We start from the raw sequence: 132,527 nt of genomic DNA, 5'->3' as shown, positions 1-132,527 counted from the left end.
TTAAGGTAGAGCTCAGAGATCACATGGAGTATGTAAATAAGGAGATCTTGCCTTCAGGTAGACGAGAAAGGCATTCTTTTTTGTTAAAAAATTTCTATTTATTTACTTGGCTGCTCTGAGTCCTAGTTGTAGCACGCAGGATCCTCACTAGGGCATGCGAACTCTTAGCTGCAGCCCATGGGATCTAGTTCCCTGACCAGGGGTGGAACTTGGGCCCGTCTACATTGCGAGCGTGGACTCTTAGCCACTGGACCACTAGGGAAGTCCTAAAACCAGAGCTCTTAGTTTCCCCGCCTTTTCACAGGAGAATCCCCACGTGGGCCCATCCGGATGCTGAATGTGATGTGGAAGCCCTTCTCCGCAGGCTGGAGGAAGTGGGGGGCAAGGCTTGTGAGCCCCCCATGGTTGGAGCAGAGCAGACTCTACAGGTGCCCACCCACTGGGAGCCACAGGGACCACCGGGCTCCAGTCTGCCCTGGCACCAATCTCCGCTGAGTGGTACCCACGCGTCGCAGACGCGCAAAGACAACGATGGGGCAGACGGAGGTGACGGATGGCGAGACGGACGGCTCCAGCAAGCCGGCAACCGGATGGACAGACCCTAGCTCTCCAGGAGCTGCGTGACCTCGGCCAGTTCCCATCAGCTTCCTTATCTGGCGTCTCGAAGGAAAGGGTTAATTAGCAGGACACTTAACTGGGTTTTACAAGCGTGGAAGGACACGTTGTCTAAGCCACAAAATGAGCGTGTTGTTGTCAGGAAGGTGTTGTAAAAATGAATCAGTGAAATGTTTCAGCTCTACGGGGAGCACATTCTTTTTTCTTTTTTTTTTTCCTCTAATGCCTCTTGAGTCCCAGACTGAGAGCTCTTTGAATCAGGTCAAGGATTCTTGGAGTCAAGGGACGTGAAGAAGCTGACTGCATACGCAGGGCAGAACCTCGGAGCTGCAGTCTGCCTTCTTGTTTCAGTGGGCTCCTGGGATTCCGTGCACATATGACTCCATACATGTGTGTGCCTGTGTGTATGCATAGAGAGATAGAAATACAGATAGATGGATAGAGAGATAAATGGATAGATAACTATGCATCTGGATAGTTAGGATATAGATGGATGGACAGATACAGGGAGGCATGGATAGAGGTGGATGGATAGATAGAAGCATGGACAGACAGAAGTATGGATGGACAGATAGACAGGAGGAGGAGACCCAACTTCAATCCCTGGGTCGGGAAGATCTCCTGGAGGAGGAAATGGCAGCCCACTCCAGTCTTCTGGCCTGGAGAATCCCCTGCACAGAGGAGCCTGCCGGGCTACCATCCACGGGGTCGCAAAGAGTCGGACATGACTGAGCAACTGACACACACACAGACGGCTGGATGGACAGATAAACGGATTAACAGAAGATGGATGGATGAGTAGATGGATGAAGGATGGACGGAGAGATAGGATGACTGGATGAACAGATAAATGCATGGATGGATAAATCGACAGAAGATGGATGGATCGATACATGGACGGGTACATAGAAGGATGGGTACACAGACGTATGGGTGGGTACATAGGAGGATGGATGCGTGGCTAGATAAATGGGTAGACAGAAGATGTATGGATGGTTGCACAGAGAGAAGGACAGGTGGATAGAGAGAAGGATGGATGGATGGATAGATGGGTGGACAGACAGAAGTGTGAATGGATGAATGGATGGATGGATGGATAGATAGTGGCTGGATCTATAGGACTGATGGATGGATGGATTGATAGCCAGACATACAGGAGGTGTTTGCTACTGGCATTTAGTGGGTAGAGACAAGGAAGGCTGCTACATATCCTACAACGCCCAGAAACAATCCTGCAGCTAAAAATTATCCTATTATTTTGCCAGGGTGGCCATAACAAAGTACCATAGGCTGGACAGCTTTTAAGTAACAGACTTGAGTGTGTTCTCGCCCCCTCCTGGAGGCTGGAAGTTCAAGATCCAGGCGCACGCAGGCCGGGTTCCTCCCGAGGCCTCTCTTCCGGGCATGTCAGTGGCCGTCTGCTCCCTGTGCCCCCACATGGCTGTCCCCCCACCCCCGTGTGTATCTGTGTGCTGACCTCCTCTTCTAAGGACCCCGGTCCTGTGGGATCAGGGCCCACCCTAGTGACTTCCTTTTATCTTCATCGCCCCCTCTTTAAAGATCTCCAAACACAGCCACATTTCAGAGGTCCCGGATGTTCAGCCAGGACATCCGCATTGAATTTGGGGGCACACAATTCAGTGCGTAATGACTTGCCTGCCCCACATATATACAGTGCTGAGGTGGCGGTGGTGGTGGGGGGAACTCTGAACCCGGGGTACACAGGCAAGTGGTCTCTGCAGCGTTCCCAAACCTGAACTCACCACTTCTTTCTCTGCATCCCTTACCTGCGTGCTCCAGGCCGCGGGGCCACCTGCCCCAAAGCCCACCCCTGGTGTCATATCAGCCCTCGCGGCCCCTGAGGCCAGAGGTCTGCAGCAAAACCTGCATTTCCAGTCGTCAGGGTCAGCGACCTTAGCTTCAGGCACCTGCCCCTAATGACACACTCCCTGCTTGAAACGTCTGCAGGGGCGGTCTCACGCCTGTCACGCTTTCTCTGCCTTGTTCACTCTCCTGGGCTGGATGGTCTCCTAACTCTGCAGGATTGGGTGGTAGCTTGAGGAAGGCTGGCGGTGGGTCCCCGTAAAAACCTGCAGGGGCAACGCTCCCTGCCTACGGGGCTGTCAGTGTGAAACCGGGTAACCAACCTGCAGTCACTCGACGTAGGACAGAAGTAAGCAGACAACCTGGGTTACCGATTTTTTTAAAGAACAGAAGACGATATTCTCTGATGGACAGAACGTTCGAGTCCCCCTAAAACTCCTAGCTGGAAGCCGTAACCCCCAGTGAGCTAGGATTTGGAGGTGGGATCTTTTGAGCGTTTACTTGTAATTTTCTATATTTTTTAAAGCTCATTTAGAGCACTTTTTTTTTTTACTTTTTATTTTGTATTGGGGTATAGCTGATTAAGAAATGCTGTGACAGTTTAATTGAAGTATGTGTCTCTGCTCAGTTGCTCAGACCCCCATGGACTGTAGCCCTCCAGGCTCCTCTGTCCATGGAATTTTCCAGGCAAGAATACTGGGGTGGGTTAGGGCTAGTATAGTTGAATTAAAATGCTGTGTTAAATTTCTGCTGTACAGCAAACTGACTCACTTATACACATGTATGAATACATTCCTTTTTCATATTCTCTTCCATGACGGTTTATCACAGGATATTGAATAGAGGTCGTTGGGCTATACATTTGGGCCTTGCTGTTTATCCACAGTTTAGTTCTGATATCAGCTCTGACTGCACGGTTTTCAAGGGGAAAACTAGTCCCCACAAATAGCTGCTTTGCAAAAGTCACCTTATTAACATAACAAAAGACACCTTGGAGAAGCAATTCTCTAACACCTCTGGGGTGTCCACAACTCAACTCAATCCTGTCTGTCTACTGGGAGACAGCATGGGATCCCAGTGTAAGGGCTCCATCCCACCAAACTGGCCCCCACCCAACCCCACCTCCTTCAGACATCAATCACAAAGTCCACGTAGTCACCTGTCCTTCCAACAGACCAGCTTTAGGCCCCAAGTTCCTCCCACCACCTCCTTGAGTTTCATTTCCTACAGTGGCTCACAGAACTCGGGAAAACAGGTTACTTTCAGATTCACTGGTTTATTATAAATGGATACGACTGTGGAACAGCCAGAGACGCACGGGGAAGGATACGGAGGTACGGGGAAAGGACACGGAGCTCCACACCCTCTCCAGGGAACCACCGTCCCATCACCTCCACGGGTTCACTGCGTGTTTTTATGGAGGCCTTATTATGTGGGCGTACTGATTATACCATTGGCCATGGGTGGCTGGTTCATCCTCCAGCCCCTCACCCTTCCTTGGGCGCTGGGGGTGAATCTGAACCTTCTGAGGCTCTCATGAGAAAATCTATTCGGGGCTCCCCTGGTGGCTCGGTGGTAAAGAATCTGCCCGATCTGCATTGGCAGGGCACACCGGCTAGATCTCTGGCTCGGAAAGATCCCACATGCTGAGAAGCAACTTAGCCTGTGTTCCAGTGACCCGGAGCTGCAATTACTGAAACCCAGGTACCTGAGGGCCTGTGCTCCACAACAAAAGAAGCCGCTGCATTGAGAAGCCTGGGCCCCAGAACCAGAGAGTAGCTCCTGCTTGTCTCAACTAGAGAAAAGCCCACACAGCAAGGAAGACCCAGCACAGCCAAAAATAATTAATTAAAAAAAAAAAAAAAAGAAAGCAAATTGGCTCCCCTGGCAACCAGTCCCCACAATTAGCTGCTTTGGAAGAGTCACCTTATTAACACAACAAAAGACACCTTTATCTCTTTCCTCACTTAAGAAATTGCAAGGGCTCCAGGAGCTGCCTGAAATGGAATGAAGACCAAACATGTATTTCTTATAACTCCCAGGGAAGTAATTAGACTTAGATGAGGTCATGGGGGTGGTTCAGTCCAGTTCAGTCACTCAGTTGTGTCCGACTCTTTGCAACCCCATGGACTGCAGCACGCCAGGCCTCCCTGTCCATCACCAACTCCCGGAGTCCACACAAACCCATGTCCATTGAGTCGGTGATGCCATCCAGCCATCTCATCCTCTGTCGTCCCCTTCTCCACCCGCCTTCCATCTTTCCCAGCATCAGGGTCTTTCCCAAATAATATATATTTATGTAGATCCACACTTTACACGTATGTATGGACACATCTATGTACACATGGACATACTTTATGTCTATTTCTATCCATCCATACATAAGGACTTTCCCTGATGGCTCAGAGACTGCAGTGCAGGAAATGTAGGACCTGCCAGCTGGATTCCTGGGTAGGGAAGATTCCCAGGAGGAGAAGATGGCAACTCACTCTAGTATTCTTGCCTGAAAAATCCCATGGATAACGGAGCCTGGCAGGCTACAGTCCAAAGGGTCACAAAAGGTTAGACACGACTGAGCGTGGAGCACATATAAAATACATATTTTATATATATAACAGATATGCTATTATATACATATATATAAAGACACCAAAGTTCCGCTCAAGACATCGGTACTTTAGGACTTCCCTGGCAGTCCACTGGTTAAGACTTTGCCTTCCAAAGCAGGCAGGTGCGGGTCTGATCCCTGGTCAGGAAGCTAAGATCCCACGTGCCTTGGGGCCAAAACACCAGAACGTAAACAACAGAAGCGAGATTGTAAGAAATTCAATAAAGACTTTAAAAAAATGGTCCATATAAAAAAACGGGGTTTGGGGTGGGGGACGCATGTACACCCATGGCTGATTTATGTCGATGTATGGCAAAACCCACCACAATTAGCCTCCAATTAAAATAAATAAATTTGAAATTATTCTCCAAAAAAAAAAAAAAAGATATCAGTACTCTGTTTTCCATCTCCTATACCTTAAACTTTCAAGCTGCTCCCCTGTGAGTTCTCCAGCTAAAGGATTGTTGAGCATGGAACCCTTGTACCTGGAGGGGGCATGCTGGCCTCTCCCAAACTCACCACAAAGTCCGTCTGCTCCTGCCAGTAGCAGCCCCAGATGTTTCCTGCGTCTTGAATCAACAAAGCCCTTTCGGACTCGGCTCAGCCGCTGTGATGGTTGCGCTGTGATACTCTGTATGTGTAACCTGCAGGTCGGGCCTCAACCATCAGCCTCACACTTGCTAGGACCAGGGCAGACAGAGCTACGGAGGGAAACTGGAAGGTGCTGAGGGTCACCTGCAGGGCTGGAACTGCTTCCAAAGAAAACCTGGCTTCTACACAGCTCTCCAAATACCACACACAAAGGAAATGTACAGCCGGAAGAACCAAGACAGCAAAATAAGGAAGCTGATGTAAGTTGGGACTGTGGGCTTCCCTGCTGGTCCACTGGTGAAGAGCCTGCCTTGCAACGCAGGGTACACCCGTTCAATCTCCGGTCTGGGAAGATCCCACATGTGGCGAGGCAACTAAGCTTGTGTGCCACAACTCCTGAGCCCTTGTGCTGCAACTACTGAAGCCGGCATGCCTAGAGCCCTCGCTGTGGGACAAGAGAAGCCATCGCAAGCGCAAGCCTGTGCATCGCCACGAGAGAGTAGCTCTCGCGAAGCAATGAAGACCCGGCACAGCCAGCAAACAAATAATATTTTAAAAAAGAAACAAGGTGATACTGTATATAGAGTGGACTTCCCTGGTGGCTCAGACGGTGAAGTGTCTGCCTACAGTGCGGGAAACCCAGGTTCGATCCCTGGCGTGGGAAGATCTCCTGGAGAAGGAAATGGCAACCCACTCCAGTCTTCTGGCTTGGAAAATTCCATGGACGGAGGAGCCTGGTGGGCTACAGTCCATGGGGGTCACAAAGAGCTGGACATGACTGAACGACTTCACTCACATACATACATGTATATATATTTTGGGGGGATCCCAGGTGGCGCAGTGGTTAAGAATCCACCTGCCAATGCAAGAGATGCGGGTTCAATCCGTGGGTGGGAGATTCCCCTGGAGGAGGAAAATGGCGACCCACTCTAGAATTCTTGCCTGGAGAATTCCAAGGACAGAGGAGCCTGGCAGTCCTTGCGGTCGGAAAGAGTCGGACACAACTCTGTGACTAAACTGCAACAACCAGTAACACATAATGACGTGTGTAGCAACCACTTGAATAGAACACATTTTCCTGTTTTTTTTTTTTTCCTAGTCCAGCTTCAGTTAGTCAGTTTTTTTGTGGTTGTTCATATTTTGAGGTGCCTTCCATTGTGGGCAAGAGACGTTTCTAAAGGGTGCAGAAAAGAAGACTTAAAAAAAAAAAAAATGACTTGAGCCATGTTTTCAAGCCTTGTGGGAGAAGTTTCCCAATGTATCTTATCTGCAACTGCACTGCCCTGAGATTTTGCTGGCTTAGCCTCAGTGGAAGGGGAACTCCCCTCTGCCAGCGCATTTGTTTCCTGTAAGTGAACAAACTGGATGGTCTGCCCAGATGTGCCCAGGGTGGCAGTGGCTGAAACAAGGCAAGGGGGACCCTCCAAGTATCTCTGTGCCAGGGTATCTCACACCTTCATCACCTGCATCTATGTTTGCTTATTTTTGCAGCACATTATCACGAAGCGTCAAAACCCAGGCAACTCCGTAAGCACCTTCTAAGGAGCCCCCCTTTCCTTAACACAGAGCTTTCTTATAGCTCCGGCCTTACCCTTGCTGTTTCCAATTCTTAACCCTGGCATTGGAGCTTTTTTTTTTTCTTTCTTTCCCTTTTGAAAACAGTCCTTTTGTCTAAGGAATCAACAAAGTTGTTACAACCAGAGAAGAAGAGGTAACTTTCTCCTTTGTGTGTCCATTTACATTTCCAAAAACGGAAAGAAGCTGAGCAAGAATTCTAAAAAGGGTCCAACAGGTGAGCCTGGGCAGACAGGAGGCCCCCAATATTTATGGAATAACTGTGTTCCAGGTTGAATTGTGTCCCTCTCAAAAAAAAAAAAAAAAAAACCACAAAACAAAACAAAAAACCAACCCTACATAGGAGGGACTTCTCTGGCTAAGACTCCCTGCCTCAATGCATGGGACCTGGGTTTGATCCCTAGGTGGGGAGGATCCCCTGCAAGAAGGAAATGGCAACCCGCTCCAGTGTTCTTGCCTGGAGAATGCCATGGACAGAGGTCGATCAGAGAGTCAGACACGACTGAAGCGACTGAGCATGCATGCACGCAGGAAACTAGATTCTGTCTGCTGGAAACTCACATGCTGCACCTAAAAAAACAACATGCCACAACAAAGACTGACGATCCCACAGGCTGCAACTAAGACCCAGAAGAGCCAAATAAATAGATATAATAATTAAAAAAATAATAGTGTAGGAATCCTGACCACCAGTACCTCAGTGTGACCTTACCTGAAGAGAAGGTCTTGACGTAGGTAATTAAATTAGAATGTGGTCATGAGTCTGGGTGGCAATCCTGGATGACTGGTGTCCTTATAAAAAGGGGAATGTGGACATGGAAACAGATGCATGGACAGAAGATAAGATGACGAGATAAAGAGGTAAGATGGCTGTGTTGGAGCCAAGGAGAGAGGCCTGGAACCAACTCTTTCCTCAGAAGGCGTTAACCCTGTCCACCCTCTCATGCCGGACTTTTGGCCTTCAGAACTGGGGGGCACTAACTTCATGTTGTCGCATCTACCCACTCGGTGGTCATTCCATACAGCAGCCTAGCACATTTGGAGGAGAAGGAAACGGCAACCCTCTCCAGTATTCTTGCCTAGAGAATCCTGTGGACAGAGTAGCCTGGTGGGCTGCCGTCTATGGGGTCGCACAGAGTTGGACACGACTGAAGCGACTTAGCAGCAGCAGTACATGTGGGGCAGAGTCTGCTCACTAACTGGCTGATGAACTGCCCTCTCTGAGGTCCAGCGTCCTCAACAGGAAATCATGACTGGATGAAACCAGGGAATGTCTGTCACAGCCACAGCTTGAAAAAAAAGACACAAGTTAACTGAGCATATTCTATTTGCCACTTCCAACTGCCTGCCCAGTCCATGGGGTCGCAGAGTCAGACACAACAGTGACTGAACTGAACAGCTTGCCCGGGCTTGCATCATGTCACGCTTTCGTTTCACGTACACGGAAAGGCAGGCACAGAGGTTTAATGCTGATATGTGCTAAACCAAGCTGTCTTGAGTACCCAGTTGACACACTTCACCAGAAACACAACGCTCACATTTTAAAGTCTCTGCAGCTTTCTTATTTCTGCCTCTCAAAAGATCCTATCTTTATGTTTAAACATGCATTTGAAAATGAAAATCGCTCAATCCTCTCCTGACTCCTTGCAACCCCATGCACTGTAGCCTGCCTGGCTCCTCTGCGGACTTCTCTAGACCTGAATACTGGAGTGGGTAGCCATTCCCTTCTCCAGGGGAATCTTCCCAACCCAGGGATCGAACCCAGGTCTCTCCCATTGCAGGCGGATTCTTTACCATCTGAGTCACCCTGGAAGCCCATTTGCCAACATGCATTTACAACACCAGCTAAAAATAATAGAAATGGGTTGCTGCTGCTGCTAAGTCGCTTCAGTTGTGTCCGACTCTGTGCGACCCCATAGACGGCAGCCCCACCAGGCTCTGTCGTCCCTGGGATTCTCCAGGCAGGAATACTGAAGTGGGTTGCCATTTCCTTCTCCAGTGCATGAAAGTGAAAAGAGAAAGTGAAGTTGATCAGTCATGTCGGACTCTTAGAGGCCCCATGGACTGCAGCCTACCGGGCTCCTCCGTCCAGTTTTCCAGGCAAGAGTACTGGAGTAGGGTGCCACTGCCTTCTCCGAGAAATGGGTTGGGGGAAGGTATTTCTGAGTGGGAAGAAAAAAAAAAGAAACGCTGCTTTTCAGCTTGCCTTCAGAAAGTTTGTGGCGGGGAGGGGAAGAAAACTCAATAATCAAAGCAGATGAGATATACAAGGCAAAAACGGGCAAGGCATTTAATCTGTCTTATTCTGGCTCTTTACCGACTGAGCTATTAGGGAAGCCCGAGTCCCTTGGACAGCAAGAAGCTCCAACCAGTCCATCCTAAAGGAAATCAGTCCTGTATATTCATTGGAAGGACAGATGCTGAAGCTGAAGCTACAATCCTTTGGCCATCCGATTCGAAAAACTGACTCACTGGAAAAGACCCTGATGCTAGGGAAGATTGAAGGCGGGAGAAGGGGACGACAGAGGATGAGATGGTTGGATGGCATCACCCACTCCATGGACATGAGTTTGAGTAAGGGCTTCCCTCGGAGCTCAGTCGGTAAAGAATCTGCCTGCGGTGCGGGAGACCGGGATTCAATCCCTGGGTTGGGACGATCTCCTAGAGAAGGAAATGGTAACCCAATCCAGTACCCTTGCCTGGAAAATCCCATGGACCAAGAAGCCTGGTGGGCTGCAGTCCACGGGGTCGCCAAGGGTCGGGCACGACTCAGCAACTAACACTTTGACAACACACTTTTGGAGTAAGCTCCGGGAGTTGGTGATGGACAGGGAAGCCTGGCTGTGCTGCAGTCCATGGGGGTCGCAGAGAGTCGGGACGCGACTGAGCTGAACCGAACCGAACCAATTCCGGCTCTCTGTTGTCAGACTTCGGCAGCGGAATCGCTCTGGGAGTTGTAACCAGCCAGGGCTGCTCGGCGATACAGGCGCTCAAGGAGGGGGACCCGCGCGCCATTGCTCACGCTCCCTGCCGGGCCCGAGGTGGCGGGGGGGGAGGCGGGTGCGGGCGGCTATCAACTGCAAGAGAGACTTGCCAGGAGTTTGAGGACAGGCGCTCCGGGGCCCGGGCCGAAGTGCCCCGGGGGGGGGACCCCATGACTACGGCCGCCCTGCTGCCTTTGTACTTGGTGGCTCCGAAGAGAGAAGCACCTCAGGCGCGGGCGAACCTCCGCGCCCTCCCTGCCTCCCTCTTCCGGCGCGTTCCAAATTCGAGCTGTACGCGCTGGCCCCTGGACTAGGGACGCGACTCTGCTCGCGCCCGTGACCGAACCTCCTGGCCCGTTTTCACGGGTGAGAAGTGAGCCGAGTGGGTGGACGCGGACGCGAGGCCCAGAGCGCTCGCGCGCGCGCGCGCCTCAGAAGCTTCGCGAGGAGGCCGGCCGCGCGCATGCGCTGTGTGGCTCAGAGCGCGCGCCCTCCGTGGGGGCCGCGCGAGGAGGCGAGGCGCGCGTGCGCACAGCGGGTCCCGGCGCTACGGGGAGGGCTGCAGCGCGCGTGCGCGGGAGCAGCTTCGGGGGCGCGGGCGCGAGGAGGCGCAGAACGGCTCGGGCCTCGCGCGCGCGCGCGCTGCGGTGGAGGGGAGGGAGACCAGAGCGCGCGTGCGTGTGCAGGAGCAGCCCGCGGCGGGCGGCCGCGCGTGCGCAGAACGGCTCGGGGCGCGCGGGGCAGGCCGGGAGCGCGCCTGCTGGCACCTCCTCTCCGCCCTCCCCCTCCCCCCGCCCACCCCGCGAGTCGGCAGAGAAACGGCGGCACAATGGCGGCGCCCGTACCCCCTCCGCGTCCCGTCACCCACCTGCTTTTTGACATGGACGGCCTCCTTCTGGGTGGGTAGCCTGCGGCCGCCTCCCGCCAGAATTGTCTAGGGGTTGGCGGGAGGGGAAATGCAGGCCCTCAGCGCCGGGGTCGGGGGCCACGACGGAGCGGTGTGAGGAGACCCCCCGGTCCCCTCAGGCGGGTCGCTCGCCCGGGGCTGCCGCGTAGACGGCTCCCGGGCACTTCCGGCGGCCGTGCCGCGCTTGGGGGGCCGGCGCGCTCAGGGACCACCGTGCTGGCTGCGGAGTTTGTTGGTGAGGTCCCCCACCCGCCACCCCAGAGGCCGCGAGCGCTGCGCGCAGCCACCCAGCCTCAGTTGCCCCATCCGCGCCCCGACCTCCAGGGGGCCCTGCCGGGGCTCTGCCTTCTGAGGTGCACGCACCTGGTTGGTAGCATCCTACAGGCAGGGCATGGTCCTCCATCCGCCGATTTGGGGGTGTGTGTTGGGGGGGGCGCTGGAGCCTCTGCCGACGTCTGCAGGCGTTTGGGGGTGACCTAGCCGGAAGGCGGGAGTGCCATGCAAGCGGGGTTGCTGCTGAAGCTCGCTCTCCGCAGTGCACGGGACCGCTCCACGGCCACTGCAAACTGCAAACGCTCCTGACCCCCAGTGTCTTGTGCTGAGGAGGAGGTGATGGTGGTCGAGCCCTGCTCAGAGGTCCGGCTGGGCGGAGAGACTCCCAGCACGGACATCCGAGCGGGCAGCCGGTTTGCAGTACGGTGCCCGGGTCCCCACCCCGCCGCTGCCCAATCAGAATGTGCACTTTTTTAACCCAAGTGCCGGAAAGTTGGAGATGCATACAGCGCCCAGGGTTTGGAGTGGTTTAGAGAAGGAAATGGCAACCCACTCCAGTGTTCTTGCCTGGAGAACCCCAGGGACTGGGGAGCCTGGTGGGAGGCCGTCTGTGGGGTCGCACAGAGTCAGACATGACTAAAGCGACTTAGCAGCAGCAGCAGCAGCAGCAATCCCGCGCACCCCCTCGGGACTTGTCCTGCAGTGGCTTGGTGGTAGGTGTGAACTCCACCAACCGAAACGGAATTCAAGCAGGATTCATAGAAAGCACTCACTTTTTATAACTCACGAGCCAGCTAACTGCCCTGAGCGCAGCTTATGGCTTGGGCCATTTTTTGCCATAACGGTGCCAAGTGTTACACAACGTTAGGGCCGGCGTGTTCCTGACCTCAGTTTCCGGAATGTTTCACAGAACTGTAAAAATGTGTCCATACTTTATGTAGACTACTGACTTGGTGGAGGTGTGTGTACTTTTAGTGTGTGTGTGTGTGTGTGATATTCAGCCATCTCACACTCTGCAACTCCACGGACTGGAGCCCGCCAGGCTCCCTCTGTCTGTGGGGATTCTCCAGGCAAGAACACTGGAGTGGGTTGCCATTTCCTTCTCCAGGGGAATCTTCCCTGCCCAGGGGTCAAACCCCAGTCTCCTGCATTGCAAGCAGATTCTTTAGCGTCTGAGCCACCAGGTAAGACTTTCATGTACTTGAATGCTTCCTCTCATAAAATCCTGCAGTGGGAGAAAATATTTGTGTTGACTAACTGAAAGCGAAAGATTGCACAGCTCAGAGAGGTAAAGTGATCTGCCCAAGGTCACATAGCTAATAAGGAACAGAGCTGAGAAATATCTAGTTCTAAATAAAAGTGCTGTGCTCATCTTAACGAGAGTGAGTGTGACCTTGCCCCTGTGATCATGTAACTCGGTTCAATAATGGGGCTGTTTTTTTAAAGGCACACAAAAACCAGCCTCTTATTTCTTTTCATGGACCCAGGGCTTCCCAGGTGGCTCAGCAATCAAGAATCCACTTGCAATGCAGGGGACTCATGAGATGTGGGTTGGATCCCGGGGTGGGGAAGATCCCCTGGAGGAAGGTGTGGCATACCCCCTCTGAGAAATCCCATGGAGAGAGGAGCCTGGCAGACTACAGTCCATGGGGTTGCAAACAGTCAGACGTGACTGAGCAACTTAGCACATAGCATAGCACAGAACTGTAAACCAGTGAATTCCTAAGGGAGAAAAATAAGTTCCCGTCGAGGTCACTGACTGGATAGAACAGTGTATGCAGCTACTAAACCTGATATGACTCAGTTTCAAAAAGGGCTCTGGGATTCATAAGTATAGTTTGTGGACATGAGTTTTCCTGCCCAGGCGGTCAAGCTAAATTGTCAAATAAATGCTTTACCCTGTAATGAAAGGTCTAGAGAACATGTTTTGGGAGTCTCGTGAATTTTAATGCAGACTGAGGTGTCTCATTAGAGTTAAATTTATTAAACTCGTAAATGAGCTTGGTGCTTCATCCCCACTCGAGACACACGTACGTGTTCCCTGGAGCCATGGATGTGGCTTCTGTGGTGGTAATTGCAGGGGTTATCAGCCAGGGGCTTCCCTGGTGGCTCAGCTGGTAAAGAATCTGCCTGCAGTGTGGGAGACCTGGGTTCAATCCCTGGGTGGGGAAGATCCCCTGGAGAAGGGAAAGGCTATCCACTCCAGTATTCTGGCCTGGAGAATCCCATGGACTCTACGCTCCCTGGGTTCACAAAGAGTCAGACACGACTGAGCAACTTTGAGTTATCAAGCAGTCTCCACTTTGCTAGTTAAGGCAAGTTCAGTGGTTTGTCAAGCATTGGACTGGCAGTTGTGTTACCCAATCCTCTGAACAAGTCAGAGAAGCAAGGATTAGTGGCCTTTGGGAACATAAGACCCAACTCTTTTCCTCCCTTTTAGGTCATACTGCCCTGACTCTTCCTAGAGGTGGTAAGGCCTTGCAGAACTTTCTCAGAAATGCGCCTTTGGTTATTCTGTTACTTTTTACAAAACGTCTGTAATAAAACACTAGTTTTCAGAATGCAATACTTTACTTCCTCTAATCTGCTTGATTATACCTGTTCTAGGGCACCCCACTCCCCACTCTAGCCTGGAAAATCCCATGGACGGAGGAGCCTGGAAAGCTGCAGTCTGTGGGGTTGCTGAGGGTTGGACACAACTGAGCGATTTCACTTTCAGGCATTGGAGAAGGAACTGGCAACCCACTCCATTGTTCTTCCCTGGAGAATCCCAGGGACGGAGGAGCCTGGTGGGCTGCCGTCAATGGGGTCGCACAGAGTCGGACACGACTGAAGCGACTTAGCAGCAACAACAGGGCTTCCCTAGTGGCCCAATCAGTAAAGAATCCGTTTGCGATGCAGGAGACCTGCATTCGATCCCTGAGTTGGGAAGGTCCCTTAGAAGAGGGCATAGCAACCCACTCCAGTATTCTTGTGTGAGGAATCCCCATGGACAGAGGAGCCTGGTGGGCTATAGTCCATGGGGTTGCGAAGAGTCGGACACCGCTGACCAACTAAGCACGTACCTGTTCTAATTTTCAAGGGCCTGACTTCAGTTTGTCTGTTGTTTGCGTAACAGTGTGTCATCAGTTAATAGTAAGTTCTTTTTCATTCTGCCTGCTTTTCAGAATTCCAAATGCATTTCCACAGGAAGTTCTGTTTATTTGTGTCAGCCCCAGTACTTGAATTTTCTAAGAAGTGAATCAGAAAACAGTGAAGGGCGAAGCTTGTGGGCAATGAGGAAGTCTGGAGATTGTTGCAGGAATCTAGTGCTTTTGAAGTGTTTGCTGCTGTTGTCTTTTCAGTCTTTGGAATTCGATTTTTGTTGACACAGGTAACAATTATCTGTGAGCTAGGTAGTAATTTTGGCCCTCAGATGCTATTTAGACCCAGAGACAGAGGGGACTGAGATTATTTATGATCAAGGATAAGATTTTGAAGGAAGAAGATACAAATATTAAACACTCAGCTCCTGAACAGGAAGGGTTTTCTTGTTGCTTAAATAACTGAAGTTGTTGGAGGAGGGCATGGCGACCCACTCCAGTATTCTTGCCTGGAGAACCCCACGGGCAGAGGAGCCTGGCGGGCTACAGTCCATGGGGTCGCAGAGAGGTGGCACGACTGAAGTGACTTGAGCACACAGCACAAATAGGCTGCTTCCAGCTTTTTGAACCAAACAAGCAAAATGAGGTGGCTGGTGTATTGAACGCTTACTATGTCCCAGATGAGATGGGCATAAGAATTGGTCCCAACTCTGGATCACAGTATTCTCTTGGTTCAGTCTGTTGAGACTGAGGAAGGCAGGCACGTGGGGCCAAAGCCACGTGCGGCGGGCGCCTCCTTCGCCTTCCAGACAGTGGTTCTTGGCAGTTCGTAACCCAGCGAGCACGCGTGCAACGGCATGCTTCATCATTCTCCAGTAATGTACAAAGAAAGCAGGCCGGTGCGGGCAATTTCTAAGGTGGGTTTTCTGTGTGTCTTCAAATACGGACACAGAGCAACAGTATTTCAGTGGAGTTGCAGTTTCCTTGGTTCCAGCGAGTACATTTTATCCCCCTCCCCACAACCACCTTCGTCAGGTTACCCCAGGACATTTGAACGCTTGTGGCTGGAAGTTACAAAATGGCAGAACCTTGGTTGTAGGCTCTTTCCTGGGTTTGGGAGAAGCCTATTTTGAATCCATCAAAGAGGTATATTTGGCTAAGTTTGTGATTCTGACCTTGTTTTTTTTTTTTTTTTTAATCTATTGTGAACCATGTTTAAAGCCTTTATTGAGTCTGTTACAATATTGCTTGTGTTTTATGTTTTGTGTTTTTTGACTGCAAGGCATGTGGGGTCTTAGCTCCCCAACCAGAGATCGAACGAGTCCCCCCGGCATTGGAAAGTACAGTGCTAACCACTGGACCACCAGGCAGTCCCCGACTCTGTCTCCGATGAAGATCTAAACACCGTAGTGGCTAATTCATGACTTCACTTTCTTCTCCCCTCGGCCCCATTTATTTTATAGATTCGGTAACCATGGTCATTTAAAGGGGCACTTTTTCTGGTGGAGAAAGCTTATGCTTCTTGTGGCATAATCATTCTCTGTCCTGGAAACTCCCTCAGTTCTGTTTCCTTGTTTACAAACAAAATCGTTAACAACTACAAGAAATGTGCAATTCTCTTCACAGAAAGTGAGTTGTTAGCTTTCAGAGCTATTACCATCTCCTAATATGCTGAGAGAAGCAACTCCTTTTGGTCTAGGGATCCTGCTTTGGTCCTGGTATCCATGAAAATTCAGATTTCCCCCTAAATAAAAAAAAAAAAAATAGCAAAACCCCACAGAAAACTGACGTTGTTGAATGACTTGAGGAGCACAGAGGCTCTCTTTAAGAGAGGGGCGAATTGGTGGTCCAGAGCCCTGCAATCTGATGGGCGTAGGACCATGTAAGATTTCCTCAGGGCAACGTTGAACGAGGAAAAAACACAGAGGAAATGAGCTTGAATGGAAACTTTTTCTGTCCTGACACATCCAAAATATTGTTACTCAAGGGAGAAGGGGAAGGAGAAGGGAAGCCGCTCAGTCGTGTCCGACTCTTTGCGACCCCATGGACTGTAGCCTGACAAGCTCCTGCGTCCATGGGATTTTCCAGGCAATAGTACTGGAGTGGGCTGCCATTGCCTTCTCCAGGGGATCTTCCTGACCCAGGGATCGAACCCTGGTCTCCCGCATCAAGGCATAATCAATTAAAAAAAAAAATCATTGAGATAGTTTGCCTTCCTTTTTGTTACCTAGCCTTTGAAATCTGTGTGTTGGACGCTCAGAACCCATCTCCACACAAACTAGCCAGGTTTCCAGGCTTCACTGGCCACATTTCGCTAGGGCCTCCCTTGTTGGATGACCCAGGTGCAGGGTTTTAGGAAGCAATTCATTGATGATTGCTGTTGATAATAGGGCCATGTGGAGGGTGGATGTTAATCATATTGAGAATTAGGAATTCTGTGGATGTGTAAAATGTGATATACAGAAAATGTGCTTTCTAGGAGTCTGATGCAGTAGTTATAATCCTTAAAAAGTCAGCCTTAGGAAAATAACTTATTTTCAAATTCTTAAAATCAGAAAAATGATGGGTGAGGGAAAATATGATTATTTGCCATGTTGACTATAACTGACAATGTCTCCATAAACACACAGATATTGCACGATTTTTTGTTTATTTATTTTTAATCCCGCAACATGTGAGATCCTTGGCTCAGTGGTAAAGAACCCACCTGCCAGTAGAGGAGATGTAGAAGACGGAGGTTCAGTCCCTGAGTTAGAAAGATTCCCCTGAAGGAGGAAATGGCAGCCCGCTCGAGTATTCTGGAGGATCCCCTGGACAGAGGAGCCAGTTGGTCGAAAGTGAGCACCACATGTGGGGTCCTAGACTCCCAACCAGGGGCTCAACCTGCACACCCCACTTGGGAAACACCGCTCTTAACCACTGGACCACCAGCAAAGTCCCAAGGCTGCAGGATTTCAAGGGGGGACACCTGGCTTCTAATTCACCATCATGTACAGGAGCGGATGCCCTGTTGTGTACCTGTTTGCACTCCCATAGCTTCGTCCCTGCCCAGTAGTGGCCATTTTGAGATGGTGTAGGAGTGCCCGGTTCTCTGTCTGGGTGCCTCTGGGTGAAGGCAGGGCCTCTCTGGAGCTCAGCAGCTCACAGCTGTGCCCACACGGGGTCAGGGTCCTCTGTCACCCGTCGTCCTTTGGTTCACGTCCCCTATGCCAGATTGTCTAGACCCCGGAACCTCCACACAGCAGATGACAAACAGAGAATCTCCTTAGCTGGCTTTAGCACTTCCCTGGGGGCTCCGAAGGTCAAGAATCTGCCTGCAGTGCAGGAGACCTGGGTTCGATCCCTGGGTCGGGAAGATCCCCTGGAGAAGGGCATGGCAACCCACTCCAGTATTCGTCCCTGGAGAATCCCAGGGACAGAGGAGCCTGGCGGGCTACAGTCCATGGGGTCGCCAAGAGTCGGACACAGCTGAACAACCAAGGGGCAGATTAAGGTACCAACGGACCATGTTGCTTGTCAGAGAAAATCCATCAGGAATAAGAAAGGACTCTAGAGGGGACTAAGGTGGGTAAACTCAGGCCTGTTAAACTGTGCTTCCTAACAGTCCCAAACCTTGTCAACCTTCACAGTGTGCCTGCCATTAGCAGTTCCTATCCACCACAGTGGCTCTCATTTCTAGAATAACTGGGAAGAGGGTGAGAACAAAATTGCAGAATTCTGCAGGTCGACAGGAGTTGGGTCCAGCTGGCAAGACGGCTGACATACTCAGCGGGTTTCTGCCAGTGCGGGTGCAGAGCACCCTAGCCTTGCTTTCTGCTAGCTTCCTTATCCTCCTCGTGGTGTGCTTTCCTCTGGAATCTCAGCAGTGAAAACCAGGTACGATCTCAGGAGAGGCGTCATCGTTTTTTCTCTCAATCTGTTTTTCCCTCCTTCTCCTTGGAAAAAACTGTGTGTTGGGGATTCTTTGCTCCCTTTTGTCTTTATGACGATTCTCTCTTTTCTCTGTTTCAGCTTCTTCTTTTTTTTTTTCCTTTCATTTTGTAAGCTGCTATAATTTATCAGTTACGCCATGTCATTCTTCAGGGGTAGACCGAGATTTAATGTAACAGAAAAGAGCAAGGGAAATAATGCCCCCAAGAAATGTCTGCCGAGAGCTCTCATTACACAGAGGTGCCCAAGTGACTTTTTAAACCTGTGTTTGCAGTGTTTGAAAAGTGATGGATACATAGCCTGAGGTCAGAAGGTGCCATGGTGTTTGGATTGCATTCAAAAATAAAGATCTCACCGTCAGCTGGATGTGAATACTGGCTTCCCGGGTGGCGCTAATGGTAGAGAACACGCCTGCCAGTGCAGGAGACGTAAGAGAGGCGGGTTCCATCCCTGGGTCGGGAAGGTCCCCTGGAGGAGGGTGTGGCAACCCACTCCTGTATTCTCGCCTGGAGAATCCCGCTGACAGAGGAGCCTGGAGGGCTGCCATAGACTTGTAAAGACTCAGACACAGCTGAAGTGATGTAGCACGCACAGGGTACAGTTCTAGGTACAGCTTCCTAGAACTGTGTTGAAATGGGGGGCGAGGGCAGTGCTGGTGTTAGAGCACACATTTCTGAGGTTTAAAATGGCCTTGTGGGTGTCTGAGGAGAATTTTCTTGAACACGTGATGATCGTGACAGACCCACGTTTATGTTTCTTGAGCAGAAAGGCTTAGGGAGTGTTCTCCCACTTTCGGTCTCTGCAGAGGTGGATGACCATCCCAGCAGCTCTCGGGTTACCTTCTGAGCGTTGCTCAGATCCATCCCCATTTTCCTCTAGGGTCTGCTCCCTCACGGCATTCGCTGTGATGCCTGCGGTCAGTAGCTTGGCGTCTGCACAGCAGACGAGGGCCTGCGCCTGCGCTGAGGGCGGTCTGCTCCGCACCCTGGCCTGGCAGGCAGCAACATCGGCCTGCCTCCTGGCCCTGGGCAGGGCGGTTGATGGCCGTTAACTCGCCTCCCGAGGCCTAGAGGCCAGGAACGGATCTAGAGGCGCACTAGAGTCTGCTCGACACCCGCTAGGCTGTCCAGGCTACATGAGGTGCGGACTCGTGATCACAGCTTGTGTGTGTGTGCGTGTGTGTGTGCGTGCGCGGCTGGTTCAGGCATGCCTGACTCTTTGCGACCCCATGGACTGTAGCCACCAGGCTCCTCCGTCCATGGGATTGTCCGGGCAGAAATACTGGAGTGGGTTGCCATCTCCTCCTCCAGGGGATCTTCCCGACCCAGGGATTGAACCCATGTCTCTGAGGTCTCCTGCTTTGGCAGGTGGCTTAAAAATCCATAAAGGACTATTTGGGAGGATGGGCTTTGCGTAGGTTGGTTTGCATATGAAAGGCACCCTCATTTACATGCAAAAAACAGCTTCTTACCATCTCTGGGAATTAACTAGCCTTGGGAGGGGCAGTCTTCCCCTGGGTCAGCAAGTCAGTATCAAAAGTACTTCCTTTTCCCACTTGAGCACTTGGAGCTGGGCCCCGGGATCTCTGAAAACATTTGGGCACCAAATTTTCTTTGGGTGGAATCTTTTTATTTTTTAAAATTTATGTTTATTTGGCGGATAATTGCTTTACAATGTCGTATTCGTTTCTGCCTTACATCAGTATGAATCACCCCTCAGTTCAATTCAGCCGCTCAGTTGTGTCCGACTCTTTGCAACCCCATGGACCACAGCGCGCCAGGCTTCCCTGTCCATCACTAACTCCCGGAGTCCACCGAAACTCATGTCCATGCAGTCGGTGACACCATCCAACCATCTTATCTTCTGTTGTCCCCTTCTCCCACCCCCAGTTCCTCCCAGCATCAGGGTCTTTTCCAAGGAGTCAGCATCAGGTGGCCAAAGGATTGGAGCCTCAGCTTGAGCCATATGTATACGTATGTCCCCTCCCTCTTGAGCCCTCGCACCCCATCCTGGCCTCCAAGTCATCGAAGCGTGCGAGAGGCTTGCACGATTTTACGCCTGATAGTGTATGTATGTCCGGGCTGCTCTCTTCATTTGCCCTGCTCCCTCCCTCCCACTCGGCTCCACAGGTCTGTTCTCTGCTGCGCGTCTCTATTCCTGCCAGTACAGTTTTTCTAGATTCCCTAGTTATATGTTAATATAGGATGTTTGTTTTTCTGACTTACTTCACCTTGTATGACAGGCTCTCGGTTCACCCATATCACCACAAATGACTCAGCTTTGTTTCTTTTTATGGCTAAGTAGTATTTGATTGTTGGAGAAGGTGATGGCACCGCACTCCAGTACTCCTGCCTCGAAAATCCCATGGACGGAGGAGTCTGGAAGGCTGCAGTCCATGGGGTCGCTACGAGTTGGACACGACTGAGCGACTTCTTTCACTTTTCACTTCCATGCATTGGAGAAGGAAATGGCAACCCACTCCAGTGTTCTTGCCTGGAGAATCCCAGGGACGCCAGAGCCTAGTGGGCTGCCGTCTATGGAGTCGCACAGTTGGATACGACTGAAGCGACTTAGCAGCAGCAGCAGTATTTGATTGTGTGTATATATATATGTGTGTGTGTGTATCATGTCTTCTTTATCCATTCATGTATCAGTGAACATCTAGGTGGCTTCCATGTCCTAGCTGCTGTGAATAGTGGTGCAGTGAACACTCGGGTACCACGCGTCTTTGAACTACGGTTTGCTCAGAGGGATATGCTCAGTACTGGGCTTGCTGGGTCATATGGTAGTTTTTATTCCTAGCTGTTTAAGGAGTCTCTGTACTGTTTTCCATACTGGTTGTATCAATCTTTATTCCCATCTTTTGGTGGAATCTTGAACAGCAGCTGGTATTTAGTTAAGAGGTCACATTCAAAAAAGAGAGAGAGAAGCTTCCTGCATGTCCTCTTGAGGTAGCCACTCACTGATACCTGCGGCTCACAAGGTGTGCCCGTCAGACCTGGTGACAGTGGTGTCCCTCGGGAACCTGGCAGCCCTGGGCCGACGCCTCTCCGCGGACGTCTGCCGCTGCAGGCCTGGCGTGTTCTCATCCATCACTCCCAAGGCTGGAGCTCGAGCTGGAGTGAAGAATGACATGGATTTAAAAGCAGTTCTGGCAGTGCTGGGCCAGTGCTGTCCTTGGTGTGAGGGCCCTGCGGCTGCATTTTCACAGGTCCACAGGGTTCTCTGTTCGTGTTCACCACGGTTTCATTGTCTTGGAAACCTTTCTGCTCCTGCTTTAAGAAAAGGGGATCACTTGGTTATCGAAGAAATGTTTCGTGCCAGCAAGGTGTTACTTGGTGTTTTCTTCCGGCTGCAAACAGTTGATTTCGGGAAGTCCCTGGTACATTCCAGTTTCCTCTCTGCGTCTGTTATTTGCCTTATTTCTCTTAGAAGCACTGCCTTTGGTTGCACTGACAGCGTGTGTTTTTCACCTGGTAACTGTATAATCAAGGCCGACTCCGAGTCCAGCTGAGATAACTGCCTTTTGCCACCATGTACTTCGAGTTGACACTGACAGCTGGATGACCGTGCGTCAGCTTTGAAAGTGCTATGTGGAGGGGACTGGCTTTGCAGCGGGGGAGTTCTGGTCGAATTTGAGATGTGTTTGGAGAAACTATCCAGCTGTCTGGAGAACCCAGAGAAAACCGAGCCAGTTTCCTACTGGGTCCTTTCAACAAGCATCTCGGTGGGTGGCCTTGGGCCGACTTAGAATGCCTGACAGGCAACCCTCACTGGGACAGGCACAATGGGAATCCTTACTGGGCTTCCCAGGGGGCGCTAGTGGTAAAGGACCCACCTGCCAATGCAGGAGATGCCATAGATGCAGGTTCCATCCGTGGGTCGGGAAGATCCGCTGGAGAAGGAAATGGCAACCCACTCCAGTATCCTTGCCTGGAGAATCCCGTGGACACAGGAGCGCGGCGGGCTACAGTCCATGGGGTCACGGAGGGTCAGACACGACTGAGTGACTGAGCACACACGCGTCCACCTCAGAGACCACATAGCTGACACCTCGTGTTCTAGTCTTTGTCTCATTCCGAGGGGCGATGGGGGGTCCCACTCAGGCCCGCCTGTGCTCACTGAACACGTCAGCTGCCACGTGGAGGAAGCCTGCTTCCTCACTTCACCCCGGGTACCCGCTCTCCCACCTTGGTGCCATTCCCCGTCCTCGGGCGTTCTCCCAGCAGCGGAGCCCGCCCCCACCTTGGGTGTCTCGGGCATGTGTCAGACGGGGCGGGACCCTCCTGGGCCTTCCGAGGCTCGTCAAGACACAGGAACAGTCAGGCCCAAGACAGCCTGCTGGCTGACACAACGCCTTCAGCGTACTGTTTTCTGTTGTTGTTGTTATTGCTGCTGATGTTTTTTAAATTAATTAATTTTATTTTTGGCTGTGCTGTGTCTTCATTGCTGTGAGAACTGTTCTCTATCTGTGACAGGCAGCTATTATCTAGCTGTGACAGTGTGACAGGAGGGGCTCTTCTCTAGCTTTGACAGCTGGGGCTCTTCTCTGGTTGTGACAGGCAGGGGCTGTTCTCTGGCTGTGGCAGGCGGGGCTGTTCTCTGGTTGTGACAGGCAGGGCTTCTCTGGCTGTACTCTATTGTGACAGGCAGGGCTGTTCTCTGGCTGTACTCAATTGTGACAGGCGGGGCTGTTCTCTGGTTCTTTGGTTGTGGCAGGCGGGGCTGTTCTCTGGTTCTCTGGCTGTGGCAGGCGGGGCTGTTCTCTACTGTGGCAGGCGGGGCTGTTCTCTGGTTCTCTGGCTGTGGCAGGCGGGGCTCTTCTCTGGTTCTCTGGCTGTACTCATTGTGGCAGGCGGGGCTCTTCTCTGGTCGTGGTGTTTGTGCTTCTCTTTTGTTTGCTGTCTCTCGTTGCAGAGCGTGGGATCTGGGACCGGTGGGCTCCGTAGTCGTGGCTCCCAGGCTCAGCTATTACACAGCTTGTGGGAATCCTCCAGGTCCAGGGATCAAACCCCTGTCCCCTGCATTGCAAGCTGGCCTCTCTTCCACTGGACCACCTGGGAAACCCTTGTGCGGTGTTTAATGTGACTTTGCAAAAGAGATTTAGTTGTCTGAATATGGTACAACCCTTCTTCATAGCATTTTGTGTCTGTTATTAGATCAGGTTAGGGCATGTCCTCCCTTGGTGAGCAGATGGCACGCGTGTGAACTTAACAGCTTCATATAACCACACCTGTGATGCTGAATAACCAGTGCAGGGTACCTGTCTTGACATTTATAATATCGTATCGAGCCCTGGGCTGGAGAGAGAGTCCGGCCCTGAACCGGAGGGGTCCTTTCACACCGGCATCTTCCTCGGTGCCCGGGCTTGGGGTGAGTGTGTGGGACTCTGCAGGCGTCAGCTCTCCTTCCCATCCGGGAGGGAGGTGGTCTTCCTGTTCAAACTGATGCCCCCACATGGGCTGGCCCTGGCCCTTCCTTCCTCAAGGGAGGGGAGGTTTGCCTTTTCTTCGGAATGTCACAGCTCCTCTTCCTCCCGCTGCTTCTAATTCTTCTGTTGTTTAGTCACTCAGCCGTGTCTGACTCTGCCACCCCATGGACTGCAGCCTGCCAGGCTCCTCTGTCCATGGGATTCTCCAGGCAAGCATCCTGCAGTGGGTTGCCATGCCCTTCTCCCGGGGGTCTTCACACCCCAGGGATTGAACCCACATCTCCTGTACTGGCAGGTGGATTCTTTCCCGAGGAACCACCAGAGAAGCCCAGTGCTTTAGTACCTGAGCACAGCGTGTTCTAGCTTATCACTGAAACACAACCTCCCTGCTCTCCACGCGCCACCCTGCCTGGAAGCTTTCCACCCACAACCCAGGAACGTTGTCGGGATGAAGGGCGCAGTGACTTCCGAGTGGCCAGCTTGCTGTTGTTCAGTCGCTCAGCTGTGCCCGACTGTCTGCGAGCCCACGGACTGCAGCACAGGCTTCCCTGTCCATCACGGTGTCCCAGAGTTTGCTCAAACTCATCCAGTGAGGCCATGAGTGGCCGGCATCTTTTCTTCTGTTTCCAGAACTTTGGGCTTCATGAGCCGCTGCTACCCCGCTCTGCCCTGCGCGTCTCATCTGTCTGTCCTCTCTGTCCATGTTCAGGGCCCTGGCCTTGGCTGTGGACCCCCTCCCCCTCATCTCTCATGGACGCGTGGGCTCGAGGAGCCTTCTGCTCTACCGTCTCTGGGTCCCTGTGGGCACCCTCGCCTCCCCTTTAGCTCAGTCCACACTTCCCAGTGCCCATGGGCACTCCACCCAGAGGCCACCCCCAAGACCCAGGTTTCAAGCCGAGGCCTGACCAGTCTGCCGTGCTGCGCTCCCTGTGAGCCACTTGTGGCCTTTCTGTCTGCGGATCCTCTGCTGTCTCTTCCCAACATCAAGTCCTTCCTGCTGGCTGAAGATTCACGGCCACGCTGGTGTCTTCGGGCCCCGCGTCTCCCTCCTCGGGTGACAGCGTTTCCTGGGAGCCTTCCCCGCGGACCCTGCCCGCCTCAGCCGGTCCCCTGGCAGGGAGCCAGGCACCCTGTTCCTGCCCATCTTCCTGCATTTTGCGGCTCCACGGACCTCACCTCGGGGATGGAGCCTGACCGGCGTTGCCTCCGCCTCTTCCCGCAGCCCGAGAGAAGAGACACAGCTATTTAGCCTTGGGTGCCAGGGGCAGATGTGTTCGTCCCAGACATGCTGATGGCGGCAGGCGAGCATTGGTGCTTACGTAGGGAGACGGCAGACAGCGCCCGGTGCCCGGCACGTACAGGTAAAGGAGGCTTTGCTGAGAGGACCCACCCCAGCAAGCGTTTTTCCCCCAGGTGCCCCTGCTTTTGCCTGCTCAGAGGAGTCTGCACAGAAGCAGACCCCAGAGTACTCTCCGGGAGGAAGGGCGTCCGGGCCTGTAAAAATAGCCCTCGACTCTACCTGTTGCGGTACATCTGACTTGCCCTCCTGTGTGTCAGCTTTGTGTGTGCGTGGTTATGACACAAACATGTAAGTGATCTCCGAGTTGGCCAGGTGCAGCTGGACGAGCGTGTTCCTCCCCAGAAGCCCGAGCCGTCTCGCAGCTCTCATCTCGTTCAGCCAGGCTGAGAGCAGCCTGATAAAAGCGTGCAAAGTCTGACACTGAGTGATTTCGGGCTAGTCCCCCACAAGGAGGAAATGTGACCTGAACCCAGCAGCCTGGAGCCGACCCACCCAGTTGGGGAGTGTGCTTGGGGATGGGGTTTTTGGTTCAGAAGGCATTTAAGGTCAGTGTGACAGCAGGGATTCGCCAGGGCGGTTGGAGGAGAGATGGTCAGGGCCTCGCCTCGTTTCCTGAGCCTCACGGTTTTCCAGAGGTCCTGAGGCCAGTTCAGGGAAGGGCATACTGCTCAGCTAACCCAGTTTTCCTGGGAGCCGGGGGCAGGAAGCGAGTTGCAGTTCAGCGCGCCTCTTGGGACACTGGATTCGTCCTGAGCAGGGCCATGGGAGGGCTTCCGTGGTGGCTCAGCTGGTAAGGAATCTGCCTGCAAAGCAGGAGACTTGGGTTCCATCCTTGGGTTGGGAAGATCCCCTGTAGAAGGGAAAGGCTGCCCACTCCAGTATCCTTGCCTGGAGAAGCCCATGGATGGAGGAGCCTGACGGGCGACAGTCCACGGGTCGCAGAGTCACACACGACTTGAATGACTGAGCACAGCGCCCGGGGCTGTGGGAGCCAGCTGGGTGGCAGTCAGGAAGGGGGGCCCCATGTGCGAATCTGCAAGGTGGCCCCAGTGCAAGGTGAGCGCAGAGGCCTCAGGAAGGGCACTCGGGGTGCGGTCTGCCTCGCACCAGACCCAGGAACGTAGACCTCACCTCCTGCCTGTCGCCCGGCCCCACAGGCTCAGGGTGCCATGCAGGGCAGTGACCTCAGTGGGGGTGACCAAGCCCGCGAGGCTGGGACCTGCCTAGGGGCTGTCGCAACCGTCCAGGAGAATGAGGCAACGCAGATGTACGCTTGTGACTCCCCAGGGATCCCCGCGGGCCCTGCTGTGTCATCCAGCGGGTTCCTGACCTCTGCTGGTGTCATCCTACCTTGGCGTGCACACTGGCGTGTCAGGAAGAGCCTCAAATAATCCAGGCGGCCAGCTCTCGAATACCCCGAGCATGTTCTCCCCAGGCGTGAGCGTCACAGGCCGTACTAGATGCCCAGCCTCTTGTTCAGCAAACCCGCCCCGCGCCTGCCCGTCTGTCTTCTGTCCACCCCCGCCCGCCCACTGCCTCCTGATCACGGGGAGCTTGGTCCTGGGAGTGCCAGGGGCATTCCTCTGCCCTGGGCAGCAGCGCTCCACTCCAGTGACCACGGGTCCCCCTTCCCACCCCCTGCTCTCCTCACCTCACCCCCACACACACGGGCGGCATGTCACGGGGCTGTCACGTTACTGAGGAGGCTTCTTGTGTGTCCAGTTGGCTCCTGGACACTGGGTTTTAACGTATTTCCTAGTAGCTCAGTTGATAAAGAATCCGCCTGGAATGCACGAAAGCCCAGTTCGATTCCTGGGTCGGGAAGATCCCCTGGAGAAGGGATAGGCTACCCACTCCAGTATTCTTGGGCTTCCCTGGTAGCTCAGCTGGTAAAGAGTCCGCCTGGAGTTGCGAGAGGCCTGGGTTTGATTCCTGGGCTGGGAAGATCCCCTGGAGAAGGGAAAGGCTATCCACTCCCGTATTGCAGCCTGGAGAATCCCATGGACTGTATGGTCCATGGGTTCGGATAGGGAGGCTCTAGAGAGAGGGGATATATATGCATATGGCTGATTCACATTGTTGCAGGCAGAAACTAACACATAGTGTAAAGCACTCCAGTAAAAAAACAAGCATTATCAGCTCGTAAAGTTTCAAAATCATACTTGTCCCTTAAACACTTCTGCTTATTCTGTTGATAAACCTGGTAGACATTAACCCTCACTATTAGGAGGACACGATGGTATTTGACTCTGCTTACACGTCTTTTTTCATCAACATAAACACCCTGATGCTTGTGACCCTCTGTTTATCTAAGGTCTTCTTGAAACATATTTTTTATCTGTCATTTTTGCTCCGGTGGTTCTTCACTGCCGTGGGCTTTTCTCTGGTTGCGGTCGGAGGGCTTCTCGTCACGGAGGCTTCTCTCCTCACGGAGCAGAGACTCTAGGTGAGCAGGCTTCAGTAGTTGCAGTGCGCTGGGTCAGTTGCCCTCAGCATGTGGGGTCTTCCCAGACCAGGCCTCGAACCCTGTCCCCTGCATTGGCAGGCAGATTCTTCACCTCCATACCCCTCAGGAAGCCCCAAACGCTTAACTTGTGCTGTTCTGTTCACAGCTCTGATAGATGTTAACCTCACTGTTAAGAGGCCACGATAGTGTTTGACTGTTTGCACATTTTTTAATCCACTTAAACACCTTTCTTGGAGAAGGCAATGGCACCCCACTCCAGTACTCTTGCCTGGAAAATCCCATGGATGGAGGAGCCTGGTGGGCTGCAGTCCATGGGGTCGCTGAGAGTCGGACACAACAGAGTGACTTCACTTTCACTTTTCACTTTTACGCATTGGAGAAGGACATGACACCCCACTCCAGTGTTCTTGCCTGGAGAATCCCAGGGATGGGGGAGCCTGGTGGGCTGCCGTCTATGGGGTCACACAGAGTCGGACACGACTGAAGCGACTTAGCAGCAGCAGCAAACACCTTTCTGCTTGTGAGGCTCCGTTTATAGCCTGTTTCATTTCCTGGTTCAGCACTTCCCTTTTCTGAGTTAACACACAAAGCCTTTCTGAATCAGAGAAGGCAATGGCACCCCACTCCAGTACTCTTGCCTGGAAAATCCCATGGACAGAGGAGCCTGGCGGGCTGCAGTCCATGGGGTCGCTGAGAGTTGGACACGATTCCGTGACTTCACTTTCACCTTTCACTTTCATGCACTGGAGAAGGAAATGGCACCCCACTCCAGTGTTCTTGCCTGGAGAATCCCAGCGATGGTGGAGCCTGGTGGGCTGCCGTCTATGGGGTCACACAGAGTCGGACACGACTGAAGGGACTTAGCAGCAGCAGCAGCAGCAGCAGCAGCAGCACATGAGGTTTACAAAACAGATGAGCGTCACGTTCACTTGACATTTCCAGTTGAGTTCCAATAATGTCGTCTTTGTGGAAATTATTTGTCTGTGCGCGGTGTTAGTTGTGATGTGGTGGAGTCTTTAGTTGAAGCCCGTGGGATCTTAGTTCCCCAACCAGGGGTCAAACCTGGGCCCCCTGCTTTGGGAGCACAGTCTTAGCCACTGGACAACGAGGGAAGTCCCTTGATAATATTGTCTTAAAGGGCAGGTGAAAATTAGTAATCTCAGTGTGTATTTCAAAGTTTATTTATAGCGTTGTTGCCCCAATAGGCCAAACTCCATTAAAGAGTACATATACCAAAATGACAAATGACTTGCAAAAACTCATTCCCCTTTTACATGTCTGTGAGTGTTTTGGGAGTCCAGAGGTGCCTGCCTGTTCATTGTGGAAACCGTTTTTCCACCCAGCTGATTTAGATTTTCGCATTTCTTGGCATTTATGACTGTTTTCTACCTAAATCCCATAATCTTTGAACCTGACGAGAATTCTGCATTTGTTCAGTAGATTTCCCAGGTCTGTGCAGGTCCCGGGGCAGGGCCATGCAAATGCTATGTGAATGGCTGAAGGATTTCTTGGATGTCCTGTGTCTGACTTGGAGTAACACAGGCGTACGGCTGTATACCCATGGGAGTCAGAAAATGAGCATTAATGGTCTGTCTGAGGAGCCTCTGCCTGTCCCTAGAGGACACTTCTGGGTCTTCCGAGTTGCAGACTGAAAGGCATTGTCGTTTGCGAACAGGGTGGGTGCTTGTGTCTCCTCGTCTCTCAGAGCCGCTGAGATGGGGGGACTAGGACAGGTGAGTTTCTACCTGTGCCGACCGAGCTCCGCCTCCTGTGGCCACAAAAGGTGCGCTCTGCTTGGGAAGGGAAGGACGCCTGTCTACTTTTTCGTCTTTGCAGAAATGCCGGGGAAGAGGTAAATGAAGTCTGAGATGTGCGAACCACTTTCCATTGTGTGAGCAGATGTTCTTTAAAAGAATACTGACTCTTATTTCCTGGGGTCCGTCTTTAGTCCCTTCCCATAAAAAAATAAGACACAGAAGGATATTTTTTAATCAGTTGCCCTTGCCTTTGATGAGGAGGGCATGGCAACCTTCTGCAGTATTCTTGCCCAGAGAATGCCATGGATAGAGGAGCCTGGCGGGCCACAGTCCACGGGGTCGCAAAGAATCAGATACGACGGAGGTGACTTAGCACGCACGCCTCATACACACGCACACCTTGCCTTTGGCAGAAATGCTGCCAGAGATGAAGATCAGTAACTCAGAGTTGTGGCCTCACGTGTGCACCACCAAAATTCGTATTTTGAAGCCCTAACCCCCAGGGCCTCAGAATGGGGCTGTACTTGGAGTCAAGGTCTTTAAAGAGGTAAGTAGGTAAAATAAGGGCATTAGGCTGGATCCTGACCCCTTAGGTGGAGAAGGGACTGGCAGTCCTCTCCAGTGGTCTTGCCTGGAGAATCCCATGGACAGAGGAGCCTGGCGGGCCACAGTCCACAGGGTTGCAGGAGTCAGACACGACTGAGCGACTCACACACACACTTTGACCCGTTAGGACTAGTCCTTATAAGAAAAGAATAGCACAGAGGCACACACAGGGACCACCACAGGCTGACATGGGAGGAGACGGCCGTCTGCGTACCCGAGAGAGAGGCCTCAGGAGGACCCAGCACTCTCCACGCCTGGATCTCCGCTTTCCAGCCTCCAGGGCGGGGGGAGAGCAACTTCCTGTTGTGGAAGCCCCCCAGCGTGCGGTGTGTTGTCATGGGAGCTGCAGCAAGCGAATCCCCCCCGGAAATGTAGGGTGTTTGATGCTGAGAAGGGGTCAAGGGAGCCGCACCGGCATCTGACAGATCTCCCAGGCAGACTGCGGCCAGGGAGGTAGCCCGTGGACGCCCAGAACTGTGCTGTTAGTAGCTGAGACACCAGGATTGCCGTCGGATTTCCCCCAGTCTTACTCCTGTCATCGCTTTCCACCTGAGTTCTCTGACAGTCTTCTACCCCACCCACACCAAAAAAACAAGTTATCGGAAGCGCACAGAGCAGCTAAAGAAATAACGCTGGTGACACAGTGGCTTGTGTGTCTTCAAAGGAGAAGAATTGCGTCCTTTTTTTACCTCTTTCCAATCTGTTCCTAGATCCACAGCACTTTGCATTGTTCTAAATTAAAAGTGCTTTGGGCGCTGCCTCCGTACCAATGTATACACCACAGGTGATATAATCCATGAGGAATTCAATCCACTGTACCCACAGGAAGGATAAAAATGTCGGGGTAACATGAGCAGCCACTGAAGGAAGGTCTTGAAAAGAAGTGGAAGCTGTTGATGTGGGTGGGAAAGGAGGGCTTTAAAAATCCGCACGTCTCTGGGTTTCAGGGTGAAGTGTTTCAGATGACTCCCGAGCTAGCAGGGGTTGATGGGTAGACCCCACTCAACACATGAACTCAGGGCGACACCTTGAAAGAACTCCTGTTCGCTGTCAGTCTTTTATGCACATTTTCCTTTTCCAGACCCCCTTTCGTGACAGCCTCCACGTTCTTTTCTTTTTGGCTCCACCGGATCTTTGTTGTCTTGCACAGACTTTCTCCACTTGCGGCGAGCAGGGGCTACTCTAGTTGCGGTGTGCAGGCCTCTCATCGTGGTAGCTCCTCTTAGGCTCCAGGACATGCGGCCTTCGGTAGTTCACAGCTACATGCCCAGCAGTGGAGGGGCCCAGGCCCTAGATTCAGGCTCAGTAGCTGTGGCTCTTGCTGTGCTTCTGCTCATCTGTCCCTTATAATGACCCTGGCGTTTGGATTTAGGGCTTCCCTCATCCAGGAGGACCTCATCTCAGACCCTTCACTTTGCCACATCTGCAAAGACTGTGATGTTTCCACCAGTCTCCTTGTGAGTTTCCAGGATGGCGTTCAGTGCTCTTCACATGTCAGTTCATTCCGTGCTCATCAGAATCCTCCAGGTGAGGGCAGTGATGAAGGTGAGGTTGCCTAGGAAGAAACAGAGGGTCGAGGTGGGTGACTCAGGGCTGTGGTCCCTGAGGAGACATCAGTGACATGGCGAGTGATAGAGGTTTCCCCTTAAAACTGGGTGTCTTTCCCACTATTACCGTTCATAACAGGTAGGAAGCAGAAACCACCCAAGTGTCCATGGATGGGTGGCTGAATGGATCAGTGGGTGGATGCATGGATGGGTGGACAAGTGGGTGGATGGATGGATTAGTGGATGAGTGGGTGGGTGGGTGGATGGATGTATTGATGGATTGATGAGTGGGTGGTTGAATGACTGAGTGGGTCAGTGGGTGGATGCATGGATGGGTGGACAAGTGGGTGGATGGATGGATTAGTGGATGAGTGGGTGGATGGGTGGTTGGATGTATTGATGGACTGATGAGTGGGTGGTTGAATGGCTAAGTGGGTCAGTGGGTGGATGGATGGATGGGTGGACAAGTGGGTGGATGGACGGATTAGTGGATTTTAGTTACTGTGAGTTAGTTGCCTGGGTCTGCTGTAACAAAATGCCACAAATTCACTGGTTTAAAAAAACAACCCAGATGCCCTTTCTCATGGTTGTGGGGGTCAGAAGTCCAAGACCAGTCTCCCTGGGCTGAAGTCGAGGGCTGGTTCCCCTGTAGCAGGCTCCAGGGCAGAGTCTTGTCTTTGCCAGCTTCTAGAGGCACCCTGCATTCCTTCCTTACCTTCAGGCCCTTCAGTGCCTCCCCTCTAACCATCCTTTTTTCTATTTCAGGCATCTACAGCCATCCACTTCCCTCCAGGCACTGCTTTGGTTCTATGCCATACCTGTTGGTGTGTTGCGTTTGTATTTTCCTTCCTCCCAACTTATCTCATAAATCCCTTGTAATTTTACCTTTTCACCACTCACCGTTTAGGTGTGTATTTGTTTAACTTCCACAAAGTTGTGAATTTCCCAGGCTCTCCTTCTGTGAGTGATTTCTCATTCCGTTCCATTGTTGGTCAGGGAAATACTTGCCATGATTTTAATCCTTTTTGAATGTACTTGTTTAATGGCCTAGCTTATCGTCTTTCCTTGTGAGTGTGAGAAGAATAAATTTTTTTGTCATTGGGTGGAGCGTTTCCATAGTATCATAAAATTCAGTTGGTTTATGGTGTTTACGTAGTTAAGTTGTATGGAGCAGTAGTTCTCTGTAGTATTTAGCTACAGAGTTTTACCTGTAGAGGTTTAAGTCCAGTCTTGTGTTCCTGGTGAATTTTCAGTCCAGCTGTTGTGTCCATCATTGAAAATGTGTCATTAAAAGTTTCCAGCTACTGTGGTCGGCATCTGCTGCTTCCCTCAGTTGGGTCAGTTTTTGTTTTAGGTGTTTGTGACTGTTGTAAGTTTCTTACATGATTATAGTTGTTGCATCTTCTTCATTAAACTACCCCCTTTTTCTAAAATGCTTCTGCTGAGGTTTTGTTTGTTTGTTTCTAGTGGAAACATTTGTCTGAAGTCTCCTTTGTTTAGTGTGGTCAGTGTGCCTTTCTTTGGTTACCTTGTGCATTTAATATCTTCATCCTCTTACTTTCAAGCTTTTTGCGCTTTTCCTGGTAAAGTGTGTCTTGTAGACAGTATATAATTGGATCATGTGGTTTTTTGTTTTTAATCCATTCTGCCAGTCTTTACATTAATTCACATTTAACCTTTTACATATAATGCCATTATTGATAAAGGGTTTACGTATGTAGTTATCTTACTTGTTTTCTCTTTTTTTTTTCACACACCATCAGTCTGTGTTTATTAACTCTCATTCTGCTGCAGAGAAGACTTGCCTCTGTCCACATTTACTTTTTTATTGCAGTGTTAGTTCCCTGGCAGTATGGTTTCAGGCGTACAGCGTAGTGATTTGGTAGTTGTGTAGGTTGCACTCTGTGTAAAGCTATAAACTGTGACTTCCCGTGTTGCGCTTCACGTTCTTGTAGCTTCCTTATTTTACTGCTGGCAGTGAACGCCTCTCAGTCCCCTTCATCTGGCTTGTGTCTGCCCCACCCCTCCCCCCGGGGTAGAAACAGTTCTCTGAACTGTGTGTGTCTGTTTCTGCTTTATATTAGTTTGAAATTTGGCCATCTGCAACAACAGATAAGGTAAATCAGAGAAAGACAAATCCTGTATGTTTCCATGTATCTGTGGGATCCAAAAAAGAAACGGATCTGTGTCTTCTCCTTGCCTTCCCCTTTCCTCGAGGCATCGCTGCCTTCTTTTCTGATAACTAGGTATTTTCTTGTGTACATTTTAACTGTTTTATTTCTCTGACCTTTTTTTGTTTTTTAATTATTTCCTTAGTGGTTGCTCTGTGTATTACAGTTACCAACTTATACTATCCAGTTTGCATTAATACCAGCGTAATTTAAATAGTATACCAAAACTTGGCTCCTATGTATCTCTTTTCCTACCCTCCTTTGTGGTGTTATTGTCCTAAAGGTTACATCTTTATACATGTTGTGTATTACATCTTTAGATATGTTATGCGCCCATCAACAGATTTCTAATTATAATTTTATGCAGTTGTCTTTTAAATCATATTAAAACAATGATCCACAAACAACACATTTATCTTGTCTTTTAAGTCCCCCAAGGGCAAAGTCACCCTGATTATAAACCATCGCTTTAAGGACTGGGGGGCATTGTTATCACATCACCATCTATCAGCTCATTTTAAAGTAATTTTGCATAATCTAGAAAGATTGCCGAGGAAACAGTTGAATTGGTGACTGGGTGATGAGTCAAGTGCGTGAGACACACTGCATGCTGAACTGTTGGCAAGTCTCGCTTGAAGATCTTTTCCAAAACAAAGACACAGTAAAAATTTACTATGATTCTTGAGTTAAATGCCACCTTCAGGTTAAAATGTTGGTCTGATAAGTTCTATTCAAGTATAGAAAATACTGTTGACTGAGCTTCACCAACTCAATGGCCATGAGTTTGAGTAGACTCCGGGAGTTGGTGATGGACAGGAAGGCCTGGCGTGCTGCAGCCCATGGGGTCGCAGAGAGTTGGACACGACAAAGCGACTGGACTGAACTGAGCAGAGAAATAGATACAAAATCCGTAAGCTGACTCTAGTAGTAGTTTCTTGACCGTCTGAGGAGCCTTTCTGGAGAAATCACTGACTGTCAGTTCAGTGACTATTGCTGTTTTTCATGGGCTGCATGGTTGGGGGGGGGTCACATACTCTGAACATGTTCTTCCATTGTACCTTCTGAATACGCATTGGTGTGTAAGTTGGTGATCAGAGCCCACACCTGAGCCTGCCACGGGGGCCCAGTCCTTTACAGGCGCCCCACGTGTAAGGATGGCACCGTTCCTGAGTCCTCACCCTCGTGCCCAGCCGCTGTCCTCAGACCCGGTGTGGTCCCCTACGAAATGACATGCTGATGGACTTTCTTAAACTTTATTATGGATTATGAGAGAAGAAAAATAATTCTTGACTCATACCCACATCTGTTAGAGGACCCTAAATGCTAATCAGAACTTTCACTTGAGAAAAGACCACTCGGTTAGATCCTTACCAATCTTCATTTTGAAGAGTTGCGTTTATTGTTACTCCTTCGCAGTTGGAAACTGGCTAGCCTTCAGCCACAAGAATCAGTCCATCAGACCCTGAAATACTTGTTCTCAAAGCCTCCGAGAGCAAGCAAGCTCCTAATTTGAAGCAGATATTACCGGGACTCCTCATTTCACGCTTGTTAACTACTCATTTTGGTCTCTCACATTCCTAAACACAAAGAAGTTGCTGGCTCTTGCAGGCAAGCCCGTCTGTAAAGGTTAAACCGCACCGACTAGACACGCTTCTCCCGTCTCTTCCGTGTGCGCAGATGACACGCGGAGCCAGCGGCCCTGGGAGGGAACACCAGAGTGTCCCTGGGCGTGGCCGTGAGCACTGTCTGGTGGAGGCAGCCTCCGTGACCTCCCCGTCCTCTTTTCTCTCTCTGCTCCCCAGAACACCAGGCTCCTCTCTCTGTGGCGTCTAACGCACCGTCTGCCACTATTCCAAGGTGTGAGAGGACTTTCCTGAACTCCCAGGGCCTTGGGGTCAGCAAAGGGCCACGTATCATTGGGTGTCAGTGGAGAAAAATACTCTGATGTACATACTGCCTTTTCAGTCACTCGTTCTGCAAAGCTTCCTCTACCTTCCCAGGTGACTGTTCCCTTTTTTTTTTTTTAGTCAACAAACGTTAGTGAGCTTTTTAGTTGCAGTCACCGTTGTTGTTGAGTTAGTTGCTCGGTTGTATCTGACGCTCTGCGACCCCGTGGGCTGCAGCACGCCAGGCTTCCGTGTCTTTCACCGTCTCCCAGAGTTTGTGTAGACTCATGTCCATTGAGTCGGTGAACCCATTCGGATGTAGAAGCTGGATTTAGAAAAGGCAGAGGAACCAGAGATCAAATCGCCAACATCCATTGGGTCATAGAGACAGCAAGAGAATTCCAGAAACACATGTACTTCTTGCTTCATTGAATATGTTAAAGCCTTTGACTGCACTCTCTGAGTTATGTATTTAACCTCTCAAGGATATTTCTGTCTCATTTATGTTGTTTCCGTGGGTCTCACAGAACAGGTGCCTGATACAGCTCTGTGTATTTATTACCTGGTGGGGAGAGGTGAACGGAACTAGCTAGGGAGTGGGGTCCTACCACTGAGTGGGAACATGCGAGGGTTGGCTGGTGGACGATCAGGTCGCTGCAGGGAGACGTGGATTATGGGGGTCGGGCACACAGGATTCTATGCTGGTACTGGGTTGGGCAGTTTGTTAACAAATATTTGTGGAGCTAGTCTGATATGCTGGGAACATGTGATAGATACTTTTGTGAATGGATTCCCAATGGGTACTGCTTTTTTTTTTTAATGGAATGTTTGGAACAAGGAACTCTTAACTTCTCAGATCATATGGCCCTTGCCATTGCAGGAGCCTTGTGTGAGCTGTGGTGGACAGGGAGAAAGCAGAACTTGTAACTGCCTCTTAACACACAGAGGATCCCTAACGGCCCTCCTCTTAATTCACAGAGGATCCCTAACGGCCCTCCTGTTAACTCACAGAGGATCCCTACCTGCCTTCCTCTTAACACACAGAGGATCGCTAACCACCCTCCTGTTCTCACAGAGGATCCCTAACCACCCTCCTGTTCTCACAGGATCCCTAACCACCCTCCTGTTAACTCACAGAGGATCCCTAACTGCCTTCCTCTCAACTCATAAATGATCCCTAACTGCCTTCTTAATACATAGATGATCCCTAACTGCCTTCCTCTTAATTCATAGATGACCCGTAACCTCCCTCTTGTTAACTCACAGATGATCCCCCCTAACCACCTTTCTGTTAAGTCACAGATGATCCCTAACACGGAGAAGGCAATGGCACCCCACTCCAGTACTCTTGCCTGGAAAATCCCATGGATGGAGGAGCGTGGTAGGCTGCAGTCCATGGGGTCCTGAGGGTCGGACACGACTGAGCGACTTCACTTTCACTGTTCAATTTCATGCATTGGAGAAGGAAATGGCAACCCACTCCAGTGTTCTTGCCTGGAGATTCCCAGGGACGGGGGAGCCTGGTGGGCTGCCAGCTATGGGGTCGCACAGAGTTGGACACGACTGAAGCGCCTTAGCAGCAGGGAGGCCTGGCGTGCTGCAGTCCATGGGGTTGAAGAGTCGGACATGACTGAGCGACTGAACACCACCACCACCAGAGAAGCCCATGCTTCCTTTCTGTTTTAGCTTCTGGGAGAGCTTTCCCCTTCAAAGCACTGTGCCTTTCATGGATTGTACCCTGTCATCCGCTGGTATAACTCTTTGCCTGATCTGAGGACTTTTAACCATGTGTTGAGATCCTTGCTTATATTACCGAAGGTTTGGAGTGATTTTCATCTAAATTGTGAAGAAGAGTTAAATGACTGCAGAGTCTTCTGCAGATTCTTAATCCCCCTGTTCTAGGTCTTTTAAGTGAAAAGCACCAGCTTTAAAGGAAGAGCGTGAAACGCGTTTTAAAGGAATACGGCTCTTTTCCATCTTTAGACTTTGTCTTTTCTCTTGCTCGTTTCTTCCTCCTGCGCTTGGCTCATCGTGAGTCCCGAGTGGTGCCCCTCGCCCAGCCTCTGGTGTTTTTCCTGGCACTCTGCGTGCTTTCCAAACCCAGCGGGAGTTTCTCATTCACTCGGTGCCTGCAATGTCTTGTCAGTCTTTCTCTCCCAGCTGCTGGAAGAAAAGTGTTCACAGGAAGAAAGCAAAGTATACACAGGCTGCCTGCCAGGCCCTGCCTCTGCACGCCTGCAGAGCCCTCTTGGTCTTGAGGGGAGTGGGATGTGAGTGAGCATTCGATCCGGCCAGCGCTCCTCATTGTCCCCCAGAGGCGTGGGCCAGCCCTTCCCTTTCTGCCGGGACTTGTTCAGGGAGATGACACGTAGGGGGGATTTTGGAAGAAATCTGAGCCTCTCAGGTCCTGATCCAAACACTGGCTTCCTCCACCAAGGAGCCCAGAAGGACTTGTCTTTTAAGTCTCACCTTCCTTTGTACCAGAAAGGAAACCAAAGCAGGGATGTCACACCCAACCCCGGGGTCATGCCTGCGCAAGGGCAGGCAGGCGTGTACCAGGAGATCTGAGAGCTGCTTCCTAAGTGTACATGTGTCAGTCGCTCAGTCGTGTCTGACTCTTTGCAACCCCATGGACTGCAGCCCGCCAGTCTCCTCTGTCCATGAGATTTTCCAGGCAAAGATACTGGAGTGGGTTGCCTTTTCCTTCTCCTGGGGATCTTCCCAACCCAGGGGTCAAACCCGGGTCTCCTGCACTGCAGGCGGATTCTTTACCCACTGAGCTACAAAGGATCTGCTTGTAGTGTCTCTTACCGTGTTCCCCCCTCCCCCCACCATCTCCCCAAATCCAGCCCGTGGTAGAAAGGTGAGGACCCAGTTAGTTAAAGCACTGAAGATGAGTTTGTACTTGATACGCAGCTATACGGGGTTTTACCTTGAAAAGAGGAGAAAGCAAAGCCCTTCTGTGCTGCTCCTCCTTGTCCAAGGCTGGGTCCTTCGGCCACGGGCCAAGTGTCCAGGGCCCGTTCCTAGGAAGCGGGCTGCAGGCAGGGAGGACCAACCAGAGCCGAGCCGGCGGGAAGGGCAGGTCAGCTGCCTGGAGATGCTGCCTTGGGCTGGAGTGGCTGGGGGTGGTCTTCGGCCCGAGCCCTTCACCGCAAAGTGTAGAATCCAGTTACCTTGCAGGGAACCGTGCTGCTACTGCTGCACAATCGGCGGGGGTGGGCAGCGGAAACGGAGAACACAGGACATGTGCCTTCCTCCTGGGAGCCGCAGGCCGGCATCTGTCCTCACGCAGGGGCTTCGTTCAGAGCTGCACTCGCATCCGCACGGTCCCACAGGAGTGAGTGCAGGGGACGGAGTGATTGCAGGGCCTGCGGAGCACTCGGGCGGCCCCTCGCGGTGGAGGCCCTTCACACAGACTGCAGTGTGCATACTCTCGGGTGCTGTGTCAGGATGCCAAGTCTAGGGGTGGTCAGGCTCAGCAGAACGTACCTGTCAACGGAAAAGAGGCTTGAACCATAATGCAGACATTCCGGGGCTTCCCTTGGTGGGTCAGCGGTTAAGAATCCGCCTGCAGTGTGGGAGACGAAGGTTCGATCCCTGGGTATGGAAGATCCCCTGCAGGAGGAAATGGCAACCGACTCCAGTGTTCTTTTTTTTTTAATCAAAATAATTTATTTTTGTCTGTACTGGCTCTGTTACCACGCAGGCTTTTCTCTAGTTGCGGAGAGCGGGGGGCCTACTGTGTAGATGCGGTGTGTGGGCTTCTCACTGCCGCGGGGCTCTCTCAGCCGAGCACAGACTCTGAGCACGCAGGCTTCAGCAGTTGCGGCACAGGGCTCAGCAGTTACAGCTCCCGGGCTCTGGAGCCCAGTCTCGGTTAGTGGTGGCTCAGGGCTTCAGTGGCTCCGAGGTAGGTGAGATATTCCCGGATCGGGGATTGAACTCATGTCCCCTACGTTGGCAGGCGGATTCTTTCACCACTGAGCCACCAGGGAGGCCGCCACTCCAGTATTGTTGCCTGGAGAATCCCACGGACAGAAGGGCCTGGCGGGCCACGGGCCACGGGAGTGCGGCATTGGACGCAGCTGCGCACAGACTTCCTTTCCCTCCCACCCTGTAAGGTTCCAGAGCAGCAGAGGGCAGGCTGCCGGGGCACCATCTGGGCCTCTGAACCCGCCAGCGTTTCCCCTACGTCCACAGGCCCGCCGGAGAGCTGTGTGCTCCGAAGGCGGGCTCTGTGCGCGTTGAACACATCCCTCAACGCCGGTGTGTCTCCGCAGATACCGAGCGGCTCTACTCGGCCGTGTTTGAGGACATCTGCGGGCGCTACGGGAAGAAGTACAGCTGGGATGTGAAGTCGCTGGTGATGGGCAAGAAGGCGCTGGAGGCGGCCCAGCTGATCAGAGACACGCTGCAGCTCCCGATGTCCGCGGAGGAGCTGGTGGAGGTGAGCCAGGCCAAGCTGAAGGAGGTCTTCCCCACGGCCGCGCTCATGCCAGGTGAGGTTCCCGGAGCGCGCTTGGGGCTCTGAGCTGCGGGTCCCAGCCTGCCGCCCGGCACGCTAGCGTTCTCCTCTTCCCTGAGAACTCGTCGGAAGATCCCCTTCCTGGTAAGGCTCCGAGGGACTTGATAGAGATGTTGGAGGATGCTGGCACGTGCTGTGGGCTTTCCCGGGTGGCCCAGTGGAAGAGAACCCGCCCGCCAGTGCCCCGCACTCAGGTTCGGTCCTGGGGCGGGGAAGATCCCCTGGAGCGGGCGTGGCCACCCACTCCGGTGTTCTTGCCTGGAAAATTCCACGGACAGAGGAGCCTGGTGGGCTACAGTCCATGGGGTCAACAAAGAGTTGGATGTGACTCAAGACTAAAGGACGACAGCATCATGTGCTTGTCATTTTTAAGCTTTCTTTATATGTTCTTTTCGCGGATTCCTGAGATCCGGAAACATTTGCCTTTTGTCTCAGTGTGATCTAGAGATCACATTCCTGAGAGAATTGCTTCCGAGTTTCAAATAGGTGGCTTTTGCTTTTCATGATCTGATAGAGAATTCATGTTTCAGCAGCTATGCAAACTTGAACATGTTGATGATAGGCAAGCAGCTAAATCTCCCTAAAGAAGTTTAAAAAAAAACTTATTTTAAAAAGTTAAAGGCATAATTCAGTTCTAACATGTCTGTTTGTGTGGCCTTTACTTGTTTTCGTTTGAGAGGAAAGACGACTTTCCTCCCCTGGGCCTTGTTAGCTGAAGATGGAACAACAGAACTGCCTGCTATTTCTTACTATAAGTGAGAAGGTCAAGAATGTTCTAGGTTACAGGGACAAAAATGGCTTAAAAATGGAGTGTTATTTTAAGATTCTTCTAGGAAGAAAGGGGAATGACTCAGTCTTTAGAATTCCTGGTGCTCAGGGAGAAAAAAGTTTACAGTCACAACAGTAATTTTGGATTCAAAATGGTATCAACATGAGTCATGGTCATTTTTGAAACATGTGTAATTATCTACATTTATCCATATATCCAGAGGGGCAGATTGAATATCCTGTGAAACTAGTGAACTTCCTGGAAAGGGCCCTGTTACTGCTGCCTGATGTTACAAAGAAGCCATGTGGGCTGTTCTTGGATTACACACACACGCACACACACACACGTGTACATCACACATACATATGCATGAATGTCACACTCGTTACACAGACACATGCAAACATGCCACACACACAAACACGTCACACACATGCACACGCATGTCACACATATACATTATGTCATGGAAATGCACGTGAACACACACGTACCTCAGCATATGAGCACAAGCATCATGATACGTACTCCCTTCGCCAGCTGCCTTTCTGGGCGGCTTGCACACAGTGGAATGCTACCAAGCTTCAATGACGGAAGCACAGCTATTAATGAATGTCACAGAAGTCCTTAGCCAAACGTTCACCATCTTACCCATTGTTAAGTGTGCCAGTTGAGCATTAAGAGTGTTGACATGGTTGTGTGACCAGCAACAGTATCCAGCTCTCTCAGCTTTTCACCTTGGGGAGTTGAAACGCTGTCCCCAGCAGACCCTGACTTCCGTCCCTTCCCCTGCCTCTCTCTCCAGCTCCGGGGACCTACCCTTCTGCTTTCTGTCTCGGTGAGTTTGAACTGCTCTAGGTATCTCACATGGCACTAGTGTTCAACAGCCACCTACCAGTGCAGGAGACACGGGTTCAGTCTGTGGGTTGGGAAGATCTCCTGGAGAAGGAGACGGCAGCCCCACTGCAGTGTCCTTGCCTGGAGAATCCCGTGGACAGAGGAGCCTGGCGGGCTGCCGTCCGCGGGCTCGCAGAGTCAGAGCTGCCTGAGCGAGCACACGCTCACAGATACTCATGCAGTGTTTGTCCTTCCGTGGCCAACCTCGAGGTGCACCAGCAAGCGCTTTCATTGCACATGTTGCCGAATGTGACACGGTTCTCTCCCTGTGAAGACACATCATACTCCATTGTATGGATGGACCTCAGTTCACTTACCTGTTCATCCGTCGATAAACACTTGGGTTGCTTCCGCCTCTTGGCTACTGTGAAAACCACTGCTGTGAACGTGTGTATAGAAATACCTCTTCAAGACCTTGCTTCTGTTTGTTTATTTTTGGGTACAGTCCCAGAAGTGCAGTTACTGAATTATACGGTGGGTCTCTTTGTAGTGTTTTGAGGGCCCCCCGACTGTTTTCTGTACTGGCCGTGCTATTTTATTTTCCCTCCAGCAGTCCACAAGGGTTTGAGTTTCTCCACATTTTCACCAACTCTGGTTATTTTCTCTCTCTTTAATAGTAACCATCCTAATGTGTGTGAAGCCATTATCTCTGGGTTTTGAATTTGTTGAATAATTAATGACATAGAGCGTTGTTTCTTGCTGTTAGCCATTTGTGTATCTTCTTTGGAGAAATGTTTATTCAAGTCCTTTGCCCATTTTTTGATTTTTTTTTTTTTTCCTGTTGAGTTCTAGGAATTCTTCATATAATAAATTCTGAATACAAACCACGTATGAGCTACATGGTTTGCAGATATTTTCTTCCATTTCGAAGGTTGCTTCTTCACTCTGTTGAGTGTGTCCCTTGATACCCAGAACTTTTTAAGTTTGATGTACTCCCATTGACTATTTCTGTTCTTGCTTGCGTTTTTAGTGTCATAGCCAAGAGTTGAAAATAAAAGATCCTGTGTCATAATGCTTTCTTTCTGTTTTCTCTTAGGAATTTTGTAGTTTTAGCTCTTACCTTTAGGCCTTTAATCCATCTTATATGAGTTTTTGTATATCGTATAAGAGTCCAGCCTTGTTCTTTCCACGTGAATATCCATGTTCCCAAACAAACTTTGTTGAAGACACTGTCCTTTTCCCCGTTGAGTAGTCTTGGGAACCTTGTTGAAGATCCTCTGGGCGTTATATGTGTGAAGAGTTATTTCCAGGCTCTCTATTCTACTCCATTGGTCTATATGTCTGTCTTTATGTCAGCACCAAACTGTTTTGATTACCATACGCTTTGTAATATGTTTTGAAACCTGGAAGTGTGAGATTCTCCAAGTTTGTTCTTCTTTTCCAAGATAGTGTATGGCTGTTCCAGTTCCACTGAGAGTCCATATAAACATTGGCATTGATTTCTGTATTTCAGCAAAAAGTGCCCTTGGGGTTTTGGTATGGATTGCTCTGAATCTGTAGACCACTTTGGGTACTGTGGGCCCTGTAAAGTTGAGCAGATCTTCCGGCCCATGAACCTGGGGATGGCTTTCCATTTATTTGTGTCTGCTTTAGTTTCTCCCAGCAGTATTTTGTAGTTTCAGCATTACAGGTCTTTCACCTTTTATTTCTCTTTGACGCAGTTGTCAGTGGGTTTATTTAAATGTTCTTTTCAGATTTTTTCATTGTTTACTGTGTGGAAATACAGCTGAATTTTGCATGTTGATTTTTGTCTTCTGCAGTGTTGCTGAAGTTTATTAATAGTGCTAATAGTCTTATGTAAATATGTGGAATCTTTAGAGTTTTCTATGTCTAAGATCATTTCATGTGCAAACAGACGGCTTCATTTCTTCCTTTCTGATGTGGATGTCTTTTATTTCTCTTTCTTGCCTAGTTGCTCCAGCTAGAACTTAGTGCTGTGTGAAATAAAAGTGACAAGAGAAGCCATTGTTTTCTTGTTCCTGATCACAGAAAAAGTGTTCAGCCTTTTAACATCGGGTATGATGTTAGCTATGGAATTTTCATACATGGCTTTTATTATGTTGAGGTACTTTTCTTTTATTCCTAGTTTGAGTGTTTATATCATGAAAGGGTGTTGAGTTTTTTCCAGATCTTTCTGCTGCATCAGTTTGAGGTGATCCTTTGCGTTTTGTTCTTCATTTCGTTAATACGGTGTGTCACGTTGATTTTTGTATGTTGAACCATCCTCGAGACTCCAGAAATAAATCCCTCTTCTTCACGGTGTAGAAGAATCCTCTTAATGTGCTATTTAAATAAGTTGGCTGGTATCTTGTTGAGTGTGTTTGCCTCAGTTTTTTTGTCATTTCTTTGTTTGGCTTTGGTGCCAGGATAATGCTGGCCTGATGGGATGAGTTTGGGAGTATATCGTCTTCTTTGAATTGTGGGGAAGAGTTTGAGTACTACTGGTGGTAATTCTTTACAGGCTGGTGGAATTCTCCGGTGAATCCATTTGGTCCTGTTTTCCTTGTCGGATGGCTTCTGACTACTGAATTAATCTCCGTAATACTTAGAGGTTTGAACACACTTTCTTTTTGCTTTGATCTCGATAGCTTGTATATTTCTGGCAATTCATCTATTTCTTCCAGGCTATTCAGTGTGTTTGCGTACAGGTTTTCACATTATTCTCTTTGAATCCCTTTTATTTTTGTGCCGTTGGTTTTAATGTACTTGCTTTCATTTCTGATTGTATTTATAAGCCTGTTTTTTTTTTTTTCCCAGTAATCCAGCTAAGTCTATATTGTTCATATTTGACATGGAGTCTCTTGCATTGTTTATCATACAAAGCACCCTTGATGGTTTAGACATGCAAATATCCTCTTTCTTCTTTATCCACCCAAGCCTTTCAAGTGGTTTTCCTTCCAGAATTTTTGTGGTTTTTTTTCTAAGATATACTTGAGACATGATGATAGTGGTTTAGGCACTAAGCTGTATCCGACTCTTGGATAACCACGTGGCTTATAACCCACTGGGCTTCTCTGTCGATGGGCCTTCCCAGGCAGGAACACTGGAGTGGGCTGCCGTTTCCTTCTCCAGGGGACCTTCCCAACCCAGGGATCCAATCCGTGTCTCCTGCTTGGCAGGCAGGTTCTTTCCTTGAGCCGCCAGGGAAGCCCACACTTGAGATATATTCTACTCCAATTCCAAGAAAATGACGTCTTCTGTGGCTAGCCTGGTAGTTCAGCTGGAATGATGCCTTATGCAGCTAGCCTGGCAGTTTGGCTGGAATGCCAGCAGGTCTATGTTATGAAGTCTACTTGGTGATCCAGTCCATGTAGTATCCTTGTCTTGGCTTTCCCAGTGACCAGATATTATTTAAGTGATACCTCATCCTGGGTGATCACTGAAGAGAACTGAACCCCAAAACCAGCTCCAGCGTAGAAATGAGACAAATGTTCTTCCTTGACAGTTTAGTCCTGCTAAAGTCGCCCGGAAGACTCTTCTTTGTCTCTGCATACATCACATGCCAGTCACAGACACAGTAAGGACAGAGATCTAGTTTCTACTCAGAAAGACGTGCTGCACCCCCGAGTTGCCATCTGTGCCGCCTCCCTCCCATCCCCTTTTATGCGAGCCAAAGCTGAGCCCCACCGGAAAGGCAGCCTCCCTGCCCGGGAGTCCAGGGAGTGGTGACGGTGGCCAGGAGCAGTGACCGCTGCCCTCTGTCCAGATCCAGGTGTTCCCCTTGTCCCCTGGCCGCTTTGACTCTGTCACGCAGCTCAGGATGGTAGAAGTGGAGCCCTTGACTCCCGGTTCTCTTCCCTCTGCAGGTGTTTTCGGGGGGGGGGGGGGGGGGGGGGCGGCGTTTCCGGCTAGGGGAAGGCTCCTTGAGCCCATGAGAGGAAGGAGCTTGTCTGTAGAGAGGGCGTATTATGAATTCCACGTCCTTCACGGTGGAGAGGGAAATGGCAGCCCACTCCAGCACCCTTGCCTGGAGAATCCCCACGGACAGGCGGGCTATAGTCCATGGGGTCGCAGAGAGTCCGACACGACTGAGCGACTCACACAGACGTCCTTCATCCTGACGACGCAGCCCTGCCTTCCGGTGAGCGCTGTGGCCGGGCAGGGCCTTAGTGCGGAAGGGAGGGCAGGTTGCCCGGGAAACAGGCCCCGCCATAGTGATGCTGCCATAGTGATGCGGGAGCTCTGCCTGGGCTGTCACCAGGGTGACCAGCCCCTGATGATGAGGTGGGGGTGGCTGTGCCTGGGTCCCGCCTCACGGAGGGTTGGGCTGGCCCGTGCAGCTTGGAGGCCAGGCACGAGTGACTTGATTCCCTTCTCATGAGCTGTGGACACCTCTCTTTAAAATCGGCCGTGGATGTTCTAGGAAGGAAATACATTTTTTTTTAACTTTTTATTTTCTATTTACGTATAGCTGATTAACACTGTTGTGATAGTTTCAGGCGGACAGTGAAGGCACTCAGCTGTACATGTACATGCCCCCAAACTCCCCTCCCATCCAGGCTGCCACATGACATGGAGCAGAGTTCCCTGTGCTGTCCAGCAGGTCCTTGCTGATTCTCCATGTTAAACACAGCAGTGTGTCCATGTCCATCCCACACTCCCTGACTATCCCTTCCCCCGTCCTTCCCCCTGGTGACCATAAGGTTATTACAGAGTATTGAGCAGAGTTCCCTGTGCCGGATAGCAGGTCCTTGCTGGTTCTCTGTGTTAAATACAGCAGTGTGTCCATGTCCATCCCAAACTCCTTGACTATCCCTTCCCCCATCCCTCCCCCTGGTGACCATAAGGTTATTACAGAGGATTGAGCAGAGTGCCCTGTGCTGGACAGCAGGTCCTTTGCCGGAGTCCAGCCCCGGTGGATCCAGGGAATTCGAAGGGTGGACAGCGTTGGCGTGAGGAAAGCTTATTTATTGATTGATATAAGATTAGATGAGGAAGAAATAGTGTACCAGGAAGATTAAGTGGAGAGAAGAGGCTGATTAACTTGGGTTACGTGGAAAACCAATGAAGTTCCAGACAAGGAGCCTGCACCATCTACGTTAGGCCGCCGGCGCCCGTTTGAATATCGGAGAGTGCCCGTCTTGGGCTCTCTCTCTTACGGATCTTAAAAGCCGGATCTTAAAAGCCGGGGCAAGTAAGTAGACAGTGAGCCTCTGCGCCCCAGATGGGAATTCAGCCTGAAATTAGAGCAAAGAGGAGACACGGGGGAAACCAGTCCAAGCGACTGGCTCTCCTTCTATTGTCCTTCAAGGCCTTTTATACTTTTGATTATACATAGAGATCAATGGGTAATACAAAATTATGTAGCGTTTGCAGCCCAGACTCTTTCTGTATATTTTTTGTATACAAAAGGTCTCAGGTGATTTACATTATCTTCTGGCCAGGAGGCTTGTTAACACTTTTTTGGCTCTCTTTCTTAATGAATGTTAATCTCGTTTCCCCTAACTGTTTTTCTTTACTCTGCATTTCCTTAAAGTGCTAAAGTTACATCTCTGTAGAACAAAGGCACAGTGGGTTATAACAAAGAAGGTACTTAACTCAAAGATCTAATGTTGCTAATACCAGGTCTACTACTTGTTTTTCTATATACCAACTATATCTAAAAACAAAGGATATGAAAATTTGGCAGCAAGTATTAACTCAACAAATGAAACTTTTAATCAGTCCTATTCTAATGATTTTGACTCTTCAGAAGCCCCTACATTCCTAGGATGTTTTAAGCTTCCTGAGCCTCCTGCGGTCAGGAGGCCCTCCTGCGGTCAGGAGGCCTCAAACAATCACATGCACAGCTGTACAAGTCCTGCAGGCAGGCTAGAAAGCCATCAGAGGGGTATTTGGATTGAACCACTCTTTCAAATGCAGAAGACTAAAGCCCTGAATTGACTTTTTCCAGAGAATGTCAGAAGAGTGGAAAAGCAGAGCACAAAACCCGGCAGATTTTTGTTGGGGTACATGCTTAGGAATTTCCAGAGGGGCCCCTGAAGTCTGAGCATGCCTTGCGTATGTCACCTTCCTTCCTCATGACCTTGTCACGGGTGGGATTCTTCACACTGGCTCCCGGCAGTCCTTGTTGGTTCTCCGTGTTAAATACAGCAGTGTGTCCGTGTCCATCCCAGACTCCCTCTCTGTCCCTTCCCCCATCCTTGCCCCTGGTGACCTTAAGGTTATTACAGAGGATTGAGCAGAGTTCCCTGTGCTGGACAGCAGGCCCTTGCTGGTTCTCCATGTTAAATACAGCAGTGTGTCCATGTCCATCCCAGACTCCCTGACTGTCCCTTCCTGCCATCAGGACGGAAGTACTTTGGTCCAGTATGTCGTGAAAGCATTTACCACATCCCTTAGTGATGAAACATAGAATGTAAGTCAGCCACAGTTCTAATTATTTCCTGAGAATAGACATCTTCTTAACTGTGGCAAAAGTTTTTGACCAAAAAGAAAAAAAAGAAAGAAATACTGAAATGTATGTGGTTTTAATAGGAAAAATTTTGACATGGAATGTAAGAAAACTGTCAGAACAGTGTTCCCCATGAAGGGTGCTGGTAACCTCCAGTGTATTTTTTTTTAATTATTGTTTTGTAATTTAAAAAATTATCTCTTTAGTTTTGGCTACGCTAGGTCTTCGTTGCTGCGTGTGGGCTTTGCCTAGCGGAGGCGAGCGGAGGCTGCTGATTGTGGTGTGTGAGATTCTCACTGCGGTGTGGCTTCTCTTGTTGAGAACGAGCTCTACGGCTTCGTTGTCCTACAGCCTGTGGGGTCTTTCTTCCCCAGCCAGGGTGGAACCCCTGACCCCTGCGTCGGCAGGTGGGTTTGTCACCCCTGGACCACCAGGAAAGTCCACCTCCACCCGTGTTGTGAAGCAGATTGCTTCAGGCATGGGTTCTTGGAGATGAATGACAGTAATGTGTTTTGGCATCATTTAAACAGGAGTGAGTTGGTTTGGAAGGCCAGTAAATAAAGTCGGTGGTTTTTAATGGTGTGAAACCCCCGAGAAGGTCTCCCATTGCCGTGGCTCTTTGCTTTTCCTGCTCTTTTTCCCTGGGGGTGGGGGTTGGGGGGATTTCCCACAGAAAACCCCAGGACATGACTTCGGGGCCCGTGGAGGGGTCGAGGACAAGGCCCTGCCCAGGACTGCTGGCCTGGGTGCACTGCCCCATGACACGGGCCCCTCAGGAGTGCATGTCTACCTCCACCGTGGAGTGCCGCCTGGGTGTTGCCTGTGGGGACAGGTGCCAGTTGGAGACAGGCCTGACCCGGACAGGTCCTCGCCAGGGCTCGGGAGTCACTCATGCCAGGACAGGCTCGGGATTCACTCACACTCCTCTCGGGAGTGCCCTGAAGACTACAGAGCAGCCGCCCAGCAGGCAGCCCTTTCCCTGGGGGGCGCCCCGGGCCCAATCCGCTCGGGCCCGTTTCTTCTTGGCCAGGTGCCTGAGCCTCATGTCTGTTTCCACCCGTCTGCCTTTGGGTCTTCTGTTTTGTTCTTCATCTGTCTTATGCCTTTAGTCCTCCGTGGCCGTCAGCCAGCGTGACCATCTCCTGCCATCCCACTTTGTGAATATGCCTTCCACCACCCTGGCCAGAAGGCACTCACGTTCTCAGGGTCCCGCTGTAACTGCCTTCTTCCTTTACTTAACCCTTATGTGCAGCTGCTGCTGAGTGGGTGCTCAGGGAGACACAAAAGAAACATCTCCTCCACCACGCAGTCCACAATCAGGGTAGGACACATGCATCTCAGTTCAGTTCAGTCACTCAGTCCTGTCCGACTCTGTGACCCCATGGACTGCGGCACGCCAGGCCTCCCTGTCCATCACCATCTCCCTGAGCTTGCTCAAACTCATGTCCATCCAGTCGTGGAGTTGACTAAAATGTCTTCATCTTTTTTTCTTATATACAAATAAATTTCAGGTCTTATAAGATCAGTTCAGTTCAGTCGCTCAGTCATGTCTGACTCTTTCTTAAACCACGCACTGTATAGTCCTTGGAATTCTCCAGGCCGGAATACTAGAGTGGGTAGCTGTTCCCTTCTCCAGGGAATCTTCCCAACCCAGGGATCAAACCCAGGTTTCCCACATTGCAGGCGGACTCTTTACCAGCTGAGCCACCAGGGAAGCCCCATTACTTACTGTTTAACAGGGATTCCCGGGTGGTGCTAGTGGTAAAGAACCTTCCTGCCAGATGCGATCCCTGGGTCGGGAAGATCCCCTGGAGGAGGGCATGGCAATCCACTCCAGTATTCTTGCCTGGAGAATCCCACAGACAGAGGAGCCTGGTGGGCTACAGTCCACAGGATCAGAAAGAGTCAGGACTGAATTGGCTGAGCACGCACACGCTGTTTAGCCATTCAGGGTGCCTCCTTCCAGACCATTTCTTAGGATACCTCTGAGATGCATATATATACACACACACATCCCTTAAAGGAATTAAAAAAAATTCACCAACATCCAAAGCAAGTAAACAGTTGATACATAGAATGAAAATCCTGGAATTTTAAAATTACATTGCTTGGCCGTTTTTATAGGAAGAGACAGGTGTTAAGCAAGTGAGAACTTTTTTTTTTTTGGCTTGTATATGAGGTGAGCCTCCTTTATGAGCCTGAGCAGCGTCAGGGACTAGCTGAGAGTCAGGTCCTCAGTGTGTTCTTACGTGTGCCTGCCTGTCAGCCTCGGGTCGTTTTAGCACCTGCGCTTTCCAGGTGATGCTCTACAGTCCTGCGAAGTTTAAGTAAGCTGCCCAGAGATGCTCAGAGCTGGCCTCTTGACTGGCAGGGGCTCCAGCGAGCAGAGCTGCCCTGTTCACAGGGCAGGATTTCGAGAACAGGCCCCTCAAAGGCAATGACGACTCATAGGAAGAGTCCCCTTCCAGGCTGCGCCATGCCCTGGAGCCTGAAATTTCCACCCGCCCCACTCTTGAGGGGCCTTCCCTGGTGGCTTAGACAGTAAACGATCCTGCTTGCAGTGCGGGATCCCTGGGTCAGAAAGATCCACCCTTGAGGTGGTGCCAGTGGTGAAGAACTCCTCCTGCCACTGCCGGAGGTGAAAGAGACTCAGGTTCGATCCCTGGGTTGGGAAGATCCCCTGAAGCAGGGGATGACTACCTGCTCCAGTATTCTTGCCTGGAGAATCCCAGGGACAGAGGAGCCTGGCGGGCTACATACAGTCCATGGGGTTGCAAAGAGTCAGACACCACAGTTGAAAGGAGAGTGGCCCTCAGGGTGAGTCAGCAGGAGGTTATTCCCTTTATCTGCCCCGAATGTGAACTCGTAGCCTGTGGTCAAGTCCTCAATGATGCTAAAATCCAGGCATTGCTCAGGGTGCCCTTTGAAGGGGCAGAGGTGTCAGTGCAACAGTTGGGATGTTTTGGGGGGGCTCCGAAGAGCTCCAGTACCATAGTCCTTTCTGTCTCGGCACAGAGAGGACTTTAGAGAGAGCAAAGTGGTAGATAAGAGGTGGCTAATTAGAATAAGACGCCTGTGAGGTTCACAAGCTGGCAGACAAGACTTGCCACGCCCCGAGAACTTGGCAGGCCACAGGTTTATAATCAAAAGAAAAGTAGGGAGGAGGAGAAGACCACCTTTTTCCTCATTCTTGAGTCGATGTCACGCTTCCATTGTCAGCTCCTCCTCCACGTTGGCAGGGGAGTTTTCTTACTTGCATGGTCAAGCAATCTCACAGAGGTGTTTTCTCATGTGTGCAGAGCGTGACTCAGTCACTGAGCTCACCGGGCGGGGTGTGGGTCTCACGGCACCATCCTTTTATTGTTTAGGGGCCAGTTTCCTGCTTCCCTTGCATGGTTTTGCTGCTGAGCTCCGATCCTCTGGCTACCTGATGCAAAGAACTGACTCACTGGAAAAGACCCTGAGCTGGGAAAGATTGAAGGCGGGAGGAGAAGGGGATGACAGAGGATGAGATGGTTGGATGGCATCACCGACTCGACAGACATGAGTCTGAGTAAACTCCGGGAGTTGGTGATGGACAAGGAGGCCTGGCCTGTTGTGGTCCACAGGGTCGCAAAGAGTCGGACACAACTGAGTGACTGAACTGAATGAAGCCTGCTTGGTTTTGTGGTTAAGCAGCTCTCCTTTCTTGAGTGATCATTTAACTTACGGGGTCTCCCATATTTTTTCTGCTTGCCATCCCCTAGTGGGGCTAACTGTCTGATCTCCTGCTTTGTCCCTTCACTCTGTCCCCATCCTCGGGAGCTCTGCTTTGAGAACCTGCTCCTGTAGGTCACAGCCCCTTCATACCTCCTGGCCGTCGTTCCAGAGGAGAGACCTGGTCTCGGGGTCCGAGTGGCAGCTGGAGATTCCGGGGGCCTCTCCCTGCTGCTGCCGAGAGCTGGTCCTCCCCTGGTGTTCCTGTGTGTGTCTGTGTGTCTCCTCTTTCTTTCCTGAGCTCTGTGCTTGATGGCTAACAGTTGGTCAACACGTTGCCAGCACATGTTCATGTTTGCAGTCATGAACTGTGACCTCTTCTCATACTCACAGCCCCGTTTCTAGTCTCCACCACGAGCTCTCCTACGTTGGGTCCGTTTCATCAGTTTCCTGTGGCTGATGTACCCAATGACCACAGACCATAGAAAGTCACGCTGTCACAGTCCTGGAGCCCGGGAGGCTGAGGTCACGGTGTGGGCAGGGCCACAGTCCCTCCAGAGATGCCAGGGAGGGGCCTTCCTGCGTCTTCCGGCTTCTGGGGGCTCCAGGCATCCGTCCCTGGGCTGGGGGCCGCCTCCCTCCCGTCTCCGCCCCCGCCTTCACATGGCTTCTCCTCTGTGTCCGTGTCTCTCTCCTTCTGTGTCTTATAGGGAGCGTATCATGGGGTTCAGGGCCACCCTCATCCAGATGACCTCATTTCAGAGTCCTTTACGTCACATCTGAAAGATCTGGTTTTCAAGTCAAGTCCTGTTCTGAGGTCAAGGCGTCCCAGGGCTGAGGTTCCTCCAGAGGCTCCAGGGGAGGGTCCTCCCCACCTCTTCCAGCCTCTGGGGGCTCCAGGCATCCATCCCTGGACTGGGGGCCGCCTCCCTCCGTCTCCACATGGCTTTTCCTCTGCCTGTTGCCCCTTCTCTTGTGAGGACACCAGTTACTAAGGGCCCCGGTTGCTGTTACAAATGTCTGTGGGTCTCTCCGAGTTCATGTAGTTGAAGTCCCCACCTGCAGTGTTACTGTATTTGGAGGTGACCCGATTGCGGGATGGTGAGATTGTCAAGGTGGCACCCCAGGAATGGGATTAGCGCCCTTCTGGGAGAGGCCCCTCAGAGCTCGCTCCTCCCCCCAACGGCCCCCCACATCAGGACAAGGGGAAGGTGGCTGTGAGCCAGGAAGAGGGCCCACTCAGGAGACCCTGGGTATGTGGGCACCTTGGTCTTGATCGCAGCCTGCAGAACTGTGAGAAGCAGATTTCCGTGTTTACACACCAGCCAGGCTGGTGGGGCTGCGTGATAACAGCTGGAGCAGAGGGAGGCAAACGTCACTGGATTGAGCGTGCATGCATGCATTGCTCAGGCGCGTACAGCTCTCCTTTTTTGACCCTCATGGACCGTAGCCCTCCAGGCTCCTCTGTTCATGGGACTCTCCAGGCAGGAATAATGCAACGGGTTGGCATTTTCTTCTCAGGGGAATCTTCCCTACCCAGGGATCCAACCTGAATCTTCTGTGTCTCCTGCGTTGGCAGGCAGATTCTTTACCGCCAAGCCAACTGGGAAGTGCCACTGGGCTTAGGGCTGACCCTAAATTCATGCTGATCTCATTCTGAAGGCCCTTCATCACCTCTGCACAGACCCTCCTCGTCCCAGGTCAGTTCACGGTCAGAAACCCCGGGGATGAGGACCTCACCTCTGCACAGCCCCACGTCCCAGGTCAGTTTACGGTCAGAAACCCCAGGGGTGAGGACCTTCACCTCTGCTCAGACCCTCATGTCCCAGGTCAGTTCATGGTCAGAAACCCCAGGGGTGAGGACCCTCACCTCTGCACAGACCCTCGTCCCAGGTCAGCTCACAGTGAGAAACCCCAGGGGTGAGAGGCGAGCTGAGCCCGTCCCTGAGTGGTGTCATCTCCCCACCCTGGGTCCTCTCCACTCCCGGCCACAATGTGTCTCTGGGTTCAGGGTGAAGTGTTAAAAGGACGCCTGAGCTAGCCCGGCGGCTGCTGGATACAGCCCCCCCGCACCTGAGTTCCAGGGCAGCAGCTGAAAGATCCCGTGTCCCCTGTCGACCTTCTCTGCACGCTTCCGTGTGCAGACCCACTTTCCTGGCTCTTCGTGTGCAGACCCACTTCAGGCAGGCTCCGTCTCTCTCCTCACCAGCCCAGGGCCTCTCGGTGAAGTCACCTCTCAGCATGGCTGATCCTCCACACGTTTCTTCTTTCCTTCCCTGTAGATCAGTCCTGAGAGTGCCCATTCTTTGTAGCAAGAGCGATCTGTCTGTGCCTGGCCCTGAAACCCACTTGAGCGCCTCGAGACTACCAGCTGGCTGCTGGCTGGGGTTCATTTATGTACCTAGTTAATGAGCTTCTGTGCAGGACAGAAGTCCCGTCAGGTTTCTAGTCTTTTATTTCGCAGAGAGACTAAGAAAAAGTCAGCGTACGGTATTTAAAGGACACAAAAGTTTTTGAAGGAATCGAGCAGTCATATGTTCACATCGGGAGACTTGAATGACTGATGAGTAACCTGCACTTGATGGATTGGCAGCAACCATGGCTGCTACCATCTGGTGGGGCCCTGCCTTGCTGTGTGCGCTTTTACGGGTGGGATGTTTTACAGGCGTCCCCTCACAGCGTCACCACCTGGAACGCTAATCGTTGCTATATCCCAGGACAGAACCGAGCCCCAGAGATGGAGTCTGCTTGCCATGGGCTGTGGTCAGCCTTCCTGTCTCTGGGCTCATGTTTGTATCCATCTCGGACATCTTCACGGAGCTCATCTGATTTAAAAGGGGTCATTCCTGGACTCCCCTGGGGTTCCAGTGGTGAGGAATCCACCTTCCAGGGGCCCCGGGTTTGCTCCTTGGTCTGCGAAGTAAGTTCCCACACGCCATGGGCCAACTAAACCTGCGCATCGCAGCTAGGGAGGAAGCCTGCACACTGCAGCGGAGAGCCTGCGTGCCATGAGTAAGACCCGATACAGCCAAAAATAAATACATACATAAAAGCAACAAATCTTAAAAAAAAAAAAATTAACAGTCATCCAAAAACTTTTTCTTTCATTCCGCTATGGATAAAAATAGGCTTGCTGGTGTGTATTTATTTTGGTATGGTATTGTCCTGTTATGTTAGTGCATTACAAAATATTCACAGAACTGGAAATATTTAAAGTATAAGCTAAAAATGAGGTCAACTATATTTAAATTTTTATAATCAATAGCGTCAGAGGACTCTTCCAGCAAAATTTTCTTTTTCCAGTAGGTTTTAGAGGAAGCATATATTTCAATATGCTCCCGTATTTTTCAGTATGTTGGTTTACTCTTGGGTCATACAACGTGAACCTTTTGTTTTAGATGCAAGTCATGTTGATACTCAGCTTTAATCACCGTATCCAGACCAAGGTGATTATCGGATGTATACTTGTCATAGGCATGCTTTCATCCTTTTAATTCACCAATTCCATGAAGGCTTTTTATGGGAATTTGGCTAATGTAATTCTACATATTGGTCATTAGTTGTTGCAAGCTAATTAAATAGTGTGGCTTTTTAATATTTTCAAGTAACAGGTTCGAACCCCATAGCAACTCTTCAAGTAGGATACTTTCATAGTGGTTGTAAGTTGGGTGAAGTGTGTGTGTTCACAAGACATACGGGTCTGTAGTTTTTTGTATGCTTTTCTCCAGCTTCCGTATCAGAAAAGTGCCGGTTTCAAAAAAACGGGTTGGGAAATAAGTGTTCCCTGTGATTTTCTGAGGTTTCTTTAGAATTGGCATTGTTTCTTCCTGGGGTGTCTGGTAAGTTCACCAGCGATGGCGTGCGGTGCCAGGTCCGGGACGGTTCTTAGCTACAGGTTCAGTCTCTTTCCCGTGGATCTAGGGCTAGTTACATTATCGCTGTGTTCCTGAGTGAGCTGTGAAAGAACTCTTCCAAAGAACTTCTTTTTTTTCAAGAAGAACTCGTCCGTGTCCTCTACATTGTCAGAATTTATTGGCGGCTCCCCGGGTTTGCTCTGATGGTAGTAGAGCTTCAGTGGCTCAGTTGTGTGCCACTCTTTGAGACCTCAGGGACTGTGGCCCACCAGGCGATTTCTCTGTCCATGGGATTTCCCAGGCAAGAAGACCGCAGCGCGTTACTGTTCTCCTCCTCCAGGGGATCTTCCCAACCCAGGGATCGAACCAGCATCTCCTGCAATGCAGGTGGATTCTTTTATTTTTATTTTTTAATTTATTATTTTTAATTGAAGGATAATTGCTTTACAGTATTGTTTTCATTCCCACCTTACGTCAACATGAATCAGGTGTACGTGTGTCCCTGGCTCTTGAACCCCCCTGCCGCCTCCCCACTCCCACCCTGTCCTCCCCTCCAGGTTGTCAGAGAGCCCCAGTTTGAGCCCTGGGAGTTGCACAGAGAGTTCCCCGGCTGTCTTGTTTTACACATGGCAATGTGCGTGTGTCCATGCTGCCCTCTCCATTTGCCCCTCTCCTTCCTCCACTGTGTCCACGAGCCTGTTCTGTGTCTGTATCTGCACTGCTGCCCTGCAGGTAGGCTCATCAGCACCGTCTTTCTAGAGCCCACGTATATGTGTTAATATACGGTGAGCACCGTCTTTCTAGAGCCCACATACCTGTGTTAGTATGCGGTAATGGTGTTTCTGTTTGTGACTTAACTTCATTCTGTGTAAAAGACTCCAGGTTCATCCACCTCGTCAGAACTGACTAAAATGTGTTCCCTTTTATGGCTGAGTAATATTCCACTGTATACATGTACCATGGTTTCTTTGTCCATTCGCCTGTGGATGGACATCTAGGTTGCTTCCACGTCCTAGCTATCATATGTAGATTTGTTCAGGTGGATTCTTTACCCGCTCAGCCGTCAGGGAGGCCCTTGCTCTGTCCGGCGCGGCAAGCAGCGCACCAGCCATCCCAGTAGTCACCTCTGACCCTCTGGGAAAGGCCATCGCCGAGCCCTGAACTGCTTTTCCATGTCGGTGCTGAGTGGAGATGTCCCCGTGCTGACACCCCCGCCCTGTGAGGACAGCAGTGAGATCAGACGAGGCCGCAGGCTGGGGGGAATGGGGCTGGCCCAGGGTCGCCCCCAAGGCCTGCACCCGCCCCCCACCCCATCCCTGATGGTCCCCCTTCCTCCACCCCCCACCCCCCTCCCAGGCGTGGAGAAGCTGATCCGCCATCTGCGGAAGCACGATGTGCCCTGCGCCGTGGCCACCAGCTCGGGGACGGCGTCCTTCCAGCTGAAGACCAGCCGCCACCAGGACTTCTTCGACCTCTTCCACCACGTGGTGCTGGGCGACGACCCCGAGGTGCGGAGCGGGAAGCCCGAGCCCGACATCTTCCTGGCCTGTGCACGCCGCTTTTCTCCGGCTCCTCCCGCCGACAAGGTACGCGGCGCGGCTGGGAACGGGGGAGACACCCAGTGCTGGTCGGGGGCTCTCCGTGTCCACGCGGACGGCTGCTGCGCAGCTCCTGAGACTCGAGGTGAGGGCACTGCGGGCAGCGGGAGCGCCGTGCCTGGGGAGGGTCCTTCACTTCGTGGGGGGCACCACAGTCTGCCCCAAGACTCCCGGCTGGAGAGACCCACAGGACGGAACCACCCGCCGGGGTGGGGCGCGGGGAGGGGCTCCCAGAGCGTCTAGAGCTGACCAAGCGCAGCTTACGGGCACCGAGCGGGAAAGAGGGGACTTTGGAGACAGTGGGACTCCTATGTTCTCGTTTGTGACGCGCAGACCCGGACACGACCGTGCAGTGTGGTTCGGCGATTCTGACATCGGTCAACCACCCTCGCCGCTGCTCTGCCTGCAAGCTTCTTGGTGATACTTGGTCACTGCCGAGCTGGTGCGCGCGAGGGCGCTTGGTTTCCACTGAGCGGTCACCAGGCTTCTATGTGTTTCTCCCGCTGGAAAGGGCCGCCAGGGGAGCTCCACCTGCATCACGCAGGGTCCCCCGTGGGGAGGGGAGGAAGTGTCTGAGCCTGGGAGAGGCTGACGGTGAGCAGTGGTGCCTCGTGGCGCACCGGGGCTGCTGAGGTGCGGGGCGGAGCCTTGGCCGTCCGCAGGTGCGGATTCCGGAGCCTCTGGGGGCTTCTCCAGAGGCGTGGCTCCTGGTGACCCCAGGGTGTCCCCGCCAGGCAGGGCGCGTATCCATCGGGGGTGATGGCATTAATCAGGTGCCTTGTGGGGAACCTGTGCAGGGAAGAGCGTTTCCCTGGAAGGTCGTCTCACCGTTGTGGCCTCTCACTAACCAGTGAGCCGGTGATGGGACCCAGCCTGGTGCCACAGAAATCAGAGCCTCAGGACTGTTACTACAAAACCGGCCTCCAGAGGCAGCTGAGGTGAGGGAGCGTTCTTGAATGACCTGCTTTTGGGGTTTAGGACCTGACTTGCTGCATTTAGCTTATAAGGACAGTCGAAATACAGAACCACCACCACCAACCCCACCCCCTGCCTGCCCCACCGCAGCCTATGCCTGATCTCAGACCCGCACTGGGTCTCCCACGATTCAATATACCTACGCCAGGAGCTCCCTGGAGTCAGTACAGACCCCCGGGTTAGGGGCTCAGCCCCCAGGGACGGCCCCCACTTCACACGCCAGCCACCAGTGGAGGCATCCCGGCTAGTCACACTTCTCCCCGGCCGAGCACAAGCTTGGGGATCCCACAGAGCCCCTCTACCCCAGCAGTTGTAATTGGCTAGAGTGACTGAGAAGTCAGGAATGCGCTGTGCTCACCTTCACTGGCTTACCTTAGGGATGCAACTGCCCTGGCAGCCCAGTGGCCCAGACTCCGGGCTCTCAGTGCAGGGGCCTGGGTTCTACCCCTGGTCAGGGGACTAGATCCCCCGTCGCCGTAAGTAGGAGTCTGCATGCCACAGCTAAAGAGCGAAGATTCTGCCTGCCACAGCTAACACGTAGTGCAGCCGAATACATGCATATAAATACAGCCCAGGAACCCTGCAGCGGAAGAGCTGTGTGGGCTGAGGGTGGGTGGCTGGGCTGCTGGAGCGCTCAGGCCCGCTCGGGTGCGCCGGCCTCCAGCACCCGCCTGTCTTCAGCGCCAAGGGCCTCCTTGTCTTCCAGGGGTCTTTGTGGAGGCTCCATTGCCGGCGGTTAATTCACTGGCTATTGGTAAATAAATGCATCCTTTGCTGGCCCTGGAGATGAGGGGTTGGGCTACAAGTGGCATCCCTCTAATCAGCCTTGGGGTGGGACACAACCAGGAGCCCATCAACAATCCCCCCCACCCCCCCCCCTCCACACACACCGCGCATCCTGCGTCCATCTAGGGACCAGGATACTCAGGCATGCTTGAAAGGGGATTAGTATGAATGACGCGGAAAATGGGCTCACTGCCCGGGAGGTGGTAAGGGTTTTAGGAGCTCTGTGCGGGAAAGTTAAAGTGAGGCTTCCCTGTTGGCTCAGACAGTAAAGAATCTGCCTGCCACGCAGGAGACCCGGGCTCCATCCCTGGGTCAGGGAGAGTCCCCTGGAGAAGGGGCCAGCTACCCACGCCCCACTCCAGTATTCTGGCCTGGAGAATCCCATGAACAGAGAAGCCTGGCAGATACCAGGGGCAAAGACCAAAATTTTTTTCTTTTTTTACATTGCAGCCATAAGCATCATTGAGTGTCAGTGAGGGACAATGATTTCCATACACGGCGAGTTCAACTCAGTAGTGGACGCAGCCCAGCTGCTAAGCTGCAGAGTTGGAGCTGAAGCCGCAGGGCTGATGGGGCAGGGGCTGGGGGCCGAGCGGCTCTGCTTCTTACATCAGGATGTGTGCGTGTCCGCGGGCTCAGTGTCCCGCTACAGGTTCCACACAGATGGGTTCTTTTCCCTAAGAACTGGCCCCCCTCCTGCCCCACTTAATATCGACCCCTTCAGGTGATAACGCGGCTTCTAGAAGGGCCACCTCCTGTATCCACTGCAGGTTGCTGTTGATCAGCCTGGCGCAGCGAGGCGCACCCCCGCCCCCCAGGCAGACTGGTTCCTCCCGGGAGGCTCCCAGCAGAAGCACTGTCTTCCAGCCCATCCTGGCAGCTGAGAGGACAATATGCTGGACCATCACCTCCTGAATTGTGTGGACGTGCGAGTTCAAAGAGGAGGCCGCTGCCCGCCTGCCTCCACCTCCAGGCAGCCCTTCCTTTGCTGGGCACCCTGTTCATGGAAACACGGGGTTTGCAGGTTTGTCAGTGTGTGTGCAGGCAGCGACAAGGAGACCATGTTGCTGGCTTTGTGTGAGGACAGTTGCAGCGAAACAATGGACGGTGGGGGTGGAGGGTGGGCAGGGGTTGGGGCTCCAGCCTGCATGGCAGGCGTTTCCCTTGGTGAGGCACCAGGCTGGAGCTCGAACGGCCCTGTTGCCTGCCGTGACGGCGTTCATTTCAGATGCGTCAAAGGAAGCTGAGCGAGCGCGTGGCCTGGGCCTAACCCAGCTCTTCCGGTGGCTCTGCCAGTTGCCCTCGTTCCGCACCCACGTCAATTCATGCAGGTGTTTGTCTTGCAGAGGGAAACCTCTCTTGTCCTGTCTCCTAGACAATTATAGCTAAGGCATTTGGGATTTCCCCTGGTGACGTGCTTCTTGTGGTAAGAAGGGCCGTGCTGACAGGCTCCTGGTTGTGCCGCGCTCTGCAGCCCGATCATTCTGTGCTTGAGTTTGTCTCCTGAATACAGGGGCTTCCCAGGTGGCTCAGTGGTAAGGACCCTGCCTGTCAATGCAGGAGATGTAAGATTGATTGCTGGATCCGGAAGATCCCCGGGAGGAGGGCCTGGCCACCCACTGCAGTACTTTTGCTTAGGAAGTCCCATGGCCAGAGGAGCCTGGCAGGCTGCAGTCCATGGGGTCGGAGAGCTGCACATGACTGAGTGACTTAGCACCCGAATCCAGGAAGCGGGTGCAGAGAGGCCGTGGAGACACGACAGAGCTCTTAGGGCGCGTCCTGCTGCTCTGCCTCTGACGCAGTGCAGGTGCCAGCGCGTGGGGGTGGCGAGCCTCACAGTTCAAGGGCGTGCCACGCGATTAGTAAGTCCCTGCAGAGAGCCACGGTGCCAGCGCGAATTGACGGTGGTGTGCACGTCACCTAATGAAGTCGGTGCCTCAGTACTAATAGGGAAGCAGGAGAGCACAGGTGGTATAAGAGCGGGGGTTGCGTTCACACACTGGTCACGGTCTTACTAGGAGGAAGTGCCTCACAGGGCTAGTGTTCATTGTTTTCACGCTTTCCTCCCAAGCTGTCTGGGTATCATCCTGTGCTTAAAAAATGTAGTAATAACCAGGTCCTGGTGGCATGTTCTGGGACCTTTTCCTGTACACTCTTAGGTTTGCCGTCGCGGGTGTGTCACTTAAATGGACAGAAGACGTTAGCAAGAGAAAATACAGATTTCTCTCTGCCTAAGAAGAAGGCACTGCACAGGAGATAGGATTCAAGGAGGCATTTAGAAGCTGGGGTTTATATACCATCATAAGAGGGCTTGGGGAGAAAAAGAGGGGCACTTCCGGGAGAACAGATATGTTTCAGGAACAGAAATGGGCTCTTAGGAGAACGGATGGGAGATACAGTCCTTGTATGGCAACGTCTGTTTGGGTGATTTCTTACCCAGGTGCTGACCTGTGCAGACTTCCGTTTAGTCATAAAAGTCATTGTTCCTGGGTTGTGAAAATCCTAAGGAGAGGCTTTATGGCAGTGGAATTTCTTTTCTTTCTATATATATTGTATTGAGGTATAGTTGGCTTACAGTGTTTCAGGGGCACAGTGAGGTGACTAAGTTATACATATGTACATATGTATTATTTTCAGGTTATTTCCCATTGCAGGTTATTACAAGATACTGACTTTAGTTGCTTGTGCTATACAACCTGTGTTGCCTGTTGCCTGTGTGCTTGATTTAAAAACTAGAAAGCTAGCACTCTATTCATACTAAGTCAAACGAGTGGAATCGAGATGTCAAATTTTTCAATTAGGCCAAAATTCCCAAGTTTTCTACAATATATATTGTACTTATATACTAGTATATTGTATTTATTGTATTATAATACACTATTTATACATGTGTATACTGAAGCTTTTCTACTATGCTTGATTAAAAACTTGAGAAAGAACATCAAAAAAAAGAGAGAGATGGAGAAATTGGAAAACATGAAAAATGAAATAGCACTGAATGTGAAACAGAAGAAGTGAAACAAACTGGGTAAACGTATAAGGCCATCATATAGTCCAGTTGTTTGCAAACATGGCAGCTCACCAGGAACAGATCTGGAGCTTTGGAGAAAAGCAAGCAATACCTGGGCATTTGTATTTTTTAAAAAATTCTAATTTAATTCTGACAGCCATATGCATTTTAAAAAGCGATTACAGGTTTTTCTGTTGAATGGTTTTTTGTGATACAGTTTTGGTGATACAGAATCGTATTATTTTCCTGTTGACTGATGATGAGACAGTGGTATTAAGTGAGTAATATTTATCTAATCGCAATAGTGAAAGATATTTATCAGTTTTCACAGTCAGTAGCCAAACAAAAAAATAAACAAAGATCATTACAGTTGCAAGCCATAATAGGAAGATGATTAACCTAACAATATAAAATAATTACATACAATCTGGGGGGTCAGGCAGAGTGATGCAGAAAGTGGGGGTGGATACACGCACTCAAGAAGCCCCTCGAGTGTAGGCAGTCAGCACCTTTGATACTTCCAAGCGCCCCTTCACCTCCACGGAATGGAGCAAGCACAACCGATGTACCTGTTTTCATGCGCCCGGCAAGTCTGTGTCTTTTGGTTGGAACGTGGCTCAGTTTGTAAAGAATCTGCCTGCAATGCAGGAGACCCTAGATCGATTCCTGGGTCAGGAAAATCCGCTAGAGAAGGGATAGGCTACCCACTCCAGCTTCCCTGGTGGCTCAGCTCGTAAAGAGTCTGCCTGCAATGCGTGAGACCTGGGTTCGATCTCTGGGTTGGGAAGATCCCCTGGAGAAGGGAAAGGCTACCCACTCCAGGATTCTGGCCTGGAGAATCCCACGGACTGTATAGTCCATGAGGTCGCAGAGTTGGACGTGACTGAGCGACTTTTCACTTTTCACCTGGTGCGTTTAATTCATTTACATTTAAGCTAATTTCACTTTTCACTTGGTGCATTTAATTCATTTACACTTAAGGTAATTATTGAAATACATGATTCCCGTTACCATTTTCTTAATTGTGTAGGGTTTATTTTCTGTAGGTCTTCTCTACGCAGGAAACACAAGAGAAGGAAGGGACATACTGATTTTTTAAAAATCTTTCGCGCTCATGGCATGGGGTATGGGATCTTAGTTCCCCCACCAGCGATGGAACCTATGCTCCAAGTATCAGTACCACTGCACCACTAGGGAAGTCTCTGTGCAATTGAATTTTTCAGGGAGCCTTCGAGGGCTTGGTAAAGCCCATTCAGATGGTAAAGACTCTGCCTGCAATATAGGAGACCCAGGTATGATCCCTGTGTTGGGAAGATCCCCTGGAGGAGGAAATGGCAGCCCACTCCAGTATTCTTGCATGGAGAATCCTTTGGACAGAGGAGCCTGGCACGGTACAGTCCATGGGTTGCACAGAGTCGGACACGACTCTACAAGTAACACTTAACACAGGGAGCCTTTGCTTTGAGGAATATAAAGACGATTTAGAAGAAGCCCTCTTCCCACTGCTGTTGATTCTCAAATGTCTTCAGCTCAGAAGACTCCTTGGGCCCCTTATGGCGTGTTCTGGCCCTCCTTTACCCCTGAGGGAGTCCCTGTTTTTCTTTTTTTTTTTCTGCTCCCTAACCCTAACCCTAACCCTTCCTGCTTCCTCTCCCCTGACATTCAGCGTCTGGCTGGCCAGCAGGAAGGCCTCTGCTCAGTTAGCTCTGCATTTCTGGAGGCCCTCAACTCCTCCTCCGTCCCGAGAGGTCTCACGTTCCCCTTGACTTCGGGGAGTGCTGCCTTCCAGGAGCCCTTGGTCCAGCTCCCCCTTTGACCAGCTGGTCTCGGGCCGGCCCTGGGAGCCTCCCGGACTCCATGATGCCCACGTTGGATCCCACCTGCACCTTCCCACGCTCTGTGGCCACTGGCACGTCCCAGGCCCTCCCCAGCTGGCTGGTGTCAGTGACCTCCCGAACGGGAGGCCCTTGTCCCCTCGCATCTCCCCCAGACCCGCTGCACCGCCTCGCTCTGCCGGCAGCCCTGAGGAGATCAGAGGCCACGGTCCGTGGTCCTTCGGATTGCAGGGTGACTTAGGCGGCCAGGCCTGGGCGCTCCCAGTTGCCAAGAATACATGGGCTCCCGTGGGACTTCCCTGGCGGTCCAGTGGTCCAGAACTTAGCCTTCCAGTGTGTGGGTTTGATGCCTGGTTGAGGAACTAAGATTCCTACCTGCCTGAAGGCCCCAGAACAAAAACAGAGAGAGAAGCAATGTTTACCAGACCTTCAAAATGGTCCCGTATGAAAAAAAAATCTTAAAGAAATGGGCCACCTACAGCCCATAGGCCTAGAATGCATAGCGAATAATGCTGTGTAATTACATTATTTAAAGACATAATGACCCACTCTCAGCTGTCTGAGATGGAACGATGGGAGAGATATAACTCTTCTGGACAGGACATATGAAATATACCTCCTACACACACTTCTCCTCACTTCACCTGGATGGGTGTTCACCTCCATTTTCACATCCAGTATAGTTGTGTGTGTGTGTGTGTGTGTTAGTCTGACTCTTGGGACCCCGTGATGGACTGTAGCCCGCCAGGCTCCTCTGTCAATGGGATTTTCCAAGGCAACAATACTGGAGTGGGTTGCCATTCCCTTCTCCAGGGCATCTTCCCATCTGAGGGATCGAACCCATGTCTCCTGCATTGGCAGGCGGGTTCTTTAACCGCTGAGCTACCCGGGAAGTCCCTCAAGTGTCACCAGTCATCGTGTTTGATATATTTCAAGCCGGGAAATCCAGCGGCAGCCCCATCTCCCTTTGCAGGGACCCTTGAGCAATCTCACTGAAGTTCCAGCACTAAGAACCTCTTCCTACACCCCTGCCCCATCTCTCTTTGCCATCACAGGGAGCATCCACCTGACCGGAGCCCTTCGCTGTGTCTGTCTGTGATGTTTCTGTTGGGCTGTGTTCGGCGTAAGTTGCTTCTGGTTCTGTGGATTCATATGCACAGACACATACATCAAACAAGATGTAAGTTGGTGCAGGCATGTGCTGGAAGCCAGTGTTTGTTACCGACTGGAAGCATCACCTGAGGAGCTCCTCTATGCCTGGCTCCTATAGTGTGATTGCGCCAGCATGCCTGCCGAGCAGCTTTCTCGGTTCTCTACACGTGGCTGTGAAATCTCCCTGCATCGGCCGTTTCAGAGGACGGGAGTTCTCATGAGGCCATCAGGACAGCGTGTGCATGTAACCCAGCCATCTTAAGCTGCCATCACAGAATGAGAATCTGACAGGACTTCAGACCTTTACAAGGACGGGTTGTATCTTGGATTTCTGATAAATTAACTAAACAGCCGTGCCTGCATATACATGTATTAGACACACACGACTCTGCTAGTCTGGGAGCAGTCAGGATTTCCAGGTGGGCCTAGTGGTGAAGGACCCGCCTGCCAATGCAGGAGACGCAGGTTCGATTCCCAGGATGGGAAGATTCCCCTGGAGGAGGGCATGGCAACCCACTCCAGTATTCTTGCCTGGAGAATTCCATGGACAGAGGACCTGGTGGGCTACAGTCCGTGGGGGCGCAGAGAGTGGGATGCGACTGAAGCGACCTAGCATGCACACTTGGGAGCAATCTCACTCAAGTTCCAGCACTAAGAACCTCTTCTTGCACCCCTGGTTTTGCCTGTGGAATGTGTGTAAAGCACAGCTGTGGTCTTGTTTCCAGTTCAGTGTGCCTGGCTCCCCACAGGACCCCATCAAGTGTATACCCTTTCACCCGGCCACTTTCTCCCTCGCTGGTTCCTGCAGAATTCCATCTTAGCTGCTGCTTGTATGAGTGAGAGTGAACGTCGCTCAGTCGTGTCCGACTCTGTGGCCCCATGGAATTCTCCAGGCCAGAATACTGGAGTGGGTAGCCTTTCCCTTCTCCAGGGGATCTTCCTGACCCAGGGGTTGAACCTGGGTCTCTCGCATTGCAGGCGGATTCTTTACCAGCTAAGCCACCTGGGACTAGTGTATAATGGGCAAGGAAGGGGTGGGAGGCACCCTATAGGGTTAAAAAAACACAGCTGAATGCAAAGACTTCTTAGGGTGTGCCAGTGAGCAGAACGCCTGAGAAACACTGGATCAGTTGTACACTAGGTTAGACAGATTGAATGGATGCAAACTTGGACAAACTCCAGGAGATGGTGGTAGACAGAGAGGCCTGGCGTGCTGCGGTCCATGGGGCCGGGAACAGTCAGACACACCTTGGCCACTGAACCACAGCAACAACACCGGTTCAACTCCTACTGAGTTCGTTATTGTTGCTGTTCGGTGGCTCAGTGTGGTGTGAGGGCTTGCCAGGTGGCTCAGTGGTAAAGAACCTGCCTGCCAGTGCAGGAGACTCAGATTTGATTCACCGGTCGGGAAGATCCCCTGGAGGAGGAGGGCATGGCAACCCACGCCAGTATTCTTCCCTGGAGAATCCCATGGACAGAGGAGCCTGGCGGGCTGCAGCCCATGGGGTTGCAAAGAATCGGACATACCTGAACGTGCACGAACGAACACACGTTTCCTTGCGTGTGTATCAGTTCCCGTGGTAACCGCCAGACTGTCTGTACACGGCGTCTGCGGGCAGAGAGGGAAAAATCCCCTCAGCGGGTCCGTCCTGTGATAACGTCGTTTGCGGCCAAGCCTGCTGGGGAAGCGCGGCCAAGGCAGGCGGGAGGAAGCGTGGTCGGCTCCGCTGGAGCTGCGTCACCCGGGAAGCGCTTGCTTCCTTTGCGCAGACCGCAGGCGCAGGACGTCCCCAGGCGCTTCTTCCGCTGAGAAGGTCGCCCCGGGGGGCGTGTGGTCAGTGTGCTCGGCGGCCGGAGAGCAGGAGCACAGACTGGGGGGCTGTGGGGGCTGCAGCAGCAGACACGTGTGCCCCCTGGTCCTGGGGCCGGGGTCCAGCACAGGGGGCGCTCTTCAGGGCGTCCTGCTCGCTCCTGTGTCCTCACGGGGGTGGTCCTCTGGGTCGAGGAGGGCGGGGCGGACAGAACGACTTCCCCGTCATCTTCGAGGGATCCCCACCCTCTCTGATGAGGCCCCCTTGGGACTCAGTCACCTGAAAGGCCTTCCAGGGACCCCGTCTCCAAGTCCACTGGGTGAGAGGCTTTAGCACTGGATGTATTCAGACACATTAGCCACCTAATCGTCAAGGCTGATGGCGCAGGCCAGCTCTCAACACGGGAGACCAGTGGGGCCTTGAGCCAGTGCTGTGGTTTACCAGTACCCCGCAAAAGGCCGGGGGAGCCACCTCTGCTCACACCTAGCTCTTGCCTCTCACATCCAGCCCACCTCCTCTGACACTCACACACCTGCTCACACCTAGCCATCTCTGATCACACCCAGCCCTCGCCTGTGACACTCTCACACCTGTGCTCACACCCAGACATCTCTGATCACACCCAGCCTTTGCCTCTGACATTCACCCACCTCTGCTCACACTCACCTCTGTTCACACCCAGGCACCTCTGATCACACCTAGCCCGCCTCCTCTGATGCTCACACACCTCTGATCACACGTAGCCATCTCTGATGACACCCAGCCCTCACCTCTCACACCCAGCCCACCTCCTCTGATGCTCACACACCTCTACTCAAACCCAGCCCTCACCTCTGACACTCAAACACCTGTGCTCACACCCAGCTATCTCTAAACACACCCAGCCTTTGCCTCTCACACCAAGACCTCTTCTCTGACACTCACACAGCTGTGCTCACACCCTGACATCTGTGGTCACACCCAGCCCTTGCCTCTGACATTCACCCACTTCTGCTCACACTTACACACCTCTGTGCATGCCCAGCCCTCTCCTCTCACACCCAGCCCATCTCTCATACTCAGCCACCTCACCTCACACCCAGCCCCCCTGCTCACACCCAGCCCAGTCCTGCTCCCCCAGGACACAGGCAGGCCCATCTTGTCTGCCTGGCTCTCCCCAGTGCCCTCAAACCCAGGCTGTCAGGAAGCAGGCTCTCCTTCCCTCCACCGTAACGGTGACCCCAGTGCCCTCCTCGTCAGAAAGCCTGGACTCCCCTTCGCCTCAACAGGGGCTGTGTCGTCCATCAGACTCCACGTTGCCTCTGAAGGATTTCCCTGATCCCATCCACTGTCCCTTCCATCCACCACCATCACACCCGTGTGTTGCTTGTTTCCTTAGCAAGATTCTTCATCACTAGCAAGTGGACCGTCTTAGTTCTGTCGATGCTCATCTTTCAGGGACCTCCTGATTCCCTGGTGGTTCAGACGAGCAGCCGGGTGAAGCTTGTGGACGTGGGCCATCCCACAGGGCCCCCCGCCAAGTCTGAGCATCTCTGGAGGAGCAGGGTCGCCACCTCCGGGTGCTGAGCCCCTGAAACTCTTCGCTTCACCTCCGCAGTCGTTCGTTGCAAATGTCATCCCTTTTAAATTAAACCCCTCCAGCTACAGTTTAATTAAGCTCATCTGTTCTCCTGGAGATGAAATCCAGATATATTTGAGCCCTCAGCTTGGCGAGGGCTCCAGAAAGCTCCACACTGCATTCTGGAGACCCGGACACCATCCCTAAATGCTGTGGCCCTCCTGCCGCTATGACCTTCAGCTCACCTCTGAGCCTCGGTCGGTGCGGGTCCCTCACCGGGGACAGTGGCAGGAGAGTGCTGGCTGGCCTCTGTGCTCCCCTGTGTGGCTCTGAGTCCTGAACAGGGCCCTTCGGCCACCACCCCAGATATAGCAGGCGCCGCTCAGGTGCCCGCTGTCTGCCTGGCACTGTAGTGGGTGGGCTGCCTCTCCCTCACACCCGCCCAGTTACACACACACACTGTGAGAGGAGTGTTCCTGACCAGCCACTGCCTAAGACTCTTGGAAGTGTGTCCTGGGGTGCCTGCTCCAGGTGCCAGGCTCCTCACTGTCCTGAAAGTATGGGGTGCTGAGCTCCTCAGTGTCCTGGAAGTGTGTCCCGGGGTGCCCGCTCTGGGTGCCAAGCTCCTCACTGTCCTGAGAGTATGGGGTGCTGAGCTCCTCATTGTCCTGAAAGTGTGTCCTGGGGTGCCTGCTAAGGGTGCCGAGCTCCAAACATCACCCCCATAGGTTAAAGTTTCGTATCTGTTGTGGTCTGTGCGCAGGTTGGAAAGGACATTCCAGACCTAGAATACTTCAGTCAAGTTTGTTAGAGTGGAAGACGCTGTCAGAACAGCGGCTCATGGGAGGGCCGATGCTTTCATGGGTCGGTAGTTGATGTTTGCAACTTCAGGACAAAGCCGATTCCTGCTGGAGGGGTGGTATTAGGTGACTGGTTATTAGGGTGTCAAAAGCAATCATAGTCTGTGTTGTGTGTGTGTGTGTGTTGTTTGTGTTGGGTGTTGTGTGAGTGTATTCTGTGTTGTCTGTATTGTGTGTTGTGTATTGTGTATGTTGTGTGAGTGGGTGTATTGTGTGATGTGTGTATTGTGGGTGTGGGGGTGTTGTGTTTTGTGTGTTGTGTTGTGTTGTGTGAGTGGGTGTATTCTGTCCTGTGTGTGTTATGTGTATGTGTGTTATGAGTCTGTATTGAGTATATTTATGTTGTGTGTTGTGTGAGTGGGTGTATTCTGTGTGAGTGTATTGTGTGTGTGGTGTATGAGTGGGTGTATTCTGTGTTGTGTGTATTGTGGGTGTGGTGTGTGTTTTGTGTGAGTGGGTATATTCTGAGTTGTATGTCTGTGGGGTGTGGTGTGTGACTGGGTGTATTCTGTGTTCTGGGTGTGGTGTGTGTTGTATGAGTGGCTGTATTCTGTGTTGTGTGTGCTCTGTATTGAGGCTGTGTTGTCTGTATTGCGGCTGTGTTGTGTGTATCGTGGGTGTTGTGTATATTGTGGGTGGATTGTGTGTATGTTGTGTGTATCATGTGTGTTGTGTGTACTATGTATGTATTGCTGGTGTGTTGTGTGCATTCTGAGTATGTTGTGTGTATGCTGTGTGTTGTGTGTATCGTAGGTTGTTGTGTATGCTGTGTGGTGTGTGTACTGTGTGTTTTGTGTAATATGGGTGTGGTGTGTGTCTCGTAGGTTGTGTGTACTGTGGTGTGTATTGCGAGTGTGTTGTATGTGTTATGTGTATTGTGTTGTATGTACTGTGTGGTGTGTGTGCTGTGTGTGTGGTATGTATTGCGGGTGTTATGGGTGTGTTGTGTTGTGTGTATCGTGTGTTGTGTATTGTGGGTGTGTTATGTTGTGTGTAACCTGTGTGTCGTGTGTTGTGTATATTATGTTGTGTGCTGTGTGTATTGCAGGTGTGTTGTGTGTATTGTGGGTGTGTTGTGTGTCATGTGTGTTGTGTGTACTGTGTTGTGTATTGCGGGTGTGTCGTGTGTTGTGTTGTGGGTGTGTCGTGTGTTGTGTGTACTGCGGGTGTATCGTGTGTGTATCGTGTGTGTGTTGTGTATGCTGTGTTGTGTGTATAGTAGGTTGTGTGTACTGTGTGTGGTGTGCTCTGTGTTGTGTGTACTGTGGGTGTGTTGTGTGTGGTGTGTGTAATATGGGTGTGGTGTGTATTGCGGGTGTGTTGTATATCGCGTGTTGTGTGTATGCTGTGTGTTGTGTGTATCGTAGGTTGTTGTGTGTACTGTGGGTGTGGTGTGTACTGTGTGTGGTGGGTGTGGTGTGCCGTGTGTATTGCGGGTGGGTCGTGTGGGTTGCGTGTACTGTGTGTATTGTGTGTGTGCTGTGAGTGCTGCGGGGGTCCGCCCCCAGCGTGCGGAGGCAGCAGGGCGGAGCGCACCGAGGAAGGCGGGGAGCATCCCTGCTGACGGCGCGGCCCCCGCAGACAGACGCGCAGTGCAGAGGGCGCCGCGCCCCGCAGCCTGGCTGCCCGGGGCTCCGGGGGAAAAAGCCGTCTGCAGCGCAGGGACGCAGGCCGGTCCCTGGGCGGGCAGAGCCCTGGAGGAGGGCAGCCCGCTCCCGTGTTCTTGCCTGAGAGTCCCACGGACAGAGGAGCCTGGCGGGCTGCAGTCACAGAGAGTCGGACACACGGACGCACGCGCGCTCCCTCGGCCGGTGTGGAGTTCCAGGGGCGCAGGGAGACTGGGCAGGCGCGTGTGCTCTCGGGAGGGAAGGGGTGTGAGGCTGACGGCCCGCTCAGCCCCGGGCAGGCTCCAGCTCCCACTCAGAGCGCGGACTGCCCTGAACCTGGCGTGGGCGCCGGTCGCAGGACGGCGCGGGGGTCTCGCTGACCACCCGCCCCCTCCTTGGGATACAGACGCCCCGCTTCGAGGCGGTGTCTGAGCAAGCCAGGACAGGTACCGCGCCCGGTGCTCGGTCTTGGGGTTCAGGCTGTTCCGAGGCGTGCTCTGCACACCCCGGGGCTGGGCTCCTCACTGACCCGGCGTGACGTTTAAGGAGCAACCCACTGTGCCTGACACGTGGCCGGCGGTGAGGTCACTTTATGCCTCACCCGCGTGCTTTCTTACCCTTCACGACCTCCTCTCGTGCTTGGCACGCTCCGACGGAACCGCTTCTTAAAGATTCCAGTGAAATTAACTTGTGAGTCTAGAACCCGGTCTGCCTGCTGAGCTGTGCCAGCTTTCGGGGCTGAGAGCGATGGGCCAGCCCGCCGTCAAGTGCCAGGGTGGGCCGCGCTCGGATGGGGACCGTGCCAGCCCCCTCCTTGCCCCTCACGGGTGATGAAGCGGGCAACCCCCATCCACACCCTTCCTGGGTCCCGCAGAACTCCGGTCATGCCCACAGGCGGACCCAGCCGCCAGCCACGGGGGCTCTGCCCACCCAGGCGAGACGCGTGGGTACCGACTGGGACGACTCAACCCTCTTTTTTTTTTTTTGCCTCCCTTGCCCCGCAGTGCCTGGTCTTCGAGGACGCACCCAACGGGGTGGAGGCGGCCCTCGCCGCCGGGATGCAGGTGGTCATGGTCCCCGACGGAAGGCTGAACCCAGACCTGGCCTCCAAGGCCACCCTCGTGCTGGGCTCCCTGCAGGATTTCCAGCCCGAGCTGTTCGGCCTGCCTCCCTACGACTGAGGCGGTGCCCACCCGCCCCTGCCCCAGCGGGCTCCGCTGGGAGCGGGCCGGGGGATGCCCTGAGGAGCCGGAGGGAAGCCCCGCGCCCAGACCTGCCCCGGAACCGGCCTGCAACTCCAAGCCTTCTCAGCCCGCGGAGGGCCGGGCCAGTGCTCTCCACGGGCTGCAAACTCTCACTTGACACGCAGAAGGCAGACCCAGCCCAGAACACGAGATGGAAGATTCTCACTCGAATAATCGTATTTAATCTGAATAATTTAGCTTCACGTCCTTTATCTTCTTTGGTGTTCTCAACCCTGGCTGGCAACTGTAAAATATGTATGCATATATGTATGTGCTTGTATGTATATATATGTAGGTACATATTTATTTCTATTTATAGACATCAAGTACTGTATCAGTCTTAAGTGCGTTTTTGTCTTCAAGGGCAGTAACAACTGTTACAAGTGAGGTGGTCATTCTGTCTGTAATCTGAGTGGGAAATTCACATCAGGACCTGAGGTCAGAGCCCGTGACCGCGATCCTCCATTGTTTGCTGTCGGTGTGGGCATCGTTGTAGCCTACGTCTTACGTCGAGGCGCATATGCACGTTCGAGAACATTTTCTACCTCAGAGAAATCGTTTCCTTTAAGATCATTTATTCTTCTAATACGCTCTTTGGTGGAGATAGAATTGGACTGGAGAATGCAGTCTTGGTGTCACTAAGAACCCATTTGGGGAACAGTTTATCGGACATTACGTGCTGGTGATTAACACCTTCTAATAGATTTCTTCCAGAAGCCTGGCACGCTGCAGTCCACGGGGCTGTAAGGAGTCGGACACAACTTAGCGACTGGATAACAACAGACTTCCTCAGCCTTTTGCATTGGGAACATCATTGAAAAATGAGAATGATATAATCACGGGGTGTTCCTACTGGGTGGCCCCCCAACCCAAGTATTCTCTGTTACTGATTGTCTTAAGCTAATTTTCAACCGTGTAAGGTCTTAGAAAAATGAAAGAAATGTGTGTGACGGTGGTGGTTGTTCGTGATTATTTCTGGCCTTTGACCAGTTTTGCACCATTTCAGCTAACTGATCTCAATATTTCTTGATGGCCCTGTATACGTGTCTCTTTGAATTCTCCCTGAAATTGCTTGTAACATGTTACTGTTTCCCTCACCAGTTAATGTCATTGAATAAGAGTTTTGACTCTTGTTTCTGTTTTATTTGTGAGTATGATTTTATCATTCTCTTTTTAAAAAAATGTCACATCCCAGGGACTTCCCTGGTGGTGCTCTTCACCATCCAGTGCTGGGGGTGTCAGCTCGATCCCTGGTTGGGGCGCGTAAGATCCCACATGCCTTATGGCCAAAAATCCAAAACAGAACAGAAACAATATTGTAACAAACTCAATAAAGACTTAAAATTATCTTCTAACAAATGTAAAACATAAATGTGACTGGTTGACTTTTTATTTTTTTAAGCCACAAACAGTATTAATACTGTAAGATGATATTTGCATATGTATATTTTAAAATTTTTATTGAAATATACTTGTTTCACAATGTTGTGTAGCTTCAGGTGTTCAGCAAACTGACTTGCTGATATACATGCATTTATTCTTTTTCTGAGTGTTTCCTATTATAGGTTATTCCAGAATATTGAGTGGAGTTTGCTGTGCTGTACAAGTACGTCCTTGTTGCCTGTTTTATATACAGTAGGCATACATATGGTCAGTGAACCAAGCTCTCTTTGCGCTCTGCAGATAAAGGTTCTCAGTGAAATGGTCACTTGCTTGATTTCTAAGTGATCACATTCTTCCCAAATGTTTGTGCTTTGTGAATAAGGTCGCTTCTGTCATTTGTTTTACACTGCACGTATAAATGATATCATACGGTATTTGTCTTTCTCTGACTTCCTTCACTTAGTACGATCATCTCTGGGCCCACCCATGTTTCTGTAAACGGCACGTCTTTGCATCTCTTATTAAGCATGAGACCAGGGGAAACATGCTATTAAATACATTTACTCATTGAGAACCTTGTCAGAGAGGTGGTGAGTTCATATATTACGCAGAGGCATTTAAAATGACTTGTTTACAAAATCCGCTTTGCGGAAGAATTGGCTTGCATTCCACATTCAGAGTCTCAGTCAGATAAGGACACGTATTTATTGTAAAGAACACCTATTTCTCTGTAAGCCGAGTCAATACTCTTAGTTGGTGATGTACTCACTATTCCTTTTAAAAGTCAGAAACAAAAGGATTCCTCCTTCAGTACGTTTTCATCGCCATTCTAGAAATTCTAGTCAATGAGTAATGCCCCTTAATGTTTACATGTGAGTCCCATGATATAAAATCTCTCTGAACCATGTCTGTTTCTCCACTTCCAAAGGACGTCTTCACTGGATACTGAATTCTGAAGTGTTAGTTGCTCGGCTGTGTCTAAGTCTTTGTGACCCCATGGACTGTAGCCTGCCCAGCTCCTCTGTGCATAGAATTCTCCAGGCAAGAATACTGGAGTGGGTTGCCATTCCCTTCTCCAAGAGATCTTCCCAACCCAGGGATCGAACCCGGGTCTTCTGCATCGGCAGGTGGATTCCTTACTGCTGAGCCATCCGGGAAGCCCCAGACTGCCCCTTGTTATCCCTCTCTAAGTCTTAACGTCTTAACGTCTTGAGGAGACGAATTGAGGTACAGTTAGGTTTTGTATCTTGTGAGGCCAGTGCTGGGGCTGACTGTTAAAGGTTAACACTCAGGGCAACACTCCAGAGAACGTCATCATTCCCCACATTGTTAATCGTGATCCACAGGGAAATACATAGACATTGTTGGTAATTAAACTATCAAGGATGTTTGGCATCGCAAGAGCATTGTCTGGGTGCAGAACTGACTCATACAGGTCTCGCCTGGATGCAGCCAGCCCTGTATTTATTTCCTCGTGGGCCCACACTGTTGAAGGCAGCCCACAGAACACACTCTTGCCTTATTACCTGCACCATCCTTTTTTTAAAAAAAAATTATTATTTTTGATCTGGACCATTTTATTAAGTCTATTGAAATTTGTCACAATATTGTTTCTGTTTTATGCTCTGGGTTTTTGACCAGGAAGCTTGTGGGATCCTAGCTCCCCAGCCAGAAATCGAACCCGCACCTCCTGCCTTGCAAGGCAGAGTCTTAACCGCTGGACCACCGGGGAAGTGCGTGAATCATCCATTTTTATTTAAGGAGACTATTTTCCTTACACAAGTTTGAGAGACACCCACTAATGGAGAAAATACGAAGCCTCTCGAATGCCAGCTCTTCTCTCTTGCCTTCATTGGCTCCCTCGTGACTGCGATCTTTAGGATTATCGAGTGAACATTTGGGAAGCTGTGAAATGTCAGTCTCGAGTGCTCGCTGTTGGGAAACACTTACCAGGCCCCCAGGTGATGAGCTGTTTGTTCTCTGCCGATCCCCTTCCTAACACGCAGTCGTGTTGGTGAGGCGAGCTGTTGGCCGGTCCAAGGCCGGATCTGACGCCACCGCGATGCGCGTGTGTTTTCAGCATCCCTGCGAGGTTCCTACAGGTCATCTATCGCTAGGCTCGCGATCCCTTGAGAAGAGCATCCGCTGGTGGCTGTTGAGTCCCTCAGTCACGTCCGACTCTTGCGACCCTCCCCCAAACACGGTACAGTCGCTGTAGCCCTCCAGGCTTCTCTCCGTGAGATTTCTCAGGCAAGAAGACTGGGCGTGGGTTGCCGTTTCCTTCTCCAGGGAGATCGCCAGCCAAGGATCAAACTTGAGTCTCCTGGTTACTCTTGGGGCAGGTTTTTAACCTCGTTCTCGAGGACTGGGATCTGAGGTTTTTTCATCCATCTCTTTCTCTAACGGTACCTTTTTTTTTGTCTTTCTTTTGTAAATTTATTTTTAATTGGAGGTTAATAGCTTTACAATGCTGTGTTGGTTTCTGCCTTGCAGCCAAGTGAATCAGCTTTATGTCTCCCTATCCCTATGTCCCCTCGCTCTTAAGCTTCGCTCTCAGCCCCCATCCCACCCCTCCAGCTCATCACGGAGCCCCGAGCTGAGGTCCCTGTGCTATCCCACTAGCTGGCTAGCTTACACACGTGGGTAGTGTATATGTCTCACTGCTGTTCGACTTCTCTCATTTTGGTACCTCGATTCCTCCTCTGCAAACCAGTCTGTCCATATGACTGTCTTGACGACCACTCCCCACCACCGTCCCCACCCCCGCACCACCCAGCGAGAACTTGGCTCCCGGGTTTGGGGATGAAGGGAACCCAGCCTTCAGCCTGTTGGCTGCAGGGTCCCCCGAGTGCTGTGGAAGGTGTCAGAGACCAGCCGCTCAGGTCTGATGAGAGTCCCTGTGGATTCACGGACCGCCCACCCTCCTGTTAGCTGCGGACGCACACCTTCCTTTCTCTGCCCAGAACCCCTTGGAAGCAGTAGCTCAAGTATATCCCAGACATTTGCGGGCTAGATAACTCACAGCAGCGACGGGTTTTGTTGCCCAGCAGTGTTAGACCAGACGGACGTGATCTGACCCCCGTGCAATGTGGAATTTCATATGAGAGATACAGTTAAGGACCCATAGGAATGTACTATTGCAAATTGCTATACATGCTGCGAAGCAGAAGAACAGTGTCTTAGGGGGAACAGGGGTGGGCACCTCCTTTAAATTGGGGTCTGTAGGGTCAATGAGACGGCCTCAATATAGAAGCGATATGTAAGGAGGCAGTGGAAGTTAACTTGGCCAGTTTCTTAAGAACTTACTGAGCAGAGACATGAATGCGGCTTTTGTTGCCTGACTGATGTGTCTCAGTGTTCACTTAACAGATTGCGAGCCACAGGTGTTAGTTTCTGCCAGAATCCCCTGGTCAATAAATGTGTTACAAAGCAAAACAGATATCGACGATACATTACCCAGCATTTCCACTCTTGGGTAAGTACTCAAGAGAGATGAAACAGTTTGTCCACACAGAAACTGGCACGCAGATGTCCGCTTGCAGCACCATTCATAATAGTCAAAAGGAAGAAACCCCAGGAGCCATCCAAAGAGGAGGGCTTCGTGGGAGTTGGCTCTGTGATGAGGTCCGAGATTCCAGTGTTATTCGTACCTTTTAACCCACACCCAGACACATTCCTCTAATTAGTGCACATTAAAAGGAGCTTCCCGTATGTGGAGCAAGTTCTGTCATTTGGACAAGAGACGGCTAGAGATCTCAACCAGGGATCTAAGTCTGCAAGATGAATTGATGAACTCAGTCCATTTTCTGATGTTAAATGCATGTGTTTTTAAATGTACATCACTGGGACGTCCCTGGCGGTCTAGGGGCTGAGACTCCATGTTCCCAGTTCAGCGGGGCCCAGGTTCGATCCCTGATCTGGGAACTAGAGCCCGGATGCCACAACTAAAGAACATTCGCTGCTGGATGCCACAACAAAGACCCTGCCTGCTGCAGCTAACACCCAGTGCAGCCAAATAAATACATGTTGAGTAAATAAGGAAATATCACTCAGCTGCATGGCAACAAGTGTTGTCGGTGAGAGGAACCAACGGAATGGACAAAGTAGAAGAGGAGGAGTTCAGGTCACTGCGTGGTTTGTATTCAGTTTCCAGTGGTCCAGGGGTCCCGTGACAGTGTGTCGAGGTAAGCCAAAGCCTGGCTTAGGAAATGCCGAGCTTCAGGAGAATCTGGGTCCTAACAGATGAGAAGGTGCCCGGTGAAGACTGGTCAGAAGAAAGTGATTGCAGTGTCATAATGCTGAAAGTCTCAGGACTTCCCTGGTGGGCCAGTGGTAAGAATCTACCTTGCAGTTCAGGGCACATGGGTTCCATCCCTGTTTGGGGAGGGGTCCTGTGGTTAAGAATCTATACCTTGCAGTTCAGGGGACATGGGTTCCATCCCTGTTTGGGGAACTAAGACCCCACATGCCATGGGGCAAGCAAGCCCGTGCACCACAACCAGAGAGTCTGTGCACCGCAGACACAAAAAGATCGCACGTGATCCAGTGAAGACGCTCTGTGCTGCAGCTAAGGCCCAACACAGCCAAAGAAAGGAATAACAACCAAGCGAAAGCCCGCCTCGAAATACAGCCAGGAAACCAAGGACCGTCTGGACAGACAGGTGGACACGCAGTCTGGGTACCTGTGCTTGGAGAGGAAGAAGCGTTCTGGGGGCCAGTGACAGGCTGGAGAAGATGAAGGGGAAGGGCTTGACACCACGAGGGGAGATGACGCTTGAGAAACTGGACTGATTAGGGGAGCAAAGACATGGGGCTGTCCCTCCAGGGGAAAAGCGAGCCTGGGGAGAATCTTCCGTCTCTTGTAGGTTTCTGTGGACTGAATGGTTCAAAGTCAGTAGAAAGAGAAAGAAGTAGGTGCTTTGAAACCCCGGACGGTACAGAGTTGTGCAAAGGAATCTTACCTTGATCCTAAATGGAAGGAGGACCCCCTGGCCAGAGGGCCGGGTTGAAATGTCTCTTTCCAAAGTTAAGGCTGCAGACAGAAGGGGAGGACTTGAGAACAGGCTGACACAAGGGAGGGCAAGCAGAGAGGAAAGGACTCCTGAAGTGGTTGGCATTTCCCCCCGAAAGTGAATCTAATCCCGCAAATCCTGCACGGCCCAGCCACTAAAGGTCTCTCAGCCCACGTCCTCCCAGCTCACCGCACCAGATGTCTGTTTACAGCTTGCCAAGGATGCAGCCACCAGTTTGTATGAGTCAGGCCCCCGACAAACACCCCTGAGCCCACATTTGTCTCCCTGCACTGAACCACGCTGTTTTCGGCCCTGTTCAAGCCCCTGACAAACACTCCTGAGCCCACATCTTGCTCCCTGCACTGACCCAGGCTGGGTCCCGCCCTTGTTCAAGCCCCCGACAAACACTCCTGAGCCCGCATCTCAGTCCCCGCACTGAACCAGACTAGGTCTTGTTCAACCCCCCGACCAACACTCCCAAGCCGACATCTCTCCCTGCACTGAACCAGGCTGGTTCCCGCCCTGTTCAAGCCCCCGACAAACACTCCTGAGCCCGCATCTCACTCCGTGCACTGAACCAGGCTGGGTCCTGCACTTGTTCAAGGCCTCGACCAACACTCCTGAGCCTGCATCGTACTCTCAGGTAGGTTCTTGGGCTTATTCAAGCCCCAGGCAAACAATCCAGAGCCCACAAGTCGCTCCTTGCCCCTGAACTAAGGTGTGTCCTGCCCTTGATCAATGCCCCAGGAAACACTCCTGAGCCCACATCTCACTCGCTGCCCTGAACCAGGCTGGGTCCTACACTTGTTCAAGACCACGACAAATACTCCTGAACCCACATCTTGGTCCCTGAACTGAACCATGCTGGGTCCTGCACTTGTTCAACTCCCGACAAATACTCTTGAGCACACATCTCTGTCCCTGCACTGAACCAGGCTGGGTCCTGCGCTGGTTCAAGGCCCTGAACAACACTCCTGAGCCCACATCTCACTCCCTCTACTGAACCAGGTTGGATCCTACCATTATTCAAGCCCCGACAGACACTCCTGAACGCACATCTTGGTCCCTGAACTGAACCATGCTGGGTCCTGCACTTGTTCAAGGCCCCGACCAACACCCCTGAGCCGGTATCTGACTGTCAGGCTGGTTGCTGGCCTTATTCAAGCCGCCGGCAAACAATCCTGAGCCCACAACTCGCTCCCTGCCCCTAAACTAAGGTATGTCCTACCCTTGTTCAATCCCCAGGAAACACTCCTGTTCCCGCATCTCACTCGCTGCGCTGAACAAGCCTGGGACATGCCTTTGTGCAAGACCCCGACAAACACTCCTGAGCCCACATCTCTGTCCATGCACTGAACCAGGCTGGGTCCTGCACTTGTTCAAGGCCCGGACCAACATTCCTGAGCCTCTGTCTGACCCTCAGGCTAGTTCCTGGTCTTATTCAAGCCCCTGCAAACATTCCTGAGCCAACATCTTGGTCCTAGCACTGAACCAAGCTGAATCCGGCACTGGTTCAATCTCTGACAAACACTCCTGAGCCCACATCTCGGTCCTTGCACTGAACCAGGCTGGTTCCCGCCCTGTTCAAGCCCCCGGCAAACACTTCTGAGACCGTAGCTCACTCCCTGCACTGACCCAGGCTGGGTCCTGCCCTTGTTCAAGCCCCCGACAAACACTCCGGAGCCCGCCTCTCACTCCCTGCCCTGAACCAGGGTAGGTCCTGCCCCGTTCAAGCCCCCGACAAATACTCATGAGCCTGCATCTCTCTCCCTGCACTGAACCAGGCTGCTTCCCGCCCTGTTAAAGACCCCAGCAAACACTACTGAGCCCATATCTCACTCCCTGCACCGAACCAGGCTGGGTCCTGAACATGTTCAATGCCCCAACCCTTCCTGAGCCTGCATCTTACTCTGAGGCTGGTTCCTGGCCTTTTTCAAGCCCCCGATAAACAACCCTGAGCCCACATTCGCTCCCTGCCCCTGAACTAGGGTGCGTCCTGCCCTTGTTCAATCCCCCAGGAAACACTCCTGAGCCTGCATCTCACTCCCTGCACTTAAGCAGGATGGGTCCTGCCCTTGTTCAAGCCCCCGAGAAACAGTCCTGAGCCCACATCTCGGTCCCTGCACTGAACCAGGTTGGGTCCTGCCCTTGTTCAAGCCCCCGACAAACAGTCCTGAGCCTGCATCTCACTCCCTGCACTGAACCAGTCTAGGTCCTGCCCGTGTTAGAGCCCACAACAAATACTCCTGACCTACATCTTGGTACCTGCACTGAACCAGGCTCGGTCGTGCCCCTTTCCAAGCCCCGACAAATACTCCAGAGCCCACTACTCGGTCACTACACTGAACCAGACTGGGTCCTGCACTGGTTCAAGGCCCCGACCAATACTCCTGAGCCCACATCTCGGTCCCTGAACTGAAGCAGCCTGGGTCCTGCAATTGTTCAAGGCCCCGAACAACACTCCTGAGCTTGCATTTGATCTCAGGATGGTCCTGGCCTTATTTTAGCCCCCAGCAAAAAATCCTGAGCCAACACTCGCTCTCTGCCCCTGAACTAAGGTGTCTCCTCCCCTTGTTGAATCCCCCCAAGAAACACTCCTGAGCCTGCATCTCACTCCCTGCACTGACCAGGCTAGGTCCTGCACTTGTTCAAGCCCCTAACAAATATTCCTGAGCTCACATCTCGGTCCCTGCACTGAACCAGGCTGGGTTCTGCACTATTTCAAAGCCCCGACAAACACTCCTGAGCCCACATCTCGGTACCTGCACTGAACCAGGCTGGGTCCTGCCCTTGTCCAGACTGCGACAAATACTCCTGAGCCCTCATCTCGGTCCCTGCACTGAACCAGTCTGGGTCCTGCCCTTGTTCAAGCCCCGACAAACAACCCTGAACCCACAACTCGCTCTCTGCCCCTGAGCTAAGGTGTCTCCTGCCCTTGTTCAGTCCCCCAAGAAACACTCTGGAGCCCACATCTCACTCCCTGCACTGAACCAGGCTAGGTCCTGCACTTGTTCAAGCCCCCAACAAATATTCCTGAGCCCACATCTCGGTCCCTGAACTAAACGAGGCTGGGTACTGCACTGGTTCAAGTCTGCGACCAACACTGCTGGGCCCACATCTTGGTCCTAGCACTGAAAAATATTGTATCCAGCCCTGTTCCATCCCTCAACAAATACTGCTGAACCCACATCTTGGTCCCTGCCCTGAACCAGGCTGTGTCCCACCTTTGTTCAAGACCCCGACAAATACTCCTGAGCCCACATATCAGTCCTTGCACTGAACCAGGCTGAATCTTGCACTGGTTTAAGCCTCTGGCAAACACTCCTGAGGCCACATCTTGGTCCCTGCCCTGAACCAGGCTGTGTCCCGCCTTTGTTCAAGACCCCGACAAATACTCCTGAGCCCACATATCAGTCCTTGCACTGAACCAGGCTGAATCTTGCACTGGTTTAAGCCTCTGGCAAACACTCCTGAGGCCACATATTGGTCCCTGCACTCAACCAGGCTTCGTACTGCACTGGTCAAGGCCCCGACCAACACTCCTGGGCCCACATCTCACTCCCTGAACTGAACCAGGCTGGGTCCTGCCTTTGTTTAAGCCACCAACAAACATTCCTGAGCCCATATCTTGGTTCTTGCACTGAACCAGGCTGGGTTCTGCCCTTGTTCATGCCACAGAACAACAGGCCTGAGCCCACATCTTGGTCCTAGCACTGAACCAGACTGTGTCCTGCCCTTGTTCCATACCCCAACAAATACGCCTGAGCCCACATCCCAGTCCCTGCACTGAACCAGGCTGGGTCCTGCCTTTGTTCAAGCCCCTCAAAACACTCCTGAGCCCACACCTCGGTACCTGCACTGAACCAGGCTGGGTCCTGCCATTGTTCAAGACAGTGACAAATACTCCTGAGCCCTCATTTCAGCCCCTGCACTGAACCAGGCTGTGTCCTGCCCATGTTCAAGCCCCAGCAAACACTCTTGAGCCCACATCTCTGACCCTGCACTGAACCAGGCTGGGTCTTGCCCATGTTCAAGCCCCGACAAAAACTCCTGAGCCCACATCTTGGTCCCTGCACTTAACCAGGTGGGGTCCTGCCTTTGTTCATGCCCCCGAAAAACAGGCCTGTGCCCACATCTTGGTCCTAGCAGTGAACCAGAGTGGGTCCGGCCCTTGTTACATTCCCCCCACCCACCCACCCCCAGAATACTCCTGAGCCCACATCTCCGTACCTGCACTCAACCAGGCTGGGTCCTGCTCTTGTTCAAGACCCTGACAAATACTCCTGAGCCCACATATCAGTCCCTGCACTGAACCAGGCTGAATCTTGCAGTGGTTCAAGCCTCTGACAAACACTCCTGAGGCCACATCTCGGTCCCTGCAATAAACCAGGCTGGGTCCTGCACTAGTTCAAGGCCCTGACCAACACTCCTGGGCCGACATCTCACTCCCTTAACTGAACCAGGCTGAGTCCTCCACTTGCTCAAGCCCCCGACAAATATTCCTGAGCCCACATCTCAGTCTCTGCACTCAACGAGGCTGGGTCCTGCACTGGTTCAAGTCCTCGACCAACACTCCTTCCGCGACATCTCGGTCTCTGCACTGAACCAGACTGGGTTCTGCCCTTGTCAGAGCTCACAACAAATACTCTTGAACCTACGTCTCGGTACGTGCCCTGAACCAGGCTAGGTCGTGCCCCTTTTCAAGCCCTGACAAATACTCCTGAGCCCACTACTCGGTCACTACACTGAACCAGACTGGGTCCTGCACTGGTTCAAGTCCTCGACCAACACTCCTGAGCCCACATCTCGGTCCCTGCACTGAACCAAGCGGGGTCCTGCCCTTGTACATGCCCCCGACTAACAGGCATGTGCCCATATCTTGGTCCAAGCACTGAACCCAGCTGGATCGTGCCCTTATTCCATCCCCCAACAAATACTCATGAACCCACATCTTGGTTCCTGCACTGAACCAGGCTGGGTCCTGTACTGGTCAAGGCCCCGACCAACACTCTGGGCCCACAACTCGGTCCCTGAACTGAACCAGGCTGAGTCCTGCCTTTGTTTAAGCCCCTGACAAACATTCCTGAGACCACATCTTGGTCCCTGCACTGAACCAGGCTGGGTCCTAACCTTGTTCATGACCCCGACGAATACTCCTGGGCGCAAATCTCGGTCCCTGCACTGAACCAGGCTGGATCCTGCCTTTATTCAAGCCCCTGGGAAACATTCCTGAGCCAGCATCTTGGTCCTAGTACTGAACCAGGCTGGGTCCTGCACTTGTTCAATCCCCAAACAAACACTCCTGAGCGCACATCTCTGTCCCTGCACTGTACCAGGCTGGATTGTGCCTTTGTGCAGGACCCTGACAATCACTCCTGAGCTCACATATCGGTCCTTGCACTGATCCAGGCTGGGTCCTGCACTCGTTCAAGGCCCCGACCAACACTCCTGGGTCTACATCTTGGTCCTAGCACTGAAAGAGTTTGGGTCCTGCCCTTGTTCCATCCCCCAACAAATACTCATGAACCCACATCTCGGTTCCTGCACTGAACCAGGCTGTATCCTGCCTTTGTTCAAGCTCCAGACAAATATTCCTGAGCCCTCATCTCGGTCTCTGCACTGAACCAGGCTGGATCCTGCCTTTATCAAGCCCCAGAAAACCATTCCTGAGCCAGCATCCTGGCCCTAGTACTGAACCAGGCTGGGTCCTGCATTTGTTCAATCCCCCAACAAACACTCCTGAGCGCACATCTCTGTCCCTGCACTGTACCAGGCTGGATTGTGCCTTTGTGCAGGACCCTGACAAACACTCCTGAGCTCACATATCGGTCCCTGCACTACACCAGGTTGAATCCTGCACTGGTTCCAGCCTGCAATAAACACTCCTGAGCTCACATCTCGGTCCCTGCAGTGAACCAGTTTGGGTCCTGCTCGGGTTCAAGCACCGACAAACACTCCTGAGCCCACATCCCCGTCCCTGAACGGAACCTGGCTGAATCCTATACTGGTCCAAGCCTCTGGTAAACACTCCTGAGGCCACATCTTGGTCGTTTCCCTGAACCAAGCTGTGTCCTGCCTTTATTCAAGCCCCCAACAAACATGCCTGAGCCAACATCTTGGTCCTAGCACTGAACCAGGCTGAATCCTGCACTGGTTCAATCTCTGACAAACACTCCTGAGCCCACATTTCACTCGCTGCCCTGAACCAGGCTGGGTCTTGCCCTTGTTCAAATCCCCGTCAAATACTCCTGAGCCTGCATCTGACTCTCAGGCTGGTTCCTGACCTTTTAAAGCCCCCGACAAACAATCCTAAGCCACAAGTCACTCTCAGCCCCTGAACTAAGGTGTCTCCTGTCCTTGTTCAATTCTCCAAGAAACTTCTGAGCCTGCATCTCACTCCCTACACTGAAGCAGGCTGGGTCCTGCCCTTGTTCAAGCCCCAGACAAACACTCCTGTGTTCACATATCAGTCCCTGCACTGAACCGGGCTGGGTCCATCACTGGTTCAAGGCCCCACCAACACTCCTGGGCCTACATCTCATTGCCTGAACTGAACCAGGCTGGGTCCTGCACTTGTCCAGGGCCCTGACTAACACTCCTGAGCCTGTATCAGACTCCAAGGGTGGTTCCTGGCCTTATTCAAGCCCTCAGCAACCAATACTGAGCCCACCAATCTCTCCCTGCCCCTGAACTACGGGGTGTCTTGCCCTTGTTCAATCACCCAGGAAACACTCCTGAGTCCGCATCTCACTCCCTGCACCAAGCAGGCTGGGTCTTGCCCTTGTTCAGCCCCCCAACAAATACTCTTGAGCCCACATCTCGGTCCTTGCACTGAACAAGGCTGGGTGCAGCCCTCCTTCATGCCCCGGACAAATACTCCTGAGCCCACATTTCACTCCCTGCAATGAACAGGCTGGGCCCTGCCTTTGTGTAAGCCCCCGCCAAACACTACTGAGTGCACATCTCGATCCCTGCACTGAACCAGGCTGGGTCCTGAACTTGTTCAACCCCTGACAAATACTCCTGAGCTGACATCTCTGTCCTTGCACTGAACCAGGCTGGGTCCTGCACTGGTTCAAGGCCCCAACCAACACTGCTGGGCCCACATCTCACTCCCTGAAGTGAATCACGCTGAGTCCTGCCCTTGTTCAAGGCCCCAACTAACACTCCTGAGCCCACATCTCGGTCCCTGCACTGAACCGGGTTTGATCCTGCCCTTGTTCATGCCCCCAAAAAAGAGGCCTGAGCCCACAACTTGGTCCTAGCACTGAACCAGACTGGGTCCTGCAATTGTTCAAGGCCCCGAACAAAACTCCTGAGCCTGCATCTGACTGTCAGGCTGGTTCCTGGTCTTATTAAAGACCCCAGCAAACAATCCTGAGCCCACAACTCGCTCTCTGCCCCTGAACTAAGCTGTTTCCTGCCCTTGTTCATTCCCCAAGAATCACTCCTGAGACCGCATTTCACTCCCTGCACGGAACCAGGCTGGGTCCTGCACTTGTTCAAGCCCCCGACAAAAATTCCTGAGCCCACACATCAGTAGCTGCACTCAACCAGGCTGGGTCCTGCACTGTTTCAAGTCCCCGATCAACACTCCTGAGCCCACATCTGGGTCCTTGCTCTGAACCAGGCTGGATCTTGCCCATGACCAAGCCCTGACAAAAACTCCTGAGCCCGCATCTCGGTCCTTGCACTGATCCAGGCAGAGTCCTGCCCTTGTTCATGCCCCCGACAAACAGGCCTGAGCCCACATCTTGGTCCTAGCACTGAAACAGATTGGGTCCTGCCCTTGTTCCATCCCTCAACAAATACTCCTGAACCCACATCTCGGTTCCTGCACTGAACCAGGCTGGGTCCTGCACTGGTTCACGACCCTGACAAATACTCCTGGGCACAAATCTCGGTCCCTGCACTGACCAGGCTGACTCCTGCCCTTGTTCAAGATCCCGACAAAAGTCCCATGCCTACATCTCGGTCCCTGCACTGAACCAGGCTGGGTCCTGCACTTGTTCAAGGCCCCGATCAACACTCCTGGGGCCACATCTCACTCCCTGAACAAAACCAGGCTGAGTCCTGCTCTGGTTGAAGCACCGAGAAACTCCCGAACCCACATCTCTGTCCCTGCACTGACCAGGTTGGGTCCTGACTTTATGCAAGCCCCCGACAAAAATTCCTGAGACAACATCTTGGTCCTAACACTGAACCAGGTTGAATACTGCACTGGTTCAATCTCCGACAAAGACTCCTGAGCCCATATCTCTGTTCTTGCACTGACCAGGCTGGGACCTGCCCTTGTTCAAGATACTGACAAATAGTCCTGAGCCCACATCTTGGTCCCTGCACTGAACCAGGCTGGGTCCTGCCGTTGTTCAAGCCCCAACAATTCTCCTGAGCCTCCCTCTCGGTACCTGCACTGTACCACACCTGGTCCTGCCCTTTTTCATGTTCCCTTCACAAAGGCCTGAGCCCACATCTTGGTCCTAGCACAGAACCAGACTGGGTCTTGCCCTTGTTCCATCCCCCAACAAATACTACTGAGCCCACATCTCACTCGCTGCACTGAACCAGGCTTGGTGCTGCACTTGTTCAAGCCCCCAACAAATATTCCTGAGCCCACATCTCGGTCCCTGCACTGAACCAGGCTGGGGCCTGCACTAGTCAAGGCCTCGACCAACACTCCTGGGCCCGCTTCTCACTCCCTGCACTGAACCAGTCTGGGTGCTGCCTTTATTCAAGCCCCCAAGAAACATTCCTGAGACCACATCTTGGTCCCTGCACTGAACCAGGCTGGGTCCTGACCTTGTTCACGACCCCGACAAATACTCCTGGGCCCAAATCTCGGTCCCTGCACTGAACCAGGCTGGGTCCTGCCCTTGTTCCACCCCCAAGAAATACTCCTGAACCCACATCTCGGTTCCTGCACTGAACCTGGCTGGATCATGCCTTTGTGTAGGACCCTGACAAACACTCCTGAGCACACATACCTGTCCCTAACTGAACCAGGCTGAATGCTGCACTGGTTCAAACCTCTGACAAACATTCCTGAGCGCCCATCTCTTTCCTTTCATGCAACCAGCCTGGGTCCTGCCCTTGTTCAAGACCCCGACAAATATTCCTGAGCCCACATCTCGGTCCCTGCACTGAACCAGGCTGGGTCGTGCACTTGTTCAAGACCTCGACTCACACTCGTGGGCACACAAGTCACTCCCTGAACTGAACCAGACTGAGTCCTGCTCTGGTTCAAGCACCGAAAAACACTCCTGAGCCCACATCTCCATCCCTGAACTGAACCAGGCTGGGTCCTGCCTTTGGTTAAGCCCCCGACAAACAACCCTGAGCCAACATCTTGGTCCTAACACTGAACCAGGCTGAATACTGCTCTGGTTCAATCTGACAAACACTCCTGAGCCCACATCTCCGTCCCTGCACTGACCAGGCTGGGTCCTGCCCTTGTTCATGATACTGACAAATACTCCTGAGCCCACATCTCGGTCCCTGCACTGAACCAGGCTGGGTCCTGCCCTTGTTCATGCTCCAGTCAAAGAGGCCTGAGCCCACATCTTGGTCCTAGCACAGATCCAGACTCAGTCTGGCCAGGCCTTTGTTCCATCCCCAACAAATACTCCTGAGCCCACATCTCACTCCCTGCACTGAACCAGCCTGTGTCCTGCCTTTATTCAGACCCCCGACAAACATTCCTGATCCAGCATCTTGGTCCTAGTACTGAACCAGCCTGGGTCCTGACCTTGTTCAATACCCCAACAAACACTTCTGAGCGCACATCTCTGTCCCTGCACTGAACTAGGCTGGATTATCCCTTTGTGCAGGACCCTGACAATCACTCCTGAGCTCACATATCGGTCCCTGCACTACACCAGGCTGGACCCTGCACTAGTTCCAGCTTGCGACAAACACTCTTGAGCCCACATCTCAGTCCCTGTTCTGAACCAGGCTGGGTCCTGCACTGGTGAAGGCCCCGACCAACACTCCTGGGCCGACATCTCACTTCCTGAACTGAACCAAGCTGAGTCCTGCTCTTGTTCAAGCACCGACAAACACTCCTGAGCCCTCATCTCCGTCCCTGCACTGAACCAGGCTGGGTGCTGCCTTCATTCAAGTCCCCGACCTACATTCCTGAGCCAACATCTTGGTCCTATTACTGAACTAGGCTGAATCCTGCACTGGTTCAATCTCCAACAAACACTCCTGAGCCCACATCTCGGTTCCTGCACTGACCAGGCTGAGTCCAGCCCTTGTTCAGAATCCCGACAAATAGTCCTGAGCCCACATCTCGGTCCCTGCACTGAACCAGGCTGGGTCCTGCCTTTATTCAAGCCCCCGACAAACATTCCTGAGCCAGCATCTTGGTCCTATCGCTGAACCAGGCTTGGTCCTGCCCTTGTTCATGGCCCCTACAAACAGGCCTGAGCCCACATCTTGGTCCTAGCACAGAACCTGACTGGGTCTTGCCCTTGTTCTATCCCCCAACAAATATTCCTGAGCCCACATCTCAGTCCCTGCACTGAACCAGGCTGGGTCCTGCACTGGTCAAGGCCCTGATGAACACTCCTGGGCCCACATCTCACTCCCTGAACTGAACCAGGCTAGGTGCTGCCTTTATTCAAGACCCCAACAAACGTTCCTGAATCAACATCTTTGCCCTTGCTCTGACCCAGGCTGGGCCCTGTACTGGTTCAAGCATCGACAAACTCTCCTGAACCCACATCTCCGTCCCTGCACTGACCAGGCTGGATCCTGCCTTTATTCAAGCCCCCGACAAACATTCCTGAGCCAGCATCTTGGTCCTATCGCTGAACCAGGCTTGGTCCTGCCCTTGTTCATGGCCCCTACAAACAGGCCTGAGCCCACATCTTGGTCCTAGCACAGAACCTGACTGGGTCTTGCCCTTGTTCTATCCCCCAACAAATATTCCTGAGCCCACATCTCAGTCCCTGCACTGAACCAGGCTGGGTCCTGCACTGGTCAAGGCCCTGATGAACACTCCTGGGCCCACATCTCACTCCCTGAACTGAACCAGGCTAGGTGCTGCCTTTATTCAAGACCCCAACAAACGTTCCTGAATCAACATCTTTGCCCTTGCTCTGACCCAGGCTGGGCCCTGTACTGGTTCAAGCATCGACAAACTCTCCTGAACCCACATCTCCGTCCCTGCACTGACCAGGCTGGATCCTGCCTTTATTCAAGCCTCTGACAAACATTCCTGAGCCAACATCTTGGCCCTAACACTGAACCAGGCTGAATACTGCACCGGTTCAATCTCCGATAAGCACTCCTGAGCCCACATCTCCGTCCCTGCACTGAGAGGCCTGGGTCCTGCCCTTGTTCAAGATACTGACAAATACTCCTGAGTCCACATCTCAGTCCCTGAACTGAACCAGGCTGGGTCCTGCCCTTGTTCAAGCACCGACAAACACTCCTGAGCCTACCTCTCAGTCCCTGCACTGAACCAGGCTTGGTCCTGCCCTTTTTCATGTTCCCTTCACAAAGGCCTGAGCCCACATCTTGGTCCTAGCACAGAACCAGACTGAGTCTTGCCCTTGTTCTATCTCCCAACAAATATTCCTGAGCCCACATCTCACTCCCTGCACTGAACCAGGTTTGGTCCTGCACTTGTTCAAGCCCCCAGCAAATACTCCTGGCCCCAAATCTCGGTCCCTGCACTGAACCAGGCTGGGTCCTGCCTTTATTCAAACCCCCGACAAACATTCCTGATCCAGCATCTCGGTTCTAGTACTGAACCGGGCTGGGTCTTGCTGTTGTTCAATTCCTCAACAAATGCTCCTGAGCCCACATCTCGGTCCCTGCACTGAACCAGGCTAGGTCCTGCCCTCATTCATGACACCTACAAACAGGCCTGAGCCCACATCTTGGTCCTAGCACAGAACCAGACTGGGTCTTGCCCTTGTTCCATCCCCCAACAAGTACTCCTGAGCCCGCATCTCGGTCCCTGCACTGAACCAGGCTTGGTCCCTGCACTGAACCAGGCTCGGTCCTGCACTGGTCAAGGCCACGAACCACACTTCTGGGCTCACATCTCACTCCGTGAACTGAACCAGGCTATGTCCTGCCCTGGTTCAAGCACCGACAAACACTCCTGAACCCACATCTCATTCCATGAACTGAACCAGGCTGGGTCCTGCCTTTATTTAAGCCCCTGACAAACATTGCTGAGAACACATCTTGATCCTAGTACTGAACCAGGCTGGTCCTGCCCTTGTTCCATCCCCCAATAAATACTCCTGAGCCCACATATCGGTCCCTGCACTGAACCAGGCTGAATCTTGCCCTGGTTCAAGACTCTGGCAAACACTCCTGAGGCCACATCTCGGTCCCTGCACTGAACCAGGCTGGGTCCTGCCTTTGTTCAAGCCCCCCACAAATACTCCTGGGCCCACATCTCGGTCCCTGCACTGAACCAGGCTGGGTCTTGCCTTTATTCAAGCCCCCAACAAACATTCCTGGGCCGGCATCTTGGTCCTATCGCTGAACCAGGTTTGGTCCTGCCCTTGTTCATGGCCCCTACAAACAGGCCTGAGCCCACATCTTGGTCCTAGCACAGAACCTGACTGGGTCTTGCCCTTGTTCTATCCCCCAACAAATACTCGTGAGCCCACATCTCACTCCCTGCACTGAACCAGGCTTGGTCCTGCCCTTGTTCAAGCCACCAACAAATACTCCTGGGCCCACATCTCGGTCCCTGCACTGAACCAGGCTGGGTCTTGCCTTTATTCAAGCCCCCAACAAACATTCCTGGGCCGGCATCTTGGTCCTAGTGCTGAACCAGGCTTGGTCCTGCCGTTGTTCATGGCCCCTACAAACAGGCCTGAGCCCACATCTTGGTCTTTGCACAGAACCAGACTGGGTCTTACCCTTGTTCTATCCCCCAACAAGTACTCCTGAGCCCACGTCTCACTCCCTGCACTGAACCAGGCTTGGTCCTGCCTTTGTTCAAGCCCCCAACAAATATTCCTGAGCCCACATCTCAGTCCCTGCACTGAACCAGGCTGGGTCCTGCACTGTTCAAGGCCCCGAACAACACTCTTAGGCCCACATCTCAGTCCCTGCACTGAACCAGGCTGAGTCCTGCTCTGGTTCAAGCACCGACATACACTCCTGATTCCACATCTTGGTTCCTAAGCTGAAGCAGGCTGTGTCCTGCCTTTGTTTAAGCCCCTGACAAGCATACCTGAGACCACATCTTGGTCCCTGCACTGAACCAGGATGGGTCCTGTCCTTGTTCAATCCCCCAACAGACATTCTTGAGTGCACCTCTCTGTCCCTGCAGTGAACTAGGCTGGATTACGCCTTTGTGCAGGACCCTGACAAATACTCCTGAGCTCACATATCGGTCCCTGCACTATACCAGACTGAATGCTGCACTGGTGCCAGCCTGCAACAAACACTCCTGAGCCCACATCTCGGCCTCTGCACCGAACCACGGTGAATCTTGCACTGGGTCAAGCCTCTGGCAAACACTCCTGAGGCCACATCTCGGTCCCTGCGCTGAACCAGGTTTGGTCCTGCACTTGTTCAAGGCCCCAACCAACACTCGTGGGCCCACGTCTGACTCCCTGAACTGAACCAGGTTGGGTCTTGCTTTTGTTTAACCCCTGACAAACATTCCTGAGCCCAAAATTTGGTCCCTGCACTGAACCAGGCTGGATCCTGCCCTTGTTTACGACCCCGACAAATACTCCTGGCCCTAAATCTCCATCCCTCTACTGAACCAGGCTGGTCCTGCCTTTATTCAAGCCCCCGGAAAACATTTCTGAGCCAAGATCTTCGTCCTAGCTCTGAACCAGGCTGAATCCTGCACTGGTTCAATTTTCGACAAACACTCCTGAGCCCACATCTTGGTCCCTGCACTGACCAGGCTGGGTCCTGCCTTTATTCAAGATCCCAAAAAATACTCCTGAGCCCACATCTCGGTACCTGCACTGAGCCAGGCTTGGTTCTTCCCTTCTTCATGCTCCCGACAAGGACGCATGTGACCACATCTTGGTCCTAGCACAGAACCAGACTGGGTTTTGCCCTTGTTCCACCCCCAACAAATCCTCTTGAGTCCACATCTCACTCCCTGCACTGCACCAGGCTTAGTCCTGCATTTGTTCACGCCCCCAGCAAATATTCCTGAGCCCACATCTCGGTCCCTGCACTGAACCAGGCTGAATCCTTCGTTGGTTCAAGCCTCCGACAAACACTCCTGATCGCACATCTCTGTCCCTGCCCTAAACCAGGCTGGGTCCTGCCCTTGTTCAAGACCCTGACAAATACTCCTGAGCCCACCTCTCGGTCCCTGCAGCGAACCAGGCTCGTTATGCCTTTGTGCAAGACCCTGACAAACACTCCTGAGCCCACATCTTGGTCCCTGCACTGAACCAGGCTGGGTCCTGCACTTGTTCAAGGCCCCGACCAACATTCGTGGGCTTGTATCTGACTCTCTGGTTGGATCCTGGCCTTATTCAAGCCCCCGGCAAACAATCCTGAGCCCACAACTTGCTCTCTGAACTAATGTGTGTCCTGACCTTGTTCAATCCCCCAGGAAACACTCCTGAGCCCGCATCTCACTCCCTTCACCAACCAGGCTGGTTCCTGCCCTTGTTCAAGTCCCAACAAATACTCCTGAGCCTACAATTCAGTCCCTGCACTGAACCAGGCTGGGTCCTGCCCTTGTTCATCCCCCTACAGACAGGCCTGAGCCCACATCTTGGTCCTAGCACTGAACAAGACTGGGTCCTGCCCTTGTTCCATTCCCCAACAAATACTCCTGAGCCCACATCTTGGTCCCTGCACTGAACCAGGCTGGTCCTGTCCTTGTTCAAGGCCCCAAGCTACACTCCTGAGCCTGCATCTGACTCTCAGGCTGTCTTCTGCTCTTGTTCAAGCCCCCGACAATCACTCCTGAGCCCACATCTCGGTCCCTGCACTGAACCAGACTGGATCCTACCCTTGTTCAAGTCCCCGACAAACACTCCTGCACCCGCGTCTCTCTCCCTGCACTGAACTTGGCTGCTTCCTGCCCTGTTCAAGCCCCTTACAAACACTCCTGAGCCTGCGTCTCACTCCCTGCACTGAAGCAGAGTGGATACTGACCTTGTCTCTCCACGCAGAACTCCACAGTCACTCCCCACATAGCCTGTGAATCCCCTGTGACAATACAGAGGTCCCAGAGATCATAACTTCCCCGTCCCATCCCTTCTATCAGAGTGGTCCCTCCTTGCTTTTGGCCGAGAACCACTAAAAAAGAGGGAATGACATTTTGATGAACTGCTAATAAGAGGGAATCACATTTTGATTTTTGATGAAAAATCACATTTTAAAATTTTTTCAATTTTTTTAATTGAAGGATAATTGCTTTACTGAATTTTACTCTTTTCTGTCAAACCTTCGCATGAATCAGCCATAGATATACATACATCCCCTCCCTTTGAAACCTCCCTCCCTTCTCCCTCCCAACCCCACCCCTCTAGGTTGATACAGAGCCCCTGTTTGACGTTCCTGAGACATACAGCAGTTTCTTGCTGGCTCTCTATTTTATATACGGTAATGTCAATTTCGCCTGGCGGGCTGCAGTTCCTGGGATCGCAGAGTCGGACACGACTGAGCGACTGAACTGAACTGGATGTAAATTTCCAGGTTACTCTCTGCATACATCTCCTCCTCTCCCCATATCTGTTAGTCTCATCTTGATCTCTGCTTCTCCATTGTCGCCCTGTAAATAAATTCCATTTTCTAGACTGTACTTATGCATTAGTATATGATATTTATGTTTCTCTTTCTGACTTACTTCACTCTGTATAATAGGTTCTAGGTTCATCCACCTCTTTAGAACAGACTCAAAGGCTTTCCTTTTTATGGCCGAGTCATATTCCATCGTCTGTACGTGCCACAGCTGCTTTATCCATTCCTCATATTTTGAAGATACAGACAGGCTTTTGAGTAGGAAGCAGCAGAGGAGGAAGGTCTGAGTGGCAACTTGCTGGGACCGTGGAGGAAATTTCCAAACTAACACTGTTACACACTATTTTAGTGAAGTCACTCAGTCTTGTCCGACTCTTTGCGACCATGGAATTCTCCAGGCCAGTACACTGGAGTGGGTAGCCTTTTACTTCTCCAGGGGATCTTCCCAACCCAGGGATCGAACCCAGGTCTCCCGCACTCCAGGCGGCTTCTTTACCAGCTGAGCCACAAGGGAAGCCCACACACTATTTTAAGAGAGTTCCAAAATAAACTTACAATTGTGAGATTAATTCTCAAATAAGCCATAGTGATGACTGACTGAGTTAATGCCCTCCAAAAAAAAAAAAAAGAATGTCTACTGACGGCTGACTGTGGACATCCACGGCCTCCCCGAATGCCAGCTCCTTTCACTGAATTACCGGGTGCAGGAGGCAAGCCCGCCTCCACCCTGGGTAGCGAGAAGGCCGTGGGATCAGGTTGGGAAAGGATGTGCCCCTGGGCGTTTGAGCGGCAATGCAGGGCGGCACACGGTACTCATCTTTTTTAACCCTCTTGTGAGGGTCCTTGCCCAGGGCACCGTGTCTCTCCGTGTCCACCCTTGCGGCAGCAGCATTCAGCTGACTTCTCAGGGCGGGGCCACGATGGGACTAAGCCAGCTCCTAGGAAATGCTCCAAGCTCTGGGGTGACACAGATGCCCGCATCTGGGGGGTCTGAAGATGAAGGTGGTGCCCGCTGGACCACTTTTCCTGAGCAGCTAGAGACGGGGCTGGTTTTTACAGACCTGCTTCATGAAAGACTCTGTCTTCAGGCTGATGTTCACAGTGGGGTTGCAGCCCCAGAGGGCAGATAGTCAGTCTCCAGAACTTCCCTCCTTCCTGAGTGCTCACCCTCTTTTGGACAAAAGATTGACACGGTAGATGTCTGTGTGATGGTGTTGGCTGTACCCCAACCCCTGACCTTCCCTGTGAGGTTCAGAGGGTCTGAGCTTAGAGGAAGAAATTGACACACTCCTTCTAGGATTGGAATGGCTGGCCTTCCTTATCATAACCGAAATGCCATGGTGGCCTGAAGGAAATTTAGAAAAGAAACAACATTCTGGGCTGTTTTCTCCACTCACTAGACTCACAGCTTAATGAGAAGCATGCCAGTAGCACGCCCCCAAAGTTAGTCACTCAGTCGGTCGTGTTTGATTATTTCAACCTTACGGACTGTAGGCCACTAGGTTCCTCTGTGCTTGGGATTCTCCAGGCAAGAATACTGGAGTGGGTGGCCGTTTCCTCCTCCAGGGGATCTTCCCAGCCCAAAGAAAGAACCAGGGTCTCCCGCACTGCAGGTGGATTCTTTACCATCTGAGCCACCAGCCTACACTTAGCCACAGTGGCAGTCGTAAAGGCAACTCACCACTGCAGAGTCATTTCCAAACCAACATCGTTACACACTCTTTCAAGAAAGTTCCAAAATAAATTATATATATATATATGTATATATATATCAGATTAATTCTCAGATAAGATGTGGTAATGGTTGACTCAGAGAAAAAAAAAATGTCTACTGCAAACATTCAAAAGAAAACTTCCTGCATGAAGAAGGAAAGGGCCGTCAGAGAAAAATAGATAGCATCCCTCCTCACGGGGTATGGAGCTCAGACTTGAAGACAGGGTTCATTTCTCCTTGAAGACTATGATGTTTTTCTCCTAAAGTGGCCCTGTTTCAGTTGACCACAAATTTATTATAATATGAAGTTACTGAATCAGGTGTATTAATTCCTGCACCACCAGAGTGGCATACATTCGAGGAATTCTGTTTGTTTTTCAGAATTGAATGATTTCCCTACCCACTGAGCAGGAGTAACCCCCTCTTCTTCTAAAACCTTTTATTTTGTTGAAATAAGTCAGCTGCTACAAGGAAAAGGTATCAAAACCAACATCTGCCTTTAATCTCTTTTCAAAAAATCCACACACTTCACCTCCCTCTTCACTGTGTCTACAAGGTGAGCAGAAACCCTGAAAATGTAAAATCGCTGTATGTGGCACTTGTGGGGATTCCCGAGGACGATTTCCACATCAAGTCTGAATCCTTCCCCTGTGGCCTCCGTAACTCACACCCCCCCAGGTGATCCTCCCCTGCGGTTTCCTGTTAATATCTGCTGTGTTCATCGGGGCTGTAGACTTTTTACTCAGCAGTATGTTGAGCTCAGACAGAGAGTGCCTCTCACAGAGAAAACTGGAAGGGAAAGGAGAAAATAGAAATTATCGTAGGAAGGGGGATAAATACTGTATACACACCTGCATGTCTGTATAGCTCTTCTATCTGTCTGTCTGTCTGCCTGCCTGCCTCGATCGTCTGTTTGTCAGTCTATCCAACTGCCATCTATCTACGAGATTCTATCAACTATCTACATATTTCTATCATCAATATCTCCCTGTTCCTATCATCTACGTCTCCCTGCTTCTATCATCTGTTATCTGCCTGTTACTACAATCTATTATCTCCTGTTTCTATCATCTGTTATCTCCTGCTTCTATCATCTATATCTGCCTGTTTCTATCATCTGTTATCTGCCTGTTTCTATCATTATCTGCCTGTTCTATCATCTGTTATCTCCCTGTCCCTATCATCTATTTCTCCCTGTTTCTATCATCTATATCTGCCTGTTTCTGTCTTCTATATCTCCCTGCTTCTATCATCTATTATCTGCCTGTTTCTATCATCTGTTATCTGCCTGTCTCTATCATCTGTTATCTCCTGTCTCTATCATCTATTATCTCCCTGCTCCTATCATCTATATCTCCCTGTTTCTATCATTATCTGCCTGTTTCTATCATCTGTTATGTGCCTGTCTCTATCATCTATTATCTCCTGTCTCTATCATCTATTATCTCCTGTCTCTATCATCTATTATCTCCTGTCTCTATCATCTATTATCTCCTGTCTCTATCATCTATTATCTCCTGTCTCTATCATCTATTATCTCCTGTCTCTATCATCTATTATCTCCTGTCTCTATCATCTATTATCTCCTGTCTCTATCATCTATTATCTTCCTGTCTCTATCATCTATTATCTCCTGTCTCTATCATCTGTTATCTCCCTGCTTCTATCATCTATTATCTCCCTGTCTCTATCATCTATTATCTCCCTGTTTCTATCTTCTATTATCTCCCTGTTTCTATCATCTATTTCTACCTGTTTCTACTATTTATCTATCTACCCGGTTCTTTGTTCTATCATCTGTCTATCTACCCCATCTCATTAACATCTGAGTTCACTGTGGTATGTCTGTTATAGTCGACGAGCCAGTATTGCTACCTGATTACTCAGTAAAGCCCACTGTTTATAACCAGCTGTGCTCTGTCTAACCCCTCCCCTCCTCCTTAACCAAAGGAATCAAAGACTTTTTTTTCACCATCCTAGTTGTTTTCTGTTGTTCAGTCACTAAGTCATGTCCGAATCTTTGTGACCCCAGGGACTGCAGCATGCCAGGCCTCCCTGTCCATCGCAAACTCCCAGAAATTCCTCAGCCTCATGTCCATCGAGTCAGAGATGCCATCCAACCACCTCATCCTCTGTCGTCCCCTGCTCCTCCTGCCCTCAATCTTTCCGAGCATCAGGGTCTTGTCCAGTGAGATGGCTCTTCTCATCACATGGCCAAAGGATTGGAGCTTCAGCTTCAGCATCCGGCAGTTTAGTCGCTCGGTTGTGTCCATCTCTTCGTGACCCCATGGACTGCAGCACGCCAGGCTTCCCTGTCCATCACCAACTCCCGGAATTTGCTCAAACTCATGTCCATTGAGTGGGTGATGCCATCCAACCATCTCACCCTCTGTCATCCCCTTCTCCTCCTGCCTTCAGTCTTTCCCAGCAGCAGGGTCTTTTCCAGTGAGTCAGCTTTTGGCATCAAGTGGCCAAAGGATTGGAGTTCATCAGTCCTTCCAATGAATATTCAGGCTTGATCTCCTTTAGGATCGACTGGCTGGATCTCCTTGCAGTCCAAGGGACTCAAGAGGTTTCTCCAACACTACAGTTCGAAAGCATCAATTCTTTGTTGCTCAGCTTTTTTTATAGTCCAACTCTTCACATCCATACATGACTACTGGAAAAACCATAGCTTTGACTAGATGGACCTTTGTCGGCAAAAGGAAAGTCTCTGCTTTTTAATATGCTGTCTAGGTTTGTCATAACTTTCCTTCCAAGGAGTAAGCATCTTTTAATTTCAGGGCTGCAGTCACCATCTGCACTGATTTCGGAGCCTGAGAAAATACAGTTTCTCACTGTTTCCACTGTTTCCTCATCTATTTGCCATGAAGTGATGGGACCAGATGCCATGATCTTAGTTTTCTGAATGTGGAGCTGTAAGCCAGCTTTTCCACTCTCCTCTTTCACTTTCATCAAGAGGCTCTTTAGTTATTCTTTGCTTTCTGCCATAAGGGTGGTGTCATCTGCATATCTGAGGTTATTGATATTTCTGCCAGCAATCTTGATTCCAGCTTGTGCTTCCTCCAGCCCAACATTTCTTATGATGTACTCTGCATATAAGTTAAATAAGCAGGGGGACAGTATACAGACTTGGTGTACTCCTTTCCCTATTTGGAACCAGTCTGTTGTTTCATGTCTGGTTCTAACTGTTGTTTCTTGACCTGCATACAGATTTCTCAGGAGGCAGGTCAGGTGGTCTGGTATTCCCATCTCTTTCAGAATTTTCCACGTTTGTTGTCACTGACACAGTCAAAGGCTTTGGCATAATCAATAAAGCAGAAGTAGATTATTTTCCAGTCTCTCTTGCTTTTTCAATGATCCAACATATGTTGGAAACTTGATCTCTTGTTCCTCTACCTTTTCTAAATCCAGCTTGAACATATGAAAGTTTATAGTTCACACACTATTGAAGCTTGGCTTGGAGAATTTTGAGCATTATTTTGCTAGCATGTAAGATGAGTGCAATTGTGCAGTAGTTTGAACGTTCTTTGGCATTGCCTTTCTTTAGGATTGGAATGAAAGCTGACCTTTTCCAGGCCTGTGGCCACTGCTGAGTTTTCCAAATTTGCTGGCATATTGAGTGCAGCAGTTTCACAGCATCATCTTTCAGGATTTGAAATAGCTGAACTGGGATTCCATCAGCTCCACTAGCTTTGTTCGTAGTGATGCTCTCTAAGGCCCACTTGACTTCACATTCCAGGATATCTGGCTCTAGGTGAGTGATCACACCAGTTCTTCCATGTCTTCTTGCCACCTCTTTTTAATATCTTCTGCTTCTGTTAGGTCCAGACCATTTCTGTCCTTTATCGAGCCCATCTTTGCATGACATGTTCCCTTGGTATCTCTAATTTTCTTGAAGAGATCTCTAGTCTTTCCCATTCTATTGTTTTCCTCTATTTCTTTGCACTGATCGCTGAGGAAGGCTTTCTTATATCTTCTTGCTATTCTTTGGAACTCTGCATTCAGATGCTTATATCTTTCCTTTTCTCCTTTGCCTTTAGCTTCTCTTCTTTTCACAGCTATTTGTAAGGCCTCCTCAGACAGCCATTTTGCCTTTTTGCATTTCTTCATGTTGAGGAAGGTCTTGATCCCTGTCTCCTGTACAATGTCACGAACCTCCGTCCATAGTTCATCAGGCACTCTAGCAGATCTAGTGCCTTAAATCTATTTCTCACTTCCACTGTGTAATCATAAGGGATTTGATTTAGGTCATACCTGAATGGTCTAGTGGTTTTCTCTGCTTTCTTCAATTTAAGTCTGAATTTGGCAATAAGGAGTTCATGATCTGAGCCACAGTCAGCTCCCGGTCTTGTTTTTGCTGACTGTGTAGAGCTTCTTCATCTTTGGCTGCAAAGAATATAATCAACGTGATTTCGGTGTTGACCATCTGGGGATGTCCATGTGTAGAGTCTTCTCTTGTGTTGTTGGAAGAGGGTGTTTGCTATGAGCAGTGCATTTTCTTGGCAGAACTCTGTTAGCCTTTGCTTTGCCTCATTTTGTACTCCAAGGTCAAATGTGCCTGTTACTTCAGGTATGTCTTGACTTCCACTTTTGCATTCCAGCCCCCTGTGATGAAAAGGACATCTTTTTTCGGCTGTTAGTTCTAGAAGAAGCATCAGTCTTCCTGATGAATATTCAGCGTTGATTTCCTTTCGGGTTGACTGGTTAGTTCTCCCTGCTGTTCAAGGGACTCCCAAGAGTCTTCCCCAGGACCGGCACAGTTTGAAAGCATCAGTGCTTCGGCGCTCAGCCTTCTCTAGTTGTCACTTTCCTAGAAAGTCATCTGGTTGAAGCATAGGGCGCTATGCCTTTTCACGCTATCTTTTCACACTCGGCAGTGTGCATTTTAAGGTTCTAAAGATTTTTAAAACAAAACAGTCTCTTTAAATTGAGAACAATTCAGGAATCATACATACTTTCCATAACCGTAAAATGGACTGACTCGATTTTTTTAACATTCCACGTGAAGGCCGCTAGTTCTGCAACCAGTATGCAACAGTGTGGTTTTATCTGATATTTAATGTCTGTCTCATTTGGCTCATGCATTTTTTGCCTTTTTATGCACCCATTCCATACGTATGTATTCATAAAGCCCTTGCTTGAAAGGAGCTTACAATTATTTTTATTACAAATACCATTACAAGCAGGAGCTTACAACTGTTTTTTATTACAAATGTTGTTACAAGCAGTAGCTCATATACGTGTCTACGTTTTTATCTAAAGAAGTCGGAAAATACACAGGCCAATCAACTCTGATTAAAATCCCAAAATTAGGGTGTCCTGGGAGGTTTGGTGTGCTGCGTTTCATGTGTGTTCACGTTTAAAGAGTCTTTTATTCTGAACATATTTAATCGTGACATCTTTCAGAGTAGTTTTCAGCTGTGAGTTTACCTTGTCCTAAGAAAGATCATCTCCCCTATTTCAGACTTTCAAAGTAGTGTGCCAGGAACAAAATTGTTAAGTACCCGGGGGGCTTCCCTGGAAATTCAGTGGTTAACACTTTGCCTTCCAATGCAGGAGGTCCAGGCTAACCCCTGGTCAGGGAGCTAAGACTCCCCCATGCCTCCTGGCCAAATCTCCCCTCCCCGCCCCCACACAATATAAAAAACAAAAACAGTCCCTGGTGGCTCAGATGGTAAAGCATCCACCTGCCATGTGGGATACCTGGGTTCGATCCCTGGGTTGGGAAGATTCCTCAGAGGAGGGCATGGCAATCTACTCCAGTACTCTTGTCTGGAGAATCCCATGGACAGAGGAGCCTGGTGGGCTACAGTCGAAGGGGTCGCAAAGAGTCAGACACAACTGAAAAGTGTCAGACACGACCAAGCAACTAAACACACAGCACGTTGTAACTAAATAAAGGCGTAAGCAAAAGTAATACCTGTACCCCCAAAAAGAGCCTATGTGACTCCATCAAGAGCGCATCATATTTGGACATCTAATAACTCCCTAATCAGAAAAAGGATTTACCCCCTCGAAAAGTTAAAACACACTCTGTGGTAGAGAATTAGTCCTGCTGATGTAAGAAATGAGAATCCCAGTTGGACGTTTCGAGTTTCTGTGAGCAGCGGAGTGTTGGCCCGGTGGACAGAAGCTGTTTCATTTTGTGGCTCACAGCCCTGGGTCCAGAAATGTGATTTTGGAAAAAAAAAGGGGGGGAGGGTGAGGACATGGCCAGTAGTATAATTATTGCACTTCTGCATGTGTGTGTGTGTGTGTGTGTGTGTGTGTATTTTGTGGTCTAGTCACTAAGTCATGTCCAAGTCCTTTGCGACCCCGTGGACTGTAGTCCACCAGGTTCCTCTGTTGATGGGATTTCCCAGGCAAGAATACTGGAGTGGGTTGCCATTCCCTTCTCTACTGTGTGGCATGAAAGATACATACATTTATAGTTCTGAGAGGTTCCATAATATAGACCTCCCAATTCAGTGTGAGAACAGGTGGTCTGTGTGGTCTGAGCCCCCGGGGATTTATGGTGGAGTCTGACACGTGCTAATTTAGAACCTCGACAGAAATCCCCATTCAGAGAGGGTGCCTGGACTCTGTTCTCTTTCACGTTGAACTCAATGACGTGGGGACTTTCCTGGTGCTCCAGTGCTTAAGACTTCGGCTTCCAACACAGGGGGTTGTGGGTTTGATCCCTGGAGAGCTAAGGGGCCACATGCCTCACCACCAAAAAACCAGAATATAGACAACAGAAGCAATATTGTAACAAAAATCAGTAAAGACTTTAGGAACGGTTCACATAAAAAAAAAAATCTTGAAATAAAGAAAAATGAACCACACTGCCCCCCATCGTGAAGATTGATATCTGATGATGTAAAACAATTGAGCAAAAGCATCTATTTGCTTACCTAAGCATTGTGAAGTTTTTATAGTGAAAAGTGCTAAATCTGTTTTCAAGGTTGACAGAGGATATTAATCACTTTTCGTGGTCTTTGTATGATGAATTGAGTTCTGTGCGTTGAAGATTTAGTATAATTGACCTTTTTAAATAAAGGGAAGACAAAGCTTGTCTCCCCCTGGGATTCAGAGATGCCAGTGTCTCTTGAAAACAGCGTATTTGAAAGTCGGGAGACCTGTGAGAGCTCTGGGTCCATCCCAACCACAAGATACCCCATTCACCAAGGACTGAAGGATCAGAAAAGTCAGCGCCAGAAGGATGAAGCGATATGTTCGAAGCTGTCCAGCAGGGAGTTTTCGCTACACTTCCAAGCTGATAACCGTCTGCCACCACTCATGAGACTTTTCTTTCTTCTGTATTTTATGCCGCTGTGCTCAGATACACAGCAGCGCCTTGGACCAGCTTTCTAGTCACTGAAGGGTGGATGACAAACGCAGAGGGAAGCTTGGCTTACGAAAGACTTCATGGTGGTCAGGGGCCACTGCTCATTCTCAAGCGATACTGCCTTGAAGCCAGCAAGATTTCTCCTTCTCGAGACTCTGATAGATTTCCCCCCTCATTACAATATATCCACCAACACGAATCAGCGTTCCGATGAGTGATTTAACTTATATCGTTTCAAAAAGCAGAAAAAACAAACTATGAAATTAGGATTGTTTAGGAATGCACTCGTTGTTTTCAAAGAGCAGAAACAATTAAATCCATAAAAAGCGGGCTAGGAATTGTCTTTCCGGGAGGAGAGGAAGAGCTTTTTGATGGAGACAGGACCCATGGGGCAGGACGATTGCTGGGGGTGCTGCCGTGGTTTAAGTTTCACCCTGGGTGGCGGTGACACAGCTGTCGGCCTTAATGGTATTCCTCAGACTGTGTGGATACTGGTTTTAGGGGCTTCCCAGGTGCCGCTCCTGGTAGAGAATCCACCTGCCAAGTCAGGAGACGCAAGAGATACCAGTTCGATCCCAGGGGCGGGAAGATCCTCTGGAGAAGGAAATGACGACCCACTCCGGTATTCTTGCCACGGACAGCGGAAGCTGGCGGGCTACAGTCCATGAGGCCTCATCGAGTCAGACACGTCTGAGCAGCTGAGCACACACAGAACACAGAAGTACGACATATTCACGGATAAATCTGAGAAAGAACTGCAAATCTTGTAAGGCAGATCCCTCAAAAACAAACAAACAAACAAAAATCTTGAGACAAATAAATTAAATAAATGGAAGCTATGCATTGTTTATAGGTTGAAAGACTGAATATTAAGATTTTCCATTTTTCATGAGTTGGTTGGTAGATTTAACATGATCCCAACCAAAATCCTAAAAGGCTTCTTTCCTTTAAATTATTTCCAGCTGATCTCAAACCCATAGTGAAATTCAAAACACCCAGAATAGCCGAATCACTTTGAAAAAAAAAAAAAGAGAATAAAGTTGAATGACTTAACACTGCCTGATTTCAAGAGGTATCATAAAGCTGCAGTAATCAAGGTAGTATTGTATCAGCTTTAAGTTTGTAGACCAGTGGAATCGGTACAGCTTCCCTGGTGGCTCAGACGGCCTTCTCAATAATACTCAGTAAGGCTCTAAGATAACCATGTCTTTTGACGTCTCTGCCCTAAGGACTCGTCTCGGTATGGATCAAACATCTACAGACTTGGGCCCTGCGCTTGCAAATACGATTAGCCATAGATCGATAAAATGATAGAGGCGTCTTCTCCTTTATTACGGCAGAAGCAGGGTGGAAGAACGCTGTGAAGCTCAGGAGGTGGTGCCACAGTCCACTTGGTGGATGCGATGCAGGCCGTGTTTTGAATGCCGAAAATAAACCCGAGGAACGCTGACAGGCACAGCGGAGAACAGGATGCTGCAGGTGGAATGATGAAACCACTTGGGCAAAGCCTGCTTCGGTCTTTAATTCTGTAGTTTAATTATGCATAAAATCAGCCCTATTATATTGTCCTGAAAATTAGGCAGAACCCCACCCTTCACCTGCTTCTGGGACTTTTGCAGCAAGTAGCAAAAAAAGGAGGCGTTAACGAGTATTCTGTGCATGTGATGACCCAGCAAAGATCTCCAAAACTACACCCAGCCGTGACGGCTGCCGTTTTGACAACATGAGTCCAAAATTGCTAGCCGCCATAATAAATCACAGAGACGTGATTGAACAGGTGTCTGTGGGGGTGTGTATAATTTTCTGCAAATCTGCAACTCAAAACTGTTTACCTTAGACATTCCAAACATAAGAGGTTAACCAGAGGTTCGTGACAGTTAACAGAAAACACGTCTGCCCGGCACTGTTAAGTAATTGGCGTGGCGTTTATTTATTTGTTTTTTTAGAACTGAAGTTCTTTTTTTTTTTTTTTATTGGCGTGGCATTTTGATACAGCATAAAAGGGTACAGGGGTTTCCCTGGTGGCTCAGATGCTAAAGAATCTACCTACAGACCGTGGTTCGATTCCTGGGTTAGGAAGATCCCCTGGAGAAGGGATAGGCTACCCACGCCAGTATTCTCGGGCTTCCCTGGTGGCTCAGATGGTAAAGAATCCGCCCACAATGAGAGAGACCTGGGTTCAATCCCTGGGTCAGGAAGATCCCCTGGAGAAAGGATAGGCTACCCACTCCGGTATTCTTGGACTTCCCTGGTGGCTCAGCTGGTAAAGAATCCATCCGCCTGCCACGTGGGAGATCTGGCCCTGAAGGAAGGTATGGGAACCGACTGCAGTATTCTTGCCTAAAGAATCCCATGGTCAGGGGAGCCTGGCGGACTACAGTCCACGGGGTCGCAAAGAGTTGGACACGACTGAGCGACTAGCCACAGCACGGCACACGGGGGTAGAAGGGGAATTAAAGGCATTCGCGTGGGGACAGAATCTGTTTTTGGCCTCCAAGGGTCTCTGGTCTGTAGCACAAGCCCTCCCAGCCAATGATTTCTAGCTTGCTAAGGAATTAGATCCCACTCCAGCTGGCCCTTGGAGTTCATTTTTCTTCCTTTTTGAGGTTGCACCAGTAATAGCAAAACTGACATTTCCACACAGCTGCCGTTGGAATAAAAGGCAGTGCATATATTTTATAAGCAAAGGATCCTTACTGAAGCCGGATACTGTTTGAAGCTAGCAAAGATGAAAGCAGCGGCCTTGGGACTTCCCTGGTGGCCCACGCTCCCAGACGCAGGGGTCCCGGCTTCGATGGGGAAACTGGATCCTACCTGTTGCAACTCAGAGTTCACATGTGGCTGCTAAAGATCCCCCATGGTGCAGCCAAATATACAGTTTTTTAAAACAAAAAAAATTCTGGTCCTTTTGATGGACTTGGGAGAAAAAAAAAAATTGAATTATTTCTCGGGCTTCTCTGTGTGATCAGCCTAACAGTTCACCAGCGTTCTCCATAAACCCGCCGGTCAGCCCAACCCACACCGAGGCTGCGTCAGTGCAAGCCTCCGGGTCCTTCTCTGCAGAACCACGATGATGGCTCATCGCGAGCCATGAGCGGTTCTCACTGCCCCACCTTCATCCTTTGCCTCCCACCTGAGAAGTTCTGCTGAACCCTCATCACCACTGAGCCAAAGGGTGAAGACCATCTCCCGTGGCTTCAGGACCGCCCTGGACTTCCTCAAGATGCCTTTCTGTGAGACAGTGTGCCCATAACACACACGTGCTTCCACCTTTGTGAAGGCTTAAGATAGCACCTTCTTCTCCCCACCAGTTCCCACATTCGACAGCTCTCTGCCAACAGGAGCCAGGTCCTTGCCCAAAGTGATAAAAACAGAGCTGCCTCAACAGTGGTGAGGACTTCCCCTGGTGGTGCCAGTGGTAAAGAACCAGCCTGCCTGTGCAGGAGACGTGAGAGACTCAGGTTTGATCCCTGGGTCTGAAAGATCCCCTGGAGGAGGGCACGGCAACCCCATCCAGTAGTCTCGCCTGGAGAATCCCATGGACAGAGGAGCCTGGCGGGCTGTGGTCCATGGGGTCGAGAAGAGTTCAGGTCAGTCCAGTCGCTCAGTCATGTCCAACTCCTCTCGACCCCATTAACCGCAGCACACCAGGCCTCCCTGTCCATCACCAACTCCCGGAGTCCACCCAAACTCATGTCCATTGTGTCGGTGATGCCATCCAACCATCTCATCCTGTGTTGTCCCCTTCTCCTCCCACTTTCAATCTTTCCAGCATCAGGGTCTTTTCAAATGAGTCAGTTCTTTGCAGCAGATGGCCAGAGTATTGGAGTTTCAGCTTCAGCATCAGTCCTTCCAATGCAAATTCAGGACTGATTTCCTTTAGGATTAACTGGTCGGATCTCCTTGCAGTCCAAGGGACTCTCAAGAGTCTTCTCCACCACCACAGTTCAAAAGCATCAATTCTTCGGTGCTCAGCTTTATAGTCCAACTCTCACATCCATACACGACCACTGGAAAAACCGTAGCTTGGACTAGACGGACATTTGTTGGCAAAGTAACGTCTCTGCTTTTTAATATGCTGTCTAGGTTGGGCATAGCTTTTCTTCCAAGGAGCAAGCATCTTTTAATTTCAGTATTTTTGTCCTGCAAGTCCATGGGATTCTCCTCTTGTGACCACCAGCATCTCTAGAGAGGTCACAGGAACCTAGGGGTGAGCTTGATAAGGCTCTGAGGTTCTGTTGCTTCAACCTCGGCCGGTATTTTTTTCTCTTTTCTAGCCACCAAGCGATATTCTGCTCAAATAAGCATCTTCCTGTTATAAATCTGCTGTGTGGGAATGCTAATTTGGCTCTAACTGGCCCAAACTCATAAGGAAGAGATGTGGTTGCTTGAAAGCTTGCATTAATCATCATGTTTTTATCTTTTTAAAATAATGACACTTTCAAGGTAGAAGAAGACCACGCACCTGTGTGGTTCCACGGTTAACTGACCACATCACCAGGGCAGAAATGAGTGCACGTGGCTTTATCTGTAAAAGAGAAATTTTTGTTTTCTTGAGTTCCTCTCCAGCACTTGGTTTTTCTCCAAAGTGCTGAGATCTCAAAAAAAAAAAAAAAAAAAAAAAAAAAGCACCTGTTCCATTTCTCAAATTATCTTTGATGTGTAATACCTGAAAGATGTTTAGCCTAATACACCAAAAAAAAAAAAAGTGTTCTCATGGTGCATTTATGATTGTGGGTAAAAGCTCAATTATATTATTTTCCTTATTTGCAATTATATAGATTTAAATGGTGTGTGTGTGTGTGTGTCAGCCTCTCAGCCGTGTCTGACTCTTCACGACCCCATGGACTGCAGCCCGCCAGGCTCCTCTGTCCATGGGATTCTCTGGGCAAGAGTAATAGAGTGGATTGCCATTTTCTCCTCCAGGGGATCTTCCCGACCCAGGGATTGAATCAGTGTCTCCTGCATTGCAGGAAGATTCTTTACCAGGGAAGCCCAAGAACACTAGAGTGGGTAGCCTATCCCTTCTCCAGGGGAATCTTCCTGACCCAGGGACTGAACCTGGGTCTTCTGCATTGCAGGAGGATTCTTTACCATCTGAGCCACTAGGGCAGAACCATATACATTGAAACTGATGAGAAAAAGGTAAAGTGAATATTCCACATTTACTTCTGTCTACTTCTCTCTTGGAGGAAAAAAAATGGTCGGGTTTGTACCCGGAAAGCTCACCAGGCTTTGGTGTGTGTGCAGGTGGGCGTCTATAAAATAGATTGTGGGTCATATCCAATTTTAGGAGGAACGCTTAAGGGATCTTGGCCGCCAAGGCAAAAGAAAGGCTTGGTTTTTCTGCAGTTGCTCAGCAGGTAAAATGAAATCTGTTCTCAGTTCCTGCAGCCCTGCCGGCAAAGGCTTTTTAACGAAGAGCAAACCGCACGGACGACAGCAGCTAGGATGTACAACCGAGTGGGCTTTTTGCAGTCTACCCGAGGCCCATGGTCCCCTCTTCATGGGGGATACTTGGGCCGGAGAAGGGACGTTTGACGACAAATCCCAGGGGGGCCTCTGCCGCGCTTTGTTGTCCACACTAATTTTATTCTCTTAGCAGCCTTCAGAGCAAGAGCCTTTGGTGTCTAATTATCCCTGGCCCTTCCCGAAACAGTGTGAGCGCAGCTTTTCAAACAGAACCGCAGTACTTGGCGTGCTCTATTAGCTTAACCTGCAGGAGAAGGGGTGTCCTGGAGCCTCAGAAATAACAAGGCATCCACAATAATATGAAATGAAAACGTATGCTCTCGCAGTCTCCCCTGGGTGAAGCGGGGGGCTGATGCAGAGGCCTTGGGGCAGGCGAGCTCAGTAGCTCCGTTGTGTCTGACTCTTTGCAACCCTTTGGACTGCAGCCCTCCAGGCCCCTCTGTCCATGGGGATTCTCCAGGTAGGAACGCTGCAGTGGGTTGCCCCATCCTCCTCTTCCTGACCCAGGGATCGAACCCGGGTGTCCTGCATTCTCAGGCAGATTCTTTACCAATCTGAGCCATCAGGGAAGCCACTTCGGGGCAAGAGACCAGGGCTGTGTGTACGACTTAACATCCAGAGGCCACACGGGGTCAGCATGGAAGCCAGCTTATCAGCTGGGGGCCTGGGCAGAAGTCACAACCCGAGGTGGTGGTGGGTGGTGGGTACGGCTAGAGGAGGGCAGTGCAGGCGGGAAGTATCCCACGTTGTCAGACGCAGGACTGCCGTGCGGTGCCAAGGGCCAGCGTTTGTCCAGGCCAACACTTGCTCCTCAGATGCACGGTAATTGTCTCCAGCGTGTTCTGCAGGGTCCCTCTGCTCACACACTGAATAGAAAGGACACTCGGCCCGTGGCCCCAGGGACCATCCTGGCGATGGATGCCTATCCGTTCCCACCAGTACCATCCACCTCAGAGAAGCTCCCGGGGCAGAGGAGACATGCTTGGTCACCCCCTTCTCCCTAGTCCCGGAAAGCATCCACCGGCAGTCTCTGGGGTGGGCAGGTGCCTCCGGACGAGGCTGCAGAACCTCTCTCTATTACGTTGTCCTGATGGTGAAGTCAGGAAAGGTTTCAGAGTGGAATCCAGTCCGTGTTGATCTGAGTACTGACACGGGAGGGTTGGACAACGGGAGGACTTGTAACTTGTGCTGCTCAGCCTGTTTATTTCTTCTTTCAGTTCAGTTCAGTCACTCAGTCGTGTCCCACTCTTTGTGACCCCATGGACTGCAGCGTGCCAGGCCTCCTTGTCCATCACCATCTCCCAGAGCATGCTCAAACTCATGTCCATCGAGTCGGTGATGCCATCCAACCATCTCATCCTCTGTCGTCCCCTTCTCCTCCCACCTTCAATCTTTCCCAGCATCGCGGTCTTTTCTAATGAGTCAGTTCTTCATATCAGGTGGCCAGACGATTGGAGTTTCAGCTTAAGCATCAGTCCTTCCAATGAATATTCAGGACTGATTTCCTTTAGGATGGACTGGTTAGATCTCCGTGCAGTCAAAGGGACTCTCAAGAGGCTTCTCCAACACCACAGTTTCAAAACATCCATTCTATGGCACTCAGCTTTCTTTATAGTCCAACTCTCACATCCATACATGACTACTGGGAAAACCATAGTCTTGACTAAATGGACCTTTGCTGGCAAAGTAACATCTCTGCTTTTTAATATGCTATCCAGGTTGGTCATAGCTTTTCTTCCAAGGAGCAGGCGTCTTTTAATTTCATGGCTGTAGTCACCATCTGCAGTGATTTTGGAGCCTAAGAAAAGAAAGTCTGTCACTGTTTCCATTGTTTCCCCATCTATTTGCCATAAAGTGATGAGACTGGATGCCATGATCTTTTCCTTCTTTATTGAGGTATGATTGATACATAATACTGTATAAGCTTAAAAGAGAACCGTGTTATGATTTGATACACTTATCCATGGTAGAGTTAGCTAACACCTGCATTACTTCACATACTTTTAATTTCTTTTCAGAGGGCTTCCTAGGTGGCTCAGTGGGTAATGAGTCTGCCTGCAATGCGAGAGACGCGGGAGACATGGTATTTTGATCCCTGGGTCAGGAAGATCCCACAGAGGAGGAGGAAATGGCACCCTACTCCAGTATGCTTGCCTGGAGAACTCCATGGACAGAGGAGCCTGGCGGGCTGCAGCCCATGGGGTCACAAAGACTCGGACAGGACTGAAGTGACGGAGCATAATTTCCGTCCACTTCCATGGTGGTGAGAGCATTTAAGATTAAAGGCCTTAGCCGTGTTCACGTGTATAAGACGGTGTTGTTGACTGGGGCTCCCCGAGCTGCGCGTCACGTCCCTGGAATTTATTCTTGTTACAGCGTGTGCTCTTGTTGACTGTGACTAACATCTCCGCATTTCCAGTCCCAGCCCCCAGCCCCCAGCCCCCAGCCCCTGGGGACCACCACTCTACTGTCTAACAGTCTGGATTTTTTTTTTTTTTTTTAGTTGAAGGATAATGGCTTTACAGAATTGTGTTGGTTTCTGCGAAACATTACCGTGTATCAGCCCCGGGTATACATGTGTCCCCTCCCTCTTGACTGGAGAAGGAAATGGCAACCCACTCCAGTACTATTGCCTGGAAAATCCCACGGACAGAGCAGCCTGGTGGGCTGTAGTCCATGGGGTCACAAAGACTTGGACACGACTGAGCAACTTCACTCCCTCCCTCCCTCCTTCTTGAACCTCTTTCCCACCTCCTTCCCCATCCTACCCCTCTAGCTTGTCCCAGAGCCCTGGTTTGAGTTCCCTGAATCATGCAGCAAATTCCCACTGCCTGTCTGATTTTACATGTTAAAATGTAAATGCATGTTAATGCATGTTTCCATGTTACTCTTTCCATACATCTCACTCCACATACGAGAGAGGTCACACATTATTTCTCCTTCTATCTGTTCATGTAGCATCGTGCCCACATGGTGCATCTAATTTGTAGCCAATGGCAGCATTTCATTCTCTCTTCTGGCTGAATAATATTTCTGTGTGTAGTGTGTGTGTGTGTGTGTGTGTATGTGGTACCTTTATCACTTTTTTTCTGTAGATGGTCATGTAGGTTGCTTCCACATCTTGGCTATTGTGGATAAAGCTGTATTGAACACGGCTGCAGACTTTTCTTCGAGATCTTGCTTTCATTTCCTGTGAAAATGTGCCCAGGAGTGGAATAGCTGAGCCATATGGTAGTTCTAATTCTAAATATTTTGAGGAGCCCTCCTACTGCTTTCCAGAGTGGTCGCAGTAATTTACCTTCCTACCCATACTGTGTACGGATTCCTTTTTCTCTGCATTCTCACCAGCACTTGAGTTTTTGTTTCGTTTTGTTTTTCGTCTTTTTGATGATGACCATCTTGGCTCAGACAGTGAAGAGTCAGTGTGCAGTGTGGGAGGCCCAGGTTCAGTCCCAAGGTCGGGAAGATCCCCTGGAGAAGGAACTGGAAACCCACTCCAGTCTTCTTGCTTGGTGGAGCCTTGGGAGCTACAGTCCATGGCGTTGCAGAGAGTCGGACATGACTGAGTGACTAACACTCTCACTTTCATCCTGAGAGGTGTGAGGTCATATCTCACTGAGGCTTTGATTTCCGTCTCCCTGTTGATTTTCCTGTCCTTGCTGGCCCTGTGTATGACTTCTCTGGAATTCAGCCTCTTTTCCCGTCCGGACCCACCAAAGGTGCCTGATTTACGGCTTGTGGACAGGCGCGCCCACTAGCGGCAGCTTGGGAGTAACATGACCATCTTCACCATGGCCAAGCTTTAAGGTTCCTGTGGGGCATCCCGGGTGTCTCCGTGGTAAAGAATCCACCTGCCCGTGAAGGACACCCAGGAGACACGGGTTCCACCCCTGGGTTGAGAAGATCTCCTAGAGAAAGGAATGACCACCTTGTTGTCATTCTTGCCTGGAAAATCCCATAGACAGAGGAGGGTTGCCATCAAGGGGGTCGCAAAGAGTCGGACACGTGCTGATTTAGTCTTATCCTGCGTCACCTCTGAGGACAGACGTGGGATCCATGGGTAAAACTTACAGGAAGTCACACTTCGGTTTTTTATTATGAGAAAACCTAGTTTTCAAATAGCTATTAATTACCATTGGAAATCACAATTTGTGACGTCTTGACTTCCCATTCCCGGACATATTCTAGCCCTCTGGGTACCCCAAGACGGGTGAAGTGCCTCAGAGTTGCTTTAAATACCTATCCTTCACTCTGTTCTGTGTCTAACATGTTTTGTGCATCTGTATTTTCAGTCTTCCGTATGCTAGGTTGTCAGTCTTTTAAGGACAGAGATTTTTCATGTCTTACTCATCTTTGTATTCCTAGTATTCACAGTATAGCAGCGTTACTGAAAAAAAAAATTCTTGATTGGAAACAGAAGCTGTGAAGTTGTGTGTGTGTGTGTGTGTGGAACAGGGTTCGTACTAGCCGAGAGATAATGTTTCGTTAGCTTAAAGAGCCTTCTCAATTTTAAGATTCTCAGAGTCTGTCCTGCAGCAAAGATTGTGAGGTGACCCATCGCTACCAAGTTAGATGTTTTGAACTGACACCTCAGTGGGTTTAAATAGAGGCATTTCCTGGTTTCCAGTTTGACAAACTCCTGGTTCGTGTTGGGAGCAGGCATTCGTGGACTCCCTGGCTGTGGCCGTGGTTTCCAGCTGAAACGCCCTGGACGAGACCACAGCCAGCACTCTTGTCTTAGAGTGCTGGGAGGCAACCCACTGCAAAGGTGAGGACCCAGAAATATACTCCCATGAAAATCATCCCCCATTCTAGTATTACCAGAACACCATCTTTGCTCTAAAGGGAGCAAAGGAAACCAATACCTACTCGCTTACCCTAATTCTCCCCCTCTCATTTCATTTCTGGCTGTTGGCTTAGGCCCTTGAAACGTATATCAGATTGACCGGCTTCCATATGCTGGGAATGGAAATTTGGTTTCAAAGATCATTCCATTCTGTTGTTCGGGAAAAAAAAAAAAATCAGTCCCAAACTAAGTCATCATTGTGCAGGACAGCTGCCTGACCTGTGGGATCCTGCAGCCCAATTCTGTCAATGCAGAGGGAGCCCCCGTCATCAGTAGGTCAGGAATCTAGCAGCGTCTTTTTACTTCCCTGTATCAGACGTATCCTCAAGACCGATCAGGAATAGGTCTTACGAGTTGTACTTCAGTTTCAATCTTTCAGGACTCAAGCATTTTGTTCTGCACCCCCTTGATAATTCAGTCCTCATTTACAAAAGTGTGGAGGAAAAGGCAGTCCCTCTGTGTGTCTCTGTTTCTCTGTCTCTCACACACACACGTCTGTCTTTACCACTGATGTTTCCCTATATTGCTGAATGCATAATACTAATACATCCAGCAGAAGATGCCTTTGAGATTAACAGAGGTCATTGAAGGTGAAAGTCGCTCAGTGGTGTCCTACTCTGCGACTCCATGGACTATACCGTCTATGGGATTCTCCAGACCAGAATCCTGGAGTGGGTAGCCTTTCCTTTCTCCAGGGGATCTTCCCAACCCAGGGATCGAACCCAGGTCTCCCGCATTGCAGGCGGACTCTTTACCAGCTGAGCCACCAGGGAAGCCCAAGAATACTGGAGTTGGTAAGCTATCCCTTCTCCAGCAGGTTTTCCTGACCCAGGCATCGAACTGGGGTCTCCCGCATTGCAGGCGGAATCTTTATCAGCTGAGCTACCAGCGAAGTCCAACAAAGGTCATTAGATTTGTAAAAATTAAATACAGTTGATTTTAAAAATACAGTTGATTTACAAAGTCTGTTAGTTTCAGGTGTAAAGGATAGTGATTCATGGTTTTTTTCCAGATTATATTCAATTAGAGGTTATTACAGGATACTCGGTATCATTCCCTCTGCTCTACGATAGATCCTGGTTGCATAGCTTATATATATATGAGTTTATATCAATTAATCCCATACTGCCAATTCCCAGCACTCAGTGGTAACCACTAGCGTTTTGTGTGTCTGAGACTGTTTTGCACATACATTCATCTTATTTTTTAGTCCACACAGTAAGTGGTATCATACGATATTTCTCTTTCTCTGACATTTCACTAAACATAATATTGTCTAGGTCTATCCACATTGCTGAAAACTGTAATGTTTTCTTCTTTTTATGGCTGAATAATATTTTGTTTTATATATATACATGGCTTCCCTGGTGACTCAGACAGCAGAGAATCTGCCTATAGATGCGAGAGACCCGAGTTTGATGCCTGGTTCGGGAAGATCCGCTGGAGAAGGAAGTGGCAACCCACGCCAGTATTCTTGTCTGGAGAACTCCATGGACAGAGGAGATTGGTGGGCTACAGTCCATAGGGTCACAAAGAGTCAGACACAACTGAGTGACTCAGACATATATATATGTACACACACACACACACACACACACACACACACACACCTTCCTAATTCAGTTCTCTGTCCCTGGACACTGGGGTTTCTTCCTTGTCTCGGCTGCTGTGAAGAGAGCTGCTGTGAACATTGGGCTGCATGTCTCTTTGCCAATTAGAGTCTTCTCCAGACATGTGCCCAGGAGTGGGCTTGCTGGATCACTTTTTTTTTTTTTTTTTAGTATTTTTATAGCACCTCTCCATAGCGGTTGCCCCAATTGACATTCCCGCACCAACAGTGTGGGAGGATCCCCTTTCCTCCACACCTCACCTTCAACAACAGCCCCCTCACACACACACAACGTTTGTTATTTGTAGGAAAGGTCATTATAGGTAAAGAAAGTTCGAGGCTGGGCTCCTTCTGTGGATGCATCTCCACATCCAAGGCCGTGGCATCAGCAGGAGCTCCCATGGGTGTGCAGGTCTGAATTATGCTCTTTCTTTGCCTTCCATATATACCGCCTGGCTCCACCGCCTTCGTACACGTTGTCTAGTCTCCCCCACCACGTGTCCCTCCAGCTGAACGGCCACCTCCGCAGGGCCATCTGCTGACCTCCCAGTCCCTCCCAGCCCCCAGATCTTCCTGCCCAAACTGGCAGCAACTTGCCTGCTCCCCAACTCCAGGAGGCAGAACATCTTTTTCTCCAAACCCTGGGTAGCGGCTCTCGGAGCGGAGAGCCTCTGCCTGTCTCGTGGAGCAAAGTGGATTTCTCTGAACTAGAGTTATCGGGGAACACGTGTCCAGGGGCTACAGATAGGAGCTTTTAGAAGAGAAATCCTTGTCGGTTTGAAAAGATAAAAATCTCCGGAGCCCGCTAATCATCTTTATGGAGCACCTAACTGCCAGAAGCTCAGAGCTTTCTTCTCCCATAATCGCATAACGGCTGGCATCAAAACGTTACTCCGAGATGGCTAAGGGGTGTCTGTTACCCTCATTTTTCCACAAAGGAAACCGAGATAAAAGGTTTAAGTGGTTTTGCCCAGAGGGACAGAGAAGAATTAGAAGGAGCATCAGAGATACAAGAGAAATGCTTGGTTTAGACTTGGGTTATATTAGACGACTTTGTGAAATAAACAAATGCTTTGATACACACACATATATATTTGTATGTATAAATCTCTCTCCCCATCTGTCTCTCTTTCACACACACACACACACACGCACGCACGCACGCACGCACGCACGCACACACACACGCACACACACACACACACGCACACACACACGCATGCATGCACGCACATGCTTGATGTTGAAGTACTCACTCTGAAGACACAAACTCCTGTTTAGTCACTAAGTCTCATCCTTCTCTTCTGAGACCCCATGGACTGCAGCTCACCAAGGCTCCTCTGTCCTTGGGCTTTCCCAGGCAAGAATACTGGAGTGGGTTGCCGTGCCCTCCTCCAGGGGATCTTCCGGAGCCGGGGATCGAAGCCCCATCTCCTGTGTTTCAGGCAACATTGGCAGGCGAATTCTTTACCACTGTACCACCTGGGTAGCTAAAGACACAAATTACCTGGATGAAAATCCCCGTGTCCCTCTATTTTGTTTTAGACTGAGAGCCCACTTTCCTGTAAGTCTCAGATTTTTGGGAAATAGACCGTAGCAATCGAGTCCCATCAGTGGTACGTCCAACTTAGGCTTGGGTTGGATTACTTTCAAGGACGCCTCTTGCTGCTTCTCCCTCGCAGCAACTTCACGGAACCACAGATTAAAAAATGTTAATAGTTCTATAACGACAGTCTTCTTGACCTGCCTGGTGTGAAGCTACCTTCTAAACCCTTCAACCAAAGTTCAGATTGTTCCGTTCCTTCTCAATTATTTATGGCCACTTCCTCAAGTGATATTTTCAATGTTTCGGGACTACAACATCAGGTTATTTGGGCAATAACTTTGGAGTGCAGGACTTGTCCTTAAGCATGCTTCATTTTTTTTTTTTTTCTCCCATCGTCAGTTTAAGGTGTGGGTTTATTTCATTTCATTTTCAAGCTTGGGTCATGGTGAAGAAAGAACACTATTTTAATGTTTATCTTCTTTGTTGTTACTCTGGGTCCAGAATTTCCAAGAAATAACAGTACAAATAATGGGGTTATGTAAGCATTTTCTCTTTCCTCCAGTGAAGGAAAAACAGAAATAAAAAACTGCTTTTAATGGAGTTTAGAGACAGAATATGTTGTTGGCATAGCTGTCTGGTGTTGACACAGACAACAACATATTTCCGAGTCTTGCCAGGATCATGTGACAATTTCTTCAACTAAATTTAAGCTATGCCAACATGAAGGCAACACCAGATAAGATAGGAAACACTCAGTGAAGAGGTGACTCACTATGTGGAGATTGTTTTCAAAAGATACTTTTTTTAAAAATTGAGTTATGATAATTTCATTGTACTTTTGAAGCCCTTGCCTAGTTATCAGCCGTTGGCATTTAGACATCTGTCTGAGGTTTCAAGGAATAAGATAATTATTCATTAATGATAAAATCGCCACAGTCCTTTAAAACCCAGCAGCTCTGTGGCGACCTTCAGTTAATCCACCACGGAGATTAAAGAACTAATCCTGAAATCTGTCTGCAGAGTCAGCCCCAGAGCGGGTGTCAGGTCTAAGACCTATTCACCTGTTTCTTGGCCAGGCGATTTGCCTGAAGGGGGAAACGGGAATAATCGAAGGTAAGCCCACCCCCCACCCCCCACACATCCACCCCCCACCCGTCCACACAGTCTGCTTCTGTGGCTGAATCTCTGGACATGGACAAAGGAGGTGGGCAACACAGGATTCTTCTCAGATGCCCCATCACTGTTGGGATGAACAGGGGGTGGGCTCCTGGTAGCATCTCAGAGGCCTCATTGCCATGAGGATCATTCAGTAACGAGAGGGTGTTTGCCAAGTGGATGGTGTTGACGGCAGTCTGCTTCTGGTATGCTGGGTGTCTGCACAGCTGTGTGTACTCATGTAGGACACTGCAGACCCTCCCAGGGATCCTGTGCGGATGCTGCAGGGTGCACACGACCGAGCTGGGACTGGAGGATTTGACCCCTAGCCTCTGGAGGTCTCCCTTCTAGGCCATGATACCCTGCTCTGCCTTCTGCTGGCTGGCTCTTAGAGGGCGACCACAGCATGGTAGAATCACCTTTCCCCAGTCTGAGGCAGTGTCGTCCCATTTCAGCCTGCTCCTGTGTCTGACTCCCTCCTGTGCAGGCTCCTCACTGTCAGTGGACTAAATATTCCCGCGTCTGAGAACAGACTGCGCAATGCCCTTGCCCTCGGGGTCTCTGCGACTTCCTGAGTAATCCACACTTCGCCTTGGAGAGGGGCTTTCGAGCCGTCCCATTCACGGTCAGAGTTAGGGTCACATTTTCAGATCTTAACGTTTGACTCATGTACACAGACCCTTGCTGAACCATCAGTCATGTTTAAAGATACTGCTCAACTCAGCAACCCCAAAAAATAAACAACCTGATTAAAAAAAAAAATGGGCCATAGGGCTTCCCTGGTGGCTTGGTGATGAAGAATCTGCCTGCCAATGCACGGGACACCGTTTTGATTCCTGGTCCAGGACGACCACACAATCCTCGGGGCAGTTAAGACTCTCTATAGCCCGGGAGAGGCCATAACTTCTGAGCCCATGTGTCCTGGATCCTGTGCTTTGCAACAAGAGAAGCCGCTGGGTGAGAAACCCACGGGCCACAGCTAGAGAGTAGCCCTCACTCACTGCTACTAGGGAATAGCCCTGTCAGCAAGGAACAGCCATCACAGCCCCAAATAAATAAATACATCAAATGATTTTTTTTCCAAATGGGCAAAGTACCTGAATAGACATTTTCCCAAAACCGAATACAGAGATGGGCGGAAACCTCGAGAAAAGATGCTCTGTATCTGTAATCATCAGGGAAAAGGAAATCACAGGGAGCTACCATCTCACACTCATGAGGATAGCTCTGATTAAGCAAAAAATAATAATAGTCACTTCGGTCAGGGATGGGGAGAAACGGAAACCCTTGTGCATTTGGTGGGAATGTATAATGGTACAGATGCTGTGGAAAACATTTTGGCCGTTCTTCAGAAACTTAAAAGAGAATTGCAAGATCCAGAACTTCCGAGTATTTTCCGAAGGTTGTGAAACAAGGGTCTCCGACAGGAACACTCCTGTGCGAGGTGGGCCATAAAGAAAACTGATCACTGAAGAACTGATGCTTTTGAACTGTGGTGCTGGAGAAGACTCTTGAGAGTCCCTTGGAGTGCAAGGAGATCCAACCAGTCCATCCTAAAGCAACATCAGTCCTGAATATCCGTCGGAAGGCCTGATGCTGAAACTGAAACTCCAATCCTTTGGCCACCTGATGTGAAGAGCTGACTCATTAGAAAAGACCCTGATGCTGGGAAAGAATGAGGGCAGGAGGAGAAGGGGATGACAGAGGTGGGATGGCATAACCAACCCAATGGACATGAGTTTGAGTAAGCTCCGGGAGTTGGTGATGGACAGGGAGGCCTGGCGTGCTGTAGTCCACGGGGTGGCAAAGAGTCAGACACGACTGAGCGACTGAGCTGAGCTGTTCATAGCAGCATTATTCAGGGGACTTCCCTGGTGGTCCAGTGGCTAGGACTCCATGCTCCCAGTGCTGGGGGCCCGAGTTCAGTCCCTGCTCAGGGAACTAGATCTCGCAACAGAGTTCCCATGCCACAACGAAAGGTCCTGAGCGCTGGGACTAAAGAGCTGCTGTAACCCAAGTGTCCATCAGTGGATAAACGAAGAAGCAAAATGTGATATAGACACACTGTGGAATATGATTCAGCCTTTAAAAAGAAAGAAGATTCTGACATATGCTAAAAATCTTTGAGGGTTATGATGCTAAGTGAAATAAGCCGGTCCAAAAATAATGCTGCCTGATTCCACTGATGTGAGATTTCCACAGTGGTCATAGGGATAAAAGGATGATAGGACGGTGGGCGTCCGTAGCTGGGGAGGGGGAATGGGGGTTACTGTTTAATGAGGACAGAGTTTTAATTTTGTGAGAGGAAAAATATCCGAGAGATGGGTGATGTGGGTGACTGCAAAACAGTGTGAGTGTCCTTCATGTTTTTGAAGTGTACACTGAGTGTGTGTGTGTGTGTGTGTGTGTGTGTGTGTGTGTTGCTCAGCTGGTCCGACTCTTCGCAGCCCCATGGACTGTCGTCCACGAAGCTCCTGTGTCCGTGGGACTCTCCAGGCAAGAATGCTGGAGTGGGTTGCTATCCCCTTCTCCAGGGGACCTTCCCCACCCAGGGATAGAACCTGGGTCTCCTGCACTGCAGGCTGATTCTTTACCATCTGAGCCACAGAGAATGAATTCTATGATTTGTGTACATTAGCACAATTTAAAGAATTTAAAGATTCCCTCTCACTCCCCACCAACTTTTTTCTTCCTGCGTCTCTCTCTGTAGAATCCTCCCAGCTCCTAAAGGTCTAGTTCAAACGTGACCCTCTGCACGAAACAGTCCTTTTTGCAAACAGCTGAATTGGCAGAGTCCTTTCCCGGAGCGGCAGTCACGGCCCTTGCCACGGAGGTCTGTGTCTTATGGCTTCCCCTGCTTCGTATCTAGCAAAGGGTCCCACGTCCTAGACGCCCAGATTGAATCATCTGACAGCTCTCTCCCTTTCTCTCTTTTTTTGCCAGAACCTTGGGGAAGATACTGGAACTTTCCCTGGTGCTTATGAGATGCTGCGTCCTTCTGGAGTCGGGCCACACAGGGTGTCTCATTTAGCAATTTAAATTTTCTGGAAGGACCTCAAACTGGCGTGTGAAGCTATTTGAACGAGTCGAGATAAGCTTCTTTCTAAAGAAAGAGCTTTCCGACCTCTTAATCCTTCTTTCATACCCTAATCTTTAAATAACGTTTCCAGCAGTAATTCCATTTTTCCACACACGTCGCGGACGATCCGGGTGTCATCGAAATATAAAATCACCATTTGTCAAATATTATTAGGTTTCTGTTTAATATGGAGAAATAGATGCATCAGGAGGCCAGATAGAAGACATGTGGCTTATTAAAGGAAACCAAAGAGGAACCCGTATTTATGATCGTAATTTGTATATGTTGTACACGCAGTTGTGAGAAATGGGCTAAATGTTAGGGGTGGATGAACAATTTCATCTCAGCCTTTGTTTACAAGTCTCTGTTTATTAATTGTTGTAAAGTCACAAGCAGCTTTCCCAGTCGTTCTGCCTGGCTCCAACTTGATAGATCGGGCTCATGGTAAATATTTATCGTGGCTTGCGTGTGTGTGTGTTTGATTAAGTGATTTTTAGGATCAGTGGAAAATGTCTTCTGGTCTTACTCCCCCCTCACCCCCCACCCACTGTCATTATTTTTTCAAGAGAACTGGCCCAGTTCTTCAAATTGATTATCCCAAATCTCCACGATCCCCTCCCTTCACCGTTTCATGACATGCCCTTTGTTCATTTTCGAGTGAACTGAGGAAACCTCTTTCTGCACGGACCTGCTCATCCCTGACCTCATAGTTTAACACGCTCTCTCTTTTTTTAAGTTATTTTAAAATGTTTAAAATTTATTGAATTTTAATTGGAGGAGAGTTGCTTTACAATATTGTGCTGGTTTCTGCCATCCGTCACTGTCACCATGAATCAGCCCTAGGCATACATATGTCCCCTCCCTCTTGAACATCCCTCCCACCTCCCACCCCATCCCACCCCTCTAGGTTGTCACAGAGCCCCGGGTTGACCTCCCTGCGTCACACAGCAAATCCCACTGGCTGTTCTGCACGTGATAAAGCAGATGTTTCGATGCTTCTCTGTCCATTCGTCCCTCCCTCTCCTTCCCCACCCCCGAGTCTGTTTTGCTCTCAGGGGTTATACCGTGTGGTCTTGATTCCAGTGCAAGATCCGCATTGCTAATTGGGGTCATCCGCAGACACACTCGATTTCTAAGTTTTAAGGCTGGCCCTCCTCCCCTTCTGCCTCTCCCTTCCTGGAGACAACTGGCTTTCCCCTCGCCGTGGGCTTCCTGCCCCTGTGTAGCCCCTCTTCTTGGGCCCGAGGCTACCGTTTTCTGCCCTCCCAGGGAAACGAGAGAGTTCTGCAGCTGCCTGTCAATGACCCTGAATTCCCTTTGTTAGTCCGTCTTTAGCCAATAAGGAGAAGGCAATGGCACCCCATTCCAGTACTCTTGCCTGGAAAATCCTATGGATGGAGGAGCCTGGTGGGCTGCAGTCCATGGGGTCGCTAAGAGTTGGATACGACTGAGCGACTTCACTTTCACTTTTCACTTTCATGCATTAGAGAAGGACATGGCAACCCACTCCAGTGTTCTTGCCTGGAGAATCCCAGGGACGGGGGAGCCTGGTGGGCTGCCGTTTATGGGGTCACACAGAGTTGGACATGACTGAAGCGACTTAGCAGCAGCAGCAGCAGCAGCAGCCGCCAATAAGAGTTAAAGAATCTCAGGGCTTGGCACAAAATGTGCAGTGGGAGATAGCAACAGTCTTCATGCTGGTGTGAACACCTGTCATTTATTAAAACTGGTACTGATTTTCTTCTTATTTTTTTAAATGTTTTTTTTTTTTTTTTCCAATTGTTTGGTTGTGCCGGGTCTTAGTGGCAGAATGCATGGTCTTTCCACTGTGGCCTGTGAACTTCGTATTTGCAACATGTGGGATCGAGTTCCTTCACCAGGGCTCAAACCCATGCCCCACTGCGGTGGGAGCATGGAGTCTTAGCCACTTGCACCACCAGGAGAGTCCCATAATTTTCTTCTCCTTCTTCACTTGTTCAGGAAATCGTGGTGATTGTTCAAACCTTTCAGGATGCAACACGTGTTACAGAATGTTCTGTGTGTTTACACCCCCTTCCTATTTCATCCCCAAGCAAACGGATGTGTTCGACGTTAGAAGTGTTAATATTGATAGGCAATATTAACTCTCTCATCAGCACTGGGAAGTGAAAGGGGACCGTGGGTGAACAGTTAAACCAGACAAGCAGGGACCAACCAGCGTGCTCCCCCACAAAGCCATCCAGATAATCTCCTTAGCTGTGACCTCACTCAGCTCCCCAGAGACCAATTTCTAGATAGTCTAACCTGAAGTAGCTAAAGAAGTCGTAAAGCTTTATGGAGAAAAGAAGCTATAAATCTAGGTTGCAGTGACTTTATCTCTGCGGGGGACACACGCCAAGAAGCGCCTGGAAAGAAAGCTGTGGTTAGCTCTTCACGTCCTCCAAGTTTAGTTAAACCTGACTGCCACCGGGGGGAAAAATGCAACAGTGAGCATCATAAGGGCAAACACAGTACTTCACTCATTCATTCGTCTAGGAACCTGCCACCCTACCCCTCTGTGTTAGGATTTCCCAGCCTTGAGAGGGAAGACGGATAAGCCAGCCATTACAGTGTCCTGCGACAAGGGCTGTGTGTTTTTTTAAGCCAGTGCTCATGGGGATTTGTTAAAAGCAGCAGGAGGAAGCTAAGACAGGCTGATGGAAGCTCAGACAGATCTACACTCTGGTGTAGAACATGAACATGGTCCAGATGGGAACAGGCAGGAATTCCAGGGCCACTCAGTGTGGACCTCTGCCTGAGGGCTGAGATTCAGGCTGCAAAGGAGGCCAGGGCAGCCACTCAAGTCAGATATGTAGAGGCTTTCATGAAGCTCGGTGATGAGCATGGAGAGAAAAAGGCAAAGAAACAGTTTACCTTGGGGTCGAAGAAACAGTTTACCTTGGGGCTGTAAGAGGCCACCTTCCTGTGCAATAGATCCAGTTTCAATCCCAGATCAGGGGAGCTAAAAGCCCACATTCCCTGTGACCGAAACAAACCAAGATATCAAACAGAAGCAACGTTGTAACATATTCAATAAAGACTTTAAAATGGCTCCACATCAAATAAACAAAAATCCTTTTTTAAAAAGAAATGATTTACATCAACACGTGGCCTTTCCTACGCCATCGTTCCTCCAGGGTGGATACGTAACAGTTAACCTTATTCTTGAAAAGAGGCTTTAGAAACAGACGTGTATTTCTGAGAGAAAGAGACAGAAAGGAAGAGACGGATTTAAAGAGCTGAAAATCGGGTAGTGTATCCCAACACATATACCTGTGAGTGCATGGTCACTTGCTTCAGTCGTGTCTGACTCTTGTGTGAGCCCAGGGACTGTAACCCACCAGGCTCCCCCGTCCATGGGATGCTCCAGGCAAGAATACTGGAGTGGGTTGCCATGCCCTCCTGCTGGGCATCTTCCCGGCCCAGGGATCGAACCCACATCTCCTGAGTGTTCTGCACTGCAGGCAATTCCTTACTGCTGAGCCCCCCATGACAGATATGATCACAGGCAAACAGTTTCATCTCTTTACGCTCCCCTCATCTGTAGAGGGGGTCAGTCCCACTTGCAAGGCCCGTATCTCAGGCTTCGTTGCGAATTGCACGCTGTGACACGGAAACACACACTTTAGAAAGCACGGCTGTGGCAGGCGCCGGGGATGTCTTGTCCTGAGGCCAGGAGCGGAGCTGCTTGGGGCCCTAGTGCTGAAACTTGCTTCCTCTCGCGCTCCTGCTGCTCCAGGTCCCGCCGCAGCCCCTCGCCCGCCGGCGGCCCTCGCGGCTTCCTCCCTCCGCGGCCTCTCCCTTTGGCCGGAGGGCGCCGCTGAGCGCGGCCGGGCTGGTTGAGTCAGCCCGGGACCCGGGCGGTTCCGCCAGTGGGGCTGGGCAGCGATTCCGGCGCTCGGGGCCGACTTGGCTCACGCTTCCCGGACTGGGCCGCGCGGGCCGGGGCGGGGCAGCCTGGGCTGGGAAGACTCGACGGCGCCCCGAAGTTGCCCGTCGCTCCGTCTTCAGCGCTGGGGAGCCCAGGAAACGCTTCAGGACGACTCGGTGTGTCGCTGGTGCAGTGAGCGCGCGAGGCGAGGGCAAGCGAGGGCGCCGGACTTCGCGAAGAGCTGCTTTGTGCGTGAGCACAGATATGGCCGCCCAGGTAATGGGGCAGCCTTCCGGAGGAGGAGGGCTGTCCACTGGCAGTGGCACCATGGGCATGGCCTTGCCAAATGACATGTATGACTTGCCTGATCTCTCTCGAGCTGAACTGGCTGCGCCTCAGCTTATCATGTTGGCAAACGGGGCCTTAACTGCGGAGGTAAATGGCGGCTGCTGTGATTACGTGGTTGGCGAAGGAAGACAGATGGCAGAATTGATGCCTCTTGCGGATAGCAACTTCTCAGATAGTGATGCAGAAGCACTTGAGGAGTCTCCTGAGGTGAAAGGCCAACCCAATGGGCTGGAGAACATGGAACGGGAAGGTTTGGAACTCAACGTTGTGCAGCCACAGCCTGTGTTTGAGGTAGCAGCTGCCTCAGAAACGTACAGCTCAAATAAAGACCTCCCTCAGGAAACACCCGTAGCAGAGGACAAGTGCAAGAACTTGAAGACCAAACCCTTCCGCTGTAAACCATGCCACTATGAAGCAGAATCTGAAGAGCAGTTTGTGCATCACATCCGAGTTCATAGCACTAAGAAATTTTTTGTGGAAGAAAGTGCAGAGAAGCAAGCAAAAGCCAGGGAATCCGGCTCCTCTACTGGGGAAGAGGGCGATTTCTCCAAGGGCCCCATCCGCTGTGACCGCTGTGGCTACAATACCAATCGCTACGATCACTATACCGCTCACCTGAAACATCACACCCGAGCCGGGGACAATGAGCGAGTCTACAAGTGTATCATATGCACGTACACCACAGTGAGTGAATATCACTGGAGGAAACACCTGAGAAACCATTTTCCAAGGAAAGTTTACACATGTGGGAAATGCAGCTATTTTTCAGACAGAAAAAACAATTATGTTCAGCATGTTCAAACTCATACAGGTGAACATCCATACAAATGTGAACTTTGTCCTTACTCAAGTTCTCAGAAGACTCATTTAACCAGGCATATGCGTACTCATTCAGGTTGGTGAGAAGCCATTTAAGTGTGACCAGTGCAGTTATGTGGCCTCTAATCAACATGAAGTGACCCGCCACGCGAGACAGGTTCACAATGGGCCTAAACCTCTTAACTGCCCACACTGTGACTACAAAACAGCAGACAGAAGTAACTTCAAAAAACACGTGGAGCTACATGTTAATCCGCGGCAGTTCAACTGCCCTGTATGTGACTATGCAGCTTCCAAGAAGTGTAATCTGCAGTATCATTTCAAATCTAAGCATCCTACTTGTCCTAATAAAACCATGGATGTCTCAAAGGTGAAACTAAAGAAAACCAAGAAGCGAGAGGCTGACTTGCCTGATAACAAAATCACCAGTGAGAAAACAGAAACAGAGCAGACAAAAGTAAAGGGGGATGTGACTGGGAAGAAAAACGAGAGGCCTGTAAAAGTGGAGAAGAAAGAGAATGTTTCAAAAGAGAAGAAGCCTTGTAGTAATGCCTCAAGCCAAGTGACCACCAGAACGCGCAAATCTGCCATGGAAGCTAAGGAAGTGGATGTGTCCCCGGGAAACAATTCAGAAAAAAGCTGCAAAAGCAAGAAAAGCAAAAGGAAGGTGGAAGCTGAAGCCCATTCCTTACAAGAGCCTGTTAATGATGAGGAACCTGTGACAAAAAAGAAAAAGAAGGCAGAAAGCAAATCCAGAAATAGTCAGGAAGTGCCAAAGGGTGACAGCAAAGTAGAGGAGAATAAAAAGCAAAACATTTGCATGAAAAACAGTACAAAGAAGAAAACTGTGAGAAGTAAATCCTGTAAGAAAAGCAGCCAGCCTGCTCCTAGGAGGCCCACTCAGATGGAGTCTGCTCAGGTGGGGTGTGTTCAGACGGAGCCGCTGCCGCCTCCTTCTCCTCCCCCTCCCCCTCCCATGGGGTGTGGTGAGGTCGAGGCTGTCCAGAAGGGGCCTGTTCACATGGAGCCATCTCCTCCCATGGAGCCTGTTCAGGTGACCCCTGTTCAGATGGAGCCTTCTCCTCCTCCTCCTCCCCCAGAGCCTGCTCAGGTGGGGTCTGTTCAGATAGAGCCTCCTCCACCCCCTCCCCCTGTGGGGGATGCTGAGATGGAGGTTGTTCAGAAGGAGCCTGTTCAGACAGAGCCGCCTCCTCCCACAGAGCCGGTCCCCAGAAGGTCTCCTCGAAAAGATAACAGAAAGGAAAAGTCCAGCATGCTGAGTGAAATGGCACGGAAGGAGCGAGTGCTTATTGAGGTTGGCTTAGTGCCTGTTAAAGACAAGCAGCTTCTAGAAGAAAGTGCCAGTGCACAGGATCTCTTCCCACCATCACCACCCCTGCCAAAGGAAAAGTTAAAAGGGGAAGAATCGGAAGACCAAAATGTGTTCCCTGCAGGCGAAGGAAATAAAGAAGCCCCTCTTGAAAAAGTGGGAGCAGAAGAGGGTGAAACTTCAGAGGATAAACCTCAGGCTGAAGCTATGCTGTGTGCAATGGAGACAGACACTGATGAGAAGCAAGCAGAGAATTTCCCGAGCAGAGACTCGGCAGTTGAAGAACCAGTTTCACCACCACTGCCTTCTCTACCGCTAGAAAAACAAGAAGCCGTGTCCACAACTGCTGTGGCATCACCTCCTGTCACGGTGGCAGTAAATGAGTCTCAGGAAATGGATGAAGACGAAGGCATCCACAGTCATGATGGAAGTGACCTAAGTGACAACACGTCAGAGGATAGTGATGATTCTGGATTGAACGGGGCTCGGCCAGTTCCACAAGAGACCAGTGGGAAAGATGGAAAGGATGCCTTGGCTGTCAAAGTGGCCGAAGGAGATTTCGTTTGTATCTTCTGTGATCGTTCTTTTCGAAAGGAAAAAGATTACAGCAAACACCTCAATCGCCATTTGGTTAATGTATACTTCCTTGAAAAGGCAGCTCAAGGGCAGGAGTAATGAAACTCTGGTCAAGGCTTCAGTTCTTAGTGTATAAGGTCTCTGACATTTTACATTCATTTGGAGTAGTAGACAGCCTTTTGTTTTTAAAATTAATTACTGTCCAATCCTGATTTTTAAGTGGCACTCTTTTTCTTAGGACTCCGTGTACCTATTGAGGTACACATTTTAGTAAATCCAAGGGAGTTACTGTAGCAGACATCTAAATCTGTAAGCGTTTTTCTTTTTTTTTTTTATCTCTTTTTGCTTTTAATTGAACTAAGGTGGCCAAGGTGGTATTAGAGCATTTTGTCTATTTGTTCAGCTATATAACTTACCAGTTTTTTCCTCATGTCTGTCTTCCTATTTCACTTTAGTTTATTCTTTGTTTATAGCCCTATAAAAATTGGCTTACTTAAACAGCAAATGACTTGAAGAATTTGCCTGCTTTATGTAAAGTTAGCACTTTAAAATTGTTCTAGCGATAAGAAGACAGACATTGAATTTGAAGAGAAATTCTCCCAACAATGGATGTTCTATCAATCCAGGTATTTACCTTCCTGAATTTTGATCAGTATGTATGTTTATTTGTGTATGTGTTAATTGTCATAAAAACAATGATTTTGGTGAAAAAAAAAAAAAAAGAAAGCATGGCTGTTTATTCCTTTTGCTTAATAAGGAGCATATCTAAGGCTAAAGGAGAAGTATGAGAGAGGATTTTTCCAGTCGTCTTATATATATGTGAAGTGAAGTGAAAGTCGCTCAGCCGTGTCTGACTCTTTGGAACCTCATGAGCTATACAGTCCATGGAATTCTCCATGCCAGAATACTGGAGTGGGTAGTCTTTCCCTTCTCTAGGGGGTCTTCCCAATCCAGGGATCCTGCATTGCAGGCGGATTCTTTACCAGCTGAGCCACCAGGGAAGCCCCCTTATACATATGCTGCAGCTGCTGCTGAGCCGCTTCAGTCGTGTCCGACTCTGTGCGGCCCCAGAGACGGCAGCCCACCAGGCGCCCCCGTCCCTGGGATTCTCCAGGCAAGAACACTGGAGTGCATTGCCATTTCCTTCTCCAATGCACGAAAGTGAAAAGTGAAAGTGACGTCGCTCAGTCGTGTCAGATTCTTAGCAACCCCATGGACTGTAGCCCACTAGGCTCCTCCACCCATGGGATTTTCCAGGCAAGAGTACTGGAGTGGGGTGCCATTGCCTTCTCCACCTTACATATATAAATACATGCAAACGTCTTCGGGAGAAGTTCAGCCCAGGCTGGCCCCTCTAGAGATGGCCCCGTCCCAGGTGGAGATGCTGAGAGTGTTCTCTTCCCCTCGCCTCACCGCAGCAGCAACCCAGCAGCCCCACCACCTAGCCTAGGCTTGTCTGTCCCTTGTCACTCAGCTCCCGAGCCTGCTGCCTCCACCCTCAGACGGCTCAGGTGCCCAGCGCTCACACACACTCTCTCCCAGTTAGACTCTGATCGCAGCAAAACCTCCAGTGGATCACGGCCGCACCTGGGGCCCAAAAAGCCGGAGAGACGTGGCCTTGCTCTTTAATAAAGAAGTCATAAACTGTCCTCTGCTGAAGGGAAGCCCTTGAAAACCTGTTTAAAGGTGGAACTTTCCCAGCAGCTAGAAAAACAAGGGCATTGCCGGGCGCTCGGCTGTGAACCTCAATTTCTGCTACTTCTGCAGTGACGTCTGGCTCTGAATTTAAGTGTCCTCTCTAGGGCCTTCCAACAGGATGTGCACCCTGGACAGCTGCCCAGCCCTCGAGGGTGCTAAGAACAAGCAGATGTGAAATGCAGATGTAGAGGACTCAGAAAAGCGGTAAATTGGGCTCATGTTGTATTTTCTCCTGCCTGCGAAGGTCCCAAAAGCAGAGCTTCGTTTCCAGCCTCAGACCTGAGGCACGTCTGGCTTGTTGAGCCACACCCCACCCTACGAATCAGAGCTGGATTTGCACACTGACTCCTTCTCAAGCTGCCAAAGCCCCGCGTTCATCTGTTCCCCTAGAAAAATGAAATTAAGGGCTGCAGCAATGGCACCCCACTCTAGTACTCTTGCCTGGCGAATCCTGTGGACAGAGGAGCCTGGTGGGCTGCAGTCCATGGGGTCGCTAAGAGTTGGACAGGACTGAGCAATGTCACTTTCACTTTTCACTTTCGTGCACTAGAGAAGGAAATGGCAACCCACTCCAGTGTTCTTTCCTGGAGAATCCCAGGGACGGGGGAGCCTGGTGGGCTGCAGTCCATGGGGTCACTAAGAGTCGGACAGGACTGAGCGACGTCACTTTCAGTTTTCACTTTCGTGCATTGGAGAAGAAAATGGAAACCCACTCCAGTGTTCTTGCCTGGAGAATCCCAGGGACAGAGAATCCCAGGGACGGGGGAGCCTGGTGGGCTGCCGTCTATGGGGTCGAACAGAGTCGGACACGACTGAAGTAACTTAGCAGCAGCAGCTGCAGCATCTGCTCTGGGGGCCACCACTGTTTACGTGCAAACGTGAAAGCCTGGAAATCACCGACAAAGGGGATACAAGGAGCGAATGTCGTGCGGGTCAGACTTGAGGCAGTCAAACAGAGGGCAGAAAGCACGCAAGCTGTGCATTAACAGAGCCTGCACAGAAAAAAAGGCAGAATCCACGCAGGTTGGAAGCGGCCTGAGGAAGGAGGCTGGATGAGAAACATCAGACGCATAGCAAGAACGGACATCTGTCGTACTCAGAAGCGTCAGCATCACCAAAGGAGCATCAAACACCAGCTTAGGAAGGAGGCAGCCCTGGAAGGGAACCAGCTCGGAAATGAAAGACGTGGGGTTTCATTTTCCAGCTGGCGTCGGTCATGTGAATATATGTATATATATATATATATTTTCTTTCTTTAATTCAATTATTTTTGGCTGCTGTGACTCTTCCTTGCTGCTCGAGGACTCTCTCTGGTTGCGGCGAGTGGTGGCTACCCTCCATTATGGTGCTTGGGCTTCTCATTCTGGCGGCTTCTCTTGCTGTGGACTCTAGGCACGCAGGCTTCAGTAATTGTGGTGCACGGGCTTAGTTTTATGGGGGATCCTCCCTGACCAGGGATCGAACACGTGTTCCCTGCCTTGGCAGGCGGATTCTTAAGCCCTGGACCACCCAGGGAAGCCCTGTATGAATTTCTTAACATCCCTGGGCCTTCAATGCAAATGGAATGACAGTTAATAGCTACCCCACAGGGCTGCCGGGTAGAGGTTACGTATGTGAAAGCAAGTGGACTTTTCTGGTGGCTCGGTGGTGAAGAATCCACCTGCCGAGGCAGGAGATGCAGGTTCAGTCCCTGGGTCAGGAAGGTCCCCTGGAGGAGGAAATGGCAACCCCCTCCAGTATTCTGGCCTAGACAATCCAATGGACACAGGAGCCAGTCTATGGGGTTGCAAAGGGTTTGATGTGACTGCGTAGGCATGCATGTGATAGCAACCTAAGACAGACGGCTTAATAGCATTTATCAGGTTTCATGACCCATGGGAAACGTTTTAGAATGGAAGTCAGCAACCTGTGCCCCCCACTGGACCCAGTGCAGCCCCCTGTCACACTTGGCAGACACTTCGTCCGGTTCAGAATGTGCATAAAACATTGGGTGGATATAAGACACTTGCTTCCCCCCAAAGGGTTCTTGATACCTGCTTGTATTTGCTCCAATCCAAAACGTCCCTAAGATGATCATTCTGGTTCAGTCATGTCTGACTCTTTGGGGGATTCTTCGCTGACCTATGAACCCGAGTCTCCTGCATTGGCAGGCGGATTCTTTACCAGCAATGCCTCCTGGGGGATCGCCACCATACTCGATATCAGAAAGAACCTTCGTCACTGAACACACGCTGCACTTTCCCTCTGTGATGTGTGACACAGACATAACTAAATATGTGAGTATTTATCTCTGTCCTCTTCTGGGTGCTAAGGCAAGTCCGTGGGGATAAGCACTGTTAGTCTCTTTCATCAGTGTATTCTTTTTTATATAAATCAATTAATTTTTATGGGAGTACAGTCGATTTACAATGTTGCGTTCATTTCAGGTGTACAGCGAAGTGACTCATGGATGGTGCAGAGGTTAAGAATCTGCCTGCCCATGCAGGAGATGCAGGTTCGATCCCTGGGTGGGGAAGATCCCCTGGAGGAGGAAATGGCAACCCACTCCAGTATTCCTGCCTGGAGAATCCCACGGACAGAGGAGTCTGGCGTGCTGCAGTCCACGGGGGTCACAAAGAGTCGAACAGGAATTAGTGGCTGAACAACAGCAATAATCATTGGTTTACAGTGTTGTGTTCATTTCAGCTGTACAGAGAAGTGATTCGCTTTTACATAGGTAATCATCTATTTTTCTTTCCGATTCTTTTCCATTAGCGACTGTTTTTTTTTTTTTAACTTATTTCTTTGTTATTAATTCATTAATTTTTCACTGGAGTACGAGAGTTTACAGTCTGATGTTAGTTTCTGCTGTACCATGGTCCTCTTTTAAAAATGTTTGTGGACTGGTCCA

General features: G+C 50.7%; 1 protein-coding gene and 1 pseudogene across 3 annotated transcripts; both read left to right on the top strand.

The window, feature by feature from the left end:
• Nucleotides 1-11,012: 11,012 nt before the first annotated feature.
• On the top strand, nt 11,013-73,521 carry PUDP (pseudouridine 5'-phosphatase). Of its 3 annotated transcripts, none has more exons than XM_052663273.1 (4): nt 11,013-11,096; nt 39,839-40,057; nt 57,050-57,279; nt 71,890-73,521. In XM_052663273.1, the coding sequence occupies exons 1-4, from the start codon at nt 11,027-11,029 to the stop codon at nt 72,064-72,066; spliced, it is 696 nt and encodes a 231-aa protein (XP_052519233.1). In that variant the 5' UTR covers nt 11,013-11,026; the 3' UTR covers nt 72,067-73,521. The 3 variants fall into 3 exon arrangements, with proteins under 3 accessions (XP_052519233.1, XP_052519232.1, XP_052519234.1); XM_052663272.1 differs by lacking the exon at nt 11,013-11,096 and adding an exon at nt 25,091-25,182; XM_052663274.1 differs by lacking the exons at nt 11,013-11,096; nt 71,890-73,521 and adding exons at nt 25,091-25,182; nt 57,625-57,703.
• A 51,609-nt stretch (nt 73,522-125,130) lies between these two features.
• On the top strand, nt 125,131-128,038 carry LOC128070534 (RE1-silencing transcription factor-like; annotated as a pseudogene).
• Nucleotides 128,039-132,527: the final 4,489 nt, after the last annotated feature.

Source organism: Budorcas taxicolor, chromosome X (assembly GCF_023091745.1).
Source record: "Budorcas taxicolor isolate Tak-1 chromosome X, Takin1.1, whole genome shotgun sequence".
Taxonomy (NCBI): Eukaryota; Metazoa; Chordata; class Mammalia; order Artiodactyla; family Bovidae; genus Budorcas; species Budorcas taxicolor.
Note: the sequence above shows the minus strand (reverse complement) of the source record. Positions and strands in the feature narration are given on the sequence as shown.

Coding starts and splice junctions, on each gene's coding strand:
- PUDP (XM_052663272.1), top strand. CDS start 25,107: ATGCTGATGGCGGCAGGCGAGCATTGGTGCTTACGTAGGGAGACGGCA. Junction 25,183..39,838: donor CCGGTGCCCGGCACGTACAG/GTAAAGGAGGCT, acceptor GTGTCTCCGCAG/ATACCGAGCGGCTCTACTCG. Junction 57,280..71,889: donor CGGCTCCTCCCGCCGACAAG/GTACGCGGCGCG, acceptor CTTGCCCCGCAG/TGCCTGGTCTTCGAGGACGC.